A 144,179-nucleotide genomic window follows, 5' to 3' on the forward strand; every position below is an offset into this window, starting at 1 on the left:
CCGGATATGAGTTGCACTGGGGTAACACTGTGCCCTGGCAGGCAGGCACTGAAATGCACACGTGTGAAGGAAACTGACTGCTATTATTTAACACAGTCAAAAAAGTTTTTTTTTTTTTTTTTTTAAATCTACACTACTGTTACACCAGATATGAGTTGCACTGGGGTGACACTGTGCCCTGGCAGGCAGGCCCTGAAACGCACACGTGTGAAGGAAACTGACTGCTATTATTTAACACAGTCCAAAAAGTGTTGTTTTTTTTAAATCTACACTACTGTTACACCAGATATGAGTGGTGGCACTGGGCAAGTGAGCACAGTATATGCTGTGAGCCTGACACACACGCTGGCAGGCAGGCAACTGCAATTAGATTACACAGGGAAAAAAAAAAAAGCAGACTGATGTTCTAGCCCTAAAAAGGGCTTTTTGGGGTGCTGTCCTTACAGCAGAGATCAGATGAGTCCTTCAGGACTGTAGTGGACACTGAATACACTAGCCTAGCTATCAATTTCCTTATTAATCAGCAGCAGCTACACTGTCCCTCTCTCACTAAGAATGCAGCTTCTAAATGAATCTAAAATGGATGCTGTCCAGGAGGTGGGAGGGTCTGGGAAGGAGTGTCTGCCGCTGAGTGGCTCTAATGTGTCTTCTGACTGTGAGGTAAAGGGTCAAAGTTTACTCAATGATGAAGAATAGGGGGCGGATCGAACATTGCATATGTTTGCCCGCCGCGGCGAACGCGAACATGCTATTGCTACTTATAGAAGACCAGAGAGTGTCTGTCAGTCCTTTCTTCTTATAATTATCCTTGCATGCACCCTGGCAGATGATTCAAGAAGGCAAGAGTGCATTTCTACAAATTATTTATATATACACACACACACACACACATATATATATCTATATATAATATACATACATGCAGGGCTTGAAATTTGTGGTCCCGGACAACTTAAAAATTTGACTTTAACATTGAGTGGACTACTAACTTTTCCCTCTGGGCTACTAGCTTTTAACCCCTTACTAGTAAACCATAGTGATATTTTTCCACCTATATATATATTTATTTATATGTGTGTGTGTGTGTGTGTGTATTTATTTAGTTTAGTACTTTGTGAAGAACTGGAAGAACTGCTTAACTTGTAAAATAAAACCTTTATATACATTGGAGACGTTTTTATGCAACATATCCCTTTGAAATGTTTAAATTTTCATGATTCAGGCAAAGCATGCAATTTAAAAACAAAAATCCACTTTACATTTATTATTAAACTGATTTTGTTCTTTTGGTATTGTTTGTTGCAGAGTATAGGTAGGCACCTGAGCGTGCACATGTTGAACATTGTTAAGCACTATATGGTAGTAATGTTTGCAGCAATGTATATTGCAAACACTGCTGTCATATATTATTTAAAGGGACAGGAAACCCAAAATTTTCTTTCATGATTTAGATAGAGCATACAATTTTAAACAACTTTGCAATTTACATTACAACCCCAATTCAAAAAATTTGGTACAGTATAGAAAATGCAAAAAAACAAAAAGAGTCATTTGAAAATTCAATTCACCCTGTACTATATTGAAAACACATTATTTGATGTTTTACTTGGTGAATTGAATGTATTTTTGAAAATATACACTCATTTCAAATCTGATGACTGCGATAGACGGTGTTGATTATCTATTCAGTTGGGCAGAACTATGCTCACCTTAAAAAACTTATCCCAACGGTTTTGAGTGTAATTAGATTAAAAAATAGGTGGCGCAAATTAATGCCGTTCTGACTATTAGTGGTATGAATGTAAATTTAGTCTCCCTGTGGGTCCAATAGTGATCTCACTATACATAAGCTATGTTTAGGTGAAGTTCCTCCAGGACCATAAAATTTTAAACTCAAGTTCAACAATACAAATAAATATTTATTGAAATAAAGATATTTATATATATGAGATCGATATAGCGGTCTATTCACATATAGCGATCTATTCACATGTTAAAACACTGTATATTATACAATTGTAAAACACCGGTGTTGTACCATAAAAAAGTTGTTAAGAACTAAAAATAAAGTAATACAAATGAGCGGGTATAATTGCAAGATAAAACAATATTAAAGATGGAGATTCATATACCTCTAAACATAGGACTGGCAATTAAAAAACATATGTAAATACATAAATAAATACATGCACCATGTGTCTGGTATCCGTTAAATCAGCATATATACTGCACAGGTATTCAAGGGTTAGGCAAGTATTTAACAGTTCCTTATAGGCTCATATTCTGGCAAACAGGGGTTACTATCCTTCCGTCAGAAAATATCGTATATTGAAACAAATGTGACAAATGTAGCCTATGATAGATTGCTGTAATGTTAGTTCTTAAGTTTCAGCATCTCTGTTATTAGACCAGAGGTAAGTTACATACGGTTTCTCGCTGGATGTAGGGATTCCTTCCTTCGAACAGTGCACTGTTGACGTCTTCCTTCTGCTATACAGAAAAAGCCGGTGGAGTGCTAAATCCCTTAGCCTCCGTTTACCAGCGGTGTTAGTAATTATCTTCTCGGATTGCCGCTTTCCCAGTAGCGGGCCTTGGTGGTGATTTCGTGAGCTCCAATCCACAGCTTGCTTCTGTCTTTGTGAGTATTTAACCCAGACTCGGTCTTTGCTTTCACCGGTCTCCTCGCTGTTATCACAGCCGACAAAGTCCTCCTCTGGAGCTAAGTTGTTTGGCTCACTTCTCACTTCAAGTAATAAGGTTTCTACGCGTTTCAGAGTTGTGCCTTTCTCAAGATACCTGATTGAACCACCTGTTGCCTTTTTATCTGAGTCTTCCATTTTATGTTCCTGTTTCTAGTGAATTTGTTTGGAGTTTTTGGTAATTTTAGTTCTTATGCAGTCTGCATAAGAACTAAGATTACCAAAAACTCCAAACAAATTCACTAGAAACAGGAACATAAAGGGTTAAGCTGAAGCGATGAAGCATGGGAGACTCAGATAAAAAGGCAACAGGTGGTTCAATCAGGTATCTTGAGAAAGGCACAATGCCGAAATGCGTAGAAACCTTATTACTTGAAGTGAGAAGTGAGCCAAACAACTTAGCTCCAGAGGAGGACTTTGTCGGCTGTGATAACAGCGAGGAGACCGGTGAAAGCAAAGACCGAGTCTGGGTTAAATACTCACAAAGACAGAAGCAAGCTGTGAATTGGAGCTCACGAAATCACCACCAAGGCCCGCTACTGGGAAAGCGGCAATCCGAGGAGATAATTACTAACACCGCTGGTAAACGGAGGCTAAGGGATTTAGCACTCCACAGGCTTTTTCTGTATAGCAGAAGGAAGACGTCAACAGTGCACTGTTCGAAGGAAGGAATCCCTATACCCAGCGAGAAACCGTATGTAACTTACCTCTGGTCTAATAACAGAGACGCTGAAACCTAAGAACTAACATTACAGCAATCTATCATAGGCTACATTTGTCACATTTGTTTCAATATACGATATTTTCTGACGGAAGGATAGCAACCCCTGTTTGCCAGAATATGAGCCTATAAGGAACTGTTAAATACTTGCCTAACCCTTGAATACCTGTGCAGTATATATGCTGATTTAACGAATACCAGACACATGGTGCATGTATTTATTTATGTATTTACATATGTTTTTTAATTGCCAGTCCTATGTTTAGAGGTATATGAATCTCCATCTTTAATATTGTTTTATCTTGCAATTATACCCGCTCATTTGTATTACTTTATTTTTAGTTTTTAACAACTTTTTTATGGTACAACACCGGTGTTTTACAATTGTATAATATACAGTGTTTTAACATGTGAATAGATCGCTATATGTGAATAGACCGCTATATCGATCTCATATATATAAATATCTTTATTTCAATAAATATTTATTTGTATTGTTGAACTTGAGTTTAAAATTTTATGGTCCTGGAGGAACTTCACCTACTTTTCCACCTAAACATAGCTTATGTATAGTGAGATCACTATTGGACCCACAGGGAGACTAAATTTACATTCATACCACTAATAGTCAGAACTGCATTAATTTGCGCCACCTATTTTTTGATCTAAATCTGATGACTGCAACATGCTCCCAAAAAGTTGGGATTGTTGACTGTTTAACACTGTGTAACATCACCTTTTCTTTTAATAGCACTTATTAAGCGTTTGGGCACTGAACCAGTTGATTAAAGGGACAGTCTAGTCCAAAAAAAACTTTCATGATTCAAATAGGGCATGTAATTTTAAACAATTTTCTAATTTACTTCTATCACAAATTTTGCTTTGTTCTCTTGGTATTCTTAGTTGAAAGTTAAACCTAGGAGGTTCATATGCTAATTTCTAAACCCTTGAAGGCCGCCTCTTATCTCAGGGCATTTTGACATCTTTTCACCACTAGTGGGTGTTAGTTAATGTGTTTTATATAGATAACACTGTGCTCACGCACGTGGAGTTCTTAGGAGCCAGCAAGGATTGGCTAAAATGCAAGTCTGTCAAAAGAACTGAAATAAAGGGGCAGTCTGCATAGGCTTAGATACAAGATAATCACAGAGGTAAAAAGTGTATTAATATAACTGTGTTGGTTATGTAAAACTAGGGAATGAATAATAAAGGTAATATTTATCTTTTAAAACAATAAGTAGTGTAGACTGAGCCTTTAAGTTTAGCAAATAGAATTGTCCCCCATTCATCCTCTATGCATGTCTTCAGCTGCGCAACTGTACAGGGCCTTCATTGCCTTATTTTGCGCTTCATAATGCATCACACATTCTGAATCAGAGACAGGTCAGGACTGCAGGCAGGCCATTCTAGCACTCGCGCTCTCTGCTTACGCAACCATGCACTTGTAATCCGAGCAGAATGTGGTTTTGCGTTTTTCTGATGGAATATCTGGAATAGACGACGTCTGGATGGCAGCATATGTTGCTCCAAAATGTTTACATATCTTTGTATTAATAGAGCCCTCACAGATGTGCAAGTTACCCATGCCATGGACACTGACACCCCCCCCCCCCCCCCAATGCTATGACAGACACTGGCTTTTAGACAAAAACTATTTGAAATGTTGACTCATCAGACCACAAAACACGATTCCACTGTGCTATTGTCCATCTCAGATGAGACCGTGCCCAGAGAAGTCAGTGCCGTTTCTGGACAGTGTTGATGTATGGCTTCTGCTTTGCATAGTAAAGCCTTAACTTGCATCTGTGGATGCAGTGGCGAATTGTGTTGACTGACAAAAGTTTACCAAAGTATTCCCAAGCCCATGCCAGGAAATCCATTACAGACTCATGATGGTTTAGAGAGAGTGACGCCTGAGGGATCGGAGATCACGCGCATTCAGAAGTGGCTTTAAGTCTTGCCCTTTACACACCGAGATTTGACCGGATTCCTTGAATCTTTTAATTATATTGTGCAGTGTAGAAGGTGAAATTACCAAAATCCTACCGATTTGTCTGGGGAATGTTGTTCTCAAAGTGGAGTAACAGGATTGCACTACTGGAAGCTAGCTGAACACATCTAGTTAGCCAATCACAAGAGACAAAAGTATGCAGGCACCAATCAGCAGCTAGCTCCCACTAGTGTAGGATATGTATGTATTTTTTTCAACAAGGGATACAAAGAGATCGAAGCACATTTGAAAATAGAAGATCATGTAAAAGTGTCTTAAAATTGCATGCTCTTTCTGAATCATGCAAGTTTCATTTTGACTTTCCTAACCATTTAATGCAAATACATGCTTCTAAGCCTACCTAGGTACATGTTATAAAAGAAATAAACTGAAAAGATTTCAGAATTGTATGTTCTATATGAATTATGTAAACTTATTTTTTACATTCATGCCCCTTTAATAATTGCTAGCTTTAAATAAGTATTCATAGCCAGGGTTGACCTGCAAATATTATGCAAATGTATATTTTTTAAACAATTAGGGACAGTTTTAAATAAACTATTAAAGTAGATCTTATGTTGTTTAAAGTCCTTTTATAATAAATATATCACATAGTTTTTTTAAAGGGACAGTCTACACCAGAATTTTTATTGTTTTAAAAGATAGATAATTCCTTTATTACCCATTCCCCAGTTTTGCATAACCAACACAGTTATAATAATATACTTTTAACCTCTGTGATTACCTTGTATCTAAGCCTCTGCAAACTGCCCCTTTTTTCAGTTCTTTTGACAGACTTGCAGTCTAACCAATCAGTGCCTGCTCCCAGATTACTTCACGTGCACGAGCACAGTGTTATCTATATGAAATATGTGAACTAACACCCTCTATTGGTGAAAAACTGTTAAAATGCAATCTGAAAGAGGTGGGCTTCAAGGTCTAAGAAATTAGCATATGAACCTCCTAGGTTAAGCTTTCAACTAAGAATACCAAAAGAACAAAGCAAAATTGGTTATAAAAGTAAATTGGAAAATTGTTTAAAATGACATGCTCTATGTGAATCATGAAAGTTTATTTTGGCCTAGACTGTCCCTTTAATGGATTGGAATGTGTTTGATGCCTTCCCTCCATGATACCAAATGTATTGTCACTCTTAATATAGTATTTTTCTATAGCTTTATATTTTACATTAATAAATGGCAATTATATTGCCAAACCTTCACATTCTGCAAATCTCTAACAATATGAAATATTGGGAAGGGTAAATAATATTCCCTGTTTGTAATATTACTTTATTTTGAAATTAGAGGTTGTACATTTTTGAAAGTTCAATTTTTCTTTAAATATGACGATAAAGTAAACCACATCACTAGGTTTTGTGTATTGAGTTATATTAGTGTAACCCCCACATAGTATTGTTCCAGTCTTGTTAAATCATAAACTTTAATACCAAATCTATTTTATATGGTTTAATTTTAAAGGTACATATAATACAAGATCACCCCTATGACATTGTTGGAAAATGTCTACTTTTGAATAGAAAAGGGTTATTATAGGTAATAGTTATAATTATTTCTGAGTGATAATCTGATAGAAAAGACAAAAAAAGCCTATAAAAAATACTTTGAACTTGCAAGTTAAAACTATTTCCATAAGTAGTTGATAAGTAAGATATTTGTCTGTGCATTTGAATGTCTGCCTTGCACATGCATATTTGTTGTCACCAGTGAGCAAAATCTTGATTATTGCTCTATTTCACTCAATACAAAAAGAAAAATTTCACAGACCAGCAATAATATTGCTTACAAGATTCAGTTTCTTTTATGACTCTTATATATATTTTCTCAGCAAAAGAAAAAAAAAAGGGATCAAAAGCCTTCCCAAAATGGGAGAATAATATCTGTCAGCATCTATAGCTATAAACAAAGTATGTTTTAAGGATTCAGGGAGACCAGGAAATAGTTAAATTTCCCTCTGCCTTGAAGGCAAAATCTTTTTGATGTATGTATGTGCTTGGGGTTGGCAGGGGATCAGCGTATGTTGGTTTGTATTTTTCAGCTCTAACTCTTTTGTCTTTAGCAGGAGGTGGAGATTATCCATCCCACCTAGTCAGAGGTCTATGACAGGACAGCTCATTTGAAGCTGTGATCTCAGCCGGAGTGTTTCAGAGGCAGAAGCTTGGGAGGAGAATTTGCCTGAGACAAGTTGCTTCCTTTATAGTCTCATGTCTGGATGGGCTATTAGCTTCGCGTGATCTTGGACTTTACAGACCAATTAAACGTCATTTGACAATACAGGTAATGTCACTGTTTAATGCTATATCCTCCTGTTTGCTCTCTTGTGTTAAGGTATGTTAGAGAATATAGAACTAGTTGATGCTTCATCACACACTATGTTGATTTACTGACAAGGCTGATTAGAAACATTACGTTGTATCTTGTATGCTGTATTCACATGAACATAATATATATATATATAAATTTCTGGGGTGAAAACTACGGAAGTTAACAATTATTAAGAAATTAATCATATTGAATTTCTTGTTAGCTATGACATTTAAGGGAAAACATTATCTCATAATTACTGTAATTAAGGAATCACTGAAAAAATATTCTGGCTGTGGGTTTTGCAGGTTTGAGGAGTGTTTCACAAAAGTGTGCTTTGTTTGAAAGATGTTTAAAAAAAATAATTATTAGTTTTTAATTCAATATATGATTTTAACTAAGACATTTAACTCTGCGTGTGCTAGAAGGGTGTATTACAATTCATGGAGAATTGAATGCAGTTTTGTGGACCATATATTTGAAAAGAATATATTAGTTACAGATAGTAATATAAATATAGACACTTGGAATAGACTAAGGAGAAGACTATAACTATATAAACTATACTATTGCTTCTGTATTGAACCTATAATATTGTTTCCGGTACTGTAGTTTTAAAACCTTTTTACAGAGGGGGATGCATCATAAATATTATCTATGGGAAGCGATGCATAATGTATGTCCTGAAAAGTAGCTGATTTGTATTTATTTATTATTTGTACAACCTCTGGTATCTGAGTACATTACATCCCTTTGTGATGAGTGGGTCAAATCTGCAGGCGAGTTGTAGCCATTCATTGTAGAATAGGTTATTTCAAGAAGGACATAATATAAGGCTGGGCTGTCTGATGGGGTTTGCTATATTGTGAAAAAAAAAGTCATGAAAAATCCTTTAATCCCAGGAAGTCTTTGATTATTAAGAGATTCCCATAAACTTTAATCAGACCCGTCCTTGGAAAACGTTATTAGCCTTGATTGTCAGGCAACCTAGTGGTAAGAACAAGCTAGCTTCATATTGAGCAATAGGATGCAGTCTGTGCTAGGGCAAGATCTAGCTGTGATAAAAGCTGCAAACTGAAGGAAAAAAGTGTATTCAGTCTGTATGAAGTTTTTGTAGGAAAAGGTACTAGTTTGTTTGCTATAGGATATCTTAATTTTTTGGTAGAAATACAGCGAGGATGCATAGTTTTAATTAGACCGAGGGAGATACAATACATTCAACATCAGAAGTTGCAAGTAAAAAAAAAATATATATATATATATATATATATATATATATATATATATATATATATATATATATATATATATATATATATATATATATATATATATATATATATATATATATATATAGTATAAAGTACTGGTCCATTTCTCCAGTATTGGTCATGGAAGGTAATACACTGTCCTGAATTTCATTATAATTTGCAGGTGATTTAATCAAGATAGCTGAGTCTAATGAATTCCCCTCTCAGAAATCCTAAACTGCTGGCCTCTCTGTCTCTACCCCTTTCTGTTATGGAACAGATCTGGATATCCCTGAAGTTGCATGTATTGTATTTCCCTCTGGATATTTTCTCATACTTGCATGTTCTTGCTTAAAAATAGCCATGTGAAGACATTTCAGCTTGAAATGGACGTGATTCCCATAGTCACAATCCAAATATTTAGCTTGTGCAACACAATACAGACTTAAGAGAGGCCAAAGGAGAGAGACGGAGTCCAAGGAAATGTCTTCATCTTTTTATTGCTTTAGTGGGAAAAAAAACAAACAATATATATATCTACTGTATGGGAAGATATTTACATATCATAATAAATAAACAGAAAGATATATGGAAATGTTTATCATTTTAAGTGTGTTTGTTCTGGAAGTCACAGAAACAAAAAAACTTTATTATTGAATCAAGAGAGAATTTTATGGTCATGTTACTATTTGTGCACATGCTATTCCCTTTTTTATGTTTTTTTGGGCAGAGTGTGGTTTTAAGTTTTAAAACTGTTAAAAAAAATTAATAGTAAATCTGATATAAAAAAACCTCTCAGATGTAACTAATTAAAGTGCTGAAAGAGAGTGATTTATTTAATAATGTATTAATGTTAGAAAGAACCATAAATTGTTTAATGTCTTAATTAAGTTTATAAGCTCATAGGGATGGTGTTTAATCATAACTGGGTGTAACAAAGTCCTGCAGATAATGAGCACAAAGTCAAATTATCAAAAATGTACTAAAAGTGCTTATAAAATAATTATACAGGGTTGAGCAGACAAGTGGATGAGGGACTTCAAATATTATTTTGCACATTAAAGGAAGCTGAGTGGGACATTTAATGTAGGAACAGGTACTGTATGGACAAATCAGAAATAGTTTTAAATGGATTGATATGTAGTCCAGTAAAAATATTCTAAATTGTTTATCAGTTATATTAAAGTAAGTTTGTGAAAGGGGGTCTTAGCTTTCTCTATGTGTTAGTTTGAACTGAGATAAAAAGTGTAGAACAGACTGTGTGTAACAGAATAGGGACATCAGAAAATGAGCTAATTCTATTAAATCCAGAGCAGTTCCTAAATAATAATGTAATTTCTGACTATTTAGCTGTAAATGCATCCTACAGTAAACATTTTAATAACTCTATTAGTTCATTTTTATTATTTTTTTGCTGATTTAATACACAGACAGTCAGACTAGAACTTATTGTGGATAAATATGAAAACTATATCCACAAAAAAAACTTTTTGTAACCTTTATATTAAAAATAGAAACATTGGAAAACAAAGTATATGACCAAATAACTTATAGAGCAGCAGTGAGAGGGGCTTAACTTGCATGATCATTACTTTTATGTACTTTGATACCTTGTCTCTATTGTAAGCAAGCATTCTGTTTATAACATTCTAAGATTTAATTTAGGAGAATTTTAACTTCTCAATAATTAAAAGAAATATTGAAAGAATGATTTTGAATATGTGGGCTTTGCAATATGACATTGATTTATAGGAAAATTAGAAACTGTTGGAGAGAAGCTATTAAAATGTTGTGAATTGTTTTAGAGTATACCTTCTTAGATGTCTTTTTCTACAATATGACCTTATTTCTCAATGATGTCTTCATTTTTTTAATTAATGGCTTTCTTAGCTAAGGGACATTAGCCACAAACTGGCCGCAGGAAGTTACACCCTGGAAGTTAGCAGTTCGGATGGTGGCTTTGAACATAAAGCTGTATTAGATCCAAAAAATACCCCAATCCCATTTAACCTAATGTTCTGTTGCATTGGTTTTATGTGGAGTTTCTCACACATGACATTTGACTATTGAAAAGCACTTTTGTTTTTCATTTTTTTTGAAAGCTATTGATTTTGATTTTTAGTGGGAGCTTTATGACTTGTAGAACCCATTTCAAGAAGTTTCCCCTCTAGATTTTTCAGCAGTAAGGTTACAAAAAAAAGTTTGTAATGTTTACATGTATCCACAGTTTTATCTAGTTTGTAATTTCTTGTCTTTTGGACAAGTGTTCCCCACATGTAATCAGAAGAATCCTCTGAGTTGCATGATAAATAAATAAATAAACATGATGGGCAATGAGTAAAAAAGGGACAGTAAATTCATAATGAACACTGTTATATTAATACACTTTTTACCCCTGTGATTACCTTGTATCTAAGCCACTGCAGACTGCCCCCTTATCTCAGTTCTTTTGACAGACTTGCATTTTATCCAGTCAGTTCTGACTCCATAAATAATCCACAGGAGTGAGCACAATGTTATCTGTATGGCACACATGAACTAGCACTGTCTAGCTGTGAAAAACTGTCAAAATATACTGAGATAAGTGGCGGTCTTTAAGGCCTTAGAAATTAGCATATGAGACTATCTAGGTTTAGCTTTCAACAAAGAATACCAAGAGAACAAAGCAAATGTGACAATAAAAGTAAACTGGAAAGTTGTTTCAAATTGCATGCACTATCTCATTGTTTCTCAACCGTCGGCCTCGAGTACCCCCAACACGCCAGGTTTTCATTATAGCTGAACCAGTGCACAGGTGAAATAATCAGCTGATGGGTGAGAGCTGGTTAGCAACCATGGTTATAGATCAGTTGATTATTTTACCTGTGTACTGGTTCAGCGATCATGAAAACCTGGCCTGTTGGGGGTACTTAAGGACCACGGTTCAGAAACACTGCCCTATCTGAATCATGAATGTTAAATTTTGACTAGACTGTCTCTTTAAGTGAATTGGATTCAACACAACATTTTAAACAACTTTACAATTTACTTCTGTTAATAATTTTGTTTAGTTGGATTGGAAACCTTTGTTAAAGAGTAATCCTAAGAGAGTTGAGGAGAGTGCACATGTCCTTAACCATCTGGCAGCAGTGTTTGCCATAGTATGCTAAAGAGTAAAGACACGTGCACGCACCTATCAGCCTAACTATGTTTACTCTTTAACAAAGGATATAAAGAGAACAGAGCAAATAAGATAATAGAAGCAAATTACAAAGTTGTTTAAAATGACATTCTCTATCTGAATGTACTGTCCCTTTTTAATGTTTTTAGAAATGTTTGAAATTGCGATCATTAACCCTGCAAAATAGTTAAACACATAGTTAAAGTCCATACCAAAGAAGCAATACACTTTTGGAGCTAGCTGAACACATTTGATGAACTAATGAAAACAGATATATGCGCAAAGCTGCTAATCACAGCTAGATACTAGTAGTGCATTTTTGCTGCAGAGCCTACCTAAGTATGCTGTACAACAAAGGATGCCAAGAAAATGGAGTAAATTTGATAATAGAAGTTGAATATTCTCTTAAAATCGCATGCTCTGTCTTAAGCATGACAGTTTAACTTTGACTTTAATGTTCCTTTATCATAGACGTCTGTTTTCTTTCTCCTTTGTTTTCTAACTTTGAAAATTAGTTTCTGGGGGAGGGGGTTGTTTATGTTTGTTTTTGCATATATTTCATTTTAGTCACACAGCTGAAATATGTATAGAAGCCAGTTATGCCATGTTTTTATAATAGTCAGGATTAGGATCATTTTGCATAAAAAGTACCCTGCTTCTTGATTTGCTTTTACTTGATGTAAATTAGAACTTACCTACATCTTTATAGCCTGTTGTCTTCTACTTTGAAATAAATATGAATATACAGAAATGCTCATTTATGGGATTTAAAGTCATGTTACAACACCTCACCTAAAAGATTAAGAGATGATAACAGATGACAATATAAAGAGACTGTAAGATTAATGAGGAGCCGGCTAACCATGTTTAGCATCCACTGAAGGGTGTATGTATATACATATATGTAAAATAAACAAACATGTTAGGAGCCAGAAGTTATATTTTGAGATCTGTAAGCCCATAGACTCCTAGGATGTATAAATCTGTCATACGCATCATCGCATGTCTTAGACTATTGTTTTATTCAAAGTCTGTGTTACATAAACAATTATGTACAGTGCAAGTGCATATCACAGAATGTTATTATATGGAGAGGCAGACTTTCACTAAAGGTACCACGTGACACAGTATTAGCATCTCTGATATATGCTTTAGTTGAAGGGATACAACGTTAAAAAAGAAAATGCTCTAATAAGTTAAACACATAATTAAAGTCAGCTTCAGAGCAGCAATGCAATGCTGGGCTAGTTGAACACATTTGATGAGTGAATGACGAGGCATATCATGTGTGTGTATCGACTAATCACCAGATAGTGTAATGTTGATCCTGAGCCTACATTGGTATGCTATTCAACAATTGATACCAAGAGAACAAAGCAAATTTGATGATGAAAAGTCTCTTAAAATCGCATGTTTTATCTGAATCATGAAAGATAAATTTTGGCTTTCATGTAACTTTTAAATTAATCTCGCATTACTGTCTTCCCCATGCTAGAAGAATACCGTACTTATAATTTATAATACATTTGCATTATTTCCCAGCAAGCCACACTCAGGGTTTATTGTGCACTTCCTTGATCATTTGCTAGTTTATACAATGAAAAAGCTGTAGAATAAAAACAATGTTTGTGATACTATTAAATATTCTGAGCCATGGACCAGCAATACAATATTTACATAGTAGACTAAGTAAGAAATTGCTCACACATAATTTGCTTTCTCTTTTCAGGTGGCCAGTTACAAAGTTTCCTGGGATAAGACTGAAATCATCACATTTGCTGGGATTCACAACAAACTTCAGCATGGGAGCTGTCAGTCTGAGATTTACTGTTCTGTTGGTTTTAACTGGAATTGCTATAAGCAGCAGTGTTGAAGAATATTACCATAATCGGACTGATGCCAATGGAGAGATGAGAAATTGGACTTTCTCTAGGAGAAGGCCAAATATAACCTTTGAAATGTGCCCTGAAAGGACCAAAATCAGCCATGTCTTTAAATATATGAACACTATCTTATCTTGTGCTATTTTTATTGTTGGACTGGTTGGAAATGCCACTCTGCTAAGAATAATCTACCAGAACAAGTGTATGAGGAATGGACCAAATGCCTTGATAGCTAGTCTGGCACTAGGAGACCTTATCTACATTGTCATTGATATCCCTATCGTTGTGTTTAAGGTAAGAGCCTGATATGACTTTCTTGCAGATTGCAGTGTTACTGTTTTTATTTTCAATTAGTTCCACTAAAAGGTTGGACAACAAATGAGAAATAAACCTGTAGTGCAACTTGGGAGATGAGTGCTGAGTGTTTAAAATAGCCTTCAAGGATTCCAGCCTCATAAAAATTGCAAGACTATGCATTACTCTCATGTCATAATGACTCTCCGACATGTTCATCATACTCAGCTTTAAAAACAATCACATACAGTGCAAAAAATATATAAATAATATAATGGTTTATTTTTAAATAATTATTTATGTATTAGCATTACAATTATTGTTTATTTGTAAAGTCCCATCTTGTTTGCCAGCCATTTCTTTCTATATGGTTCTATCCACACGTGTTTTGTTTTTTATAAAATGTACTTTTTACAAGAACAGTCTATTTATATATTAATTTACTCATTTGACCATATTACATTTTCCATATGTTCATGGGAATTATTAAAGGGAAACTCAATCAAAATTAAACTTTCAATATTCACATAGAGCTCGCCATTTTAAACAACTTTCCAATTTACTTCCATTAACTAAATGTGCACAGTCTTTTTATATTTAAACTTTTTGAGTCACCAGCTCCTACTGAGCATGTGCAAGAATAAGTGTGTATGCATTTGTGAATGGCTGATGGCTGACACATGGTACGTGTATGCATTTGTGATTGGCTGATGGCTGTCACATGGTACAGGGGGAGTGGAAAAAGACATAACTTTTAAAATTGTTAGAAAAAAAATCTACTACTCATTTGAAGTTCAGACTAAGTGCTATTGCATTGTCTTGTTATCTTGCATTTGTTGATTATAAGTTATAAGTGTGTCATTTTACAATAACTGGTGAATAGAATACAAAACATTGAAGTCATTTACAAGTATAATACAAAATCCTTGCCAGCAGGAGTCTTATCACTAACAATGGATTTTTACCTCTTTATCTTGGAGAGAGGTTATCCGTTATATCTAGCTCCAATTCTTATAATAGCTAAATAAATTGTATGATTGTAGACAATGTCTTGAACGTGATATATGTCACCACAAATTTAACAAAAGTAAAGAGAGGAGAAAAAAGAACTAAGAGAAGGAGAGAAGAGAAAGGAAAAGAGGGGAGGACGTTCTCTCGCCGGATGATCAGGTTATCTCAACAGGAGGTATATGTTTGCCATGGTTATCTCATGGTTATCTTTATGAATAAAAATCTTATGTTGTCTGCTATATTGAAGGTCTCATTAAGGGAGTGGCAAAGTTTCTTTATTTAGGGCTATATAATATTTTATTGTGTCAATTGTTATCATGTAGCATCCAATAAAACTATATCTTTTGAAAGTTGTCTGTGGTGATTTGTAGCCAAGCTACTTGTTCTGACATTTTATAGATGGATGTTAATCTACCCAGTATTTCCTCCCATGTGGGGGCTCTTTCTTTCCAGCATGCATATTCGTGTAGCTGTACAGGTGATTCTTAAGAATTGATTAATATGGGTATTATATTTAGGGATCCTTTCAGTCTGCCTATGAAATTTGACAATCTATTCCAGATCCTGGCTATATCTTGGCATTCCCACCACATGTGGAGATATGTACCTTCTAATTCACAGCCGTGAGTTGTGGGTTTTAGTGTGAGAGGTAATAATTGGTGTATGGTACCATCTGAATGTTGTTTTAATAGTGTTTTCCCTTATGTCAGCGCTGAGTATTCCTCTATGTGATAGAGAAAAAATATTCTTCCATTTTTTGGTGTCATGTTCTATTCTTAAGTCTCTTTCCCATCTGTCTAGCAGGTTTGATTTATCACTATCATTCACAGCTTGAATTGCGATGTATAATTGGGGTATTAGTTTTTTTGGGTCTAGTTTTGGAACTACAAATTTTCTCTAGAGTGTTTGGGGTTCCCCGTTTGGTGTCTGATACATATTCTTTAAAAGCTGAGATTAATTGCAGGTACAAGTACCAATATAAGCCTATTGGGTCTAGTTTATCTCTTAGTTGTACAAAGGTAATTATTTTCCCCTGTTCTATCATATCTGCTACTATGTAAAGCCCTTTGTTTTTCCATTTCCCTGAAAACGGTTTGTTTTAGGGGAAGATTTTGTTTATGGTAAGGAACTAATTTTAAGGTTTTAGTCACTGTGGTCCATTATGTTATTGTCAGATTCATTATGGTGTATTTGAATTTTTGTTGAGGGCTTTTAGCATGGTGAGTCCATAATATATCCCCCTTGTTGGTAAAATCCCCCATGTTAGATTCTAAAGTGGTTCATCTGATCTCCTCCTCAGTTTCATGGATCAGTGCTATTTGTGCAAGTCTTGCTGCCCGGTAATAGTCTATGAGCTTGGGTGCTCCCACCCCTCCCATTTGTCTATGTTTGGTCAATAAGAATCAACAAATATTTAAAGGTACACTAAAGTTAAAATTCAATTTTCAAAATTCAGATTGAGCATGCAATTGTAAACAACTTTCTAATTTACTTCCAATATTAATTTGTGCTCAGTCTTTTTCATGTGTGCAATTTGAGGCAGCAGCTACTACTGAACATGTGCAAGAGTTCAGTGTATACATGCAAGTCAGTAATTGGTGATGGCTAGGGTTGCCAGGTGTCTGGTATTAGACCAGACTGTCCGGTATTTCAGGCTACTGCCCGGTAATTTTATTTTAAAAATAACGGACATAGCCTTAGGTAGTTTGCTTTTGAATTTTTTTGTTTAATTTTTTTGCTTATGAACTTTTTTTAATGTATTTATACTTTTTACTTTTTAAGACTATTAGCCTTAATTTAACCCCTCCTGGCAGTGACAGGCAGCCGCCCACAGCCCGTGTCCACTTGTTGTCTACTGTCTAGGCTCCGGCTCCGCTCAGCTGATCGGAGATCTTGATGTGTGGTGCTCCTGCGCTGTGCGTGCTGCCTGCCGCTGTAGTGACTGTCAGACTGTCGGACGTCACGTGATCACGCACGTGACGTCACAACAGCAAGAAGATCCGCGGGCTGCGCTGAGTGCTGACACTGTCTACAGACTCCAGTCAGTCAGTCTATACTGCAGACAGTGCTGTTGGTGCTATAATTGCCAAGCTTGAAGGGAGACTCAGTCAAAATACAGTCACAATGAGGTATGTGTGTCTCAGTCAGAGGATTCTTAATTGAATACTGTGTGTGTGTGTGTGTGTATGTATGTATGTATATATATATATATATATATATATATATATATATATATATATACACGATGTTTGGTAATTGTAATAATGTTTTATTGGTTAATTGTTTATGTAAATGGTATGGTATAAGGGTATAAGTATTGGAGTGTTTTGTACACATTGTATGTAAGTCTGAAGACGGGGGTGAAACCCCGAAACGTCACTTGTTACACAGTAAAGATTTTTGTGGATGTAAAACGGAGAGTGCCTGCCTATTTTCTGGAATATATATATATATATATATATATATATATATATATCTATCTCAGTTTACGCAGGGGTTGGGTTCCAGAAGGAATGGTTGTAAATCAAAACTATTGTAAATTGAAACCCAGTTTATAATGTAAGTCAATGGGAAGTGAGAGAGTTAGGTTCCAGGCCCCTCTCAAAATTGTCATATGTAACACCTAATACATTATTATTTTTAAAGCTTTGAAATGAAGACTAAATGCTAAACAGCATTATAAACCTGATAAAATAATCACACAACACAGAATATATAATGAAACTAAGTTAAATGAACAAAAACATTTGCTTAACAGCATTAATAAACCTATTAAAATAATCACACAACACAGACTTCACTTGCTTGGCTTTGCTGCAACACAAGCGGACAGCTCCACCTACTGGCTATTTTAATCAATGCACTGCTTCTCAATGCTTTTCAATAGCAGTCACATGACTGGAAAAAAAGGTTGTTATTCTGAAACGGTGCAAATTGAACCGTTGTAAACCGAGGGCCACCTGTGTGTGTATGTATGAATGTGTGTGTGTGTATATATATATATATATATATATATATATATATATTTTACATTATATTATATATATGTGTGTGTGTGTATATATACAGTATATCTCAAATACATGTATGTGTGTGCCCCGTTATCTGCTGGCTGTCCAGTATTTTTTTGAAAGACAGCTGGCAACCCTAGTGATGGCTGTCACATGATAAAGTGTGCAGGCAAATGGAAATAATCAATGAAATTTCTCAGAAAAATAAAACTACTGATAATTTGACATTCAGAGTAAGTGCTATTGCATTGTCTTTTTTTCTCGTGCATTTTGCAATTCTGCACGAAATTCTGCACGAAAACTATATTCAAATGTTAAATATGGAGGTCGATTTATCAAGCTGCGTCTGCCGCAGCTTGCCTCTGGCGGGCTGAATTCCCCTGCCCGCGCACAGCAAATCACATGCGGGCAGGAGCTGTCAATCTCCCTGATTGGACGAGACCGGGCAGATTTAAATTTACCACCTAAGAGGTGGTAAAAGGGTAGGGAAGCAGCGGTCTGATGACTGCTGCTTGTTAAATACGGCGTGCAGGTTCTCTTGTGAGAACCTGTGGTCATAGGCAGGCGAAAGCCTGCCGAAGAGGTTGATAAATCGACCTCTTAATATTCAAATTTCAGAATTCATTCCATAGAAATGTTTAAATGCTAGAATTGATTTAAAGGGGTAAATTTTTTCTGATGTTTGGAATAGAAATTTAGTAAAAATAAAATATAAAAAATTCTGAATTGTGTACACAGTATTACAAACTTAAATTGTGTGCCTCACAGAAGAATTATTTATTCTACAGAATTGAAGCTAGTGCATTGTATAGTCAGATTATTATATTCTTATATTAAGAACACACCTTACCTTGTAGCCATATTCAGCATACTTTTCTCAACGTTTAATACTAGCCTAGCTGCAGTATGACTGTATTCAGATTCTACAGAGTAAATTATTTTGGCCAGAGAAGTATAATTTCACAGTGTATACACCAAAACATCATGTTATAATTGCTGGTCATAAAGGTCACATCTGCATAAGGTTAAAAGTCACCTCCAAACCAGATGGAGAATCTTTTCATGGGGCATCAGCTGTAATGTCAAACATTTGTTCATCACTACTTCCATAGAATGTGTTTTTGATATATTGGAAAAGACCTATTGCACTACAGACGTTTAAAAAAGAGAGAGACAGGGAATGTAGCAGCCACATCACTTTAATAAATGTATAATAAAAACAGATGCAGGAAATCACAATTCATTACAAAAGATCTGCATAAAGAAGGCATGTTTAAAGGGCCAGCAAACACCTTTTAATTAAACAACATTTCAGTTGTGCTGCTGTAGAATAACATATCAGCCAAGTCTAAAGATTTTTTAAACAAATTAACATCCTTTTTTTCTGCAATTATTTATCAATAGCCAAACTCCACCCACTATTTACCTTATTTGGAGGAGACCATCTGGGCTTTAGTCCTCAGACAAGAAGGCTAATCCCAGCTATAATGTTAGTATAAAGTCCATTGTTTTGCAGTTGTTATCAGTTAAAGCCAATTAGGGACAACTATGTAGCAGAGTTAGCCTTGATAAATCAACAGGGTGCAGTTAAAGGTCTGTAAAATAGAAATTGTTCAATTTTCAAAGCTAAATTACATAAAAAAGGGTGGTAGATTGTAAAAGTTGTTTCTTTATACATGATTAAACATTTTATATACAAATCTCAAGGGGTTTCTTGTCCCCTTAACATGGGCATTAATTCACAATTTATAAGATCTTGTAAATTAAGTGCAGTTTAAGGATACATTTCTTGAAAAGCCTGGTGGGATTCATGTTCAGTGTATCATTTGCTGCAGCTAATTATGGATAAATAGGTCTAAGCAATCACTATTTAAATGTTGCATGGTCAGAAAATGTCACTATACTTAAAGGGATATTTAACACTAACTACATTTTAAAAGCATAGCATTAAGGTTATTCCCTTCCTCCCTCTAGTCATGGATACTACCATACTGAAATCCTAGCTTTCACTGCATTCCAGTGCTGAGGTATTTGCACATGTGCAGCAACTCGCCTTCAGATACCTGCAGTGTAACCTAAGTTCCAATATGGTGGCACCCATGATTAGAGGGAGGATGAAATGTGTTTATGGAGGCATTCCAGCCTCTCTGGAGGCTGTGGAACAAGTATACTTTTTTAGAGCTATTTTAAAGTAAACAGGCAAAATAAATAATGCATTTATATTGTGGTTTTCCCTTAACTAGACAATTTATGGGGAATTCACATTTAAGTATAATGCCCTTGAAAAAGCTTCCATGTTATATATAATACATTTTTGTTTTTTGTTTTTTTTCCCATGCATATGTGTACAATCAGGCTGCATCAAGTGATTGCTTGAGTTTTATGCAGAAGGCAGCCTCCTCCTAAATAAAAACAGGAGAAATTAAATTAATCATGTAGTCAAGAAAGTAGGTTGGTTGCGTAGCTTGTGATTGGCTGTCTTGCACCTCACTGAGAGTCACAGGAGGAAGGCTATGGCTGTTCAAAATTGCTTTTTTTAAGGTCTAAATAGCCCTTTCTTTACGTTTTCCTTCAGCATGATTTTAGATTAAAAACAAAAACCTTTCAAATCCTTATATAGTATGGAAGAGTGTTGGTGTTCAGTATAATTTTATTCAGCTTGTCACACTTTTTTTTTTTTTTACATGTATTACTTATTAATTTGCTCCAACTTAGCTCACTATTTAATGTTTTTAGTAACATTTTTGCTGCCTTTTGACCTAATTTAAAAATGCAAATCTCTTTCTTGCATAGGGCAAGTTGATAAGTGGAAAGAAAAAATCTTAGCACTTTTGTGCATTTATACAGGGAGTGCAGAATTATTAGGCAAGTTGTATTTTTGAGGATTAATTTTATTATTGAACAACAACCATGTTCTCAATGAACCCAAAAAACTCATTAATATCAAAGCTGAATATTTTTGGAAGTAGTTTTTAGTTTGTTTTTAGTTTTAGCTATTTTAGGGGGATATCTGTGTGTGCAGGTGACTATTACTGTGCATAATTATTAGGCAACTTAACAAAAAACAAATATATACCCATTTCAATTATTTATTTTTACCAGTGAAACCAATATAACATCTCAACATTCACAAATATACATTTCTGACATTCAAAAACAAAACAAAAACAAATCAGTGACCAATATAGCCACCTTTCTTTGCAAGGACACTCAAAAGCCTGCCATCCATGGATTCTGTCAGTGTTTTGATCTGTTCACCATCAACATTGCGTGCAGCAGCAACCACAGCCTCCCAGACACTGTTCAGAGAGGTGTACTGTTTTCCCTCCTTGTAAATCTCACATTTGATGATGGACCACAGGTTCTCAATGGGGTTCAGATCAGGTGAACAAGGAGGCCATGTCATTAGATTTTCTTCTTTTATACCCTTTCTTGCCAGCCACGCTGTGGAGTACTTGGACGTGTGTGATGAAGCATTGTCCTGCATGAAAATCATGTTTTTCTTGAAGGATGCAGACTTCTTCCTGTACCACTGCTTGAAGAAGGTGTCTTCCAGAAACTGGCAGTAGGACTGGGAGTTGAGCTTGACTCCATCCTCAACCCGAAAAGGCCCCTCAAGCTCATCTTTGATGATACCAGCCCAAACCAGTACTCCGCCTCCACCTTGCTGGCGTCTGAGTCGGACTGGAGCTCTCTGCCCTTTACCAATCCAGCCACGGGCCCATCCATCTGGCCCATCAAGACTCACTCTCATTTCATCAGTCCATAAAACCTTAGAAAAATCAGTCTTGAGATATTTCTTGGCCCAGTCTTGACGTTTCAGCTTGTGTGTCTTGTTCAGTGGTGGTCGTCTTTCAGCCTTTCTTACCTTGGCCATGTCTCTGAGTATTGCACACCTTGTGCTTTTGGGCACTCCAGTGATGTTGCAGCTCTGAAATATGGCCAAACTGGTGGCAAGTGGCATCTTGGCAGCTGCACGCTTGACTTTTCTCAGTTCATGGGCAGTTATTTTGCGCCTTGGTTTTTCCACACGCTTCTTGCGACCCTGTTGACTATTTTGAATGAAACGCTTGATTGTTCGATGATCACGCTTCAGAAGCTTTGCAATTTTAAGAGTGCTGCATCCCTCTGCAAGATATCTCACTATTTTTGACTTTTCTGAGCCTGTCAAGTCCTTCTTTTGACCCATTTTGCCAAAGGAAAGGAAGTTGCTTAATAATTATGCACACCTGATATAGGGTGTTGATGTCATTAGACCACACCCCTTCTCATTACAGAGATGCACATCACCTAATATGCTTAATTGGTAGTAGGCTTTCGAGCCTATACAGCTTGGAGTAAGACAACATGCATAAAGAGGATGATGTGGTCTATAATGATGATGTGGAATAATTCTGCACTCCCTGTATTACTCGAGCGCAATCAATACACTTAAATTTATGTTCTCCTATTACAAGTCCAATGTTATTTTTTATTGCTCAAGTGATGGTATAGTTCAAATGAACACTTCAATTTGGATATTGCGGGTGTATTAAATCCCTCACATAATAGACTTTGATGGGGATGCACAGTAAAATTCATGTTGGATATTGCACTAGTGCTAAGCCAATGGAGCAAAAAAATAAAAATAAACCAGCTCTGGTAGTTATTCATGTAGTTATGTGCTATACCTATAACACTTCACAGATACATACAAATATCCCTTTAATTATGCCCCAAAACTTTTTTTTTTCTTCATTTAAAAAAAACAACAACAAACTTTCTATCATAATAAAGTGTAAATATGACACTGCAATGTCCATTAAAATTATAGGTTGCAGTAAGAAAGTTTTGGTCATGTTAAAGTGCTTTGGTTAAAATATTTAACCCCTTCACAATAGCAATTGTAGAGCTTTCATGAGTGTAGGAGCGCAGGTCTGGTCGACAGCAGCAAAACTGCACTATTTCTGGTTGCCTCATTGCATCCATCCAGTTGTAATATAAGATTGTACACTGTTAATTGTGCTCCACTTGTAATCTAGCACATAATATAGAACACAGCTGAAAAATATTTCAGGTTTAAATTTACAAAATCCATTACTTGTATGACATCTAGAGAATCTTTCTTATATTATGATATCATATTTACCATTTTGAAAGTATTGGTTTGTTGTGGGACAGTTTTGAGGTATCTTTATATAGATGATTTATTTATGTGTGAACCAGTGACGTGCAGTCACAGGAGGCAGGTGAGGCAGTGCCTCCCCTGGCCAATCTATGTAATTACAGCATTTATTTAAAATTAAAAAATAAAAAAATTTTTTTTTTTTTTTTTTTTCATATTTTTTTTTTTTTATAAAATAAGGTGACCCCCCCACCCCTCCACCAAAATCATGATTCTGTTTGTGAACAGTACTGTGTGTATTGTGTAAATTTTATTAAAACCGACTGTACTACTTATTATTACATCAATACATTCATATTGCGCAAGACAAGGACAGCCGGCTGTCCTTGCATTGCGCAATATGAATGCATTGACTACTGTGGAAGTGTATGGGACGCTGAGAGACTGCCACCAGAGGAGAAAAGGTGCTAATGCAGTGCTCTCCAATGCGCCCCATACGCTTCCACAGGAGGCTAGCCTCCGTCCTGGCCGCCTCTCAGTCTCACTGTCTGACTCAGTCTCAGCCAATCAGATTCAGAATACAGAACTCGTCTGAATCTGACTGGGGCTGGCTGTCTCTGAGTGCCGGGCGGGAATGAAATAGATCCTTCCGCGTGCGGTCACGTGTCTCAGAGCAGCTCAACGCAGACCGTCAGACGTGGTACTGAACGACCGTTATTAACAGTCAGAGTCAGCATTGCAACCGGAGTGTAGAAGTCAGACTACTTCAACTTTATCTATATTTGGCGGCGGCGCATCTTTTTAGGTAGGTGTCAGTGGCGGAGTTGACTCACTGTTCAGTGTTCTGTTCGAGTTCGACTGTCTTCGATTTCTATAATAAAGGGACCGTGTGTAGGCAAGTAAACAATTAAAATATGAATTGTCTATTAGTTGTCAAAATGTTATTTAAAATGCTATGCTTATTTCTTCTTTTCTGCATGGTGTAGTGTACTACTGACTGACTAATCTTCCACACACTCAGTACTATAATTAGTGACAAGTTTCTGTGTGTCTCCCTGGCCACAAGTCTTATGTGCTGGTGGTGAATCCAACTCCTACACACATCCCTTTACTTTTCTTTGTGATACCTCATAAGTAAATGAATAGATATTTTATAAGCGTGAATTAAGGGGTTAATTTCAGATAAATTCAACACAGAAACAACGCATCTCATTTGTGACTTGGTTTTTTCCCCATCTGGTCCTCTGCTGCCGCTCATTGACTCAGCACGCTATACAGTTCCACTTCCCATTAGCTATTTTATTAGACATTGTTTTGTAAATAATTATATATATATATATATTATATTGAATAAAAGAAACTATTTTGCTGACCCTGCATGTGAATTACAGAAAAAAAAACGATTTAGAATTTAATTTAATGTTTTGAAAATAAAATATGTCTGTATGATGTGCAATTCTAGGCTACCTGTTTTCTACATTATGTCATATACTGTCCACTTGGTAATAATCGCCCACTTTCGGTTTATTTTTTCCTTGTCTGCTCTCTTGATTCTTTTTATGCCAAAGTGAATAAAGTACAGTTAAAAAATCAACTTTACATAATTTATCAGAAGTAGCAGTTCTCTTGGTATCCTTTTGTTAAAGCATAGCTCTTTTTCTGTCAGCATAATGAAGTAGACTGACCCTCTTAAAACGACATAAACCCCTAAAGGAAGGTAAGCTCAGGAGTGTGCATGTGTCTTCGATGTGATATTGTGATTGATTTAGGTAGGTGTCAGTGGCGGTTGCGGGCCTCAGCCTTTTATAGTGACTGAGCCTGCTGGGGCCCTGGGCCAATCTTTTATTTTAGGCGGCAGTGCTGCACTAAGTTGAAGTTAGTTAGATAACGTGAGTTGAAGTTGAACTTACTTGATATACATTTATTACAACGAACTTGCAGCCTCGCTGCCAAAATAGTCAAGTCACTTCCCTTGACTATAGAGGCAGCGAGGCTGCAAGTTCGTTGTAATAAATGTATATCAAGTTGACAAGTTCAACTCAAGTTATCTAACTTCAACTTAGTGCTGCCTAAAAGAAAAGAAAAGAAAAGATGGCCCAGGGCCCCAGCAGGCTCAGTCACACGACAAGGAAGTTGGTTTCTTATTCAAGCTGTTTCTTATTCGTGAAATTCTGTTTCTTATTCATGGAAGTTGGTTTCTTATTCAATTTTTTTTTAAATAAAAAAATAGGTTTTATTAAAATAATAATATGATTCATATAATGTAGTTACACAGAGGTGGAATCTCTTTATATAACAGATATACAAACTTGAAAAAAGGGCATACTTTGGCACCACTACAAATATTACTATTTTGAATAAATAACATATATTTTCAAAGGGTTAATAACCATTGGGCCACTGATTTCACTATGAATATATACAGGGTAGATCCCCCTCCATGCCATGCAATTGTTTCTAGCCTGGCCCAATGGTGTTTTGGGCACAGAAATTGATGCCAACCCTGGCATAGGTGACATAATTCTCAATTTTTAATAAGTAACAGATATTTTCAAAGGGTTAATAACCATTGGGCCACTGATTTCACTATGAATATCTACAGGGTAGATCCCCCTCCATGCCATGCTATTGTTTTTAGCCTAGCCCAATGTAAAATATCTGTTACTTATTCAAAAATGAGAATTATGTCACCTATGCCAGGGTTGGCATCAATTTCTGTGCCAAAACACCATTGTGCCAGGCTAAAAACAATTGCATGGCATGGAAGAGGATCTGCCCTGTATATATTCAAAGTGAAATCAGTGGCCCAATGGTTATTAACCCTTTGAAAATATCTGTTACTTATTCAAAATTGAGAATTATGTCACCTATGCCAGGGTTGGCATCAATTTCTGTGCCCAAAACACCATTGGGCCAGGCTAAAAACAATTGCATGTCATGGAGGGAGATCTAACCTGTATATATTCATAGTGAAATCAGTGGCCCAATGGTTATTAACCCTTTGAAAATATATGTTACTTATTAAAAAATGAGACTTAGAGCACCTATGCCAGGGTTGGCATCAATTTCTGTGCCAAAAACACCATTGGGCCAGGCTAAAAACAATTGCATGACATGGAGGGGGAATGGGATCTACCCTGTATAAATTCATAGTGAAATCAGTGGCCGAATGGTTATTAACCCTTTGAAAATATATGTTATTTATTTTAAAATAGTAATATTTGTAGTGGCGCCAACGTATGCCCTTTTTTCAAGTTTGTATATCTAATTGTTATATTATAAAGAGATTCCACCTCTGTGTAACTACATTATATGAATCATATTATTATTTTAATAAAACCTATTTTTTTATTTTAAAGTAAATTTAAAGCAGTCTGACAAAAAAATTGAATAAGAAACCAACTTCCATGAATAAGAAACAGAATTTCCCGAATAAGAAACAGCTTGAATAAGAAACCAACTTCCTTGTCGTCTCAGTCACTATAAAAGCTGTAGCCTGTTTTTGGTTATTTACTAGTAATAATTATTATTAAATCAAGTCACCCATTTTATGTAACCTCTCACCTATTGAGTCAGCTCAAGAGGGATCTTGGGGCTGCTAAGAACCCCAATAATTACTGAAATACCCCCAATTATCAATGGTGTCCAACTGTCCATATCCAAAAATTTTCAGGTAAATTTTTTGTTCTACCTAGGGAAGGCAAGATGTAAATGAGGAGAGGTGTATTTAAATAATAGGCAAAGGATCTTTTGATATCCTTTGTTGAAAAGCATATCTAAATATGCTTAGAAGCTATTGAGCATATTTAGATATGAATTTCAACAAAGGATATCTGGTTTTCTTCATTCTTTTGATATCCTTTGTTGAAAAGCATATCTAAGTATGCTCAGTAGCTACTGAGCATATTTAGATATGATTTTCAACAAAGGATATCTGGTTTTCTTCATTCTTTTATATCCTTTGAAAAGCATATCTAAATATGCTCTGTAGCTACTGAGCATATTTAGATATGAATTTCAACAAAGGATATCAAAAGAATGAAGAAAAAAAGATATCCTTTGTTGAAAATCATATCTAAATATGCTCAGTAGCTTCTAAGCATATTTAGATATGCTTTTCAACAAAGGATATCAAAAGAATGAAGAAAAAAGATATCCTTTGTTGAAAATCATATCTAAATATGCTCAGTAGATACTGAATGGTCGCTGCATATAGATATTGGCTCGCCCATGTGCAATTGCTATTTCTTCAACAAAGGATATCTAAAGAATGAAGGCGTATCCGATTCCTAGACACTGCCTCACCAGCCTCTGAAGTCACCGCACATCACTGGTGTGAACATTTTCTAATGTTCTGTGGATCATATTTGCACTATTGTGTTCTTGGAGCACTTAGTAGAGTGTTTCATTAACAGTGACATATTTAAAGTGATAGAAAGATCAAATTTGAAATGTGCATTTGAATATAAAATAGAAGCATTTTTGCAATATACTTCTTTTAGCAAAAATGCTTCCAATAAGACTTATTACTATTTATCTGTGGCATACACAAATATCCTGTGAGGACCATCACAGGATATGTGTGTATGCCACAGAAAAAACATAATAGCTTTTACTAGAAGTATTTTTGCTGATATAAGTATATATGCTTCTATTTCATATTCAAATACATCCATGCACATTTCAATTTTGACCTTCTATCCCTTTAATGTTATATATAAAGAAATGATTGTAGTGAGTAAGTCTAGCTACAATATATGTATATGGCATTGGCATATATAATAGACTGTCTGTGCTTTAAACACAATGATGAGTAATACATCTTTCTCCCAGCTATAACAAAGGGTGGTGTTCTATAGGAGGTTATCAATATAACCTACTCCTACAGTGACTTGTGTTTGATCTTTCAAATAAAGGAAGACGATTGTTTCATACAAAAACCCTGTAAATATGCTTTGTTTCTCTAGTTTTGCTAATTTAAACTATTTCTAGGTTAACCGTAAAAAAAAAAAACACTTCTTAATTCAATAAAATAGTCTTTAAAATAAAAAAAACAATATTTTACGTAACAGCTAAATTAATGTAATATCACCTTTTAAATAAATAAAAATGCATTGACTGGTTAATCTTTAGAGGCCTATTTAACAAAGGTCTGTCGGAGCTGATCCGACAGTGCGGATTAGGTCTGACAGACCTTGCTGAATGCAGAGAGCAATACGCTCTCCGTATTTAGCATTGCACCAGCAGCTCTTGTGAGCTGCTGATGCAACACTGCCCCCTGCAGATTCGCGGCCAATCGTCGGGGGGTGTCAATCAACCCGATTGTACTCGATCGGGTTGAATTGTGGCGATGTCTGTCCGCCTATTCAGAGCAGGCGGACAGGTTATGGAGCTGCTCAATAACTTGTGTTTCTGGTGAGTCTGAAGGCTCGCCAGAAACACAAGGCTTCAAGCTCCATACGGAGCTTGATAGATATGCTCCATATTCTCTTCTACTTGGCAGATACAAGGCCGGCTCAAGACATTGTGCATGTTATGTGTATGTTATGTAGTGTGTGTGTGTGTGTGTATAAGTGTATGCTGTGTAGTGTGTGTGTATCTGTATGTATAAGTGTATGCTATTTAGTGTGTGTGTATCTGCATGTATAAGTGTATGCTATGTAGTGTGTGTGTGTGTATCTGCATGTATAAGTGTATGCTATGTAGTGTGTGTGTGTGTGTATCTGCATGTATAAGTGTATGCTATGTAGTGTGTGTATCTGCATGTATAAGTGTATGCTATGTAGTGTGTGTATCTGCATGTATAAGTGTATGCTATGTAGTGTCTGTGTATCTGCATGTATAAGTGTATGCTATGTAGTGTGTGTGTGTATCTGCATATATAAGTGTATGCTATGTAGTGTGTGTGTGTGTGTGTGTGTATCTGCATGTATAAGTGTATGCTATGTAGTGTGTGTGTGTATCTGCATGTATAAGTGTATGCTATGTAGTGTGTGTGTGTGTGTGTGTATCTGCATGTGTAAGTGTATGCTATGTAGTGTGTGTGTGTGTATCTGCATGTGTAAGTGTTTGCTATAGTGTGTGTTTATGAGTATTTGAGTGTGTGTACATGTATATGTGTATGCTAGCAGCTATGTAGTGTGTGTGTGTGTGTGTATCTGCATGTATAAGTGTATGCTATTTAGTGTGTGTGTGTATCTGCATGTGTAAGTGTTTGCTATAGTGTGTGTTTATGTGTATTTGAGTGTGTGTACATGTATATGTGTAGCTTGTGTTACTGTGCATTTTTGCTGACTTTAAAGTCCAGAATCTAGAATATTAATGGGGAATCCAGAGAGCAGTTTTAAAGAATCTATTATTAAATGTCCAATTAAGATAAAAATATTTAGCACTGTCTCTGCAAAGGCTAATTACATTAAATACAGAGCTCACATAGCTATACCAGTGGTTTGAGCTTGTGTTTGATTTGCTGCCTAAAAGTATTAAAATATATGACTTTATTTAGAATTGTATTTATATTACTTTGGTCGTATGATTTTTATTTTAAGCCCCGTCCCTGCTCCTGCCCACTACATTTCACCTTTTTGCCACGGGGGGACTGGCTGTCCCTCTTTTGAATTTTGAAATGTTGGGAGGTACGGTATTAATTTACAGATGTTAGAGAAAATATAACTGGCTTTGTTTATCTATATGTTGGAAAAACCTGACATAAATACATTCTTATCTATAGAGATAACAGCATGCTTTAATTGTGCCTTCAGTAGACAGCCCAGTCCAATGAGTATAAGACAGCTTTAACATTGTTATAGTGTTGCTATTTTACTTCAAGCTTAAACCTTTCCCACAGGGATTTATTTATCTACATTGGAACTGTAAACAAATAAGTACAATTTTAAATCACCCGATCGTTCATGTGATCGCGGGATTTCAATGATGGGATTGGGTCAGGGGAAAGTGCCTATGATGCTAGGTATGCCCTCCAGCCCACAATCCCATTTAGCTATGGCTTCAGGACAGCCAAATGACTAAGATGTTGCATGCTGTTCTAACGGCTCTAAAGCCTAGCACAGTTAGGACAGCATAAAACGTCCTAATGGCGGGAAAGGGTTAAAGAGACATAAAGGTTCACAAAGAAATTGCTCTAATGTATTAGAACATTTTATTATTGCAGTATTGCTGAACACATCCGGTGAGCCAATGGCAAGAGGGATATGTGCAAAGCCAGCCACAAAACAATATCTAGCACCCAGTAGTGCTCCAAAGACAACATAGGTTTGTTTTGTAACAACTGATACAAAGAGACCAAAGTAAATTTGATAATATAAATACATTTTAAAAATCTACATTAAACCTGGTTATGGTGTGGATCACCTTTAGTTAACTAATAGTTTAGATGGATTTGTATCCAGTTTGACTCTAGAACAAATTGTATTTAGTACTTGTAGCAGCAGTATTGGAAGAAGCCCAAAGGCAGAAGTTTTTTTCACTTTTTGCAATGACATTTTTTAGTCAAAATTTTTCTGCAGGTCATTTTGAAATTAAATACAATATTAAATTAGGCAGCTATACTAAAGCACCAGCTAAATTGCAATATACTGATTAACTGGAGAATAAAGCTAATTAAAGTTTTATATATTATATTGGAGTAGTTAAAAGGAGGCAGCCATCAATCAAAGCGCTGCTCCTTTGCAGTGCTACCGCCGTATTTTACTGTTCTCTTCAAACAGTGCTTCGCTGTGGCTGCACTGTGTTAAGGAAAATGTACACAATGCAGCAAAGTGCTGTTTAAAGAATAGCCTGTTGTGGACCAGTGCTGCAAAACTAATGTGTTAACTATTCCCTCATGTGTCCTGTTCTTTCTGCAGACATGCTGCATTTTCTTCAGTGACATCTCAGATCACAGCATGTTCTGCCTTGGGGGGAAAAGTACATGAAGCATTTGCATATGGTTTTATGAGCAAGTCCCTGACTCACAAATGCTGCTTTTCATCCTGTTTCTTGCATGTTTGAGGATCCTTTATTTTCCCAACAATGCATACATCCTGTGACTGGAGAGGCAATTCTTAAAGGGACACTCAGGTTAAATCAAATTTTCATGATTCAGATACAGCGTGTAATTTTAAACAACTTTCCAATTTACTTCCATTAAAAAAAATGTGCACAGTCAGGAGCAAAACTACAGGGGGTGCAGAGGTCGCAATTGCGACTGGGCCCCCAAGTGTGGGGGCCCAGCTTAAAAACAAAAATATATATATATTTTATTTTTTATTTATTTTTTACAATAAAAAACGTTGACCTGCCACTGCCTGCACTAATATCATGTGAATGTGACACTAGTGTCTCTGACTACAAGGGTTAGTGTTTTTGTTTTTACCCATTGGTGTTTATGTGTGTGTGTATGTGTGTGACTGTGTGTGTATTTATGCATGTATTTGTGTGTGTGTATGTTTGTGGAAACAGCAAATTATAGACCTTGTTACTACAGCATGTGGGTGCAGGGGGTAAACAGTGTCAGTCCATACAGTACCACTATATACAGTATAGGGGGGGGGGGCTGGACCATGTCACAGACTACTGTGGTCACTTTATAAAGTACTGGGGTGGGTAAGGTTAGGCCAGCTATCTCACTGGCAGATTACAGACTGTGTCACTGACTCACTATAGCATACCTCCCAACATTTCAAAATTCAAAAGAGGGACCCCCCCCCCCCCGCAAAAAATTGAAATGTGGTGGGCGGGGCTTAAAAATCATAAGATCAAAGTAATATAAATACAATTCTACACACTACATAGCATACACTTATACATGCAGATACACACACACACACACACACACACACACTACATAGCATACACTTATACATGCAGATACACACACACTACATAGCATAAACTTACACATGCAGATACACACACACTACATAGCATACACTTATACATGCAGATACACACACACTACGTAGCATACACTTACACATGAAGATACACACACTACATAGCATAAACTTACACATGAAGATACACACACACTACATAGCATACACTTATACAGGCAGATATGCTTATTTATGAACCAGTCAACCTGCTTATTCCACGCGAGCCTTCAGTCATAAGACCTCTCCTCCTTAACTCGTCCGCCACCTCTGAGGTGATGCACCCTGCTAGTGGCCGATTGGCCACAGATTTTGCAGGGGGCGGTATTGCACAAGCATTTCACGATAAATGCTTGTGCATTGATAAATGCCGACAGCATATGCTGTTGTCATTTATCGATGTGCGGCGGACATGATCCACTACAGTGGATCATGTCCGCCCACACAATGATAAATTGCCCCATATAGTCAAGTGGGTACAAAAAGTAATTTTAAACAGAATATTATCTATCTATCTATCTATCTATCTATCATATACCTTTATATATATAATATATTCTTGGTAGTAAGCAGTAGTAACGTATAAACATGTATTGATTATATTTATTTTGATAATTGTGATATCACCCTTTTACTCATATTTGCTTAGTATATAATCTTTTTTTTCTCCTATTCAATCTGACATAGATTACTTTTCTGATAGATCATAAGAAAATGTTATAAGTAAAAATCTAAGCCCTAGAATAAATGTTATAAGACTTCCCCCTCACGTTCTGGTTCAGTATTCCTATGTCCACACAACTTCAAACAGGCTGATTTTGACACAGTCCTCATGCCCATCATAGGCTGAAGTGGTCCAGCTATACCATGCTACACCAAACTATGGGGGGGGGGGGGCAGGTTTTGATACCGGTAGTTGACAAGTTTATACCATATTTAGAAGCCAGCAAGAATATTTAGGAGCCAGAAACTAGCCAATGGTGGTTGTATACAGGCAAAATGTAAAATAATAAAAATGCTTGAAACCTGAAGTAAAATTTGTGTTTTTGTGACTTCCGGCTTCTGGGATATGTCTGGTTCTGATTTATGTTTTGCTGTTTGTAATAGGTTTTATAAGAAAACTGAGGTTATCATTATACGCCCATGACTCTGTTACAGCAACGACTAAATTAAACATACTTATTCCAGTGAAAAGTCTTGAACGAGACAATATAAACAGGATCCTCTTGTCATTGTAATGAAGAGAAGACACTTGTTTACAAAATGTCCTTAAATGGCTTTAATGTAAAAAAAAATCATGCTAACAAAAACGTGTGGATGAGAACTCAACAATAATGATTAGGTTCATCAAACAAATAAAACGTAAAAAACAGAAACCGCAGAGCTTCAACATTTGTTCACTTTTTAAGAAATAAATTAGGCATGCAAAGGTGTGCCTAGTATTTAGCAGTTGTGATGCTATCCAGGCAAAAAAATACTTCCTTATGTTCTCCCTGTGCTAATGCTTTGTTATGGGAAACAGTTATTGTGTAGCTTAGTTTTTTGATCACGACTTAGAGATTTCATGGATAAATTAAGAGCAATGCATTAGGATGTATGTTTGTCCTGTTTGCTCTTTAATCTTTTTAGATACTCAGGATATTATGACTGTGATTTTCCTGTCTCTTTAAAGTACCCTTTTTATATTGCATTTCCATAGCAAAAATAATAATGGACTCCAAAACATTATTTTAGATATTAATCACGCACATATGACTTCCAAATACAAAATGAAATTTGAGTAAATCCATTGATCAAAGAATCTTTTGTGTGCATTTAATGCAACATATAGAATGCCCTAAATTCATTATAATCACAGTTTACTGAAATAATCGATCCAAAAATACTTTGTGAAATTTCAGCACCTTGTCTGGTAACAATATATTTCCATTTTTATTGTTTTACACAAGAGAAGTGTTCAACTGGGGATGGAAGGTGCTAAATAACCCACCCTATGGAATGTTACCTACACAAGGTGCAGTGATTGTCAAAGAAGAGAACTTTACTGCATTATATCAGTCTGACCCCATCCATAACAACAGTCCAGCTACTCGGATATGTACAGCTAACCCCAGACATACATTTTGCCCTATATGGGCCTCATCAGTGGAGGTGCAGCTTTATCCCTTTAGGCACAGTGAGCAAGGGGTCCCCAACTATCATGGGACAGTCACGATTTTAGGGGTCTGTCTTGCTGTCCCAGGATGATTGACGTCTGTCCCACATTGCCCTATGCATTTTTAAAAAAAATTCTATTGGGCCCATACATGGTCATCACATGACCACATACTACCAATACACAGTCAGTGGTTTTGGTGCATGTGACTGCATGTGCCGTGTTGGCTCAGGCATGAGAAGGCAGCAACAATGCTGCAGTGTTGTCTCAGGGACTAACTTGGAAGTTCTGACTAGTCACCTCAGGAGCCTCACTGTATCTACTTACTAGTGGAGTGTGGCAGTGTGCTGTGAGTCCCTGAGGACGGCAGTCAGGACTACTCTAGCCATGGGTAAGATCTGAGAGAAGTTCAGACTCAGAGTCGGATCATTAGCATCGCTAGAGATTTATCTCCCCTTTAATCCCAGGCTGTTTATACACAAATTATTGCTTTACAGTTGTACGATGGGTTTTGCCACATACTCCTAGGCCTATCCCTGCAGTGTGTGCAGTGACTGCACCTAGTCTCCATTATTATTTCACATAAAGCAGGCATTGCTTCTAATCCTGCATGTTAAAGAGAGGCAGTCTTACTACCCAGGCAGGATCGTGAGGAGACAAGAGGCAGGCTGATATCAAACCGTTGGTACAACTAAAAGTAGAAAAAGTCAGATCACTGTGTGTAGCGTGGGGGAGGCAGCGGCAAAGAGGGTGGGGTGCGGTTGAGGGAAGGGCGGCGGGGCAATGTGTCAGCTGTCTGCTCAGCTGAATAGTTTATTTTTTTGCAGAGTGATCTGTAGGGATCTCTGAACCATTCGGCAGCACTATTGCTCAGTGGGGGGGGGGGGGGGGGGGTGTCCCTCTTTTGGATTTTGACATTTTGGGAGGTATGAGTAAAAGTGCAGCAGTTAAACATGTTAAAAATATTTTTTGCCTGGAAAAAAAAGTTATGTAAAGGATGTTATCATGTTGTCATGTTCATTAGGCATCAAGATGTGAAGTCCAGATGAGCCTATTCCAGTCAATTGCTACTGCCCTTGTTATTTTGCGCTCAGCTTTACTCAAACAATAGATATTAAAAATTGTTGAAATTCAATTTTTTTAAGTGAAATGTTTAACTGAAGCATTTTAAAGCATCTGATACGTAAATAACGCACCCTATACTTTTCAATGGGAATCAGTAATAACACACACATTTCCCTTATATTACAAGTTGTTGGCCCTCATATGCAATCCACAATTTCACTTTTGCATTTAGTGCTTTGTAAAACCATATATTAATGGTTATCACTTTCTAATGTGCAGTCAAAGACACAGAAGATATAAAGTAAAGACCCTAACCAAATACAGAGCATTATCTGACATTACGTTTAGTACAGACCTTTATAGAAATCTATTTATTTAGTGAAAAAACATGCCTGGGCTCTCTGACATTATTATTGTAGCTTGTGTTATACTACTGCATCCATATATAAAATGGATATGAAACCCAAAACATTTTCTTTTGTGATTTAGACAAAGCATATAATTTAAAAAAAAGTTTCCAATTTACTTCAAATTTGCTTAGCTCCCATGGTTTTCTTTGTCGAAGAGATACCTAGGTAAGTGTTTGTTATTGTTTAATATTGCATGCTCTATCTGAATCAAGAAAAAAGAATTTGAGGTTTCATGTCCCTTTAACCATTGACTTGCAATCAGGGCACATTTTGACACCCCTCCCCCAAATAATTTATATACCCCCCGTTACTGCTTCCTAATAATATGTTCTAGTGATGTGTGACACAGATATAGATAACTTTTTTATCTATAATGTTAGAGATTTATTATCACATTTACTGTTAATCTGATTTATTATAACTATTATAGCAATAATGGTTCATTTCTGCATGACATAACGTGGTGGCTTTGCACAACATAGTAAATCAGTGGTGGCAAAATGAATCAAACAGTGGTGACAATATATAAAGCACATGAGCCTGGAGGCAGGACGACCTCTTTTCTTTTGCACCGTTATACCCAACAGATAATAGCATGTCTAACAGAAAAATGTATCAAGTTGCAGCCAGACAATTTCTGAGAGAACCCTTCCACCTGCAATTGCCACTTGCCAAAATGTAAGACAACAAGAGCTCTGTTGTTTAATCCTGCCCCTGCTCTAGGGCAACCAATTGTGTAAGAGCAGGGCCTGTCAATCACCCTGAACAAGCAAGTTTGAGGTGATTTATGTCTTCCAGCTAGGAAAAGAAGTAGAGACTTTGGGGGGTAGTTATCAAGCCGTCAACCTCAAATACGCTGGAATTCCGCAGCGTATTTGTGGCGAGGCTGATTCACCTTAGTTATCAAAGGCTCGAGACCGGCAAAAGTAGAATTTTGTGACGTAAACTTCGATCCGCCGGACTCAGTCCGACACAGATCGATTCTTACGTCACTCCAGATGTTCCGCACACAAGTGCGGCACAATCTGACTACATTTGCTAGTTATCAAATGACTAGCAGGTACGCTCGGCACTTTTACGGCCCAGCGTACCTGGTTTTCAAACCGCCACCCCTGGAGGCGGCGGATCCCATAGCAATCAATGGGAGTCTGACCATAGCGAAAGTACAAGTTCGCTGCTGACAGACATCCCATTGATTTCTATGGGAAATGTCTACACCTAACACCCTAACATGTACCCCGAGTCTAAACACCACTAATCTGTCCCCCCTACACCGCCGCAACTAAATAAAGTTATTACCCCCTAAACCGCCGCTCCCGGAGCCCACTGCAAGCTACTCTATACATATTAACCCCTAAACCGCTGCTCCCAGAGCCCACCGCAACTATAATAAATGTATTAACCCCTAAACCGCCGCTCCCTGAACCTGCCGCAACCTATATTAAATGTATTAACCCCTATCCTGCCCCCCCCTACACCGTCGCCACCAATAATAAATTTATTAACCCCAAATCTGCCCCCCCTACACCGTCGCCACCAATAATAAATTTATTAACCCCTAATCTGCCCCCCCTACACTGTCGCCACCTATAATAAATTTATTAACCCCTAATCTGCCCCCCCTACACCGTCGCCACCTATAATACATTTATTAACCCCTATCCTGCCCCCCACTACGCCGCCGCCACTGTAATAAAATTATTAACCCCTAAACCTAAGTCTAACACTAACCCTAACGCCCCCCTAACTTAAATATTAATTAAATAAATCTAAATAATATTTTTATTATTAACTAAATTAATCCTATTTAAAACTAAATACTTACCTTTAAAATAAACCCTAATATAGCTGCAATATAAATAATAATTATATTCTAGCTATTTTAGGATTTATTTTTATTTTACAGGCAACTTTCAATTTATTTTAACTAGGTACAATAGCTATTAAATAGTTATTAACTATTTAATAACTACCTAGCTAAAAGAAATACAAAATTACCTGTAAAATAAATCCTAACCTAAGTTACAATTAAACCTAATACTACACTATCATTAAATTAATTAAATAAACTACCTACAAATAACTACAATTAAATACAATTAGATAAACTAAAGTACAAAAAATAAAAAAAAGCTAAGTTACAAAAAATAAAAAAAGTTACAAACATTTTAAAAATATTACAACAATTTTAAGCTACTTACACCTAATCTAAGCCCCCTAATAAAATAACAAACCCCCCCAAAATAAAAAAAAATGTCCTACCCTATTCTAAATTAAATAAAGTTCAAAGCTCTTTTACCTTACCAGCCCTTAAAAGGGCCATTTGTGGGGGCATGCCCCAAAAAGTTCAGCTCTTTTGCCTGAGTCATCTTCACTCAGCCGAGCAGCGATGGAACCGAAGTGGACATCCGGAGCGGAAGAAGTTAATCCTCCAAGCGGCGCTGAAGAAATCTTCCATCCAATGAAGTCATCATCCAGGCGGCACTGAAGAAGTCTTCGATCCGGGCGATGTCATCTTCCAATAGGCGCTGAAGAGGTCTTCTATCCGGGCGATGTCATCTTCCAAGCCGGGTCTTGAATCTTCCTCCCGCCGACGCGGAACCTCCTTCTTCACCGACGGACTACGACGAATGAAGGCTCCTTTAAGGGACGTCATCCAAGATGGCGTCCCCTCAATTCCGATTGGCTGATAGGATTCTATCAGCCAATCGGAATTAAGGTAGGAAAAATCTGATTGGCTGATGGAATTCTATTGGCTGATCGGAAGGAGGAAGATTCAAGACCCGGCTTCTTCCGCTCCGGATGTCCAATTCGGTTCCATCGCTGCTCGGCTGAGTGAAGACGACTCAAGGTAGGATGATCTTCAGGGGATTAGTGTTAGGTTTTTGTAAAGGGGGTTTGGGTTAGATTAGGGGTATGTGGGTGGTGGGTTTTAATGTTGGGGGGGTTGTATTTTTCTTTTACAGGCAAAAGAGCTGAACTTTTTGGGGCATGCCCCCACAAATGGCCCTTTTAAGGGCTGGTAAGGTAAAAGAGCTTTGAACTTTATTTAATTTAGAATAGGGTAGGACATTTTTTTATTTTGGGGGGGTTTGTTATTTTATTAGGGGGCTTAGATTAGGTGTAAGTAGCTTAAAATTGTTGTAATATTTTTAAAATGTTTGTAACTTTTTTTTATTTTTTGTAACTTAGCTTTTTTTATTTTTTGTACTTTAGTTAGTTTATGTAATTTATTTAATTGTAGTTATTTGTAGGTAGTTTATTTAATTAATTTAATGATAGTGTAGTATTAGGTTTAATTGTAACTTAGGTTAGGATTTATTTTACAGGTAATTTTGTATTTCTTTTAGCTAGGTAGTTATTAAATAGTTAATAACTATTTAATAACTATTCTAACTAGCTAAAATAAATACAAAGTTACCTGTAAAATAAATATAAATCCTAAGATTGCTGCAATATAATTATTATTTATATTGTAGCTATATTAGGGTTTATTTTACAGGTAAGTATTTAGTTTTAAATAGGAATAATTTATTAAAGTATAGTGTAGTGTTAGGTGTAATTATAACTTAGGTTAGGATTTATTTTACAGGTAAATTTCAGTTTATTTTAGCTAGGTAAGCTATTAAATAGTTAATAACTATTTAATAGCTATTGTACCTAGTTAAAATAAATTGAAAGTTGCCTGTAAAATAAAAATAAATCCTAAAATAGCTAGAATATAATTATTATTTATATTGTAGCTATATTAGGGTTTATTTTAAAGGTATTTAGTTTTAAATAGGATTAACTTAGTTAATAATAGAAATATTATTTAGATTTATTTAATTAATATTTAAGTTAGGGGGGCGTTAGGATTAGGGTTAGACTTAGGTTTAGGGGTTAATAATTTTATTACAGTGGCGGCGGTGTAGTGGGGGGCAGGATAGGGGTTAATAAATTTATTATAGGTGACGACGGTGTAGGGGGGGCAGGATAGGGGTTAATACATTTAATATAGGTTGCGGCGGGTTCAGGGAGCGGCGGTTTAGGGGTTAAACTATTTATTTAGTTGCGGCGAGGTGCGGGTTCAGCAGGATAGGGGTTAATAATTTTATTATAGAGGGCGACGGTATAGGGGGGCAGGATAGGGGTTACTAGGTATACTGTAGGTGGCAGCGGTGTCCGTGAGCGGCGGTTTAGGGGTTAATACATTTATCAGAGTTGCGGCAGGGTCTAGGAGCGGCGGTTTAGGGGTTAGTAACTTTATTTAGTTGCGGGGGGCTCTGGGGGCGCCGTTATAGGGATAGAACAGTGTAGTTTAGTGTGAGTGCTTAGTGACAGGCTAGCAATAAAGCTGGGAAAAAGCCAAAGAGCAGCGAGATCGGATGAGTGATAACTCTCACAGTCCGCTGCTCATCGCCCCGCGGCTTTTTGACAGCTTTATTTGATAACTTAGGCGTATTTTTTCAGGTCCGCGGCGGCAAAGGTAGGCGAGCTTTGGCGGGCGTATTGGGCCGGCGAAGGCAGAAAAGTAGACGGCTTGATAACTACCCCCCACAGTCTTAAACTTGTGGTTCTAGATTTACTCTTGTAAGTTTGAACTGCAAGTTCTCAGAAGCTGTGAATGCATTTTGATACATTTTCCCAGTATACATTTCCAAGCCCTACAATAAAAAAATAAATATACACATTCATTTTTTTTTTTTGTCATGCATCAAATTTGTGTGCCTCCCCTTCAGGGGCGCCCTTATGAGGTCACCTAATCTGCCTATATTGTATGTAGCACCGGACCCGCTTGCAATTACAGAGCAAAATGAAATCAGTATGGAATGTGCTTCAGCAAGCTTACCACTTCATAACGATAGCATTCTTGTGCTCCTCTTGTAATCTGGACCCAAGTGTCTTGCCTCTTTCTGTCATGAAGCAAATTTGATAATAGAAATAGATTGAAAAAGTTATTAAAACTGTATGCTTTGTCTAACAAACAAAAGAAACAAAAATACTGTCTCCATGTCCGTATTATTATTAGCAATGAGCCAACAGATCTACAATACTTTACAGTGGGTAATAAAGATGAAAGAGAAACAATTACAGGTTCCTGTTCCCTAAGTGGTAGTTGGAAACAAAAGGTGGGAAAGTAGAAACTTAGTTCAGGGAAGTAATAATAGGTTTAAGACAAATCCAGAAAATGTTTTCTTCCATATGATTTTCTTTTTTAGCTACATTTTCTATTAAGAGGGAAAAAAATGTTCGTTCTTGAATTATGTTTTTGTAATACAGTTCTTTTCTCACCAGTATTGCAACATGTTTGAGTTCATCTGGTGTTCATCGCTTGTAATTGTACGTAGGGGAGGTACATTTTTTAGCTATGAACTGTCCCTGCTGGACTATCCAGACCTTTTTTTTTATTATTTTTTTTTACTATATATCATCATTCGTGTCATGAAGGTAATAGTTTTGACTGAAATATTGCACCAATAATAAATACTAAATGCTCCGAGAATATTTTCACATGGGAATCCATCAGAAAATCTGTTCCAAGTTTTACAAGGAATACCAGATACTGATTCTTTATCATATTTGCTCATGGATGTTAGTCACATAATGCGAGCATTCCTATGTGTATAATGTGTGTGTCACTTACCAGAATTCATCTCTAGGTAATTGTGTACTTGACCTTTAGGCCTGGTTAAAAGACTTCTTGTAGATATAATGTATTTAGTTCTGTTTTAGCATTATACATGTAGAGCTGTCAATAACTTTAGCTGACTTGCTTGGAAAAAAATTAGGATTTAGAAAAACAAGTGCAGTCTTTGATTTGGAGTAAAGGTCAAGAATAAACAACAAACTTCTGGTTCAAATACGTAAATAAGATGTGGGAAAGGTACCCACCTCCATAAATGTATAAGGTAATGGTTCGGGCTTACAGAGGAACACAATCAAAACAAAAATATTGGACACTTAAATGTCCAGTATTTTAAAATTTCACTGGCATCTAAATGTAAAGGGCTTTCTATTCATCTATATATTACAAATACGGCTCAAAAAGAAGTAACACCGTGCATTTTCTGTTGTGGGCTAGATTAGAGAGAAGCGCAAAATATTGCTTTTGCAAGTGCAATATTTGCACTCCAATCAGTAATACCAGCGCAAGCAAATGTGTGCTGGTATTACTAGTTAGATTCAATGCGAATGCGACCTCACATTCACATTGTAGGGAAGCATTGCTCTCATGCGAGCGCGCTTCCATAGGCCTAGATTTAGAGTTCGGCGGTAGCCGTCAAAACCAGCGTTAGAGGCTCCTAACGCTGGTTTTGGGCGCCCGCTGGTATTTGGAGTCAGTGATTAAAGGGTCTAACGCTCACTTTTCAGCCGCGACTTTTCCATACCGCAGATCCCCCTACGCCATTTGCGTAGCCTATCTTTTCAATGGGATCTTTCTAACGCTGGTATTTAGAGTCGTTTCTGCAGTGAGCGTTAGAGCTCTAACGACAAGATTCCAGCCGCCTGAAAATAGCAGGAGTTAAGAGCTTTCTGGCTAACGCCGGTTTATAAAGCTCTTAACTACTGTACCCTAAAGTACACTAACACCCATAAACTACCTATGTACCCCTAAACCGAGCTCCCCCCACACCGCCGCCACTCGATTAAAATTTTTAACCCCTAATCTGCCGACCGCCACCTACGTTATACTTATGTACCCCTAATCTGCTGCCCCTAACCCCGCAGACCCCTGTATTACATTTAGTAACCCCTAACCTGCCCCCCACAACGTCGCCGCCAGCTACTTACAATAATTAACCCCTAATCTTCCGACCGCAAATCGCCGCCACCTACGTTATCCCTATGTACCCCTAATCTGCTGCCCCTAACACCGCCGACCCCTATATTATATTTATTAACCCCTAATCTGCCCCCCTCAACGTCGCCGACACCTGCCTACACTTATTAACCCCTAATCTGCCGAGCGGACCTGAGCGCTACTATAATAAAGTTATTAACCCCTAATCCGCCTCACTAACCCTATCATAAATAGTATTAACCCCTAATCTGCCCTCCCTAACATCGCCGACACCTACCTTCAATTATTAACCCCTAATCTTCCGATCGGAGCTCACCGCTATTCTAATAAATGGATTAACCCCTAAAGCTAAGTCTAACCCTAACACTAACACCCCCCTAAGTTAAATATAATTTTTATCTAACGAAATTAATTAACTCTTATTAAATAAATTATTCCTATTTAAAGCTAAATACTTACCTGTAAAATAAATCCTAATATAGCTACAATATAAATTATAATTATATTATAGCTATTTTAGGATTAATATTTATTTTACAGGCAACTTTGTAATTATTTTAACCAGGTACAATAGCTATTAAATAGTTAAGAACTATTTAATAGTTACCTAGTTAAAATAATAACAAATTTACCTGTAAAATAAATCCTAACCTAAGTTATAATTAAACCTAACACTACCCTATCAATAAAATAATTAAATAAACTACCTACAATTACCTACAATTAACCTAACACTACACTATCAATACATTAATTAAACACAATTGCTACAAATAAATACAATTAAATAAACTAGCTAAAGTACAAAAAATAAAAAAGAACTAAGTTACAGAAAATAAAAAAATATTTACAAACATAATAAAAATATTACAACAATTTTAAACTAATTACACCTACTCTAAGCCCCCTAATAAAATAACAAAGCCCCCCAAAATAAAAAATTCCCTACCCTATTCTAAATTAAAAAGGTTACAAGCTCTTTTACCTTACCAGCCCTGAACAGGGCCCTTTGCGGGGCATGCCCCAAGAATTTCAGCTCTTTTGCCTGTAAAAGAATAAATACAATACCCCCCCCCCAACATTACAACCCACCACCCACATACCCCTAATCTAACCCAAACCCCCCTTAAATAAACCTAACACTAAGCCCCTGAAGATCTTCCTACCTTGTCTTCACCATCCAGGTATCACCGATCCGTCCTGGCTCCAAGATCTTCATCCAACCCAAGCGGGGGTTGGCGATCCATAATCCGGCCCAGAAGAGGCTCCAAAGTCTTCCTCCTATCCGGCAAGAAGAGGACATCCGGACCGGCAAACATCTTCTCCAAGCGGCATCTTCGATCTTCTTCCATCCGGTGCGGAGCGGGTCCATCTTGAAGCAGGCGACGCGGATCCATCCTCTTCTTCCGATGTCTCCCGACTAATGACGGTTCCTTTAAGGGACGTCATCCAAGATGGCGTCCCTCGAATTCCGATTGGCTGATAGGATTCTATCAGCCAATCGGAATTAAGGTAGGAATTTTCTGATTGGCTGATGGAATCAGCCAATCAGAATCAAGTTCAATCCGATTGGCTGATCCCATCAGCCAATCAGATTGAGCTCGCATTCTATTGGCTGTTCCGATCAGCCAATAGAATGCGAGCTCAATCTGATTGGCTGATGGGATCGGCCAATCGGATTGAACTTGATTCTGATTGGCTGATTCCATCAGCCAATCAGAAAATTCCTACCTTAATTCCGATTGGCTGATAGAATCCTATCAGCCAATCGGAATTCGAGGGACGCCATCTTGGATGACGTCCCTTAAAGGAACCGTCATTAGTCGGGAGACATCGGAAGAAGAGGATGGATCCGCGTCGCCTGCTTCAAGATGGACCCGCTCCGCACCGGATGGAAGAAGATCGAAGATGCCGCTTGGAGAAGATGTTTGCCGGTCCGGATGTCCTCTTCTTGCCGGATAGGAGGAAGACTTTGGAGCCTCTTCTGGACCGGATTATGGATCGCCAACCCCCGCTTGGGTTGGATGAAGATCTTGGAGCCAGGACGGATCGGTGATACCTGGATGGTGAAGACAAGGTAGGAAGATCTTCAGGGGCTTAGTGTTAGGTTTATTTAAGGGGGGTTTGGGTTAGATTAGGGGTATGTGGGTGGTGGGTTGTAATGTTGGGGGGGGGGTATTGTATTTATTCTTTTACAGGCAAAAGAGCTGAAATTCTTGGGGCATGCCCCGCAAAGGGCCCTGTTCAGGGCTGGTAAGGTAAAAGAGCTTGTAACCTTTTTAATTTAGAATAGGGTAGGGAATTTTTTATTTTGGGGGGCTTTGTTATTTTATTAGGGGGCTTAGAGTAGGTGTAATTAGTTTAAAATTGTTGTAATATTTTTCTTATGTTTGTAAATATTTTTTTATTTTCTGTAACTTAGTTCTTTTTTATTTTTTGTACTTTAGCTAGTTTATTTAATTGTATTTATTTGTAGCAATTGTGTTTAATTTATTTATTGATAGTGTAGTGTTAGGTTAATTGTAGGTAATTGTAGGTAGTTTATTTAATTATTTTATTGATAGGGTAGTGTTAGGTTTAATTATAACTTAGGTTAGGATTTATTTTACAGGTAAATTTGTTATTATTTTAACTAGGTAACTATTAAATAGTTCTTAACTATTTAATAGCTATTGTACCTGGTTAAAATAATTACAAAGTTGCCTGTAAAATAAATATTAATCCTAAAATAGCTATAATATAATTATAATTTATATTGTAGCTATATTAGGATTTATTTTACAGGTAAGTATTTAGCTTTAAATAGGAATAATTTATTTAATAAGAGTTAATTAATTTCGTTAGATGTAAATTATATTTAATTTAGGGGGGTGTTAGTGTTAGGGTTAGACTTAGCTTTAGGGGTTAATACATTTATTAGAATAGCGGTGAGCTCCGATCGGAAGTTTAGGGGTTAATAATTTAAGGTAGGTGTCGGCGATGTTAGGGAGGGCAGATTAGGGGTTAATACTATTTATGATAGGGTTAGTGAGGCGGATTAGGGGTTAATAACTTTATTATAGTAGCGCTCAGGTCCGCTCGGCAGATTAGGGGTTAATAAGTGTAGGTAGGTGTCGGCGACGTTGTGGGGGGCAGATTAGGGGTTAATAAATATAACATAGGGGTCGGCGATGTTAGGGCAGCAGATTAGGGGTACATAGGGATAACGTAGGTGGCGGCGTTTTACGGAGCGGCAGATTAGGGGTTAAAAAAAATATGCAGGGGTCAGCGATAGCGGGGGCGGCAGATTAGGGGTTAATAAGTGTAAGATTAGGGGTGTTTAGACTCGGGGTACATGTTAGGGTGTTAGGTGCAGACGTAGGAAGTGTTTCCCCATAGGAATCAATGGGGCTGCGTTAGGAGCTGAACGCTGCTTTTTTGCAGGTGTTAGGTTTTTTTTCAGCTCAAACAGCCCCATTGTTTCCTATGGGGGAATCGTGCACGAGCACGTTTTTGAGGCCGGCCGCGTCCGTAAGCAACTCTGGTATCGAGAGTTGCTTTTGCGGTAAAAATGCTCTACGCTCCTTTTTTGGAGCCTAACGCAGCATTTGTTTTAACTCTCGATACCAGAGTTAAATTTATGGTGCGGCCAGAAAAAAGCCCGCGGAGCGTTAACAGCCCTTTTACCGCCGAACTCCAAATCTAGGCCCTAGGTTCCAATAGGAGCCTCGTTCTCATACCGTGAGACACGGCTGAGAACCTAGCACAGCGAAGGAAGTAAGTCACACAGCAATCGGCAACAAATGTTAAATATATATATATATATATATTATATATATATATATATATTATCTGTTTCTATGTGTATATAAACATATTAACACATAAACATATATGTATGTAAGCATTAATATACAGTATATTTATAGAGAACACACAGTTCCCCATAGACTGCAATGTAAATACACTTTCCAGTGATGTTTTCTTTCTAACACCCCATATCCCCTAACTTTAACCACTAAAAATTAAAGATGCTACACTTTTTTATTTTAATAAGGACCCTCACACTGTATTTTGGGGGCAATTGGGGGGCATTTGGAAAATTACCAGAGATCTGAATATCTGCATTACTGGCAACCAAAAAGACAAAATTACTGCTAAGTCCTCAAAAATATATGTGGGGGGTTCAAGGGTAGGGCCTAAGGTTGAGCTTTGTGGGGACATTGTTTGATCCCAACTACCACCGAGGTCCAGCATAGTTGCCAACATTTGGAAAAAAAACTCAGGGACACTTTCCAGCTATCAATTACCTGCATGAAAACTTTTACCACACCCCCTGCCCTAAAGATCTGCCCACTTTGCCAAACCCACATAATTAGCATAAGTTAGCCCCGCCCATTTATTATAGTGCAATATATATATATATATATATATATATAAAAATATGAAACTAAAAGGTATAGAACAAATGAGGGAATATGCACTACAGCCAGTAAGAGACCTCCGCCAGGTTTCTATATTTTTAGTGCTACTTAGTAGATCACTATTATAGTTGTTGCTGATCAAAAGATTAAAGGGCCAGTCTACACCAGAATTTTTATTGTTTTAAAAGATAGATAATCTCTTTATTACCCATTCCCCAGTTTTGCATAACCAACACAGTTATATTAATATACTTTTAACCTCTGTGATTATCTTGTATCTAAGCCTCTGCAAACTGCCCCTTTACATCAGTTCTTTTGAAAGACTTGCAGTTTAGCCAATCAGTGCCTGCTCCCAGATAACTTCACGTGCAAGAGCACATTGTTATCTATATGACATACATGAACTAACACCCTCTAGTGGTGAAAAACTGTTAAAATGCATTCTGAAAAGAGGTGGCCTTCAAGGTCTAAGAAATTAGCATATGAACCTCCTAGGTTAAGCTTTTAACTAAGAATGCCAAGAGAACAAAGCAAAATTGGTTATAAAAGTAAATTGGAAAAATTTTAAAATTACATGCTCTATCTGAATCATGAAAGGTTTTTTTGGCCTAGACTCTCCCTTTAACAGAAAGTAGTTTAGATTTTGACCATTATCTTTACACCTGATTTGTTCTTTTACAAAAGGAATTTAGTAATTTAAGTTCTAAGATTTCAATAGATCAGTATATATCTTATTTTACTTTAAAATCCCAACGGTGCCTTGCACAGATAAAAGAAAATATCTACTGTTGCTTATTTAAGCTTAAACATTAACCCATAACAACCTAAAAGTAAAAATACAGTGCAAACTTAGTTTAAACTGGACATGCTTTAAGTAGAGGGTAGACAGCGCTGCAGAAAGATTCACACCATATCACATTTACAGTTGCTCATAAGTTTACATACCCTGGCAGAATTTATGATTTCTTGGCCATTTTTCAGAGAATATGAATGATAACACAAAATCTTTTCTTTCACTCATGGTTAGTGTTTGGCTGAAGCCATTTATTATCAATCAATTGTCTTTACTCTTTTTAAATCATAATGACAACAGAAACGATCCTGATCAAAGGTTAACATACCCCAGTTCTTAATATCGTGTTTTGCCCCCTTTAACATCAATGACAGCTTGAAGTCTTTTGTGGTATTTGTGGATGAGGCTCTTTATCTTCTCAGATGGTAAAGCTGCCCATTCTTCCTGGCAAAAAGCCTCCAGTTCCTGTAAATTCTTGGGCTGTCTAGCATGAACTGCACGTTTGAGATCTCCCCAGACTGGCTCAATGATATTGAGGTCAGGAGACTGAGATGGCCACTCCAGAACCTTCACTTTATTCTGCTGTAGCCAATGATAGGTCGACTTGGCCTTGTGTTTAGGATCATTGTCATGATGTTGGAATGTCCAAGTACGTCCCATGCGCAGCTTCCGGGCTGATGAATGCAAATTTTCCTCAAGTATTTTTTGATAACATACTGCATTCATCTTGCCATCAATTCTGACCACATTTGCGGTGTCTTTGTAGCTCATACATCCCCAAAACATCAGCGATCCACCTCTGTGTTTCACAGTAGGAATGGTGTACCTTTCATCATAGGCATCGTTGACTCCTCTCCAAATGTAGCACTTATGGTTGTGGCCAAAAAGCTCAATTTTGGTCTCATGACTCCAAATGACTTTGTGCCAGAAGGTTTGAGGTTTGTCTCTGTGCTGTTTGGTGCATTGTAAGCGGGATACTTTGTGGCATTTGCGTAGTAATCGCTTTCTTCTGGCGACTCGACCATGCAGCCCATCTTTCTTCAAGTGCCCCCTTTTTGTGCATCTTGAAGCAGCCACACCACATGTTTTCAGAGAGTCCTGTATTTCACCTGAAGTCATTTGTGGGTTTTTCTTTGCATCCCAAACAATTTTCCTGGCAGTTGTGGCTGAAATTTTAGTTGGTCTACCTGGTTTGGTTTCAACAGAACCTCTCATTTTCCACTTCTTGATTAGAGTTTGAACACTGCTGATTGGCATTCTCAATTCCTTGGATATCTTTTTATATCCCTTTCCTGTTTTATACAGTTCAACTACCTTTTCCCGCAGATTCTTTGACAATTATTTTGCTTTCCCCATGACTCAGAATCCAGAAACATCAGTGTAGCACTGGATGAAAGATACAAGGGTCTGTAAAGAGTCGAGAAAGTCCTTGACCTTTTATACACACACACTGATTATAAGCAAACAGATCACAGGTGAGGATGGTTACCTTTAATAGCCATTCAAACCCCTTTGTGTCAACTTATGTGCATATTATCAGGCCAAAATCACCAGGGTATGTAAACTTTTGATCAGGGTCTTTTGGGTAGTTTCTGTTGTCATTATGATTTAAAAACACAGTTGATTGATAATAAATGGCTTCAGCCAAACACTAACCGCGAGTGAAAGAAATTTTTTGTGTGTTATCATTCACATTCTCTGAAAAATGGCCAAGAAATCATAAATTCTGTCAGGGTATGTAAACTTATGAGCACAACTGTATAATGACATTGAAATAAAGGATTTGGCTGATTAAACTGTGAACCTTGTGCAATTTAGATGAATAAAAGGAAACAGGAAGGAAAGATCATGAGACACGAATACAAAACTACTTGACTAACCTAAGCAGATCTGCATTCCCAGAGCTAACTACTGAAATGTCACACAGTTTGCAGCACTCAGCTGTGATCAAACAACAGTGACAAAGGGAGTGGGCAGTACACAATAGTGCAATACTGATAAACCCCCAAAGATCAGATAATCTCACTGTCCTCTAATCTAACTGAGTTCAACCATAACAGTTATTCACTCACCTCACTACAGCTGCTAAATATCTGTACCCTGCACAAACAGATTCTACCAGCAATTTCACATTAGGTTTCCAAGGGGATTGATTCATTCTCTATCAGGCTTACCACTAGGGTGACCACATATCCAAACTGCTATTCAGGGACGCTCCCCCCAAAAAATATGATTTTGATAAAAGATGTGCAGACAATGATGTTGATTGCACTAGACACAGATTCTAACCAGCAAGTACAAAAAACAGTTTGTGCCTTTGTAGATTAATTATGCTAGATATTAAAAAAGCTTTTACATCTAATAAGATTTTCTGAACATTCTAGCTAGTGCCAGTTAAATTCAATAAAATTCTATTAAACAAGCAACTGTAATATATACAATTTATCCCCATTCCCCAAGTGTACATACAGAATGGCTCACTGGAGCTATTTGTGCATATATAATTACTGAACACACATTACTTTTTTATGGACAAGTTACATGTTGTCACCTTTTTTATTGAACCATTAAAACATGGTTAATTTTTTTTTTTCAATTGGCTTCCGGTCACCATAACAATAACCAGACAGAACCGTACCTACACTATCTATCCCCTCTCACTAGCGACCATCTTCCTGCTCCTTTCCCATTGCCCGTCCTTACCTCTCTGCCTATCTGACTGACACACTCTGACTCCTCGTCCTCGGCTCCAGTTCAACTGTCCAGGGCAGGCGCTCCACCACCCACGTACACAATGCAGTACACACACACTAGTACTGTAGACACTAGGCACTCTAGGCAGGCACCAGAGGGGGAGGGGATATACGAAAAATAACATACATATCCCCTTCCCTCACTCATAACTGGCGGCGCCTCTCTGGAATTTGGCCCTGAGCCCGCCCCTGCCCTCTGGGTAGATGTCTTCTAGACTCTGAGTCTCACAATCTGCGCTGCGGGAAGCTGGCAACAAGGTGCTCTAGAGTCCTCAGACTTCAATCCTATTCCCTACTAGTCAATCCGTCTGACATCACTGCTGTCAGTGCTGGCTTTCAGTTTGCTTCATTTCATTCTGGGGCACTGAATGAAGGTACTCGGGACCCGGGGCAGACCTTTAAAATGCAAGACTGTCCCGGGCAATACAGGACACGTGGTCACCCTACTTACCACAAGATCATCTGTGTGATGCCTGTGTTAGAGCTGAATCAGAAGCAGGAAAGTTATCCCCACGGCAAACACCAACAAGCAGGCTGCAGCTACCATTCAGTTCCTGCTATGCTTCTTTACATTATTGACATTGACACTTGCTGGCGAACTCAGAACTATAGCGAAACCGTTTTTAAAAAAAATAACATGAGGAAGAGTGCAGGGACAGTCCGGGACATTTAAATGACAGGGACAGGGTCCCAGATTCCGGGACTGTCCTGGAAAAAACAGGACTGTTGGCAACTATGATGTCCAGTCATTTATAGGTCATCCAGTATTTTTATGGAGCACATCTGGCAATGCTACATAGGGCCCAATGATCAAAATGGAGAGTAATCACACAAAAAAAATTTTTTTTTAATAACTTATATTGTAAAGTAGTCTTCACATACAGAACCAGCCATAGTGAGAAAAACATCTCGCAAGGTAAAATTTAAGTTTCTAAATTTGTTTTGAGGGAACTTACCATGCTGAAAAGACTTCTTAGATCATCTCACCTGAGTGGAGAGCATAGTGTAAGTCAGCACAGACTCACAATTATATGTCACAAGGCTCAGACTTGATGTAGAACTTTTAAGCATCATAGACTCACAGCTGTATTTCATGAGGTTCAGACTAGCTATAGCTGTTTCAAAAGTGCATTTAAGTTTGTACTGTGCACCAGCATTTTAAACACAGTACTTGCTTATAGAGCCTAAAGTGTTTGTACCATCTGGTAATGACTGGTGCTCTGAGCAGCTGCCGTGTTTAAAATGCTTGTGCACTGAGGATATCTAGATATGCTTCACATGCACGTGCATAGAAAAATGCTAGTACTAAAACAGTGATAACTTTTACTAGAAGCATTTTTGCCAATACATGTATATTGCAAATATGTTTCTATTCAAATGTGTAATTTATCTACAGGTATGCTCACTTAAATTTTGACCGGAATGTCCCTTTAAATTTTATTTTGACTTCCATGTCTCTTTAATGACGCCTATTTAGTGAATCCTGCATTTTCCTTGTATAATAAGTAACTGAAGAAATAATGGGCTTGTGGACTGGATAAGAACAAAAGCAGAAAGAAGAAGGATTGCTAAAAGTAATTTTAAACATTATAAAAATGGAATAACTTTATAAACTCAGAAGTTCGTATACTAAATAAAAATTGCTTCTTTCAAAAAAAATTTAAAATGGTCAGTAAACACGTAATTACAAGACACATTATCTTGCTATAGAATAATGTATCAGCCAAGTCTAAACTTTTTTTTAAAAGCAAATTAGCATCTTGTTTTCTGCAGTTGTTTTTCAACAGTCAATAGAGGGCAAAGTAAATATTGAAAGTATAGTGCAAAGTGGAACTATTTGTATTAAAATCACAAATTGGTGACTATCCTTTTAAACAGAAGAGAGGTGTTAAAGTCATGAGCCATATCGGAACTGGGAACAATATTTAACCTTGGTGAGAAATGGATAAAATGACTGGTACATTTTTAGCACATGTAGTTTCAACTGATTTTAAACTTTTAAAATTTTCTAATGCTAAAGAGTCAATATGGGGTCTGTTTATCAAACTGGTAGCATGGTGTTTACCTTGTAATCTAATATGAGCTACCCCAAATTTGCTTCCACATTTATCAAAAAGGCTATTCCATAGAAATGAAATAATTCATGCATTGAGGTTGACTTTTGATGATCATTTGCATCAATTTGATGTTAGAACAGTTTCAAGTAATCCTCAGCTGTTGAGCCAATACATTTGTCTCTGGATTTCTCAATTTTTTTATGGAATCAAAATGATGATCTGAACATCATTTTTTTTTCTGTCCAGCTCTGAGGTTCTGCAGGTTTTAGGAATATACAAGAGACCTGAATCACTTTTAACAAATGGGAGAGAGCAAGGAGGTACACTCATTGCAATTAAATCCTAGCTCCATTGTCTAAGCAGACACCAAACATTATAAAATGATAGAAACAATGATGGATTCAAAGCTAAGATTTGCCTGACAATATAATGCAGTAAACTTACAGCAAAATCCAAAGGCCACTTCTCTATGCTTATCCTCCTTGATCTGTCTGCAGCCTTTGACACTGTTGACCATCCTCTTTTGCTCCAAACCCTCCAATCCTTCAGCATCTGCGACACAGCTCTCTTTTGGTTCTCTTCCTATCTATCTAACCGTACCTTTTAATGTAGTCTTCTCCGGAGCATCCTCTGCCCCGTTACCACTTTCTGTTGGGGTGCCTCAATGCTCTGTCCTCGGTCCCCTTCTGTTTTCAATCTATACGTCATCATTAGGTTCTTTAATAAATTCCCACGGGTTTCAATATCCCAAATCTACCTCTCTGCACCAGACCTACCTTCTTCCTTACTAACCCGTGTCACTAACTGGCTTTCTCATATCTCATCTTGGATATCCTCTCACTACCTTAAGCTAAATCTCTTCAAAACTGAACTCCTTATTTTTCCCCCTTTTTCCAAAATCTCCACCCCCCAATTTTCTATAACTGTTGATAATTCCATCATTACCCCTACCCTGCATGCCCGATGTCTTGGGGTCACACTTGACTCAGACCTTTCCTTCACTCCTCACATTCAGCCCTTGGCTAAAGCCTGCCGCTTCCACCTTAAAAACATCTCTAAAATTAGATATTTCCTTACACAAGACACAACTAAGATTTTAATCCATCCTCTCATCCTTTCCCGTCTCGACTACTGCAACTCTGTCCTCTCTAGTCTACCTAGCTGCCTCCTAGCTCCTTTACAATCCATAATGAATGCCTCTGCCAGGCTCATCTTCTTTACACATTGCTCTTCATCTGCTGCACCTCTCTGCCAATCCCTTCACTGGCTTCCTCTTGCCTACAGGATTAAACACAAAATCCTTACTCTGACATACAAAGCCCTCAACTGTACTGCTCCCCCCTACATTTCAGACCTTGTCCCCAGATACTCTCCCTCCCGTCCCCTTCACTCTGCTCAAAATCTCCTACTCTCCTCTTCTCTTGTTACTTCCTCACATTCCCGTTAACAGGACATCTCCAGACTGGCCCCCATCTTGTGGAACTCCATGCCTCGCTCCACTAGACTCTCCCCTAGTTTTAACAGCTTCAAGCGCTCCCTAAAGACTCTACTATTCAGGGATGCATACAACCAACACTAACTATTCCTAACTCCATTGCTTTCCCCTTAAACACCTTAGAATGTAAGCCTATGAGCCCAGCGGTTTGTAGATCGCCTTCATAAGAGCCGACTAGAACAGTGCAACTCTCGGCAGGGCCCTCTACCCATTTGATTCCTATAAAAGTTATCCTGTATACCAACTATGTTTATAGCACTGTGGAATCTGTTGGCGCTCTACAAATACCTGTTAATAATAATAATAAATAATAATAATAATAATAAGGCAGATTTTTAAAAGTATATTGGTTGTTTAAATATTGAAGAAACAAGCGTAAAGTGTTGTTTTTTTTATTATTATTATTCTTTATTTATAAAGCGCCAACAGATTCTGCAGTGCTGCCCTTGAGTACAAGGATAGAAGTACAACGAAGAAACAATACAATAAAAGACAAAATTTTACAGACAGATACAGGGTCCTATTCCCGTGGGAAAGTACAATCTAGATGGGTAGGAGGGTGGGAAACAGGAGGTGGGGACTGCAAAGGTGGGAATGATATTAGTGGGGAGATGAGGGCAACTGTTGGGTTAGTGAAGTTCATTTGTTAATGAGTCGGGTGATAAGCTTCCCTGAACAAAAAGATAAGAGTGAATTCAGGAGAGGGCAGTGTCACAGAGCCCAAGAGAGCTGTGATGGACCCCTGCCTTAACCCCCAACCTCCCTGATCCCCCCAAACACCTCTCTAACCCTCCCCACCTACCTATTTGCCACCATCTTGGGTACTGGCAGCTGTCTGCTGTCTGTAACTAGCGCTAATTTTGAAAAAAAGTGGTTTGGAAATAGCAAAGTGCTACTTGTACTTATTGCCCTATAACTTGCAAAAAAAGCAAACAACATGTAACCATTGGGTATTTCTAAACTCAGGACAAAATTTAGAAACTATTTAGCATGGGTGTTTTTTGGTGGTTGTAGATGTGTAACAAATTTTGGAGGTCAAAGTTAGAAAAAGTGTGTTTTTTTCCATTTTTTCCTCATATTTTATATATTTTTTATATTAAATTATAAGATATGATGAAAAAAATGGTATCTTTAGAAAGTCCATTTAATGGTGAGAAAAACGGTATATAATATGTGTGGGTACAGTAAATGAGTAAGAGGAAAATTACAGCTAAACACCAACACTGCAGAAATGTAAAAATAGCCATTGTCATTAAGGGTAAGAAAACTGAAAAAATGGTCCGGTCATTAAGGGGTTAATAAATCTTTACTAGAAATGATGGTTCAGGTGACACAAGGTCTGACAAATACATTTTCTTTCTGCAATCAAAGGGCTGTAACTAATGAATACATGGGCTGGACAATCACAGTGCCACAAGCTGGAATTTGTAATCACCCAAAAAACTCTTGTTAACATTCCCAATTTAAATAAATCAATCAGTAAGATCGAATTAGAACTCGATTGTGGATACTTATATATACATAAAGTATTTTAAGAGTCATAGATTTTCAAGTTATAACACTGTGCCTTTAACATGTTGTAAAAACAACACATATTTACTAGAATTCATTTATAAAAGAACAATTTGGATGAAATCACTTGCTTTAATGCTACAGTTCACAATAGGAGTTTGTATTCAAATAACGATTGACACTGAATAAAAACTGACAGATCTTACATTAATGAGACACTTTAATCAGAAATTTGCATCTATATGAATGAGTGTGATTTAAACATGCTGAATTTTTTGCATGAATAAAATGGGAAGTAAAAGTTGTTTGGTTAAATCTTAGATTGAAACTATCTGTTGTGTACACAGAGAACAATGTAAAATCTAAAGCGCCAGTACAGGCAAAAAATACCCAGGAAAAAGAGAGCATACGATTTTGATGTTTATATTAAAAAATAATTTATTCTTCAACAAATGTCACAATGAGAACCTAAAAATAAAAATATATGTAAAACACCACCCCACGGCACCCCACAGCTCAAACCAGATACTCCCATACCACTAAGCCAATCAGCACCCTAACCGGTATAGGCGCGAACTGAGCAAGAGACAGAAGTGTTTGTAGCTGGGGTTCACAGCGCGGCTTCAAGATCAGCTAAAGCAGTTACATTGCTCGTCTTATTCTGGAGGCATTTACTTCTACAAGGTGACATCGGACATAGAAGACAGCTCATTCCACTCTAAGAGCTGAACTTAAAAGGATCACTAAAACAGGTACCTGTAGTTTCGAGTGGATCCATTAGAGCACTAACACCCAAAAACACTGTGCTACACTAAAGGAATCACGGATACCAGTAAAGCATTCATATTCATCTGCACCTTTGTGGACATTTCATTGTCATGCTGACATAGCCATATTTAACGGAAGCTATTTTGGTATATGCACTTAGCGCACATACTCTTAGATTATCAGTAGATATTTTTATGATAGATATTGTGTTACAAATTGCTAGAAATTTTGATACATACAGTTCTAGTTGCTAACATTATTAGCCTACAATATATGTGTGATTTTCCTTGTGTAAATGCTTTTATAGAGTACTCACAGTTTTTAATAGAGATTGGCCAATCACATATTTTACTGTCTGAATTCTTGTATAAGGTGTAATTTTTACCTAGGAGATTATCATTCCATGTTTTACATATATTTTTATTTTTAGGTTCTCATTGTGACATTTGTTGAAGAATAAATTATTTTTTAATATAAACATCAAAATCGTATGCTCTCTTTTTCCTGGGTATTTTTTGCCTGTACTGGCACTTTAGATTTTACATTGTTCTCTGTGTGTCCTTTCCCCTGGGGATTTAGGAGAAATATCCCCTTAAATCCTAAAGCATATATACCCTAACCTTTGCGCAGTCTGTATAACCTTTTGTAGATTTAACTATCTGTTGTGTACCACATACTAATGTTCATTGGCTGATAGGCACATCCTACTAATGTTCGTTGGCTGATATGCACATCCTACTAATGTTCGTTGGCTGATAGGCACATCCTACTAATGTTCGTTGGCTGATAGGCACATCCTACTAATGTTCGTTGGCTGATAGGCACATCCTACTAATGTTCGTTGGCTGATAGGCACATCCTACTAATGTTCGTTGGCTGATAGGCACAGCCTACTAATGTTCGTTGGCTGATAGGCACAGCCTACTAATGTTCGTTGGCTGATAAGCACAGCCTACTAATGTTCGTTGGCTGATAGGCACATCCTACTAATGTTCATTGGCTGATAGGCAGATCCTACTAATGTTCATTGGCTGATTTGTACTTCCAGTTAATTCTGGTTTAGAGGTACTTCCTGTTAGTGTCTGCTAAACATTAATAGGAAGTATTTACAATTACCCTTTATATGAAGTACACAATTGATAGTGGTATATTAGTTTTAATATAAACTGCACTTATTTTTTTACAAAAAATGCTTCTCATTCATATTGATGACAGAAAAAAAACATCCAGAGTTTAGTGTCTTTTTAATGTGATTCTGAGTTATTTTACGATGCATAATTTCAACAACTATTTTTCCCATGCAAAAAAGAAAATCCAGTGGTCAGGTTCTAGTTCATCCATTACTCAATGTTAAATGATTTACTATATGTCTGTAACCAGCCACTCAAGTTTTGTGCAGGGCATTGATTGCATTATTTGCCAATGTTTTGTCAATGCCAACCTCTTACTCATCTTGTCTTAACACATTTCTATTTTTATTCCACAAGGTTGATAGATAAACTGGAGTAATCCATGTGATCTAAATGGAAAAATAAAGCCAAATCTATACGTACACTAGCATGACAAGCATTTATTCAGTCCAATTAATAGCTCCTTTTCCTCCATTTGACAAATCTGCTTGTTTACATATCTCTTTCCATTAACTCTATCATGTGGATGTAGAGGACAAATATGCTCAGCTGATTGTCTGTTGTGATAATTTTACTCCTATATCATTATTTGTTTATGGCAGTGGCACTGTAGAACACTAAGTAGGAGGTACCGACACGCAGGCTTAACATAAACTTTCCTGTTCTCTCAGCTGCCTGTATACTGACTGGTCTTTAAAGCGATATCAAATCCAAAATGTTTCTTTTGTGATTCAGATAGAGTATGTGATTTTTATCAACTTAATATTTTATTTCTATTATCAAGTTTTCTTTGTTCTTTTGGTATCATTTGTTGAAAAGCGGGAACATAAGCTTAGGAGCCCTCCACTTAAAGCTACGTGTTCCTTTTTGATGTTTCTGAACAACATATTGACTAACTGTGGGGTTGATGTGCCTACGAAATATCTAGAAGGATCAATATGTTGTTTGACAGTAAACTCTCAGCAACAAGCCTGTGTAGCCGGGCCTCTTCAGCATGCAGAAGTTCTATAACAGCTAAAGATTTATTTTTGTTCCTTATTGATGGCCTGACACTGTTCTCTAGAATTTATTTACAAAATAATATAATTGTTTCAATTCATGTTATTACATTTTTTTTCCAATAATTTTTTTTAGATACTAAGGGGCCGAATTATCAAGCTCTGAATGGAGCTTGATGCCTGGTGTTTCTGGCCAGCCATCAGACTCGCCAGAAACACAAGGGGGGCGAATTATCAAGCTACGGACGGAGCTTGATGCCCGGTTTTTCTGGCCAGCCTTCAGGCTCGCTAGAAACACAAGGGGGCCGAATTATCAAGCTACGAACGGACCTTGATGCCCGGTGTTTCTGGCCAGCCTTCAGGCTTGCCAGAAACACAAGGGGGCTGAATTATCAAGATACGAACGGACCTTGATGCCCGGTGTTTCTGGCCAGCCTTCAGACTCGCCAGAAACACAAGGGGGGCGAATTATCAAGCTACGGACAGAGCTTGATGCCCGGTTTTTCTGGCCAGCCTTCAGGCTCGCCAGAAACACAAGGGTGCCGAATTATCAAGCTACGAACGGACCTTGATGCCCGGTGTTTCTGGCCAGCCTTCAGACTCGCCAGAAACACAAGGGGGGTGAATTATCAAGCTACGGACGGAGCTTAATGCCCGGTTTTTCTGGCCAGCCTTCAGGCTCGCCAGAAACACAAGGGGGCCGAATTATCAAGCTACGAACGGACCTTGATGCCCAGTGTTTCTGGCCAGCCTTCAGTCTCGCCAGAAACACAAGGGGGCTGAATTATCAAGCTACGAATGGACCTTAATGCCCGGTGTTTCTGGCCAGCCTTCAGGCTCGCCAGAAACACAAGGGTGCCGAATTATCAAGCTACGAACGGACCTTGATGCCCGGTGTTTCCGGCCAGCCTTCAGGCTCGCCAGAAACACAAGGGGGCCGAATTATCAAGCTACGAACGGACCTTGATGCCCAGTGTTTCTGGCCAGCCTTCAGGCTCGTCAGAAACACAAGGGGGCCGAATTATCAAGCTACGAATGGACCTTGATGCCCAGTGTTTCTGGCCAGCCTTCAGGCTCGCCAGAAACACAGGTTATAAAGCAGCAGGCACAAGACCTCTGCTCCCTAACCTGTCCACCTGCTCTGAGCCGTCGGACAGACATCGCCGGAAATGAATACGATCGGGTTGATAGACACCCCCCGCTAGTGGCCGATTGGTCGTGAATCTGCAGGGGGCAGCATTGCACCAGCAGTTCACAAGAACTTCTGGTGCAATGATAAATGGCAACCTCGAATCTACAGGGGCGGTATTGCACCAGCAGTTCACCAAAACTGCTAGTGCAATGATAAATGCCGAGAGAGTATGCTGTCGGCATTTATCGATGTGCAGCGGACATAATCCGCAATATCGGATCATGTCCGCTCACATTATGATAAATAGGCCCCTGAAGGTTGATTTTTATAATTCACCAGCTACTGAGAAAATGATATACAACTTGTACTACCTGATCACAAAAAAACTTGTCAGAAGGTTCAGTAAATAGTATGTGCCTTTTTAAAAGTACTTGAAAACAAAATATGAGGAAATTAAGCCAGTTCAGTTTTCTTTAGTTATTGTTAATGACTTTGTATAGTGATTGTCAGATCATAGTTGTTGAATCCTTTTTGTCTTTTAGGAATCAGATTACTACAAAAAAAAGTACTCACAAATTTACAACTTCACTATAAAGTAAATATACATATTTACATAGTAAACATATATATATGTGTGTGTAAGTAAAGTAAAAAAATAAACTATATATATGTGTGTGTGTATATATATATATATATATATATATATATATATAATGTGTGTGTCATTGCAACTTTTTCTTAGTCACCATATAAGTATTTGCTGAACTATAGCACATGGATCCATTAGTCCTGCAACAGAATATACAAAGTGGTATCTGTGTAAGTAAAGAACTTAGATCTGTTGATAAAGGGAAATGCCTCAGGGGATAGGCGAAGACCTTAAATTGGAAGGTTAAAAGGTTGATGAGAAATATTCTCTCTACAACCTTATGGTCCTAGGCATTGCAATTCTATGTACCAAAGGACACTAAATAGCTTTTTAACATGGAGCCCCTTAGCATGTGTAATAAATTACATTAAGTGTTTGTCTATGGATGTCTAGTAACAAAAACACATAGGAGATCTGCAAGACTTGGAGTTGGTTAGTGTTTACATACTACATTCACCTATTATGAAACCTTTTCCCCAGGATATTATCTTATGTTTACGTGCATTTTAGCTTAAAGTAAACATTCTCGCTTCAAATGTTTACTAAAGAAGAACTTTATATATATATCAGTGATCGTTATTAAATGTCACAGCTAGGAAATTTGTCTTCTCTCATAGTATTTTCTCAATGTTGATAACTTGGACCCTTTCTTATTTATGTTTGGTAAACACATGGTCCAGGATAGAAAACATGAATGTTTTCTTCTTCATAACCGTTTTTTTCTGGGGGAAAAACCCTGCAGAATTATCACTTTATTACCCACCTCTCTGCCTTTTCAATAACACTGAAATAGGTATTCGTATCTAACCTATTATGTCAATATATTACATAAGAACAAAGTGATCACAGGTACCCAACTCTTTATTACAAGAACTTGGTGCATATATTAGGGTTCAGCCGCACAAAATCCTAGGAGACATTGGTTATAATTGTATAGGTGTTCTCTATGCTATACACATATATACTTTTATGTTGCTCCTCAAAAATATTTAGTCCTAAGTAAGTCTCAATGGTTCTTAAAGGGGCATTGTACTCAGACAAGCAGCTGTGACAAATTCATTTTTTTAAAGCTGCTTTCAAATGGGCTAGACCTGAGTCAAGAGCAGACCCATCTATGACCCTGTTTAATGAAATGTGATCTTAGCTAAACCTTAAGCTGGTGAATGCATAGGCTGCCACTAGGATTTCTCATATATTTTCTCTAAGTAAGTCTCTCTCTCTCTCCTCTTAAACTTGCTTTATTGTAAGATTGCAGGGTTTCTACAGCAATAATATTACTACACTGAAAATGGTGAATATGAACAATAAATTGTTAGCAATAAAATGGAAAAACTAATGTTGTTCTTTGTTAAAAGGTTTTGACCTTGTACTGAATAAAGGTGGTGCTTTATTTTTAATCAAAAAAAGGTTTTTTTACACTTGTCCCTTTAATGGTGCATTATTATGAAGCACTGTTCCCCTCTCCACAATTGTGTTAGCTCTAGAAGCATTATGTGAGAATTCAGTAACCTTAATATGTAAGGCTGTGAAACAAAGAGTGATAAATACATTGCATATTTCATCAGGATAATAGTTTAATGTTACATTATTAAAATACAATTGTAAAGTCTTGGATTCCAGCATGCTGACCATCAGCCTTATGGCACCCTCCAAGTCTAGTTTATGACCTGTATTACTATTATCCATATTAATATAATTAATGTTAACAATAGTTAAAGTCAGCTCCTGAGTGGTAATACACATTTGCTCAAGAGCTATGCACATATGCAACTTGTTATTGGTTTACCAACTCGTTTTCAGCTTATGGCCAACAGTACATTGTATAGGTAAGCAGAACATAAAATCCAAGATAATAGGGAGAATTATTACTTTATAAAGACTGCTTTAGCAGTTGCCCATATATTTTATCATAAGTAAAATTGTCTGCCTATTGCTAAACTTATTGGTGAAGAACGGTTTTGCAAATTTGTACCACAGCCTGTGCTTTTGTCTCCTCCTTTCTCTCTCAAACTATTCATGTTTTATTTCCTCTGTAATTTTCTTCACTTTCCCCTTATTGTACATTCCCATCCCTTTTAATTTTAGACTCTTCCCATCTCCCACATCTATCAGTATTTCACATTTCCTCTTTCTAATTTCTTATGCTACACCTGTCTCAAGTTCCCTCTCTATCTTTCTGTCTCCCCTTTGTCTGGCTCTCCGCAGTCTATTTCTCATAAGCGTCACATATAGTCTTCTGGGTCAGTGTTTAACATATCTTTTATTAGACTAGGTAAACTTTGGTTTTGCAGCTTTCTCTGGCCTTATAAATTAATACATTCTGTAACCTTTTTATGTTTAAGAGCCTGATCAAATACAAACCGTCATACTCAGGTCTCAAGTTATTGACATGAAAAACTAAACCCAGACTTTTTGACTCAAAATCACTGCTATTATGGTTAGATTCGTGACCCTGCTCCCATTTCAAACATTTTCTCTGAACGAGGTCTATGAAAAGCAAATACATCTTTAATACTAACCACAATATGTAAGTCATTTCCTAACCACAAATACCAGAGCTGTCTGAGCACATTTACATTTCTGATGCAAGGCACTTACGCTTGTGAATATATGTAAAAATATGTTTGTTTTTAACTTATTCATCATCATAGCAATTCACAGTCAGGGGTGCCCAAACTTTTTTATCTATGGATGGTAATGACAGGATGAGCCAGGGACCAAATTGTGCTATACTCAAATTTACACTAATCATAATTCCTCAAAATAAGACCATTATAATCCCATATTTAGCTGAAAATGACATAGGACATTATTTACTAGCATGTTAAGTAGCTTATATTTGTGTCCTACTCAAATGTATTAAATTTGGCACAAATATGCATTCTTAATCATGTAATTAAACATGTGGAACTGATTTTTTTTTTTAAAAAAAATGATATTTACACCTTTATATTTATACAAATGTTCACAATGTCTTACAGTTTTTGAAGTGATTACCTACAATATAAGATTATATTCTATACATTAAATTGCTTACTAGGTTATATGTTGTATGGACCAAAACATACAGGTTGTTCAGATCTGCAGACGTTATAATGCTGAGGGGGCCACAGTAACTTGCTGACACTGCTCTTAAGAGGAAGAGAAATGTGCATAATAGATAACACAAATTCCTTGACGATGCATTAGAAACATTTTGTGCCATTTGTATCTCCATTACAGAAGTATTATACTTCCTGATGACATTATCTATTATGTCTACCTACTTCAAAGATGTAGAATTATAGCTAGTAGCGTTGCCTATATATGAAAGCAATAATGCCGCTTGCTCTGTGTAAAATATATTCTTACCACATACTCGCTAAATTGGCCAAAAAGCAAAATATGTTAATAAAGTTTTATTTGAAAATGCTGCAAAAATAGCAGGTTTGAGCAATTTGCAGCATTTTGAAGAAAACTTTACACAAATGCGATGGGGTGTTTGGTGTCTTTTTATAAGTGAGCTCAGAAAAATATTTTTTTGTTGTGTACATTATTATTTATTTATAAAATGTTTTACCAGGACAAATACATTGACGTTTCTCTTGTTTTCAAGTATGTCCTGGAAAATGACAGCAATACATTACATATTGTACAAATAGTTACATTTTTTACATAGTTATACACAGACACAAAGTAGGTATTTTATTAATTTACAGTCCTTTTTATTATTATTGTTATTATTATTATTATTATTATTATTATTGTTGTTGTTGTTTTATACTCAGTGCTGCTTTTTAGGCTTCTATAGAATAGGTAGGATAAAGATAATACAGCAATCATGGTATATGTTTATGAAAGCTTAAACATTTATGCGCGAGCGATAAGGGGTTTATTACGGTGGTTTGCACACATTGGGCTTACCGCTCGTATTTATGAGTTGAAAGTAAACGCTATCGATTGGCTTTAACATTGAGATACATACATATATATGTCTAAATATGTATGTATTTATATATATATATATATATATTTGTATATACATATATATTTATGTATATGTATTTACAGACATATTTACACATATAAACACATAAATACATATGTATACACACACACATATACAGTGGATATAAAAAGTCTACACACCCCTGTTAAAATGTAATGTGATGTAAAAAAATGAGACAAAGATAAGTCATTTCTGAACTTTTTCCACCTTTAATGTGACCTATAAACTGTACAACTCAATTGAAAAACAAACTGAAATCTTTTAGGTGGAGGGAAGAAAACAAAAAAAACTAAAATAGGAGATGTAGCTGTGTTCAGAATTAAGCAATCACATTCAAAATCATGTTAAATAGGAGTCAGCATACACCTGACATCATTTAAAGTGCCTCTGATTAACCCCAAATAAAGTTCAACTGCTCTAGTTGGTCTTTCCTGAAATTTTCTTAGTCGCATCCCACAGCAAAAGCCATGGTCCACAGAGAGCTTCCAAAGCATCAGAGGGATCTCATTGTTAAAAGGTATCAGTCAGGAGAAGGGTACAAAAGAATTTCCAAGGCATTAGATATACCATGGAACACAGTGAAGACAGTCATCATCAAGTAAAAAAAATAGGGCACAACAGTGACATTACCAAGAACTGGACGTCCCTCCAAAATTTATGAAAATACAAGAAGAAAACTGGTCTGGGAGGCTACCAAGAGGCCTACAGCAACATTAAAGGAGCTGCAGGAAAATCTGGCAAGTACTGACTGTATGGTACATGTGACAACAATCTCCCGTATTCTTCATATGTCTGGGCTATGGGGTAGAGTGGCAAGATGAAAGCCTTTTCTTTCGAAGAAAAACATCCAAGCCAGGCTACATTTTGCAAAAACACACCTGAAGTCTCCCAAAAGCATGTTGGAAAAGGTGTTATGGTCTGATGAAACCAAGGTTGAACTTTTTGGCCATAATTCCAAAAGATATGTTTGGCGCAAAAACAACACTGCACATCACCAAAAGAACACCATACCCACAGTGAAGCATGGTGGTGGCAGCATCATGCTTTGGGTCTGTTTTTCTTCAGCTGGAACTGGGGCCTTAGTTAATCTAGATGGAATTATGAACAGTTCCAAATACCAGTCAATATTGGCATAAAACCTTCAGGCTTCTGCTAGAAAGCTGAACATGAAGAGGAACTTCATCTTTCAGCATGACAACGACCCAAAGCATACATCCAAATCAACAAAGGAATGGCTTCACCAGAAGAAGATTAAAGTTTTGGAATGGTCCAGCCAGAGCCCAGACCTGAATCCGATTGAAAATCTGTGGGGTGAGCTGAAGAGGGCTGTGCACAGGAGATGCCCACGCAATCTGACAGATTTGGAGTGTTTTTGCAAAGAAGAGTGGGCAAATCTTGCCAAGTCAACATGTGCCATGCTGATAGACTCATACCCAAAAAGTCTGAGTGCTGTAATAAAATCAAAAGGTGCTTCAACAAAGTATTAGTTTAAGGGTGTGCCCACTTATGCAACCATATTATTTTATTTTTATATTTTTTCTTACCTCTACCTAAAATATTTAAGTTTGTTTTTCAATTGAGTTGTACAGTTTATAGGCCACATTAAAGGTGGAAAAAGTTCTGAAATTATTTATCCTTGCCTCATTTTTTTACATCACAGAAACCTGACATTTTAACAGGGGTGTGTAAATATATATATATATATATATATATATATATATATATATATATATATATATATATATATATATATATATATATATATATATATATAGTCTACATATGTATTTATGTATTTACAGACATATTTAAACATATAAATACATATGTATACACACACACATTTATATATATATATATATATATATATATATATATATGTGTGTGTATGTGTGTAGACATATATAGTGTGTGTGTGTGTGTGCGCTTCAGAGCCGTTTCCAGTTAAGTAGAAGAAAACATAAGAAACTTATTCATGCAATATTGATTTTTAATAAAGGTTTTAACTATGTATTTACTGTAAATATTTCACATTCCAATGTTCTGCACATATTCTTGTAATTTTAATCTTGGTTAGCGCACATGAGAATATGTGATTTTTAGCACAATTAACACTCGTGGGGTAACGTTAATTAGTGCTCCACTCGTAATCTGGCCCTATGTGTTTAAACCATTTGCTGGTGTTCAACTCATAGTTTACATACAAGCAATAGGGCACTAATAAAATTCTCAAACACATAAAAGATTTTCATTTTGCACTTTTATTTCTGTTTACTGTTGAACTAGAACTGTTTCTGATGATTCTGTGCTTTATCTCTAGCTTCTAGCCCAGAGATGGCCCTTTGAGCACGCACCTATGGGAGCAGTTCTTTGCAAGCTAGTTCCATTCATACAGAAGGCATCTGTGGGGATAACCGTACTGAATTTGTGTGCCCTGAGCGTGGACAGGTACAGTTCTCAAACTTCCTTCTTTTTTTTCAAGCTAGTTTTATTTAAGAAAGATTAGATCAGCTGATCAGAAGGCTGAGCGTAGCGACGCCTCCAGATACATGAGAGACACTGAGAACTTGTTGACAGAACCTGCTCTTTTCTCAGTTACTGGCTCTTAAGAAAAAATACTACCCCCAGTTCACCTAAAGCTATTTAAAGGGACAGTCTATCTGAAATGTTTTATTGCTTAAAAAGATAAATGATAACTTTATTACCCATTCACCAGTTTTGCATAACCAACAGTTATATTAATATACTTTTAACCTCTGTGATAACCTTGTATTTAAGCCTCTGCAGACTACCCCCTTATTTCAGTTATTTTGACAGACTTGCATTTTAGCCAATCAGTGCTGACTCATAAATAACTCCACAGAAGTGGCCACAATGTTATCTTTATGGCACACATGCCCTACACTGTCTAGATGTGAAAAACTGTCAAAATACACTGAGATAAGAGGCAGCCTTTAACGGTTGAAAGCTTAAAGGGACACTAAACCCAAAATGTTTCTTTCATGATTCAGGTAGAGCATACAATTTTAAACAACATTCCAATTTACTTCTATTATCTAATTTGCTTCATTCTTTAGATATCCTTTGCTGAAGAAATAGCAATGCACATGGGTGAGCCAATAACATGAGGCATCTATGTGCAGTCACCAATCAGCAACTACTAAGCCTATCTAGATATGCTTTTCAGCAAAGGATATCAAGAGAATGGGGCAAAATTGATCATGGAAGTAAATTAGAAAGTTTAAAATTGCATGCAATTTCTAAATCATGAAAGAAAAAAATTGGGTTTCATGTCCCTTTAATTTTAACTTGACTTTCCCTTTAAATACTGTATCATACTGATACCAGAGTATTTCAAAGCTGCAATTGTTTTAAATCAAACATTCTCCCATTGATTACTTTTGCAGTCATTATGAACATTCCCTTGCTACTAAGGGGTAGATTTATCAAAGGCTAGGCGAACTCTGTATGTGCTTCGCCTGTAATTGCACCCCAGCTCGCCTCCGGAGAAGCGCACATGTGCGCCTGAATTTATAAAAAAATAGATATAATTTAGCATGTTTAGTAAAAGGCGAGCTGGGGCGTAATAACGATAAATTTCGCCTGTCGTAAAAAGCTTTTACCCCCTATTTATCAAAGTACATCTCTATAAATATTTATGCCGCCATGTCTTGATTATTAAAAAACATTTTTTTAGGTATCTATTTTGCGCATATTTATATTATAGAATTTCCATGCTGTTTTTGCCATCTGTTGGTAATTTAAGATAGCAAAAATCAATATATTGATATATGTATATATTTATTAAACTCTTGGTACCCGTATGCGCCTGGGGAAGCGCAAATTTCTGGCAATAACAGTCTCTTCTTGGTGCTGAGCCTTTCAAACATGAGGTAAAAGAAGAAAGTACTGCATCACAAGTTGTAAAAGCATGTATGATAATGGTGTTCGCCTCAGTCTGTATGGCGAAATATAGAACACACAATTTAAAGAGAAGTTTCCCTATCGGAGCAAAGCAATGATAAATAAGAAACTGGGCGTATTTGTAAGTCTGGCTGTGAAATTACGCCTATTACTAATGTATATTGGTGCACTTGGGAGCGCGCCCGTTCGTCTAGGCGTATGCAAGCAGAGTGCAAAGAAGTTTCTTTCAGATTTGCGCAATTATAGGCGCAGATTGCTTTTCTAAATATGGCGATTGGTGCGTATTATTATTATTTTGCCCACAATTACAGGCAAATTGCTTTGATAAATCTACCCCATAATGTTACCATATATGAATATCTGATTAATTGCCCTTAAATTCATGTCTCCTGTCTATTTACTATAAAAGCAATTAAAAGCATCAGGGTAACAGCATGCTGTGCTAAGAAAAAAAAATGTGTTTCCCTTTTAGTACTTCTTCCAAAACGGTTTCATAATGACTTAGACAGCGTCACAGGAGAAACAAGTTCTAACCAGAACACATCCGAACATCTGTTAACACTTTGACAACAACTTCCAACATGAATTTCAAGAGCAGATAAACACAAGAAGCGATGATCTGCCAATAAGCCGTGTAACACATACAGAGTGCTGCATAGAATTAGCTGGTGCCATGTTACTTTTTAATGACATTTTTATTTTCTTATATTGGCTCTGCAGTTACTGTTGGAATAAGATATTGTTGAACAACTCACATTTTCATTTACAATAACGTATGGATAGACTTTCTATGAATTTTACACTGGAATTCGTCATTTAAAGGTTTTGAAGACGTTCAACCCATAGTTAACAATATAATTATGTCGTTTTTAGAGCATTTATTATTACATTAAAATGCTCCTTTAAAGGGCCATTATCGTCGAAAAACGACAAGCTCTAACCCGGCTCCCGAGCGGCAGTTCTACTGTGTGTTTAACCTCTTTGCAAGGGTTAAACATGCAGTACTGCAGGTTCGATAGTTTTAAATTTGCATGCTTTAACAGGTTAAAGCTTGCCAGTTTTCAACTATAATGGCCTTTTAAAGGAACCTTTTAATGTAATAATTAATGCTCTGAAACTGACATAATTGTATTGTTAAACAAATGCTTTTGGAAACTATGTCCCTTTAACTTCTTTTAAAGAGCTATACACTCAATTAAACGGCTGCATCTGGAGCATCAGCCCTGAGCAGAGCCCAGCCTGTAATTGTTGGCTATGTGTATATGCAGCTTCTGATTGACTCTCCAGCCACATCCTGCTGAGACGCAGCAATGAACTGTGGGTTCTGAGAGCAGGTTTAACTTTGTTTATCCTGAACCAATTATAGCTTTTTATTATTCCATTAAAATGTTCCTTACATTTCCCTAGATTTTGAAGGAAGTTCATACAACTACATGGTTCAAACTTTTGTTTGTGTTTTATGTTTGAAAGAGCAGTAATGAGCAAGATACAAAAATAAACCTTCATTTCAGTTCCTGGAATATTCTTTCAGCACTGGGTTATGTGGAGTAAGAGGCCCAAACAGATGTTTTACATAGTCTATCTAGCTCCTCCATTTAAGGTCACATAAAAACAAAAATATCTTTACCACAACTTTTCCATTTTTGGATTTTTTTTTTCAGGTTTCTAAAATCTAGGGTTAGTTTGTTAGATTTTCCTACTTTTACTTCTATGGACAAAGATGCCATAATTATGGTAATATGCAAGTAAAACAATTTCAATTATTACTTTTTTTTTTTTTTTTTTACTGTTCTTGAGAATTTAAAGGGACAGTCTACCCTAGGAATTTCTCCCCTTTTATTTGTTTCTCAATGATCCATTTTACCTGCTGGGTTCTATTAATTATTTTATAAATAGCCCCTTAATCTTTATATCAGCATTTAGAATATGTTCACACATTGAACATTTCTATACTTAAAGGGACAGTCAATTCAAAATCAAACTTTCATGATTTATATAGGGCATGCAATTTTAAACATTGTAATTTACTTTTATCATCAAATTTACTTTGTTTTCAAGGTATTTTTTTGTTGAAAGCTATACCAAGGTAGGCTCATATGTTAATTTCTAAGCCCTTGAAGGCCGCCTCTTATCTCACAGTTTTTCACAGTTAGACACTTCTAGTTCATGGGTTTCATATAGATAACATTGTGCTCATTCTCGTGGAGCTATTTACAAGTCAGGACTGATTGGCTAAAATGCAAGTCTGTCAAAAGAACTGTTGGTTATGCAAATCTGGGGAATAGGTAATAAAGAGATTATCTATATTATTAAACAATAAAAAATGTCATGTAGACTGATCCTTTAAGTATAGGCTATAAAAATTCTGTAAAAAGTTGGTGAGATGGTAGGGCAGATAAGTAATAAAATGTTAATTTCCAATTGTTCTCCAAAGTATTGGGATTTAGTATACAGTGATAAACCTGTATGTATAGAGAAAGTGATAACATATGGAGATTTGCAAGCTTAACCCATTTTGATGGGTTGTAGTATCAAAAACCACCCCCAGCTATTTCATATACAAAATCAAACCTAAAGAAAAAAATCTTATATGTTTTATACTCTACCACTGGTATAACAAGTCATTGGAAACATATTAAGGGAAAATCAATTTTACAGTATACTACCCCTTAAAAGAGATAGACGGGTCAAAATGAAATGTGCATTGAATTTTTGTAATATATTTCCATTAGCAAAAATGCTTCTAGTAAAAGTTATTACTGATTTTCTGCGGCATAAGCACATATCCTGTGCAGGTCTGTGCACCAGTTTTTAAGCTCAGGGAGCTGAAGATGGTGTGTATTGCTTCTGTGAAGACGTAATTGCGTCATACAAGCCACTACTGATATGTGCGTATGCCACAGAAAAACAGTAATAACTTTTACTAGAAGCATTTTTCTTCTGGAAGTATATTGCAAAAATGCTTCAATCTCATATTGAAATACACCCACACACATTTCAATTTTGACCTTCCTATTTCTTTAAAGTAACATTTTAAAAATTATTTATGAGACATTTGTATCAGATATAGAAACAAAAATAAAAGCTATTGTACTATAAATGTCTAATGTATATGAAAGATCAGAAAAATGTTAAGTAGTGATTATTAAAATCTAAAGTGAAACTTACAAGAAGTGATCCATTGATATGTATTCCCTTAGTGATAGACACAATTACCATAGAAAAAAAAAATAGTTCTGCACAGGGGAAAACCAAACCATTGTAATATACAGTGAAATCTCTTTTGGGGGAATAAAGGTATTTTTTTTTTAGAACAATGCCCCTTTAAATCAGAGGCAAAAATAGAGCTCACAATGCTTTTAGGCTAAATGTAAATCATTATGCCTTTCTCACCCTTGCATATGTATACATACAAGTTAATTTGCATCTAAATACAAATTGATATTTAAAGGCAACAGTGACCCTTTAAAGGGACATTGTACTGTGAAATGTTCTTCATTTTAACAGCTGGAGTGCATTAAATTGTATACAAATAGCTCATTTTATATTGTATATTGAAATAGTTGCCTTTGTCTGTTAAAACTGCCAACTACACAGAACGTTCTATAGAAATGTTATGCAAACAAGAGGCAACAGAAATCAACCTCACAGTTGGGGTGAGAGAGAAGGGAGGAAGAGCTCAGCACCTTTGAAGGGATGTTTTTGCAGATGCTTGTCAAAATATATATTTAATATGCATAATTGTCTCTTTTTTATATGCATAACAAATAAATGCACAATGTCCCTTTTACATCTGTGGGCCCAGTGGTAACCAAACCATCTACAATGTGAGTGCTTTTGCCAATATATTAAATAGCAGATCTTGACGTTTCTGAAATGTAATTAAATGGATGTGTTTCATTTTAATGAGTTGAAAAACACAAATCGGATAGGCCAAGCAAAAACAAACCCAAATACGAAAGCATCCAACAATTCTTCTGTGATCTTTGTCTGCTTAATTTCATGTGTTCAAACATCTGGTTAAAAAATGTGGTGTTTTTTCCCTTTAAAATTCAGAGCCCAGATGTAAGCAAACAGGAAAATAAAAAATATGTTTACGCTTATAATTAGTGATCTAAATGCTCAGAAAAATTAACCCACAGAACTTAAATTGGGATTAAATACAAACGTGTTTATTGTATACCCCAGTGGTAAATTAATGCCACTAAATAAAGTACTATTTAACTTAGAAAACAAACTTCTCCATTTAAAGGTACAGTCTAGTTCAGAATTTTTATTGTTTTAAAAAAAATAGATAATCCCCTTTATTATCCATTCCCTAGTTTTGCTAAACAAACATTGTTATATTAATACACTTTTTACCTCTTTGATTACCTTGTATCTAAGCCTCTGCAGACTGCCCCCTCATTTCAGTTCTGTTGACAGACTTGCATTTTAGCCAATCAGTGCTGACTCCTAGGTAACTCCACGGGAGTGAGCAAAATGTTTTGTATATGGTACACATGAACTAGCGCTGTTTAGCTGTGAAAACTGTCCAAAAACACTTAGATTAGAGGCACCCTTCAATGTCTTAGAAATTAGCATATGGATCTACCTAGGTTTAGCTTTCCACAAAGAATACTAAGAGAAAAAAGCTAATTTTTAAAAGTAGATTGGAAAGTTGTTAAAAATTGCATGCGCTATCAGAATCATGAAAGTTTAATTTTGACTAGACTGTTCCTTCAAATTATTTTCTGCAAACAATGTGCATAATTTAAAATATTATTAGAACCCACTCACCATTGCAGACACAACTGCTATATACATTAGAAGCTTACAGTTCAGAACAGTGAGTGTGGTGCCCACTGTCCAGATCTGTCATAAAGCAATGTCTGTAACTAGAGGCTACTACTCTCACGATGGTGCCTTACTTGCTGGTAAAATGATAAAACTTTGCAATCCAAGTCCTCCCAACAGCCCCTATTTTAGAGGGAATGTCCCATATTCTGAGCTCTGTCCTGCTGTCTTTCTGAGTCAGCAATATGTCCCTGCTTGCAGAATTTCCCTTAGTCCCACCCATAGACCACCCAGACATGCCTACTGATGCCCCATAATCTTGTCCACTATCCACCCATAACCCCACTCCTTCTCGCACAAAATGGCAATGGCCCCCCTCAACCTGCCAAGTCACTTGCTGAGTCAGTAAGCAAAACAGTATCATTCTGCTAATCAGAACAAAATAAATACTTTGATAACAGCAATGATGAAACGATAATTCTTAAAGGAATAGTCTAGTCAAAATTAAACTTTCATGATTGAGATATAGCTTGCAATTTTAAGCAACTTTCTAATTTACTCCTATTTTTCTTTTTTGTCTTGTTATCTTTATTTGAACTTAAGCATAGGAACCGGCCCATTTTTGTTTCAGCACCTAGGTAGTGCTTGCTGATTGATGGCTAAATGTAGACACCAATCAGAAAGTTCTACCCAGGTGCTGAACCAAAAATGGGCCGGCTCATATGCTTATATTCTTGCTTTTTCAAGAGAATGAAGAAAATTGATAATAGGAGTAAATTAGAAAGTTGCTTAAAATTGCATGTTCTATCTGAATCATAAAAGTTTAATTTTGACTAGACTATCCCTTTAAGCCTACGTGCACACACATACATAGAAGGCTATACACTGGACCCATACAAAAGTCAGACAGAGGAGTTCAGAAAAAGATGTGTTGTATTATGAGAGAAGAAGGAATGGAGGGATGCTGAGGGACCTGCAAAAGCAGTGCAGGGGGCATCTGGGTTTTAGAATGGACAATTTTGTAGTCACTTTCCTAAAACAATGTTTCCAGAATAGCAGAAGGGAGAACATATGATGACTGGTAATATTAAAAGTCAATGAGTCTAATTAAACTGTGCTTAAAGGGCACCATCAGTGTACATCTAGTCCTGCACACTGCCTTTATCTCATAGGCTGCTATGTAAGCTAAAATATGCAAGATTCATGGCAAGGGGCATTCATCTTGTCAGGTAAGGCAGGATGTTCATTATTGTGGAGCTGGCTTGGGAGCGTGCTGTCTTTCCTTCTGACAGTCCCTCTTCTCCATATTGGGTTGAAGTTGGCAAGCTCCATTCTATTTCCAGTAAGATTTGGCTGCAACCCAGACTTAGTAAAAAAAAAAAAACTTGTACTGCATTTGGTTTAGAGCGAGGCCAGAGATCACAGTAAAACTGTACACAGCTAATGAAATGTTTATAAGCTAATAGATAACTTCATTAGTTGGGTTCTGTATGCCACTGGGATTTAGAGGACACATGTAACACAGTACAAAAAGGATGGTGTTTAGTTTAAACATTTAGATTTACACCTGTTTCTTTCTAAATTTCACTGAGGGGTATTGAGTATCTGTTGTATTGGGGCTTTACACGTCCTAGATAATGTGTCATTGAGGACAATGTTGCAGCAGGAATGCTTATACTGTGGTTCATTTTGGAATATTAATAGTAATGATTTTAGTGTCTGAGAAGTATGATCAGGCCTTATTTCCTTTGGGATATCCCTCTTTCCCAGTAGCCTGGATCTGGACTCAGCTCTAGGTTTCCTTTGGCAAGTCTGCAGACTCTCTCCAAAATAGGGTTTCAAGAGGACAAATACTTAAATGGATAGCAAACCTATAAAAAACTATTTCCAATATACTTACAGCTATTCCACAAATGTGCTCTTATTCCTCCTTACAAAAAACTGTGTCTTGCCTATTTGCCGAGGCCACTCTAAAGACACATTACCAGCAATGCTGCTCACCTTATTTTTTGCAGCTTTTTTAGAAGACTTCAGATGAATGACAGCCAATCAGGTGCTGTATCATTTGCTCCTTAGACACACAGCAGCACACACTTTCTGACTTGCGGATTCTAGACTGCATCTTAGAGCAGCAAGAACCCACTCTTTTTTTGTGTCTAGAGACAGAATTTGATTGGTTGTGCAGCCTGTTTGTTTGTTTTTTAATTACATTTTTTAAGATACTATAGTTGTGCATCTTTGGAGTAACAAGCAACACATGTTTCAATGCTACAAGTTCTTTTTTTTTATAGGTTTACTATCCCTTTTAACATGGGGTTCAAAAGTTTTATGTCTTTTATATTATGTCTGCCTTTTCCACTGAAAATATTGAAAGCATGGATTACAAAGAGAGGAATATAGTAAGGGTTTTGTAGGGAGAGAGAATTAGACAGTTGGATGCCATCATAACTGTATTGATTGTTGCCATTGACATTTCCTGATTAATGCTGTCTCTCAAAACAATATTTTATACCACGGACCACCTGCATGAAGGTCATAAATGCATTAACCATCACATCAAAACATTTGACTTCACCAACCCCCTAGAGGGAGCTTCATAAGTATGACCCTGTTTCCCAAAATATACATAACACTTTTTGTCTGTATAGCACATAATGATAAATCTCTACACAGCTTCATCTTGATATAATTTGCTTGAACTCAGCCTTTATGACTAAAAAACACTCAGAAATTGCGCTGGAAACAAAATCTGAGTGTTAAATAAGAACAGCTTGCTTTTCATTAGAGTTACATGTCACTTATAAGGGGCCTATTTATGAAAGGCCTGTCGGACATGATCCGACATTGCGGATCATGTCCAACAGACCTCGCTGAATGGGGAGAGCAATACGCTCTCCGCATTCAGCATTGCACTAGCAGCTCTTGTGAACTGCTGGTGCAACGCCGCCCCCTGCAGATTTGCGGCCCAATCGGCCACTAGCAGGGGGGTGCCAATCAACCTGATCGTATATGATTGGGTTGAATTGCAGCGATGTCTGTCCGCCTCCTAGACCGTTGCTTCATAACTGGTGTTTCTGGTGAGTCTAAAGGCTTGCCGGAAACACGGGCCCTCAAGCTCCATACGGAGATTGATAAATGGGCCCCATAGGCCCCATAGTGTTCACCATACCTTTATGTAAAGAGTTAAAAAACACTTTAATATATTCAATTCACCTCTATTTACACAACTTACCCATAGGGGCCGATTTACTAAAGTGCAGACCGACATGATACGATGTAGCGTATCATGTCCGCCGCACATCAAAAAATGCAGACAGCATACACTGTCAGCATTTATCATTGCACAAGCAGTTCTGGTGAACTGCTTGTGCAATGTTGCCCCCTGCAGATTCGCGGCCAATCGGCCGCTAGCAGGGGTGTCAATTAGTCAGATCGTATAGGATCGGGTGGTTTGAAGACCGCAGCCTCAGAGGCAGCAGACAAGTTATGGAGCTGCTTCATAACTACTGTTCCCGACGAGCCTGAAGGCTCATGCAGAAACAGAAGCATTAAGCTCAATTCGGAGCTTGATAATTCGGCCCCATAGTGTAGAGGCAGTTTAAGCATAACTACATAAATTGACTCTGAAGAGGGGAGTGTGTTTTAGCTGACCAATCATGGAGCTCCCTGTAATGCATTGCAGACAGCCAGGAGCAGCAGTGCACTACTGGGAACTAGCTGGTGATTGGTGACTGCACATATGACTCTTATCATTGGCTCACCCGATGTGTTCAGCTAGCTCCCAAGAGAATGAAGCATATTTATTAATCAAAGTAAACTGGAAAGTTGTTTAAATTTTAACCTCTATTTGAATCATGAAAACAATTGGTTTCACATCCCTTTAATGATTTGGATAGAAAATGCAGTTTTAAAAAACCCCAATGTACTTATATATTTAAATTTAACTATTTCTCTTGGTATCCTTTGTTGAAACATAGCTCCTTACCACAAAAGCATACTGAGATGGGCACAGGACTGTACATGTCACTACATATATAACATTGCTACAAACATTGTTGTAAACACCACTGCCATATAGTGCTCAAGACATGGCATGCGTGCTCCTCAGCCTGGAACTTTTGTTTATTTTACACACTATCTAAATTGTGAAATTTTCACTTTGACTTCTGTATCCCCTCAAAAACATATGGATTACAAATTTGTCTAGATACATAGCCATTGATATAATGATAGATACACTCATGGTGTAGCCAGAGTAAAATGAAACATGCATATTTCTGAAACATGGTGGCACGCATGACTAGAGTTAGGAAACATGGTGGCACGCATGACTAGAGTTAGGAAACATGGTGGCACGCATGACTAGAGTTAGGGAACATGGTGGCATGCATGACTAGAGTTAGGAAACATGGTGGCACGCATGACTAGAGTTAGGAAACATGGTGGCACGCATGACTAGAGTTAGGAAACATGGTGGCACACAGGACTAGAGTTAGGAAACATGGTGGCATGCATGACTAGAGTTAGGAAACATGGTGGCACGCATGACTAGAGTTAGGGAACATGGTGGCATGCACGACTAGAGTTAGGAAACATGGTGGCACGCATGACTAGAGTTAGGAAACATGGTGGCACGCATGACTAGAGTTAGGAAACATGGTGGCACGCATGATTAGAGTTAGGAAACATGGTGGCACGCATGACTAGAGTTAGGAAACATGGTGGCACACAGGACTAGAGTTAGGAAACATGGTGGCATGCATGACTAGAGTTAGGGAACATGGTGGCATGCATGACTAGAGTTAGGAAACATGGTGGCATGCATGACTAGAGTTAGGGAACATGGTGGCATGCATGACTAGAGTTAGGAAACATGGTGGCACACAGGACTAGAGTTAGGAAACATGGTGGCACGCATGACTAGAGTTAGGAAACATGGTGGAACGCATGATTAGAGTTAGGAAACATGGTGGCACGCATGACTAGAGTTAGGAAACATGGTGGCACACAGGACTAGAGTTAGGAAACATGGTGGCATGCATGACTAGAGTTAGGGAACATGGTGGCATGCATGACTAGAGTTAGGAAACATGGTGGCATGCATGACTAGAGTTAGGGAACATGGTGGCATGCATGACTAGAGTTAGGAAACATGGTGGCACACAGGACTAGAGTTAGGAAACATGGTGGCACACAGGACTAGAGTTAGGGAACATGGTGGCATGCATGACTAGAGTTAGGAAACATGGTGGCATGCATGACTAGAGTTAGGGAACATGGTGGCACGCATGACTAGAGTTAGGAAACATGGTGGCACACAGGACTAGAGTTAGGGAACATGGTGGCATGCATGACTAGAGTTAGGAAACATGGTGGCACACAGGACTAGAGTTAGGAAACATGGTGGCATGCATGACTAGAGTTAGGGAACATGGTGGCATGCATGACTAGAGTTAGGAAACATGGTGGCACACAGGACTAGAGTTAGGAAACATGGTGGCACGCATAACTAGAGTTCGGAAACATGGTGGCACGCATGACTAGAGTTAGGGAACATGGTGGCATGCATGACTAGAGTTAGGAAACATGGTGGCACGCATGACTAGAGTTAGGAAACATGGTGGCACGCATAACTAGAGTTAGGAAACATGGTGGCACACAGGACTAGAGTTAGGAAACATGGTGGCACGCATGACTAGAGTTAGGAAACATGGTGGCACGCATAACTAGAGTTAGGAAACATGGTGGCACGCATGACTAGAGTTAGGAAACATGGTGGCATGCATGACTAGAGTTAGGAAACATGGTGGCACGCATAACTAGAGTTAGGAAACATGGTGGCACGCATGACTAGAGTTAGGAAACATGGTGGCATGCATGACTAGAGTTAGGAAACATGGTGGCACGCATAACTAGAGTTAGGAAACATGGTGGCACGCATGACTGGAGTTAGGAAACATGGTGGCACGCATGACTAGAGTTAGGAAACATGGTGGCACGCATAACTAGAGTTAGGAAACATGGTGGCACGCATGACTAGAGTTAGGAAACATGGTGGCACGCATGACTAGAGTTAGGAAACATGGTGGCACGCATGACTAGAGTTAGGAAACATGGTGGCATGCATGACTAGAGTTAGGAAACATGGTGGCACACAGGACTAGAGTTAGGAAACATGGTGGCACACAGGACTAGAGTTAGGGAACATGGTGGCACGCATAACTAGAGTTAGGAAACATGGTGGCACGCATGATTAGAGTTAGGAAACATGGTGGCACGCATGACTAGAGTTAGGAAACATGGTGGCACGCATGACTAGAGTTAGGAAACATGGTGGCACGCATGACTAGAGTTAGGAAACATGGTGGCATGCATGACTAGAGTTAGGAAACATGGTGGCACGCATGACTAGAGTTAGGAAACATGGTGGCACGCATGATTAGAGTTAGGAAACATGGTGGCACGCATGATTAGAGTTAGGAAACATGGTGGCACGCATGACTAGAGTTAGGAAACATGGTGGCACGCATGACTAGAGTTAGGAAACATGGTGGCACGCATGACTAGAGTTAGGAAACATGGTGGCACGCATGATTAGAGTTAGGAAACATGGTGGCATGCATGACTAGAGTTAGGAAACATGGTGGCATGCATGACTAGAGTTAGGAAACATGGTGGCACACAGGACTAGAGTTAGGAAACATGGTGGCATGCATGACTAGAGTTAGGAAACATGGTGGCACGCATGACTAGAGTTAGGAAACATGGTGGCATGCATGACTAGAGTTAGGAAACATGGTGGCACGCATGACTAGAGTTAGGAAACATGGTGGCACGCATGACTAGAGTTAGTGGTGGAATAACCTTTTAAACATTAGTAGAAACAAACGATCGTTCAATATGCGTATCAGAAAAGTCCCGTCAGTATACAGAAGACATGACTTATTAGATTTTGCTGCAGTTTATGTACTGTACATACAGCTATTCAAAGTAAAGGGATAATTGAGGATTACAGCACTTACTGTACATCAAAAGCAAGACTATAGGAAAAAATGCTATTTATCTTACCAGTACGTAAGCAGACAAAATGCCAGCCAATTTCTGAGATGTTCATTTTATATATTACGATGAATTGTAATGCATATGTAACATGCTTTTGTGTTAAATTGAAAGAAATGGAAATATGCGCATGTATAGTTATTGGAAGTGTTGCTAATACACTGTTCCTTTGCTGTCATAACAAAAGACTTATGTATTTGCCCTTGAAAGAGCTCAAAACACGTCTATTTAAGATGACATACTGCAGTGCTCCAGATTTTAGAAATGTCTGGAAACTGAGGCTTTTAGACTTCACTGAGCTTGTAAACAGAGATAACTGGAATACAGGCATGAATCATAGGGACTGGAAGTAGCAATCATTTCATACACATTGCTAATGTCTTGTGCAAGCTTTGGACTGCTTGAAACAGACAGAATCAAAATACAACAAAATTAATTTCACAATTTAATCTACATATTTTGACTTAAAGCCTTAAAAAAACACATTTACTTGCATTCTATAGTTTACCCTTAATATTTGTATTTTGTGTAATTGATTCAGGCTTTTATAACTATGACATACAAGGTGTGTGCTTGATAGCTGTAATTACATATGAAGGGTGTATTTAAATATGACGTTTTGGTCTTATTGCTCATGATTAGTTTTTAGCTTTTTGTTTTCTGTACTCATGTAAGGCAATGGCATAAGATAAACCGTTTTACCAGTGGGTGGTAGTGATTTAAACTGTGCTAGTTTATTGCAACGTTTCTATGGAAGGTGCTATAAAGTGTCTTTAAAAGTCTGCTTGTGTCTGCCTGTTGACCCCACAAATGACTTAAAGAATAAGGTCTAAAGGCTGCAGCCACATTTCATAAATCCTTTATACAAACACAATAACTTAAAATATATAGTTCATGAAACTATAAAAACCCCAAAGGTGCTTGACCCCCAGAATTGTACCTTCCACTGGCTGTGTCACCAGGCACATTTCAAAATCTTCCCGTCCTTTAGGGAGGCACCAAAAACAGCATCAATTTAAAATTCACATGCCTAGCACCTACCACCTAAAGCTGCGACACCAAAGCCGAGGGAAGGAGGGAGCTTCTGGTTGCAGCTGTAGAATAGAAAGAGGAAGCAGCGTCTGCTACAAACCCCTCTGTAACATCTTCTACAAACCATCCCATGACCTACAGGTAACCCCAATCCATAGCCTAGGTGGGGTCAAAAAAACCCTACTTCAATTTGTTCATCTGGGGTTGCCTCTTTCTGTCTGTCTCAGGAGTTAATATCATTTTAAACATAGGAGCTTGACAGAAAAATAATAAATATAGCCATATTTTGATGCCTTCTTAAAGGGACACAAAACTTATTTTTTCCTTTCATGATTTAGATAGAACATACAATTTTAAACACCTTTCTAATTTACTTCTATAATATGATTTGCTTCTTTTGGTATCCTTTGTTGATTATATATAGGTAGACTCAGGAGCAGCAATGCATCACTGGGAGCTAGCTGAATACACCAACTTTTTTTAAGCAGTAGAGTCCCAGGACTAAGTTGTACACAGTCATTTAAATTTAAACAGCTTTTACTTTTTTCATTCAGAATATATTTTAAGATGTTTAACTGCTGCTGTTTCATATACATTATTTTGAATACCATATCCCTTTAAGGAACCTGTTGTAAGCATATGAATTAGGACACTTCAGAATAAGAATAAATACTACTGACAGAATAAATAGGTACATATTCAAGAGGGGGCGATATTGCAAAAATATTGTACTGTATGCTGTACCTGCACTGTCCTTTTCTGCTTACCAGAACTATGAACCAACAGCAAGTAGAAATGCTGAAATGTGTCTTTTGTATAAACTAACACGAAAAATATATAGAGTGAACAATTTTAAACAACGTTCCAATTTACTTGTATCATCAAATTTGCTTCATTCTCTTGGTATTCTTTATTAAAGGAGCAGCAATACACTACTGGGAGCTAGCTGAGCACATTGGGTAAGCCAATGACAAGAGGCATATATGTGCAGTCACCAATCGGCAGCTGTCGCCCAATAGTGTACAGGTAGCCCTCAGTTTACGCCGGGGTTAGGTTCCAGAAGGAATGGTTGTAAATTGAAACCGTTGTAAATTGAAACCCAGTTTATAATGTAAGTCAATGGGAATTGAGGGAGATAGGTTCCAGGCCCCTCTCAAAATTGTCATAAGTAAAACCTAATACATTATTTTTAAAGCTTTCAAATTAAGACTTTAAATGCTAAACAGTATTATAAACCTAATAAAATAATCACACAACACAGAATATATAATTAAACTAAGTTAAATGAACAAAAACATTTGCTAAACAGCGTTATAAACCTAATAAAATAATCACACAACAGACTTCACTTGCATTTTTCTGCAAACAGTTCTTTCTATGCATTCCAATCTGGACTGATATATAGACAGGAAGATCTTGTTCCTTTGAAATCTGCTCGATAGCTCAGGTCTGGTTAAACTGATTAATTTCAGCTTGCTTGGCTTTGCTGCAACACAAGAGGACAGCTCCACCTACTGGCTATTTTAATAAATACACTGCTTCTTAATGCTTTTCAATAGCAGTCACATGACTGGAAAAAAAGGTTGCTATTCTGAAACGGTGTAAATTGAACCGTTGTAAAACGAGGGCCACCTGTACTGCTCCTTTTTTTTTTTAAACAAAGGATACCAAGAGAACAAAGCAAATTTGATAACTGAAGTAATTAAGAAAGTTGTTTAAAACTGGTTAAATAATGACTATTTCAAAATCAAAATGTATGAATACAGCTAAAAACGTTCCTTTGTTAGTTGTTATACAAACAAAATCTATATTACATCAGTAACAGTAGCAAGGGATCATATATGAAAAACAATGCTTGCACTTCAAAGCAGAAACACTGATAAACTTCTCCTGTTCTGTGTAAACAATCTGGACAGACAACAGCTACGCGTTTTGAGGATATGCCCCTTCATCAGGTGTATAAACACTAATAGTTTCTTTTCTTTTTTTTTACAGGTACAGAGCGGTAGCATCCTGGAGCCGTGTCCAAGGAAATGGAATCCCCTTAATTACAGCAATTGAGATAATCTCCATTTGGGTTCTCTCTTTCTTCTTGGCAATTCCAGAGGCATTAGGTTTTACCATGGTAAAGTTTGATTACCGAGGTGAATCCCATGCGACTTGCATGTTCAATGCTACAACATCATTTCTGATGGTATGTATGAAATGCCTATCTTAGTAAATATACTGGTTATTTTGTGTTTTTATACATTTATTTATATGCTTGTTAGGAGGAATTATATCTGCATTTAACCTTATAATGTCTCATTTACATTGAGATGTAATTTACCAAACATTGCTAAATATTGCTTACCCTATATGGTTTACAAGGGACATTGTTAAGAAGTATCCTGTTCTCCATATACAAGAGCAATATTTTTTATCTGAACAAATATTAAGTAAACGTTAAATTTAAACTAAATACCAGTATCAATTATGTACTTCCTGTTAATACCCACTGACTTATAGATATTTCCTATTCCTGGTCAGTGAGCATTACCATTACTGATACAGTTGTATTAGTTTAAATTTGAATTAAATTGAAAAAATTGTTAAAGTGACACTAAAGTCAAAATGAGAATTTCCTGATTCAGACAGAGAATTGCATTGTAAAAAATATTCTAATTTACTTTAATTAGCACACTTCCTCAGGCATCAGCTCCTATAGAGCACGTGTAAGAGTTTACAGTATAAACATATGAGTCTGTGATTGGCTGATAGCTGTCACATGATACAGGGAGATGGAAAATTTAAGGAAATTTGGAAATTTTTATCAGAAAAAAAAATCTGCTGCTCTTTTAAATTTTTGTTTAAAGAATACTCAAGTCACAATTAAACTTTCATGATTCAGATAGGGCTTACAGTTTTAAACAACTTTCCAATTTACTTTTATCACCAAACTAGCTTTGTTCTTTTGGTATTCTTTGTTGAAAGCTAAACCTAGATAAACTGATTTCTAAGCTCTTGAATGCTGCTTCTTAGCTCAGTGCATTTTGACAAATTTTCAAAGCTAGACACTGCTAGTTCATGTGTGCCATATAGATAAGATTGTGCTCACTCCCATGGAGTTATTTGAGTCAGCACTGATTGGCTAAAATGCAAGTCTGTCAAAAGAACTGAAATAACGGTGCAGTTTGCAGAGTCTTAGATACAGGGTAATCACAGAGGTAAAAAGTATTTTAATATAACTGTAGTTGGTTGTGCAAAACTCAAGAATGGGTAAAAGGAATTATCTATCTTTTTAAACAATAAAAATTCTGGAGTAGACTGTCACTTTACCTTTAGATTCTTCTCTTTCATATGGATGGCAGAAGATTATTGTGTCCCTTTAAGTTGTTTTGCTTTTTCATTTCCACTCCTCAAAATGAGCACTGATGCCAGACACAAGAAATGGTTTCAAAATGTGTGTCCCTAACACAGGGCTGTGACTCAAGAACTGAAATAAAACATTTGCTAGAGAAAATAAATCCACCGTTTTGATCCCACCAATGTTAATTTAAAAAAATAAAAAATAAACATCAGAACAAGACTCCTTGGTTTGCAGCATTATTCTGAGGCATGATGGTTTTAATTATTTTATCCTTTAATACACCTATGCTTAACCTTAAGCTGGTCAAAGAGTAAGGGAATTAGATTTTACTTTCATGTGCAGTTTATTGCTTAAAAAAAAATCTAACTTAGAACAAAAGGAGCTTAAAAAGTTCAAGTTCAAAGCCAGGTTTTACACTTTGGTGATATTCTGAATCAGTTATAAGGAGATGAAAAAAAGGATTTATCTTAATTTTTGATGAAGAGCTTAGTGTAAGGGCAGTTTAAAGCTCAGATCGGGAACTCAAGAAAAATAGTATTTGATGTTGTATTATAAATGTCATTCTTTACCAAACATCAAACTGTAACTTTCACTTGAAACAGACTGGGCTTCCGAATCGTACGCTGTAATTGTTTTTTTTTCCATTCTTTGTAAAGATACAGTTTTGTGCAGTCCTGTTCACAGACTTGCATGTTATTCATTTTGCTGAATATTTTTTAAATAAATGCACTTAATATTTATTTATTGCAAGGTTCACCGTTCATTGACACTAGCTTCTCAATCTATATCTTCTGATAGTGTTTTTTATTGCTTTAAAAGGAACATGGAAGTCAAAATTGAAATTAAATTATTTATTAAAAATGAATTTAAAAAACGGAATACATTGCTTTTATTATATATATATGAGAGACTTCAGGACTCAAATAACACTTAGGGGTCGATTTATCAAAGGCTTTCGCCAGCCTTTGAGCCCATATGGCTGCAGGTTCTCACAAGAGAACCTGCTTGCCGTTTTTTAACAAGAAGCGGTCCTTAGACTGCTACTTTCCTAACCTTTCGCCACCTCTAAGGTGGCGAAATTCAATCTTCGCGGTCCAGTCCGACCGGATGGATTGAAAGCTCCTGCCCATGCGTGATTGGCTGTGCGCGGGCAGGGGGCGGGATTGCAAAATAGCGCTCGTGTGCAGTGGTAAATTCCTTCGGGGAAATTCGCCCCGCCAGAGGCGAGCTGCGGAGGACAGGGGCACGTATATGTGCCCCTGTTTGCCTCGGCTTGATAAATCTAGCCCTTAATATTCTAGCACAGTTTTGGCTTGCTCTATAGTGCAGCCTATAAATTTCAACTTGTAATATGAGCGCAAGTTAGCGTGTTTGTGATTTTAATTGAAAGTATAGGTTCTGCTAGAGTGACGTCAGCAGCGCTAACCCATCTCTAATAAATGTGATTTATCATAAACTTGTAATATCCAGTGATATTGCATATCGTGACCCGTCCTATCATTAGCGCGCCACTTGTAATCAGGCCCTTATTGGTTGTAGTGTCAGAAAGTTTGGTTCGAAAACAAAATTGTGGCAGGCCAACCTGAGAGTTGGGGGTATACAAATCAAGTTAGACTGTCAATTATTATTTTTTTAAGGTGTATATTTAAAAAACAAACAAAAAAAACAACAATTCTGTACAGCCCCATATCCGAGAAGGTTTCACTCTCCTAGTTAAAATAACAAACTCAATCCTTCAACATTGATTAGAAGTAAAACTATATTCTGCAGCTTTAGAATTCATAGTGTAACCTGAATGTTTTCATATGAGTGGAGCCTAAACATGAACTGCAGTCAAAATGCTACTTAATCAATCTCTGAAATCTCAGGGCCGGGCTGAGCATACTAAAGAGTATCGTGGTGTGCAAGGAAACTTGTTTAAAACTTACTCTTCCTGTTGAAAACTGTTTCCATCTGGACTGGTAGAGAAAACAAAAGCTTTACTATTTCTCTCAGTCAAGCCTTGATGCAAGATGAGAGGAACACATTGTTTATTCCTCATATTTAATCAATTGCAGACCTTCAACATATGTGGTTCATTTTTATGTGTGAGTCAGAAAATACGTAAGCTCTCACTTGTATTTTGTATGTGTTTATGCACACACACAAATGCACACAGACACGCAAACACACATGCGTGTGTACACACAAAGTCTACTGTATGCGTAAGGCTGACAACCATTCATTGCAAGGACTATAACACGGTTTTATTGCTTAAAGGCATTTCTCTTAACGGTTTTCATGTAGGACATGTTGACCCCTTCTCTTGCAGTCTACTTTAAGTAACCATGCATTTCTGGGGACATTTTTCTTATCACGGACAGTAAACACCTTGAGATCTTTATACATAATGCTTAGTTATGTGTAATGAAACAACTTTCAGTATATTTTCATTATTTATTTATTTTGTCCCCTTTCATGTAATTTATCTGTGAAAACTGAGCAATTTCTGATTCTCAGAACTTGAAATGCAATCTGTTGTCTTCTGAAGGCTATCTCTGGTATATATTTGTCCTTAATTGGCTTTATCAGTTAAGAACTGCAAACCAATGCATTCTATACTAACTTTATGACGGTGCCCTTGTATGCAGACATAGGGGTAAATTTATCAAGAGGTGAGCATACGCTGTCTGCATTTAACATTGCACAAGCATTTCTAGGGAAATGCTTGTGCAGTGCTACTCCCCTGCTCACTCGCGACCAATACGATCCGATCGGGATGATTTCAGTCCACCACCTATAAGGTGACGGAGAAGTTAAGAAACAGCGGTCTTATGACCGCTGCTTCTTAACTTCTGTTTCTGGCGGACTGCTCAGATTGGTTCATATAAATAAGGCAAATGGTGGGTGGAGTTTGGCTATTGAAAAATAATTGCAGCAAAAAGGATGTTAATTTGTTTTAACCCCTTCACTACCGGGACTTTCAGAGAAAAACTTATCCAAAATACTGGAGAATTTTAAGCACTTTTGCTATCACTCCATTTAAACAGAAATACATATAGGTTTATTATTTACCTGTCAAAACTATATATATATATATATATATATATATATATATATATATATATATATATATATATATATATATATATATATATATAGACAACCCAAGGTAATAGGTAATGATCTAGGCCCATTTTGGTATATTTCATGCTACCATTTCACCGTCAAATACAATCAAATAAAAAAAATGTAAAATTTTTCACAAACTTTGGGTTTCTCACTGAAATTATTTACATACTGCTTTTGCAATCATGGCACAAATGGTTGTAAAAGCTTACCTGGGATCCCCTTTCTTAAAAAATAGCAGACATATATGACTTTGCCATTGCTTTTCGGTAATTAGAAGGCCACTAATTGCAGCTGCGCAACACACTTCTATTGTTACCGGCAGTGAAGGGGTTAATTAAGAAGCCTGTAAGGTTAATTTTAGCTTTAGTGTAGAGATTACCCTCCCACTGGACACTTCCCACCCCCTGATCCCTCTCAAACAGCTCTCCTCCCCCCCACCCCACCCCCAACTGGTCACCCCCATCTTAAGTACTGGCAAACAGTCTGCCAATAAAAAAATAAAAAAAGATTTTTTTTTAATAATTATTTTTTATGCAGTGTAGGATCGCCCTAACCCTCCAACCTTCCTTATCCCCCCTCAAACAGCTCTCTAAACCTCCCCTGCGCTAACTAATGCCGCCATCTTAGGTACTGGCAGCTGTCTGCCAGTATCTATAAAATCCTTTATTTTTTTTTATTTTTTTTTGTAGTGTTGTGATATCAAACACTTTATAGCAGCAATTTCTACCAGAGAGATCCAGATCATCAAATATCCCCCTAAGTATCTACATTTGTTTCCATGAAATAGGAGGAACATCTACATTTTTAGGCTATCAGATGTGGACTTTTAAAGGACATGAAACCCAAAATTTGTTTGTCATAATTCAGATAGAGGAAGTAATTTTAAAAAGCTTTCCAATGTACTTATACTATCTAATGTGCTTTGTTTTTGTATCCTTTGTTGAAGAGCATTTCTAGGTAGGCTTAGGAGCAAGAATGCACTACTAGGAGCTAGCTGCTTATTGGTGACTATGCAAATATGCTTCTTGTTGTTGGCTCACCCAGTGTATTCAGCTAGCTCCCGATAGAGCATTACTGCTCTTTCAACACAAGATACCAAAAGTATAAAGCACATTTGATAATAGAAGTAAATTAGAAAGTGTTTTCAAATTATATGCTCTATCTGAATCAGGAAAGAAACATTTTGGGTTTCATGTCTCTAAGATCCAGTATTTTCAAATGATCTGTTCTCTCATTAATTGAAAACATTTTATTTCTTTTAAGTACTCATTTTGCATATAAAACACATACAACTTTGTACATACTATAATAAATTCAATTTAGTTGCCTATATTAGAGGAGTCAGGGTTTTTATCTTAGTTGTAATTAGTCTGGATAAGCATCTTTTATATACACCCATGTGTTATGCAATCTATATGTGTATAGGGATGCAGAATCACTCATATTTATCTCAATAGCTCCTAAGCAGGTACTGACATAAATATCTGTAACATTATGCTTTGTTCCAACAGACTAAAACGTTGGTACCCTATAATGATATAAATGTAATGAAATACAACACACCATTTTTCATTGATGACTTTCCCTGGAAGTTTTAAGAGTTTAGCATTCTTGTATTCCCTGGAGACATAAATAGGAATCGGTTGGGGGGCGGGGGGTTGTAGGGGGCTCATAAAGGATCTTTGACTAATTGAAACATGCAGTAATCTTTCACCTCTGTCACTTAAGAGCCACTTGTAACTCAAGTAAAAAGTCCCAATCCAGTAGGGCCCAGCAACACAAAACCTGATTGTGCTTTCTGAAATCACCACCAAGAAGCTTTGGGAATTTAAAGGCGGAACTCAAGCAGCTCCACATGTTTTTTATATTGACGAATAAAAACATAAAGCTAAAAAAAACAAGCAAGGTTCAGAAACTTACAATAGGTCAGCAGCAATGGAACCCTTTGGATTGTTTGACTTTTGCATTGCATTTAATATGTTATGAAGTTATTTATATTATAATGGCTTTAACATTACATTTTTTTTATACAGTTTTACAAAAATGTGAAGGACTGGTGGCTGTTTGGTTTTTATTTCTGTGTGCCCCTGGCGTGTACGGGAGTGTTTTATACTCTAATGACCTGTGAAATGTTGCACCAAAGGAAAGGAAGTCTGAGGATCGCACTCAGCGAACATCTGAAACAGGTAACTATTGATATAAATGTAGTCACATAATGTACATCAACAGTTAAGATCTGCGTTACAAAATATCTCTATAAAAATACATGTTTTATACGAATTTAACATGCATCTTGCATATATTTATCTTATTTCTTCTACTTTCTATGGATAGTTAAAATTAGGTCCTCCACTGACTTGTAGTATTCAGACTAACTGAAACATTCTGAGTCATGTAAAATGTATACATTCTAGTCTGTCTAGGCGAGAAGAAAATGCCCGATATTCACAAATGAAGTACAGCAAAAACAGAAAAAAAAATGAATTGCATATTATAATTTTTATAGGGATTTGAATTTAATATGTCCTTAGTTTAATTCTTCTTTCTTACCATTTCAGTTTGTTTTCCCCTTTTCCTGCGTGCGCACAAAAACATATATAAGTATGCAAATACGCAAACTAAACATATATAACGATGCACATATAGCACAAACACAGTATACAGATACCTACATACATCCAATAAACATGTATGTATGTATTGGTACTTGTAAAGCGCGGCTAATCACCCATAAGGGTCTCAAGGCGCTGCTCATTTTATCGACCTTGGAAGGATGAAAGGCTGAGTGGACCTCGCCGGGGATCGAACCTGCAACCCTTGGGATGCTACAGAGCTCAGCCACAGTGCCTTAGCATGCTGAGCTATCTGTCCGGAAACATATTTCACACCCAGCCTATACATATATGTGCGCACAAAGATGGTATTATGTATATATGCTGATTTGTGTAGATGCATTAGTCCAGTGACTCAGATGCAAATATAACAATTAGGCCACTCTAGCAATTCTCTTATTTTAGCGTAAATATGTATGTAGTTACAGATGCAGTACATCTATTTTTCATAATTTTAGAACTTTTTGTTCAAACAGGATTCTTTCTTTTTAAATATATAATGCATTGAGTAGTACTGCTGTCATGTTGTTTAAACGGGGAAAGCACAGAGTCTTAAAATGATTTCTGTAAAAACCCCAGTATAATAAGATGGCTGTAACAGCAACAGATACTTTTGCTCACAGTCTCCTCATTTCTGTATTGATATCATGCTGGGTAATTACTTCTAAAACATGGGCTTGACCAAAAGCCTGTTGAGAGGCTTAAGAACCACTGAGACTTCATAAAATAATATGATTAATGTGTACAAGTCTGAGGTGGTGTATGCTTCTCTTGCCAACACACTGAATAAAAACAAATTACATTTTTAATGTGCCCCATTAAAATTCTTGATAAATAATCCTTGTATTTTAGTGCTCTGATCTTACATAAATAAGCTATAAATAAAATATGAGTATTGTTGGTGAACAGATAGTCAGTTTAATGTGGCTGTTACTTATTAAAATTATCAAGAGCATCAAGAAATCTGATTAAAAAGGCCCAACCCTTTACAACACCAGTCCACACTACAACCACTTGTTCACTTTATCATTCAAACTTGTAATAATCACCCTGCATTTTAAGGGTTTGGCACTAGATTAACATCTGTTTCTTTTTAAAAGAAATGTTAAATGATACCATGGGACCATACTGTATATTCCAGACATTGTTTGATCTGTCTACCAAATAATATATATACAGTATGTCCATATTGTCCTCAGCAGAAAAGATACAATAAAAGGGTTTTAAGAAAGAACCAAGGTTTCTGCTTGGCGAATAAAGCTTTACACTTATTTCTTCAATAAACAACTAATATAATTTTAAAATGCAAATTATTCACAGGCCAATCTTTGCTTTGAATGAATCATTATTTTTAGTAGACTTGTGCAACCAAGAAAACTTCATACTGAATATTCGGGGAAATTAGTCTCCCCAAATATTCTTTGGCTGCACTATTTAGTACTGAATATTAGTTAAACTTACATTCATTTCCGTTAAAACCAATGTAAATGTTCAAAGCTTCAGGTAAAACAATTCACCTGTAGCTAGAATACTTACCTTAAAGGGACAGTATATACTCATTTTCATATAACTGCATGTAATAGACACTACTATAAAGAATAAAATGCACAGATACTGATATAAAAATCCAGTATAAAACTGTTTTAAAACTTACTTAGAAGTTCTAAGTTTAGCTCTCTTGAAAAGGCAGTTGGAAAGCCCACTGCAAGAGGGAAATAAGACACTCCCCCCTCCCCCTTCTTTTGCATATGAAAAGACCCTTTACACAAACAGGAGCAAGTTGGAGAAGGTAGCTGACGGTATTCACATAAAACTTTGGGGCTTGGTTAGGAGTCTGAAAATCAGAGCAATGTTATTTAAAAATAAGCAAAACTATACATTTTTAAAAAAAGAAAACTTTATGGGCTTTATAAATAGATCATCTACAAAACATTTATGCAAAGAAAAAATGAGTGTACAGGGAGTGCAGAATTATTAGGCAAATGAGTATTTTGACCACATCATCCTCTTTATGCATGTTGTCTTACTCCAAGCTGTATAGGCTCGAGAGCCTACTACCAATTAAGCATATTAGGTGATGTGCATCTCTGTAATGAGAAGGGGTGTGGTCTAATGACATCAACACCCTATATCAGGTGTGCATAATTATTAGGCAACTTCCTTTCCTTTGGCAAAATGGGTCAAAAGAAGGACTTGACAGGCTCAGAAAAGTAAAAAATAGTGAGATATCTTGCAGAGGGATGCAGCACTCTTAAAATTGCAAAGCTTCTGAAGCGTGATCATCGAACAATCAAGCGTTTCATTCAAAATAGTCAACAGGGTCGCAAGAAGCGTGTGGAAAAACCAAGGCGCAAAATATCTGCCCATGAACTGAGAAAAGTCAAGCGTGCAGCTGCCAAGATGCCACTTGCCACCAGTTTGGCCATATTTCAGAGCTGCAACATCACTGGAGTGCCCAAAAGCACAAGGTGTACAATACTCAGAGACATGGCCAAGGTAAGAAAGGCTGAAAGACGACCACCACTGAACAAGACACACAAGCTGAAACGTCAAGACTGGGCCAAGAAATATCTCAAGACTGATTTTTCTAAGGTTTTATGGACTGATGAAATGAGAGTGAGTCTTGATGGGCCAGATGGATGGGCCCGTGGCTGGATTGGTAAAGGGCAGAGAGCTCCAGTCCGACTCAGACGCCAGCAAGGTGGAGGTGGAGTACTGGTTTGGGCTGGTATCATCAAAGATGAGCTTGTGGGGCCTTTTCGGGTTGAGGATGGAGTCAAGCTCAATTCCCAGTCCTACTGCCAGTTTCTGGAAGACACCTTCTTCAAGCAGTGGTACAGGAAGAAGTCTGCATCCTTCAAGAAAAACATGATTTTCATGCAGGACAATGCACCATCACACGCGTCCAAGTACTCCACAGCGTGGCTGGCAAGAAAGGGTATAAAAGAAGAAAATCTAATGACATGGCCTCCTTGTTCACCTGATCTGAACCCCATTGAGAACCTGAGGTCCATCATCAAATGTGAGATTTACAAGGAGGGAAAACAGTACACCTCTCTGAACAGTGTCTGGGAGGCTGTGGTTGCTGCTGCACGCAATGTTCATGGTGAACAGATCAAAACACTGACAGAATCCATGGATGGCAGGCTTTTGAGTGTCCTTGCAAAGAAAGGTGGCTATATTGGTCACTGATTTGTTTTTGTTTTGTTTTTGAATGTCAGAAATGTATATTTGTGAATGTTGAGATGTTATATTGGTTTCACTGGTAAAAATAAATAATTGAAATGGGTATATATTTGTTTTTTGTTAAGTTGCCTAATAATTATGCACAGTAATAGTCACCTGCACACACAGATATCCCCCTAAAATAGCTATAACTAAAAACAAACTAAAAACTACTTCCAAAACTATTCAGCTTTGATATTAATGAGTTTTTTGGGTTCATTGAGAACATGGTTGTTGTTCAATAATAAAATTAATCCTCAAAAATACAACTTGCCTAATAATTCTGCACTCCCTGTATAATGTACCTTTAAAGGGACAGTATACTTGATTTTTTTTTTTATTATTTAAAAAGATAGGTAATGCCTTTACTACCCATTCCCCTGCTTTGTACAACCAACACTGTGATATTAATGTACTTTATAACCTCTACATCTATACCTGTTTCACGTTACGGTAAGTATTAACCCCTTCAAAAAAATAAAAGAAACAAATTAATGTTGACTATTTTCGTCAGTATTTTTTCGTTTTCTTTCATTTTATTTGGTGAATTCATTCAGATATTTGTTTCATTAAAACGAAAACGAATATAAGATTTTCGTCATCGATGTGCATTTGTGACAAAACAAATGCACATCTCTAATGTTAAGCATTTTTTTGTGATTAGTGTAGGTTTAAGAACAAAGATTCTGTTGCATTAAATACATAATTTTTTTCATGTTTTTTACGGAGTCAGTAGAATTGTAAATGTCACACTTGCCCCCTAAATAAAATGGATAACATTGAGCAGGCGACCATTTATTTATGTAAAATGGGAACAAGATTTACTTAGCTAAATCCAATAAGCTCTACATTATTGTAAGTTAAGAGAACTGTACGATGATACATGGTCAGAGTTAAAGCGAATTACCAGAGAAGGCAGTGAATATGCTGTAATCATAGGTAGCCTCCAGCTTAAAATACAATATTTATTCCACACATTTTATGTTTAGACATGAACATTTTTTATATATATATTTTGTTCACATTTTTCTTTTTAAAGAGAATATCATTCTGTCAAACATATATTCCTGTAAACGAAAACAATATTAATCACTGGTTATTGTCTCACACAGCGTCGAGAAGTTGCAAAGACTGTCTTCTGTCTGGTAGTTATATTCGCACTTTGCTGGTTTCCTCTGCATCTTAGTCGCATAATTAAGAAAACCGTGTACAACGAGAGGGATGTAGGCCGTTGTGAACTGCTAAGGTAATCCATTTATATACATAGTTGCTTTCAGAGGCTTAAAGAAAACTGAAAATAATCATTTTGCTTGTGTTTTTTAACTTGAGATCAGGTATGTGACAGAGCAAACATGTTTGCACTGGGGAACAAGATTAAATATATACTTTATAACTCTTAGAAAATTTGATAAAGGATTAGCAATCTTTATATAAAATGCCAGATTTGGGTATACCAGAAACCTAAATGATAATAGCAAATAAATCAGTAACTTCCTGGATGTCTATTATGTTATAAAGACTTCTATTCTCTTAAATTGGAAACCCGCTGTGTTTTATTAATGTATCTATACAGTCACCCTCATATAATTTAATAGAGACTAAGTAGGATCTCATCCTTTACAGCTTACTATTTACTGTATTAAAACCTATAATACCTATACCTAGGCTGACCATATTGCTGCTTTAAAAAGGGACACATATGAAAAATACATATGTCAGGGTTCTTATAACAGAACATTTTTCAAAGCATTTCTTTAAACAGCCCTGACATATGTATTTTTCATGTTTCCCTTTTTAAAGCAGCAATATGGTCAGCCGACCTATACCTCTATAGTTCATTATCATTGTAAAGTGATGTGATGGATAAGTGATTAGAATAAGAGAGCACTGGGCAAGCAGAATTCAAGAAAATGTAGATTAGTGATCTTGTAGAGCTTGTGCCCCCAGTAACTGCAAGGTTCAAAACAGGAAAGAGATTGAACCAGAGTGACAATGAGCTGTAAGCAAAATGCCATAGAAACCAATGGATCCTACAACCATTACAGACTGATCTCAGTAGTTCGTGAGCTCCACCTGGCACAACTTTATAGTATTATTTTTAAATTGCCTTCGTAAAAAAAAACTAAAAAAAAGAAACATTTCCTATAATTTATTAAGAGATGGTTTTGTCAGTAAAATCCTTTTAGATATTGACTTACATCATCCTTAACCAGCTTTTTACTTGCAAGTCTGAAACAATTTTTTTCTTCTTGGGTTAGAACAAGAAAGCTTTCCTTGCCTTCCCTTCACACTAGTGGTGTTTCTATAGAGATGCTGGAGAGTTCTGTGTACCTTATTATTATTGTAGCACTGCCATACACTTCAGTCTACATAAATTTGCATTTTAGACCCTTTTTAAAGAGACATGAAACCCAACATTTTTATTTCATGATTCAGAAAGAGCATGCTATTTTAAACAACTTTCCAATTTACTTCTATTATTTAATTTGCTTCCTTCTCTTGTTATCATTTGTTGAAAGGTTTATCTAGGAATGCTCAGGAGCAGCAAAGAACCTAGATTCTTGCTGCTGATTGGTGGCTGCATATATATCCCGATTGTCATTGGCTCACCCATGTATTCAGTTAGAAAACAGTAGTGCATTGCTGGTCCTTCAACAAACGATACCAAGAGAATGACGCAAATTTGATAATAGCAGTAAATTGGAAAGTTGTTTAAAATTGTATCATGAAAGAATTGTACTAAAAACATTTTCTGTCATCCCAATGAAAGATCTGATTATGTATTAGTTAGTTAATTAGTCCTGAACAATTGTGAAGTACAAGCTGTTTAATTTAAACTTAAACTAAATAGTGGTATCTGTTGTGCACTTCCTGCTACAGCTGAATTGTTGATAGCTACTTACTGTTAACAGTCATTGGCTTATAGGTACATCCTGTACAAAATATGCAGTTTAAAGAAAATAAAATGGCTTTTCATTGCTTATTATATTGCACACAATTTGCCTATCCTTCCTCGAGAGACATGCAGTGAAGGCCACTTATTGAACTACATGGCTTTCAGTGTAAAATGTCCCTTTTTGTGAGACTAATTTAATTATTATTAGGCATTGGCAGCATTTGGGCATTCAGCATGCTTTTGCTAAATAAATGTCAAATTTGGCCGCAGGCAGCAGCATTCATTTTGTTTCGGCAACACACAAAGATCTGGTGTTTCACAGATCTCTGTGTGTTGCTCACTGATTTATCCGGTGTCTTAACAAAATGGATGCCGCTGCCTGCAAACGAATGCTGAATCCCGACATTTTGCCCATTTTCCTGGGACCTTCTGGCCCTCACTAGAAAGACAGTTCCCATCACCTATTTTAATCTGTGCCAAAAAGTTCAGTTATATCAGAGAAATAAACTACATGTTGTATTAATCTGTCGATTTCTCTTCTAATTTCAAGTTTTCTTTTGGTGATGGATTTCGTCAGTATCAATCTAGCGGCACTAAATTCCTGCATAAACCCAATAGCTCTCTACTTTGTGAGCAAGAAGTTTAAAAACTGTTTCCAGGTAAGATTATTTTCTTCAGTATGATTACAAAGTGATGAAAACTTCAAACGTGACATACATTTTGCTGCATTGCCTTCAGTCTTTTTAAAAAATGATTTGTTTACAGAAAATAAAAATATAAATTATGCATTGCATAGCAAAAAGACAAAAATGTATAATACACATTTAAAATTGTCACTTGAAATATGTTGCAGTTTCAGGACAGTCCAGGGACATAACTCTTGACAAGACTTTTGTGTAATTAGATACAATTATAAATAAACTCCTGCGCTGATTAACCAATTTCTGCATACAATGCAGCAGATGCAAGGTTCTACCATATTCCGGCATCTCTGTGGGCAGTGGAACAGCTTTTCAGTGTGAAATTAAAGGCAAAGCAAGCAAAATAACAATGGAAGCAAACAGAATAATTTTGTTAATATTAGTAATATTTTTTTATGTCATATTTAATTTAGATTTTTACAATTTAATACATTTTAAGTAGTCCAGTTTACACTATGAGGAAAAGCATAAAACCAATATATATGTTTTCCTACTGCAGAAAACTCATCCACATAGCAATGTTAGAGTCATAGGGCCCCCAAAAAATGCTCTTAAATGTAATGCATTTTATTATTGCACTACTGCAAGCATATAATTATTTGTTTAACCCCTTCAAAAAAGATTAAACACATAGTTAATGTCCTATACAGAGCAGAAATGCACTACTGGGATCTAGCGAAAAACATAAAGGACAACATTTTAGGAAAATAGTAAAGGTACAATATGCTTAACCAGAAAGAGACAACTGTGGGTGGGAATGCAGAAGTTACAATCACAGTAACTAGTTAAAGGAACCTATTTCAAAACAAAATAGTTCAATTACAATTACAGTCCTTGTGCTATATTTGCATTTGCTACTCGCTTCTAGACCAATAGCTACCGATATGGCTGTAGGCTGCACACTTGAGCTTTTACCGCATGCATATCCTTCAATTTCCTTTTTATAAACACACGCAAGTATTACAAATGCACTAAGTACAACCTCTATGCCCTTTAAAGGGGCGTGTTACTACAAATGATCTTTATTCCATCTAAAAGAGAAATTTCCAGTGCGTTTTGTTTTTTGAAACATGAATATTCCAATGTTGAACAAACCAATGTTTTTTTTGTATTGTTTTTCTGTGGACTTTCTGTTAGTGTTTAGTTCAATTTAAATGACTATGAAACCCAAAACTTTCCTTTGTGATTCAGGCAGAACTTACCATTTTTGAAAAGTTACTTCTATTATCAAATTTGCTTATTCCCATGATATTCTTAGTTGAAGAGGCACCTAGATAGGCATCTAGAGCACTACATGGTAGGACATAGTGCTGCTATTTAGTGCTCTTGCAAATGGATAACATTCTTGCAAAACTGCTGCCATATATTGCTTCAGTAATGGGCCGGCTCCTAAGCATACGTCCTTGCTCTTCAACAAAAGATACAAGAAAACAATTGATAATAGAAGTAAATTAGAAAGTTGTTTCTTTAAATGAAAGTGCACTGACTTTTAGGACAACCTAGTGAATATGTATAGTATACCGTAATGCAACGTTTAAAGACTAAAACCCTGTTTCCTTTCTGTTTAATTCAGTCTTGCCTTTGTTGTTGCTGCCAATCCAAGCCCAGCAATAACTCCGCTCCGATGAATGTAACCAGCATCCAGTGGAAAAACCATGATCAGAATTACTATGTTGCTGACAGGAGCATCCTCAAGGACAGCCTTAACTAACTACACTTTTGAACATTAAAAAGACAATTAGTCACATCAATAGTGGCTACCCCTACAGGAAATCCATTGAGTGTCTCACAGAACAAGATAAACACAACAAGCAGATTTCTTTTGTTGTCTGATTCATTTACGAGGCTATTTGACTGGATTCTCTGCAAATGTGAGCTCCACAAAACCTGTAATATTTTGACTGTAATACAGTCTTTCAGTTTAAAACACAGCACTGTGCATAACTGAACTATTGCTCTACGGACTTTCCAGGCATTAATGAGATGTTGAAACCTCTGGCATGCAATCACCATTTTCACTGTAAATCATTTTGAAATATTGAAGTCCCCACATGACGGAACTTACAGAACTGTTAACTCCCTGTACTCAAGTCAAATGAAGCATCAAATGTCATTGGATTTTTTGAAAAAGGAGGTTTTAGGGTACAAGGAAAACCTGTACTGCTATTTAATGGAAAAAAATATATATATAAATTTATAATACAGTTGTATAAAAACATATTTACATCCAACGTGATGGTTTCCCTTACATATGTTTGATTATGAGAGTATAAGTATGAGATATTATATTGTAGCATGTGCAGTACTAACTTTTTTCTAATGCTATAAAGTTTCAGGCATATGTGTTTTATAGCACTTCCCTTCACTCTATGTGAAAAAGCAGAATTATAACAATGCATGCAGTTGGCAATGTAAAAAAAAAAAGCTGTTTGTAAAAATTTGTAATGCACCATTCCAGAAATAAGAACAAAAACAAGTATTTTTTTATTATTATTTTAAAAGGATGCACAAGTAATATGAATGACTTCAGTGTACAAGACTGAAACAGTATGTTTTGCATGAAATCTGGTTTGTATTTTCATCCATACAAACCCTTTGTTCTATATCTTCTGCGTATGGATAGAATTATGCAGCAGTCTAATCAGAGCTAAGTAATATAGTTTTCAGCAAAACCGTCTTCAATGTAAAAATTCTCGTTCCAGTTCAATAATTAGATAATGACTAAGAATCAGCATTAAAACTGTCCCATAATACTAGTACAGAAATACTGTACTCTCTATCAGTATTGAATTATGCATTTATGAGGCAGTCTGTATTCTTTTTATTTCTAGGGAATTTGATTGGTTCCATACTTACCCACATTAAAAAATCCAGAAGCTTAATTAATAGGATATCGTATTCCTTTGAATTTTTTTTGTTCTCCCTCGTAAATAAAGAACATTCTTTCCATCTATTTAACATAAACCATAAACTGCACAGCTACTTGAGACAATGGGACTTAAAGGGACATGAAAACCAATTTTTCTTTTATGATTCAGTTAGATTGTCCAATATTCTTCTATTACCAAATTTACTTATTTCTCCTGGTACTCTAAATTGAAAAACTGGTAGGTGATGTCAGGAGCGTGCACATGTCTTGGGCACTATTTGGCATTAGTTATGCAAGAAATGCTTTTAACAATGTAATACATTGTGAAAACACTGCTGCTATCTAGTGCTCAAAATAATTATTGCATAACTGCTGCTTTATAGTTCTCCAGACACGTGCACATTGCCTACTTAGGTATTCTCTTTAACAAAGAATACAACCACAAAGAAAATGAAGTAAACTTGATAATAAAAGTTAACTGGAAACATATTTTTAAACAAATGTATACCCTATCGGAATAATGAAAGTAATATTTGGTGTTTCGCATATCTTTTAACACTATGGTATTAACTGTATTGCAACCAGTTAAGTTCTATGCATTAAGCATATAAAGATACTTGTATAAAAATATATAATTTTGTAATTTACGCTCACTATTTTATGTAATTATGTGTATATACCCGTTTTCTTTGTGTTAATATTTAACATAGTTATATAATCTTTAGACAGTGCTCTATAATAGTATTCAGGGGCACTTGTATGTAGGAGCCCAACTGATCTATTTATTAGAGTATTTCTGAGCCATTTCCTACAGTTATTATATATACATGACTAAGGTCCTTGTGTTGATGTTGCTTAAATGTGTTATTGAAAAAGAATTTATAAACAATATTTTACTTGTGTTATACATATATATAGGTATATACAGTAGATATATATTATCATCAACATATGAATAACACAAAATTGCTACGTTAAAGGTTAAAAAATTGCATTCTAAAATCAACACCAGTATTTTCATTGTGGATTGGGAAGGGATCCAACCCATAGTTATGTAAACTGTTAGATATTCTCTCGAAAACAATAGATTTGTTCTGTTCCAGTGGTTTAGTCAAAACGTTGTTAAACCCTGTGACACTAACTCAAATACAGTGTAGATTTTCTACATTTCCAGTTTGATAAACAGTTGTGTATTTTTCCACAAACATGTGGTAAATAAGAGCATATTTTGCTCCAATAAAAAAAAAACAAGTCTATGGCCTATGGTTTTTTGTTTTTAGCTCAATATGTTTTATATGTTTTAGAATAATGTGCTTGTTTTTCATGCAGGGTCTGTTTTGTATGAAGTAATCATGTTTGATTGGTTAAACAGTGCATGGGTATGCCATTCCCTTAGGGCTAGCAAAGGTTTACTTTAAGTTCAACTGCTCATTTACACAAATCAATATAACATATCTACAACAAAAATGATGACATGTGTGAAATAAAACCCAATTATTTTACATATTTTGCTGAGGGAGTCACTCAATTTATAATGTGGCAGGAACATTACTTTATTTCTGAGAAATGTTCTTTATTAAATTATGCATAACGTGCAGCTCCAGTATTTGTCTAGGATATTGAAAACGTATAGCAGGGGATCCAGCTTTTTCAAATAGATGGCCATATCGGATTTTTTTCACATACTTGAACACATTTTTTTAGAAATTATTTAAATAAAAAAATTGCTTCTATATAAATAAACTTTAAATGAGAAATGTTTAGTAACATATAATGTACTAATTATTATTGCACATACTTATAGAGGACTGATTACCAAAGACTTGCTGTCATGGAGAGAAATCACGCAATTTCTTTTTTTTTGTCATTAGATTGTAACATCCAGAACCAGTGGGTGCTCATGATGTTTTAAGTTGGGGGGGGGGGGTTAGAATATTTTGCCATTTCTGTAACCTTAATAAGTAGTTGTTTTTCATTGTTTTAATACAAAGAACAAGGCATTCATTTAGTAATTTATGTCCATTCAAAATTATTCATAAATTAAATATATTCTTTGTGATGATGCTGAATTTTGAAAGTATTTCTCAAGGTGTGTTCAGTAAGACTGTGGTGTTCCAAATTGTGTGATTGGTGGTGCTACATTATAAAAAAAAAAGTTTGGAAAATAATTCACAGTTAAAGTAAAGTCTGAAAAATGTTAGGTTGTTCTTACTGTGAAGGGTAATGAAGGGTTTATAGGTTCAGAGCTGTTTTGAGGTTTCTAGGGTTATGGGTACTGGGAATAGTTGATCCTCAGAATATTCTTGGGTTAAAAACTACATTCTCTGGGTATATTTTATTGAAGAGCATATCTAGATATGCTCAGGCACACGTATATTGAGTACTATATGACAGCAATTATAAAAAAAAAATGCGTGCTTTATCTGAATCATGAAAGTTTAATATTGATTATCATTTCCATTTAATGTTCCGTTCCAAGCCAATAGTGTCAGATGAAATATAGCAAAATAATCTATTTCCCTATTATTTAGACTAAACAAAGGAAGGAAATTAAAGTGTTTAAGAGAGTCTTATCTAAATAAGAAAAAAAGTGCTCAATGCCAGAAATCATGCTCAGAAAGGTAAGTTCCCTATAAAATCATGCTCACGAAGGAGCATTCCCTAAAAAATCATGCTCAAGAAGGCACGTTCCCAGTAAAATAGTGCTCATGAAGGTGCTTTTCCTATAAAATTATGCTCACTAAGGTGCTTTACCTATAAAATCATGCTCATGAAGGAGCGTTCCCTATAAAATTATTGTTATGAAGACGCGTTTCCTATAAAATCATGCTCATGAAGAAGCGTTCCCTATTAAATTATTGTTATGAAGATGCGTTTCCTATAAAATCATGTTCACAAAGGCGCGTTCCCTATAAAATTATGCTTATGAAGGTGCATTCCTTATAAAATTATGCTTATGAAGGCACATTCCCTAAAAATTTTGCTTACGAAGGTGCATTCCCTATAAAATCATGCTCACGAATGCACTTTCCCTATAAAATCATGCTCATGAAGGCACGTTCCCTATACAATTATGCTTATGAATGCTCATTCCCTATAAAATCATGCTCACAAATGCACGTTCCCTATACAATCATGCTCATTAAGGCATGTTCCCTATACAATCATGCTCATGAAGGCATGTTCCCTATACAATCATGCTCATGAAGGCGCGTGCCCTATACAATCATGCTCATGAAGGCGCGTGCCCTATACAATCATGCTCATTAAGGCTCATACCCTATACAATCATGCTCATAAAGGCACGTTCCCTATACATTCATGCTCAGAAAAGGTACGTTCAAGGTGCAATCTCATTTGCAGATATGATATGGCAATGGAGTGGTTTTACGCTTTACAGCTTCAGTACTGTTTAAATCCAGTATAAGAAGACATACAGTATATCACAAAAGTGAGTACACCCCTCACATTTTTGTAAATATTTTATATCTTTTCATGTGACAACACGGAAGAAATTACACTTTGCTACAATGCAAAGTAGTAAGTGTACAACCTGTATAACAGTGTAAGTTTGCTGTCCCCTCAAAATAACTCCACACACATCCATTAATGTCTAAACCGTTGGCAACAAAAGTGAGTACACCCCTAAGTGGAAATGTCCAAATTGGGCCCAATTAGCCATTTTCCCTCCCCAGTGTCATGTGACTTGTTAGTGTTACAAGGTCTCAGGTGTGAAATCGGAGCAGATGTGTTATATTTGGTGTTATCACTCTCACACTCTCTCATACTGGGCACTGGAAGTTCAACATGGCACCTCATGGCAAATAACTCTCTAAGGATCTGAAAAAAAGAATTGTTGCTCTACATAAAGATGGTCTAGGCTATAAGAAGATTGCCAAGACCCTGAAACTGAGCTGCAGCGCGGTTTCACAGGACAGGTTCTGCTCAGAATAGGCCTTGCCATGTTCGACCAAAGAAGTTGAGTGCACATGCTCAGCATCATATCCAGAGGTTGTCTTTGGGAAATAGATGTATGAGTGCTGCCAGCATTGCTGCAGTGGTTGAAGGGTGGGATGTTAGCCTGTCAGTGCTCAGACCATACGCCGCACACTGCATCAAATTGGTCTGCATGGCTTTCATCCCAGAAGGAAACCTCTTCTAAAGATGATGCACAAGAAAGCCCTCAAACAATTTGCTGAAGACAAGCAGACTAAGGACATGGATTACTAGAACCATGTCCTTTGGTCTGATGAGACCAAGATAAACTTATTTGGTTCAGATGGTGTCAAGCATGTGTGGCAGCAACCAGGTGAGGAGTACAAAGACAAGTGTTTCTTGCCTACAGTCAAGCATGGTGATGGGAGTGTCATGGTCTGGGCCTGCATGAGTGCTGCCTGCACTGGGGAGCTACAGTTCATTGAGGGAACCATGAATGCCAACATGTACTGTGACATACTGAAGCAGAGCATGATACCCTCCCTTCGGAGACTGTGCCGCAGGGCAGTATTCCAACATGATAACAATCCCAAACACACCTCCAAGACAACCACTGCCTTGCTAAAAAAGCAGAGGGTAAATGTGATGGACTGGCCAAGCATGCCTCCACACCTAAACCCTATTGAGCATCTGTGGGGCATTACCAACCGGAAAGTGGAGGAGTCCAAGGTCTCTAACATCCACTAGCTCTGTGATGTCATCATGGAGGAGAGGAAGAGGACTCCAGTGGCAAACTGTGAAGCTCTGGTGAACTCCATGCCCAAGAGGGTTAAGGCAGCGCTGGAAAATAATGGTGGCCACATAAAATATTGACACTTTGGGCCCAATTTGGACATTTTCACTTAGGGGTGTACTCACTTTTGTTGTCAACGGTTTAGACATTAATGGCTGCGTGTTGAGTTATTTTGAGGGGACAACAAATTTACACTGTTATACAGGTTGTCCACTCACTACTTTGCATTAGCAAAGTGTCATTTCTTCAGTGTTGTCACATGAAAAGATATGATAAAATACTTACAAAAATGTGAGGGGTGTACACACTTTTGTGAGATACTGTAAGTCCTTCTAATAGAAGCCTGTAGTCTTGGTCTTGTTTTCAGATGTAGATGATACCAAACAAGAAAATGGTACTTTCAAATCAAATGTAAATATTGTACAAAAACAATATGTTTAAAAGATTCAAAGTGACAATAAAGTGATTGAGCAAACATGCGTACTATTCCCATGACTACATGGAAATGGAATTCAGATGGTTTAGCAGTGGTGAGGATGGATTCGGATTGCAATAGGTTAATCTCACACATGTAAAAGAGCATTTCCCCTACCCACTGAACAAAGGTGTTAATTCAAAAGAACTTTACTGTAACCTATAAGGGACATTTCTGTTTTGTTGCTATAGCATAACATCAAATTTACTAATCATGTAATTATTTTTCAATAGCCAAACTCCACCAACCATTTGCCTTATTTGGAGAGCCAATTTTTTCTTTAGTCTGCAGACAAAAAAGCTAGGTACTGCCATAAAGTTAGTATTAAGTGAATTGTTTTGCTGTTATCAGTTAAAGTCAATTAGGGACATATATGTAGCAGAGTTGGCCTTCATAAGTCAGCAATGTATATTTAAGTTATGAGAATTAGAAGAAACCTCAATTTTCAGAGCTAAATTATATAAACATGGGGGGAAATAAGTAATGAAACTATACTGCAAAGTTGTTTCATTTTGTATAATTAAACAGGGTATATAACAATCTCAAGGTGTTTGCTGTCCCTTTAAATGCCTTTTCCAGAACTTTTCTGTTTAAAATACATTCTCGGCTACAGGATTTTAATGCACAGATCCATTTTGCATAGTGATCACGTCAAAAACATTCAGACCAATTCGCCTGGAAACCAAAAAGCCATTTCAGTAGTAAATCGCTGATAGATTGGGATCAACCCCTATATTTGACAACCCCACTTTACTTCTATTTGAGGATCCTACTTATTAAACTACTTCAAGAGCATTGTAGTCTTTATAGCGGAGGTTTTCCGCTTGGTCTTATAATCATCAAAAATGACAGATTTGCAGAACCCCAGAGAACATTCCAATCTTTTGCACGGGACAATCAATAGACCCTTCACAGTTATGCAAAAGGTAAGAGCTAATGGCACTTAAAAGATTTATAAAGATTCCCTCATTTATAACTTTTGTATTATAAATCTGTGATAGGGGTTATGTGCTTGTACTTTGTAAATATTTGCGTCTAACATAAGCTATTAGAATTGAAAGGAAAGAAACAGAGACACCACTGACGCGTTTCACTGTGGTGGCTTTTTCAAAGGGCAATCTGCCTGTCCTCTTGCAAGGTTTATATACGCCGTGATCAATATGGCTGCCATTTGCAATTCGGGTTAGAAGATTAGTTAAGGTCGATGTAAATCAGGAGATACCCATTTTTGATTGGACAAAGATTGTTCTTGTTATATAATTCGATAATCCAAGTTTTCTAAGTAGTTTCCTACTCGTTTCTGCTGCTCTGATATTACATTAAACCTGGTGTTCACATTATGTTAATTTTGTTGCTTGTGCGGTGTTTATATTTTCTATCCGCATTTGCATCGATTTGATTTGCCGGCACAAGATGTCCCTCAGGATTATCTGCATCTGATTGGTTGATAAATGGACAATATTGGATACTCTTGAAATGTTTTATAGATCATCATATGGTCTCTTGTATATATGTTATAGTGATATTATGTACATTATATTCTGTGACTTCCATTACATGTGTGAATGTGTATTTACTATGAAAACTTTATGTTTTTCAAGTTCTCATTTGTACTCTTTTGTTCAATCTCTTCTGAATTTATGCATCCCCTCCACAGTTACAACAGATATTATGGATACTAAGCCATCTTCTCCTTCAGTTACCATGATCTCTAAATAACAATGGACTGTATAACTTCATTATTAACTTGTATAGTTTTTTCATATTAAGGCTGGGAATATGTTTGAGTTCTAGACTGAAAAATACAATTATAAAGGGACAATTCTAATACTTCTGGACTTTCTTCATATGCATCACTTGGAGTTGGCACATTTCTTATTAAATTAATACTAGGGCATACTTTGTTTACTGGCCCCTCTAGTTCTATTACATATAATATTGGCTACTGCCTGCTATATATCGGGTCAATTTTAGATTTTCTTTCATCTTCTGATATATGTATATTAACTTATAAATTGTTATTGTGCATTGTTGTTTGATTGATTTGTTTGTTTTTCTTTTTATGAGTCTCCTTATTACAATTTTTCTAAGGCACTATGGACTAGATTATGAGTGGAGCGCAAATTTGTGCACCTGCGAGTGCTTTATCTGAGCTCAACAATTTTTTACCATTGCACACCTAGCTGTGCACATATTACAGGTCACAAGTAAAAAAATCTCATGGTTGCTTGTTTACGCAGAAGAAAAAGACTTTGCAAAGCTGCGATCTCAGGATTATGTTCCCCCATAGGGGCCAACTTAACATGGGCCGAATGGCACTGAATGTAACTGTTTCCACGTGAGCCTTCAGGCCAGAAACAGGAGTTAAGAAGCCGACCACTGCTCCTTAACTCGTCCTCCGCCTCTGAGGCAATGCACAGCAATCCGCCCGATCGCATACGATCGGGTTGATTGACACCCCTGCTAGCGGCTGATTGGCTGCGAATCTGCAGGGAGTGGCATTGCATAAGCAGTTCACCAGAACTGCTTGTGCAATGATAAATGCTGACAGTGAAAGCACATGTACAGGCCCGTCTGAAGTATGCCAATGAACATTTTTGATTCAGAGGAGAACTGGGTGAAAGTGTTGTGGTCAGATGAGACCAAAATCGAGTTCTTTGGCATCGACTCAACTTACTGTGTTTGGAGGAGGATAAATGCTGCCTATGACCCCAAGAACACCATCCCCACCGTCAAACATGGAGGTGGAAACATTATGCTTTAGGGGTGTTTTTATGCCAAGAGGACAGGACAACTTCACTGCATTAAAGGGAGAATGGAAGGGGCAATGTACCATTATATCTTGGGTGAGAACCTCCTTCCCTCAGCCAGGGCATTGAAAATGGGTTGTGGATTGGTATTCCAGCATGACAATGACCCAAAACACACGGCCAACGCAACAAAGGAGTGGCTCAAGAAGAAACACATTAAGGTCCTGGAGTGGCCTAGCCAGTCTCCAGACCTTAATCCCATAGAAAATCTGTGGAGGTAGCTGAGGGTTCGAGTTGCCAAACATCAGCCTCAAAACCTTAAAGACTTGGAGAGGATCTGCAAAGAGGAGTGGAACAAAATCCCTCCTGAGATGCATGCAAACCTGGTGACCAACTACAAGAAACGTCTGACCTCTGTGATTGCCAACAAGGGTTTTGCCAGAAAGTACTAAGTCATGTCAAGGGGTCAAATACTTGTTTCACTCATTAAAATGCAAATCAATTTATAACTTTTTTAAAATGCGTTTTTCTGGATTTTTTTTGTTGATATTCTGTCTCTCACTGTTCAAATAAACCTACCATTAAAATTATAGACTGATCATTTCTTTGTCAGTGGGCAAATGTACAAAATCAGCAGGAGATCAAATATCTTTCCCCCTCACTGTATGTATATAAATACATACATATATTTGTACATGTGTTCCTATAGATCCCTATGTGATACAAGTAAAAGAAAAAACTTTAACCCTATAGGAGCTATTGTTTTAACTGGTTTCACAGCCAGAATATAGTAGACAGAAAAAGGGAGGAAAAACAAAGCGCTAAAGAGCATAGGGTTAATACCTTGGAGAAGTCTTTATTACTTAGTGCATCAAACAACATGATTGAATAAAAACTTTAACATAAATATATGATATCACTATTGGTTTATTAAAATATATCCAAAACAAATTGAGGACATCTCTTCTTATAAAATCCAACAACATATGTTGTCAATATCCAGTCTCTTGGAAAATACTTCGACAGAGAATATACCACCTTAATGGGAAAGTTAGATTTGCAAGATCTTCTTTAGTTGCGATATCCTTCGATACAATGTATCAGTTGTGTACAGAGTAATAAAGTTACCTTGATATGCCCATGATATATTACCAGTCCCTTTTACCGTTGGCAATTATCAGCTTTGGAAAACCTGAACCTCCTCAATCATCCAGTTACTGTAGCCTATGATTACGTGTCAAACTTAAAATACGTGCTGCGTCATGTAGTGGATCTCTTTCCTCCACTTATCCGGTATGTCTGGAGTGTTTTCTGGGTCTCCCACATTAGTTTCCATGTGACTGTACTTTGGCCAATCACATGTGTTCGGAAATAAGATAGGGCTACCGGCTTCTTAGCAAACCTTTTGCAGATACTTCCTTATAACAGTTATTTTATAGTACTCTGTGCACAGTAAAATGTGCTGGTCTATTATGTACTGACTCCCTAAAAACAATCAATGCATTTCGCCAGTTAATAGGCTGGTTAATAAATTAATAGGCTTTTTCACGTCTAGGAGGGTATATCAAGATCTTTACAACAAAATACATAAAAATATGTTATTTAAACAGTTTACAGATATGTGCAGCAAAGTAAAAGTACATTTTAAAGAGTTATCTTTGCAGTGTTGAAAAATACCAAAAACGCAGCTGCCTTACAATTATATATATATATATATGTATTCATATAGTTAATTCAGAATAATTTAAGAAAAGAATATAACACAGTAGAGCTAGATGAGATACTGTGAAAAGTGGGGGATTGCAGCACTCTTTAAAGAAATTCCCTGCAAATCTAAGATGTAGATGTCCAACTCCACTTTATTGCTTTAGAAAAGTGTCAGTCAATGTGCGTTTTGCCCCACAATGCTGAGCGAAAGCAGGGGCCTTGCCAGTCTTGAGTTGGAAGTCTGGAGTACAGAGGCGAATACACTCAATTTATCCCAGTGGATCTCCCTACGAGCAAGGAGACGCAACTTATGTGGAGGAGTAAATAAGAGTTCTGGATGTCGGAGGGTGCTATCCCGGTCCAACAGTTTGCCTTGAAAAGGGAAAACCTGGACTTCACAACACTAACCGCGGACAACTATAAGGCTGTATATGCCATTTGGGTTGCAACTACTAAACCTGTCCAATTGGCTGCCACTGCTATCTTTCAATATATAGAGGTTACTATGCTGGTCTTAGAAGATGTTCTTACCTCGGTTTACTGGCTGTTTACACCTGATGAAAAAACCTCCTGAAAGTTTGATTGAGCTCACTGCCTTTGCTGTTTTCAAGCTTGTAAACATTGGAGGACATCTTTTTCCTCATGTTCCAGTTTGATTCGATCAGGATAATGAGCTTCTAATGGCTACTATCGCCAAACTACCTTTCAGGGAGGACTGTTGCACTTATGAAGTTCAGGTTGTATATGAAATGTAACTTGTCAATTGAGCTTTGAAACAGTGTATGCCACACATAATGTTACTCCCACTTTTATATGGGAATTTCCTTACTGCCATTGCTACTTTTGTACTGTTTATATTTAAGCAAGTATAAATGCCTAGTATTTGTTAGTTATCACCCACTGCAGTGCTTTAACATTATTTTCACTGTTTTTGACATGTATTGGATGCCTTTAGACCTTGCTGCTTTATATTTGTAATAAACCCATTTGCGTTCACTTGAGTCCATGTGTACATGTTTTTTGGTCTAACAAAATCCTCCAGCCTTATATCTGCATCTTAGATTTGCAGGGAAATTCTTTAAAGAGTGCTGCAATCCTCCACTTTTCACAGTATCTCATCTAGCTCTACTGTGTTATATTCTTTTCTTAAATTATTCTTAATTGATTATCAATCATGGAGGTCTGCACCTTGGTCTAATCCGGTAAAATTCAATTTAGATTTAGTCTAGTAATCCAGGTAATAAACTCCTTTCCTTTGACTAAAGAGGGTCCTGGCAATCCTCTCCCAGCCGTTTATGTATTTTATTTATTCATATAGATTTATATTTTTAAGAATAATCATACAGTATATATAGAAATATATATTTAAAAAGAAAAAGAAAATTTTCTTCTGCGTGAATAACATAGGAATTTGAGAATTCCTAATGTACCTTTAGCGCAGTTAATTTACTACAGTGTTGGGTTAAGCGTGCAAGCGATAACAATAGGTTGTTTTTGTAGTTAGTGTGGTTGTAATATCCAAACTCCTGAAGTTGAGTCTCTCTTTTTTACTTTCAACTTGTTATATGTATGCAATTTCAGCTGCACTAATTTACTTTGAGTGCAGTTAGCGCGTGAGTAAAAAATAAATAGCTTGCCACTTTTAATCTGGCCCATAATGCATAATATCTCAGAAATCAGAATGACACAAACAATCATTTTGTAGCACAAATCGGCACAAATGCAACACAGACAAATGTAATATTTTATTTTTTATTTAATTACAAAGTGGGCGGAGTTTGAGGTCACATGAAATATAATGCATAATATCTCAGAAACCAAACCAGCACAATCATTAGTTTTTGCAAAAATGCAGCACAATAAATTGTATATTCACAATTACATTTTAATTATATGGGGTTCAAAGGAGCGGAAATTTAGGTCACATGAGCTAAAATATAATGTGTAATACCTTAGAAACCCAACCAGCACAAATGTTTGTTTTTGCTGCACAAATCAGCACAAATAGTTTATATAAGAAAGTAGAGGATGAGGTAGAATGAAAAATAATGTGCAATATTTTGCAAACCAAACCTACCAAAGAGTTCCTTTTTGCGGCACAAATCAGCACAGACACAGGAAAAGCTAATGGTATATTTGTATTCATGATTTAATTATATGGAGTGCAAAGTGGACAGAGATTGAGTTCAAATTTTATAAAATATAATTTGTAATATCTTAGAAACCAAACTGGCACGAATATTTATTTTTGTAGCACGAAACAGCACAAACTAATGGAATATTTATATTTACAATTTAATTATATGGGATGCAAAGTAGCAGAGATTGAGGTTACAAAGCCTAAAATATAATGTGTGATATCTCCAAAACCAAACCGGCATACATGAGCACAAACAGATTTTATATTCATAATCAGGATTTATTTACATGGAGTGCCCAATTTACACAGCTAAAAAAGTTGCTATTGCCAAGCAATCTTTGGACGTGCATTGTCTACTCTGTGGATTGCTGAATTTAAGTTTATAGTGTGTTTTTCTTACTTATAAAAACAGTCAAAGATTGATTGTTGGGAGCTACATTGTGAATGTTCCTCTTCCTGATGTCTGATTGGATAACTTGGCAAAGATTCAAATTATTATATTTTTTTCCTCCTAAGTGCAGCTGGTTGGATGATTTCCAGGGCTCATGGCTAAATCAGAGTGTAGTAAACTGATTGGGTTTTTTTCACAAAGGGAAATGAAAGTGGCTGTAGGCCTCTGATTGTCTTGGTGTTTGTAATTAGAGGAAAACAAGAGGTTAATTTGTATTTTGGCCTCACTTTTGGAATATGATGTCAAATCATTGCATGTGGCTAGAACCCATTTAAATGCTTTGGAATAACATTTGTGTTTGTTTTTACTCAGCATACTGTAAATGCAGCTCAAAAGAATGATATTTTTTTTATTTATTTACATGGGGAGCAAAGTGAGCAGAGATTGAGGTCATATGGCCTAAAATATAATGTGCAATTTCTCCAAAACTTAGCTGGCACAAATCAACACAAATTTTTGATATATTTGTATTTAACATGGAATGCCAACTTCACACAGTGTTTGCACCAGGGAAAGCGCCAAAAGAGAGGACACGGGAATTGTGTGAAATAAGATCACTTTTATTGACAACTTATGGTAAATAAAGCAATTGTTCTATATATTAAGCAATACTTAGCTTTGATAGCTAGTTAAGGCTAAAGATGGCCTGCATTGGCAGGGCAGAAGATCAGTCATCATACACAGGAGAAACTCCATCTCACCAGGAGACAAAAACTTTGTAGACAGGGTTGCTAGCTGTTCTCCGCACTATACCATCACATATTTTTCTTATCGGATAATATTATTAAAAAACACAAGGGGATATCAATACCCAAATCTTCTCTGTCTCCATTATTAAATAATGCAGAATTATTTGTGGGCTCAATTCCATTGCAAGATCCCATATTCCCACTAAAGTTGGGTTTTTGATGAGTATTATAAATTTAAACTTAAACCTCAACTAGATATCCAAAATGTAGCAGGTGGATTTTTTACCTCTTAGTTAAAATACACACAACTCCACCATCTTTTACAAACATCTTCTCACAAACTAGATTTTACGAAAGATCTGACACCTTTTGAGCGCCTGTGTTGGCAGGATGCCATCCCCAGGTGAACACTAGCAATGTCCAGGCAGATGTTAGACTGTTATCTATATAAATCATTACCTACTTAAACCCATATCATCTCAAAAATGGTTGAAATAATTTTATAATCTTTGAAAATCCTCTTGTTCACCGCAAGTATTAAAAACAAACTATAAAGTATTATCACGTTGGTATTTAACACCCATCTGTCTTAAACATGTTTCCCTAGATCTTCACCTAAATGCTGGAGGGACTGTGGAGAAATATGTACAATGACTCACATATGGTGGTCATGTTTACTCTTGCGTAGCTTCTGGGACTCTATGCAATTAGTTTTTAAAAACCTATTGGGAGAATCATTCTTGCTTACAACCTAAATTGTATTATTACATGGCAAGCCTAAACATACCTGTAAAATCAGATTATCTCTTCTCCAAATTGACTTGAACAGTGTACACTCATTGATTGCAAGACACTGGAAGTCCACCTCTGTCCCTAGTCTCATTGAATGGAAGGAGAGAACCCAAGAATTGATGGTCCTCAAAGAGTACTCATACCTGAGAAAAAATAAACAAGGATTTTACATTTTATTGGGAAACCTTACAAACACAAATAGTAACGTAGGACACCTAGGCCCTCAAGATACTTAGTTATCCTCTCTTGCTCCTTCCCCTTTTGACTTTTATTCCTCTCTGGGTCAGGTCCCCCCTTCTTTTTCTGATTCTTCCTTCCATTGTTTTTATTTTATTTCCAACCAGATGGTTCTTGTATGTTTTATTCATACCACTTAGTGAACAATAATATACTATTTCAGTATTACATTGTATGGACTGAACACAATCCACTTATACCATTAAATCTTTATCCTCCTAGATTAACATATCTTATATGTTATAATTAGGCTGTAACCTTCTCACTGTCCAATTACAAATACTGGACAATATATATTTTTCACAACTAAGCTGTCATTTTACCCCTTGGCAGCCAGTAATTAAAATCAATAATATTACCTCTTTTGCTGTTAATAACACACGTAAACAGAATTGATTTAATCCTTTTGACTGCCCTCACTTCTTTCAGCTTAATTAGGCCTCTTATATTTAGCTAACACTCATGGACTCATTAAAGTGTCCCATATTTTTGTGAATATTGTACTGGACAGTCTGTTAAAATACAGGACTGTCCTGTTGAATACTGATCACCTGGCAACCTAATTAGTAGAGGATGTTCAGCCAAGTCTCAGCTCAACAGGAACAGTCATTGTTAATCTGTGGTGTTAATAAGAAGCAACTCTGCTAACCAAACAACAACCAAATCTCAGCATTAGTTTTGTTTTAAAAGAATGTGAACAGTATATTATTATTATTATTATTATTTTTATTATTATTATACTATATATATATATATATATATATATATATATATATATATATATATATATATATATTATGAAGCGCTAGCATATTCCAAAGCGCTGTCCATGGGTACAATTCAGTTAAATATAACAATAATATAACAGGACAAAATTTGACAAACGCATACAGGAGGAATTGAGGGCCATATTCCCGTGGGATTTTACAATCAAGAAGAGATGGAGGTTGAGAAACAGTAAATGAGGACTGCAAGAGTAAGAAAGATGTTAATACAGAGTTAGATGAGGGAAATATTAGGTATGTGAAATTAATTTATTACTGAGTTGGGTGGTAGGCTTCTCTGAACAAAAAAAGCCTTCAAGAGCATTTAAAAGAAGAAAGATTAGGGGAAAGCCTGACAGCACGAGGGAGACTGTTCCAGAGGGTAGGTGCCGCTTGACAGAAGTCCTGCAAACTAGCATGGGAAGAGGTGATAGTTGAAGATGCAAGGAGCAGGTCATTGTTGGATCTTAGTGGGCGGGTTGGAGTATACTTGTTGATTAGAAAGGATAGGAAGTGGGGAGTGGCATTGGTGAGAATTTTGAATTTAATTCTGCTGTGAATGGGGAGCCAAAGAAGGGACTCTCAGAGAGCTACAGCAGATACAGAGCGACAGTAAAGGTGGATTAGCCTGGCAGAGGCATTTAGGATGGATGGATGGGGGGGAAGTGGGAAAGAGAAAGGCCAGTAAGTAGGTTATTGCAGTACTCAAGTTGGGAAATTACAAGGGAGTGGATTATTTGCTTTGTGGTGTTATTGCTCAGAAAAGGGCGAATCTTGGAAATATTGCATAGGTTGTTGAGGCAGGATGAAGAAAGTGATTAAATGTGGGGGATGAAGGATAGATTTGAGTCAAGTGTAACTTCGAGGCAACGGACTTGGGGAGATGATGATGACGTTGACAGGGATAGAAAGGTCAGAAGTCGACGTAGAGCTAGAGGGGGAATTAGAAGGAGGCCAGTCTTGGACATGTTAATATTTAGAGGATTCAGTGGCTGACATGAGAAAGGACAGAGGGAGAGAGAGCAGGGGTGGAGAGGTAGATTTGTGTGTCCTCAGCATAGAGGTGATATTTGAAGCCATAACTGTTGATAAGTTTACCCAGTGAAGAAATATAAATGCAGAAGAGTAGAGGACCCAGAACAGATCCCTGAGGAGGAGTTACCAGCAAATTACACAGAAAAAGACCTGTGAATCCAAAAAAGAGTGTGTTACAAAGTCCAAGAGAGCTATGGGTCTGTAGGAGGATGGGTGGTCAACTGTTTTAAAGGCAGTTGAGAGATCAAGTAAGATAAGGATAGAGTAGTGGCCATTATTTTTTAACAGAAAGAAGATTGTTAGTAACCTTGGTAAGGGCAGTCTCAGTTGAGTGTTTGGGGCGAAATGCAGATTGCAGGGGGTCAAGCAAGGAGTTGGAGGACAGGAAGTGGGTTATGCTGTTTTAAACTAGTTTTTACAGGAGTTTTGATGCTAGTGAAAGCAGTGATATGGGGCGGTAGATTTCAGGAGAATTAGGGCCAAGGGAGGTTTTTTTGAGTATGGGAGTGACCTTTGCATGTTTGAAAGAAGATGGGAATGAACCGGTAGAGAGAGATAGGTTGACGATGTGAGTAAGAGCAGGAGTGAGGGTGGAAGACAGGGAGGGTATTAGATGGGAATGGAAAGGGTCAAGTGGGCAGGTAGTGAGGCGTGAGGAAGATAGTAAAGAAAAAAACTTAATTCTCAGTGGCTGGATGGAAGATGCAGAGGGTGGCAGACGAAATAACTGTGCCTTGAGTTGGAAGATTGCAGGTTGGTGTTGGGATGTTGTTTCGGATAGTACGTGTTTTGTTTAAAAAGTAGTCTGTCAGGTCTTGAGCACTAAAGACAGACGGAGGTGTGGAGCTGGTGGGTAGAAGAGAGAGTTAAGGGGTTTGAGGAAAGAGTAGATATGAGAGAAGAGAAGTAGGTTTGCTTGGCTAAATGAAGGCAGATGTTTATGAATGAAGAATAAACTTATAGTGGATGAAATCAGGTTCAGAGTGAGTTTTCCTCCAAACACAAATATTGTGTTTGCTGAGAGTGCAGGGCTGCAACTGACGGCATGAGGTTTTGCGCAGTTGGGAAGGAGCAAGTGTGTCTAGTGCAGAGGAGAGAGTTTTTTTATAGTGTAACTAGATCAGGGAAGGTTATAGTGGAGGTGTGAGGGAGGAGATCTTGAATGATTTTTGAAAATTGGAGCAGATCCACAGTGTGTATATTTCTCCCGTTGTGGGATGGAGAAGTGGGTTTAACTGTTGCATTAATATTATAGGTGACCAGGTGATGGTCTGAAATGGTAAAAGTGCGACAGGTGAGGTCAGATATAGAGCAGAGGTAGGAAAATATCAGGTCAATGGAGTGTCCATCAAAGTGAGTAGGGAATAGGGTGGATTGTGAGATAGGATGTGAGTGAAAGAAGTTTAGAGGCAGTAGGGGCAGATGGGTTGTTAATGGGAATATTGAAGTCCCTAAGAATTAACATTGGTATATTTGTAGAAAGAAAGTGAGGAAGCCAGGCGGAAAAGTTGTCAAGAAACTGGAAGGTTGGTCCAGGAGGGCGATAGATGCACCTCTGGGGGAGAGGATGGGCGAGAAAGGGTGAATACAGTGGACTTCAAAGGAAGAGAAGGAGACAGATAGGCCTGGCGGTAGGTACTGATAAGTGCAGGAGGGGGATAGCAGGATCCCAACACCACGGCCATATTTCTCACCTGGCCTCGGGGGGTAGCTAAAGTGGAGACCACCATGTGTGAGAGCAGCAATGGAAACGGTGTCAGAAAAAGATAGCCATGTTTCGATAATTGCTAAAATGGTGAGAGCATTTGAAATAAACAGGTCATGAATGGTTGTAAGTTTGTTGCAGACAGAACGAGAGTTCCATAGTGCACAAGTGAAAGGAGTGTGTGCGTATGGGATGCATGGTATAGATATGAGGTTATGTGTGTTGCTTTTGTTAAAGTTTCTATAAAGAGTGCATGATTGGGTAACGGTTGGAATGAGGGTAGGCCCAGGATTTGGAGAGATGTTCCCTGATGCTAATAGCAGCAAGATGGAAAGTAAGAGTAGGTGACAAGTATATTAAGCAACCAATAGCCATTCTCCTTGTACAGTGTTATGATAAACATAATTTAATTAGTCATAATACAAGTTAGTTTTCTAGAATGCTAATGAATAGTGTGAATCTATATTTAATATATCTATATTTAAAGGGATAGTATAGTCATAATTAAACTTTCATGATTTAGATAGAGCATGTAATTTTAAGCAACTTTCTAATTTACTCCTATTATCAATTTTTCTTCGTTCTCTCAGTATCTTTATTTTAAAAACTTAAAGGGACAGTCTAGTCTAAAATAAACTTTCATGATTCATGTTGTAGAGAATGTAATTTTAAACAATTTTCCAATTTACTTTTATCACTGATTTTGCTTTGTACTCTTGGTATTCTTAGTTGAAAGCTAATGGATTATGCAATTCTTAATGGTGCGCAAATTGCCCCTTGCACTATTACCTATCTGCTCCCAAAGACAGATATATAATGGAAATATACAATAAATATATAAATTGGTGAGAGTGCGCTAGCAGCAGCAGGGGATGTGTCACTGGTATAGGCAAATATATAAAATCAATAAAGCAAATAAGTGATAAAATACAAACACATTTATATCAATAAACACATAGGTAAAATCCTGAATTGGTTCTATTGTGCTAAACAGCAGCAGGGAATGTGTCACTGATATAGGCAAATGTTGTTTGAATATATTATGAAATCAATAAAGCAAATTTGTTATAAAATACAAACACATTTATTTCAATAAATAAACACATAGGTAAAATCCTGAATTGGTTCGATTGTGCTAAACAGCAGCAGGGAATGTGTCACTGATATAGGCAAATGTTGTTTGAATATATTATGAAATCAATAAAGCAAATTTGTTATAAAATACAAACAGATTTATTTCAATAAGCACATAGGTAAAATCCTAATTTTATGACCGGTCTTAAATATTTAAGAACTTAAAGAGTAAAGGCAAGTATTTCAATAATTTAAAAATGCTATTGCATAGAGTTAAAAGAAAATTGGGGATTTACATATACAACTTGTTTGCAAGTTTAGAAATATAGTGGTGCACCACTCTTTATGTTGCGGTAGTAGCTGAATAGCTGATATATCACCAATCCACCTTATTATTTTTGTACAAAAGGTTTGACTGTTTGCACACAAAACAAAGTAAAGTCACACTTTGAGAAGAAAAGTAAAAAATATGTGTATATATATGAATCGTTTCAATAAACGACTAGCCCCAATTGTATTTTCCTTTAAATATACGTTCCTTGTGCCTGTATAATTTCTTAGTTCTGTAGTTTATAAAGTGCCCAGTTTCATTTTGATGTAATAGTTCGTAGTTGGATCGTGTGTATAATTGGCAATATCGGCTACTTTACCTCTGCATGCCTTTTCGGTCTCTTCGTGGGTATGTCTCCTCCACTCACCTTCTGGCATAGGTAACGCTACAGCCTCGCTGATAGTCGTTGACGTCACACGCCGGATCTACTTTCAGGAGAAAAAATTGGCGTGTGTTTGTGTTTGTATTTTATAACAAATTTGCTTTATTGATTTCATAATATATTCAAACAACATTTGCCTATATCAGTGACACATTCCCTGCTGCTGTTTAGCACAATCGAACCAATTCAGGATTTTACCTATGTGTTTATTGATATAAATGTGTTTGTATTTTATCACTTATTTGCTTTATTGATTTTATATATTTGCCTATACCAGTGACACATCTCCTGCTGCTGCTAGCGCACTCTCACCAATTTATATATTAGTTGAAAGCTAAACTTAGGAGGTTCATATGCTAATTTCTAAGCCCTTGATGGTCGCCTCTTCTCTCAGGGCATTTTGACAGTTTTTCACCACTAGAGGGTGTTAGTTCACGTGGAGTTCCAGTGAGCCAGCTCTGATAGGCTAAAATGGATGTCTATCAAAAATATTAAAAAAAATGAAATAAGGGGGCAGTTTGCAGAGGCTTAGATACAAGGTAATCACAGAGGTAAAAAGTGTATTTATATAACTGTGTTGGTTATGCAAAACTAGGGAATGGGTAATAAAGGGATTATCTATCTTTTTAAACAATAAAAATTCTGGTGTAGATTGTCCCTTTAAATGTAAACTTAGAAGCCAGACCATTTTTGTTTCAGCACCTAGGTAGTGCTTGCTGATTTGTGTCTAAATGTAGCCTTCCAATCAGCAAGCGCTACCCAAGTGCTGACCCATAAATGGCCCGGCTCGTAAGCTTACTTTCCAGATTTTTAAAATAAAGATACCAAGAAAAGGAAGAAAATGTTATAATAGGAGTGAATTACGAAGTTGCTTAAAATTGTATGCTCTATCTAAATCATGAAATATTATTTTTGACTATACTGTCCCTTTAAAATTAAAACAAGCTTTATTTTTTTGCCAAGTATCCAAGGCCTTATCTAGCCTACAATATTCATTTAAAGGGACACTGAACTCACATTTTTTTTCTTTCCTGATTCAGACAGAGCATGCAATTTTAAGCAATTTTCTAATTTAGTCCTATTATCCATTTTTCTTCGTTCTCTTGCTATCTTTATTTGAAATAGAAGGCATCTAAGCTTTTTTTTTTATTCAGACTCTGGACAGCACTTTTTTTATTGGTGGATGAATTTATCCACCAATCAGCAAGGACAACCTAGGTTGTTCACCAAAAATGGGCCTACATCAAAACTTACATCCTTGCATTTCAAATAAAGATACCAAGAGAATGAAGAAAATTTGATAAAAGGAGTAAATTAGAAAGTTGCTTAAAATGTCATGCTCTATCTAAATCACAAAAGAAAAAGTTTGGGTTCAGTGTCCCTTTAATCTCTAAAAGAAAAGTTTTACAGGGACATGAAACCCACATTTTTTCTTTCATGATTCAGACAGAGGATACGATTTTAAAACAAGTCTCCTATTTACGTCTATTAAATTTGCTTAATTCTCATGTTATTATTTGTTGAAGAGATATCTAGATAGGTAGCATGCACATGTTTGGAGCAAGCATTACATGACAGGAAATAATGCTGCTATCTAGAGCTCTTGCTAATGTATAACATTCTTGCAAAACTGCTGTCATATAGAGCTGCAGTGCAGACACGTGCACACTCCTGAACTTACCTTCTTGCGTTTCAACAAAGGATATCAAGAAAATGAGAAAATATGGGTTTTACAATCCCTTTAATATGAACTGCCAATGCATTAAAGAACCACTAAATGCAGTAGAATTGCATAATTAACAAGTGCATAATAAAAAGACAATGCAAAAACACCTATTCTGAATTTCAAATAAGCAGTAGATTTTTTTTTCTTGCAAATTTATTTTTTCTCGCATTTTACGGCCCCCTTTATCATGGGACAGACATCAGCCAATCTCATACTAGTATATGTATACCCTGTGAGCCTGTGTACGTGCTCAGTAGGAGCTTGTTCCCCAGAATTTGTGCATATAAAAAGAAAAAATGTATGAAAGTAAATTGGAAAGTGTCTTAAATCTGTATGATCTATCGGAATCATAAAAGTTTATTTTGACTTGAGTGTCCCTTTAAAGGAGCAGTAAATACAGTAGATTTGCATAATCAACAAATGCATGATAACAAGACAATGCAATAGCACTTAGTCTGAACTTCAAATGAGTAGAATATTTTTTACTGAGAAATTTCAAAATGATGTCTATTTCTACTCCCCTTGTACCATGTGACCACCACCAGCCAATCAAAAATGCATGCTCTATCTGAATCATAAAAGTTTAATTTTGATTTGACTTGAGTGTCCCTTTAACTGTTTGATTGCTTATTTGTACATGAAATCAGGAAAAAATCCAATCCCTCACATGCAGCTAACATGTTTTTCTTTATAAACCATATCTAGAGCAGCCATTGTAAAGCTATATTACATGTAGTAAGCACAAGCCAAATATATTTTATAAATAGCACAATAAATTGATAATAGTGCTCCTTCTTTTAATGGATAATTAATTTGCAGAGGGTAGGTTTTATACTTTATGAACTGAATGTAATTGAAATTATAGTGCCATGCATTCATTAAAAAGGGTATTATTCAACACATATATGTGCTACCATAGTTTAAGAGAAAAATAATAAGTTGAGCGGAGCACCAGCTAGGTAAAAAATGTAAATACTTTATTCCAAATTAAGTTAAAAACATTCCAGAAGGAAACACACACAAAGTGGAGCGTGTAAAAGGGAGTCAGCTAGTCCATCTGACGCGTTTCGGCATTACGCCGTTGTCAAAGCTGTTGGAGTTAGAAGGGAAACTCCCGCCTCTTAAAATGGTTAATTGACTCCCATTGGTTAACACGGCAATGTATAACATACAATTTAACTCTTTCTTGGCCTATACATAATACCAAGTATTTGATCAGCAACCGTTTTTAACTATCAGTTATTTCTAAATATTACCTATCTACAGCTAATTAGATAAACCTAAACATAGAAAGGGAATTGAAAATAGAAATAACAATAAAAGAAATAAGAAAATTTAGAAAAGAAAAAAGAAGGGGAATGAACAATTCAAAACCGAAGAAAAATGTAAAATCAGTCTTGTCTTAAAGGGGCAAGGTAAATTCTAAACAAAAGCTTTTCACAATTAGTATATTAACTCTTAATCATATTCATTTAAAGCAATAGGGTAACATAGGTTACCACAGATGCTAGCTAAATGCTAGCCATAGGCTACTAACATTATACATTTAGCCACTTAAAGGGGCGAGACAAATGTGTATATCTGTGTAAACCAATAGGACTAGAATACCTCAAATGCTAAATAAATGAGCCCCGATGAGTCTATCATGATGTTAGTGAGCCCATAAAAAAGATCTGATATGTAGTACAAAGTAGTGCAACATATATGATCTATAGACTGATTGTAGTATTTTTAACACCATCTAAAGAGGGATAAAAATAAGACATGTTCAATAAATGGAGATTTCTATTTGTGTTATGTTGTTCTATAGTCTAACAAGATGGGCAGAGTACCATCTAGCCAATTTAAATCTTGAATCTTAAGTCCAAGTGCCCTCAGTGCATACAATTAATAAGACAAAAGTGAGAGTAGAACCAGGAACTGGGGGCAGGGAAAGACCACTACCAGAATTTTATTAAATCATAGGATGAACTTAGCCATGATCCTGATGCTAGAGAGATGTTCCCTGATCCTAGATCTAGCCTCATGAGTGGTAAGGCCAACATACTGTTTATTGCACTCCATGCAAGTGATAAGGTAAATAACATATGTGGATGTACAATTAAGACACATGTTCTTTGTGTAAGTCTGGCCTGTAACAGAAAACCTAATCATTTCACCCAATTCAACCTTCTCACAAGCCACACAGTCTCGTTTGTGGCATTTAAACATCTCTCTATGTGTCAACCAAGAAGATTCTTGAGTTTTTTTTAGATGGAAGTTTAGTAGGGACCACAATGTTTCCTATGGTTCTACTGCGTTGGTAAGCAAACTTACAGAACCCTCCCTTGAGATTTGCTAGCCCTTCATCTGCCCTAAGCATAGAAAGATGCTTTCTGACAATGCCACAAACCTGGTTGTATTGCTCTGAATGGTCTGTAATAAAAAGAAGACCATCTTTGGTATTTTCCTTTTTGGTACATGTAGGTTTCAGGCATATCAGATCCTTCCGATCCATACCCCTGACTGTATCTACTGCTTTGTCAATAGAATCCTTTGAATAGCCTCTTGTCAAAAGTCTACTTGCAAAATTCTGAGATTCAAATTCAAATTGGACAGGATCTGAACAGTTTTGTTTCAAACAAATGAACTGTCTCTTAATTATTCCCTTGAACACATTTCTAGGATGACAACTCTTTGCATGAAGGAGTGTGTTCCCAGAGATCGGCTTTCTATAGACAGTCATGTGTATTTTTTCACCACACTTACCAGAAAGCGTTACATCCAAATAATTTATGTTGTGGAGGTTGGATTCAGATGTAAAATTGATACCTAAATTGTTGTTATTTAAATAATTGACAAAATGGGATAAATTCTTTAGAAATAAACAAAATGTCATAAATGAACCTGTTATACACAACTATCTCAGAGTCGAAGGGGTTCCCACCTCCATAGATGTGGTCCTGCCCCCACCACCCCATAAAGAGGTTGGCGTAGAAGGGGGCAAATTTTGCCCCCATAGCAGTGCCACATATCTGGAGGCAGAACACCCCCTCGAACTTGAAATAGTTGTGCTTAAGGAGGAATTCTGCAACTCTGATTACATACTCACAGTACTCTGGGGTATCACCATGGTATTTTTCCAAAAAATGGGTAAGGGCTAATAAGCCCTTGTCATGAGGAATAGACAAGTAGAGGGCCCTTACATCTACTGTCAACCAAGTATACCCCTCTCTCCATTCCACACTCTCCATGAGACTGAGGACATGTTTAGTGTCTTTCACATAACTCCATAATTCCAATACCATGGGTTGCAAGATTTGATCAAGCTACTCCGATGCGTGCTCCAATAGTGATCCAATGCCGCTGACAATGGGTCTACCCACCACATTCTCAAGGGATTTATGTACCTTTGGTAGGTGATTAAATACTGGGACCGTGGTGTGTGAGACAAGTAAGTAGTCACTCGTTTCTTTGTCAATGAAGCCCCAATTCTACACCATCATCGATAAGATCCTCTAATTTTTTACTGAATATTCTTGTAGGATCCGAGTTTAATATTCAATAATCGTGGGCATTAAGAAGTTGTCTGAGGGCCTCATTGACAAAATCATCCTTGTTCATCCCAACCATGGATCCTCCTTTGTCAACGGCATGGACCACCAAAAAAGGTTGGAACCAAGTGCTTTCAAAGCGTCCCTCTCTCTCTCTTTGTCAAATTATGATTTCTTTTTCTTTCTTGATAGTACAGCCTGGTCAGATCAGTTTCTATTCTACTCTGAATCTCAATAATAGTATCCCTACTTTGTATGGGATAAAAATTTGAGGGACGTTTCAACTTAGGGGTCCTCTGAGTGCCCAAACTAGGTACATCTTCTTGTTCAGCATTCAGGGCCTCAAGATGTCTAAGTGGGTATTGTTTAAAGGGACCCCATCGTGGTCAGTGGAGGACCTTCAGGGCTGGAAGCACTGGTAGCCAATGTAAATGTTTTTTTAGGGTAAGCTTGGGTACAAACCTGTTCACATCCAACAGAGTGTTAAAGAGGTTGAAAGAGTTTGTAGGAACAAGGCCTAATCCTAAACTCAAAACCTTCTGTTCTATAGCACTTAGTGGATAAGTGGACAAGTTTATAACACCACTCACTGATATCTGGTTTGCCTCTGATTCCTTTGGAGTGTATAACCTCCTTTGTAGGCCCCTCTTGTACCTTGCCCCCCCTGTCTCCTTGCGGAGGGGGGGGGGTGGAGGGAAAAAACCTGATTCTGTTCTAAGCTTTCTGTTCTATTAGGGGTCTCTAGAGGTTGTGCTGTATCTGTGGTTTGTGTAGTGTATCTAGAGGTAACAGGAGTATTCTTAAGGATAGATGTTGGGAAGGTACTATTTTCTTTAGGTCTAACTACGTGGTGTGTGTGCTGTATGTTTGTAGTTTCACTCTAAGGCTTTGGTTGTTGAGTTATAGGCTCATCCTCCCCTGTTGCTGAGCTGTCACCAAATGATTCAGCCTCACTTTCTGAGAATTGAATTCTCCTTGTTGTCTACCTCTACATCTACCCCAATGCCCTCTACCTCTGCTCTCAGAGCCGTAGCCCTTATTGTACTCCCTATGTTTTTGGTGTGTAGCACGGCTCATAGGGGTATATACACGTCAATTTCCCTAAGCCCAGTGGCGGGCCTGACTGCTATATTGTTGTCCAATACGGATCGAGGAAGTGACCAACACACCCCATTTTGTAACGTCTGAGGAGGGAGCTGATTGGATCATCAGGGTTTACCAGATGTTTCCACAGACAGTGAGGAAAAGCGCCCACCAGAGTTGCGGTCACAGAAGGACAGAGCGACCGGAATCTTCCATCTCCCTAGTACCGGACTGTTCATGATATAGGGGGTAAGAAATCTTGTCAATATACGATATGATGACATTTATTTTGGTTTGATGAGTCGCATAGTGACCTTCATATTGATAAGTTCACTTACCTTGACTTGGGACTTGCTGTAGTATTTGTCGTAGCAGTGTTTCGGCACAATCTTATAGGGGAGTAAATCCTTTCTTTAATGCCATAGTTTAAGAGACATAACACCCTAATTTAACCCCCATAAAGGGCCAGATTACAAGTAAAGCACTATTAAACGCTCCCGCTCAAGTGTTAACTGCGCTAGAAGTAAGGTAATTTGCAGGCATCGGATTGTGCTTGTATTACAAGTTGAAAGTAAAAAGTTATTGCTTGTGCACTAACCTGACAAGCGTAAAAAGTGAAACTTAGAATATCCCTTGTGTGATAACCTATTCCCCCATAGAAGTCAATGGAGCAAAAAAAGCTGAAAAAAACTAAGACCCTTCTTGCACACAAACCTGACTCTCAAATGCGCTAACCCCCGTCATGAAAATATGAATATTTCACATTCAATGTTCTTAACATAGAAGAATATGTTCTATTTATTCATAAATGTACATTTCTTCATATATCTGATTGTTTTTTGGTACAATTTATAATACCTATATACAGTATATATACAGTATATATATATATATATATATATATATATATATATTTATTTATTTATTTATGATTATATATAAGTATAGATATATACAGATATATATATAGGAATATATATTTATGAATACATAGAACAAATTCTGCTATGTGCAGAACATTGGAATGTGAATATGATTTTACATGTTTGTATTTACTTAAAGGGACACTGAACCCAAATTTTCTTTTGTGATTCAGATAGAGCATGCCATTTTAAGCAACTTCCTAATGTAATCCTTTTATCAAATCTTCTTCATTCTCTTGGTATGTTTATTTGAAAAGCAAGAATGTAAGTTTAGATGCCGGCCCAATTATGGTGAACAACCTGGGTTGTCCTTGCTGATTGGACAGCACCAATAAAAAAGTGCTATCCATGGTTCTGAACCAAAAATTGCTGGCTCCTTAGCTTAGATGCCTTTTTTTTGTCAAGTAAAGATAGCAAGAGAACGAAGAAAATTTGAGAATAGGAGTAAATTAGAAAGTTGCTTAAAATTACATGCTCTGGGGCATATGTATCAAGCTCCGAACAGCAGTTATGAAGCAGCGGTCACAAAGACTGCTGCTCCATAACCTGTCCGCCTGCTCTGAGCAGGCGGACAGACATCGCCGGAAATCAACCCGATCGAGTACGATCGGGTTGATTGACACCCCCCCTCTTGTAAACTGCTGGTGCAATGCTGAATACGGCGAGTGTATTGCTCGCCGTATTAAGCGAGGTCTGTCGGACCTGATCCACACTGTCGGATCAGGTCCGACAGACCTTGATAACTTTGGGCCTCTATCTGAATCATGAAAGAAAAAAATTGGGTTCAGTGTCCCTTTAACTGCAAAGGGTTCAAATGCAACTTTTTTGTGCAATATTTTTTTTTAAATATTTTTTATTAGATGGTGTTATTAAGAGTGTAAGTGTAATTTGAAATGTATTTTTGGTGTGTTTTGTGAGACTTTTTTGTTTCGCAAAACAGTTAACCAGAGCGCTAAGGATGTGCTAACCCATCCGACATTAGCTTTAATTGCACTCAAGTGATCGCGTTTACTTTGAACTTGTAATATGAGCAAAAAATAGACTCATGCAAACAACCGTGATAAACCCCTTTTCGTTCACGTGTAACTTTTAGCGCTCCACTCATAATCTGGACCAAAATGTTTAATCATAAAACATTGCAATTTCATATCATTTACTATGCTCACTTTCTCTGTAAATAGATAAACTTAAAGGGACTCAAAACCCAATTTTTTTCTTTAATGATTCAGAGCATGCAATTTTAAGCAACTTTCTAATTTACTCCTATTATCAACTTTTTGTCATTCTCTTGCTATCTTTATTTAAAAAGCAGGAATCTAAGCTTAGGAGCCGGCCCATTTTTGGTTCAGCACCTGTGTAATGCTTGTTGCTGATTGGTGGCTAAATGTAGCCACCAATCAGCAAGCGCTACCTTGTATCTAAACCTCTGCAGATTGCCCCCTTATTTTAGTTCTTTTGAAAGACATGCATTTTAGCCAAACAGTGCTAACTCCAAGGTAACTCCATGTACATTGTTATCTATATGGCACACATGAGCTAACACCCTCTAGCTGTGAAAAACGGACAAATTGAACCTGAGATAAGGAGCGGCCGTCAAGGGCTTAGAAATTAGCCTATGAGCCTACCTAGGTTTAGCTTTCAACAAAGAATACCAAGAGAACAAAGAAAATGTGATGATAAAAGTAAATTGGAAAGTTGTTTAAAATTGCATGCCCTATCTGAATCATGAAGTTTAGTTTTGACTAGACTGTCCTTTTAAGTAAAATAAATAAATGTAATAATCGTGTTTTAGATTTGGATTATTTCATTTCATAACTACAATGCCCCTTTAAACAGCACATAAAAGCTTGCTAAATGATTATGCTATATTGCATTTCAGAATATATGGGCTTACTGTAAGTAAAAATTAGAGAATACAATAAGAAATGTAGACAAGCTTTTTATATAGGGGGTGTGCTCATACATTGGGGAATAAAGGGTCACAATTATGGATAAACACAATCATGATTTAATTGTTGGCATTCATTTGGTCATTTTAAAATATAATAAACCAACAAACAAATATAATCAAACAAATATTTTTAATTAATCTTCAATTGCATGGTTGACATTCATTATGATATGAAATATGGTACCATCAATTTTATAATTTTTCAAATTTCATCATCAGAGAAGCCATCAAGAGCCAATACTGGGCTAAAGGCATACAAAGCAAGCAGTGAACAAACAACATTACAAAAGATCAGCATATATCAATAACACTGCCCTATACCACATTCTTTTGGGACACTGTGTCATGTTACCCAATACTGTTATTTCGTTAAAAGGTTTGGATTTATTTAATGCTGAAGTTGAAAACCTATTTAGGCTTGTTGTGAGCAGAATATCGGGCTGTTCTTATTGTTTTGATTATGGACAGTGCTTATTTAAAGGGGTATGTTAAACCAAAGTAAAGATATCAAGAAACAGATTGTGTTAAAAAAAAAAACAGCAAACAACCTACTTATTTTCTTGCAAAATTAGCACTTTTGCTTTTTGTCACTGTAGCCACTGCTATCAGGGAAAAGAGAGAGCTGACATGTTATTATTATTATTATTTATTATTATCAGGTATTTGTAGAGCGCAAACAGATTCCGTAGCGCTGTAAACATAGTCGTGTACAGGATAGCTTTTGTAGGGATCAAGTGGGTAGAGGGCCCTGCCGAGAGTTTCACTGTTGTAGTCGGCTCTTATGAAGCGATCTGTAAACAGCTGGGCCCATAGGCTTACAATCTAAGGGGTTCAAGGGGAAAGCAATGGTGTTAGGAAAGGTTAGTGTTGGTTGTAAGCATCCCTGAATAGTAGAGTTTTTAGGGAGTGCTTAAAGCTGTTAAAACTAGAGGAGAGTCTTATGGAGCGAGGCAGGGAATTCCACAAGATGGGGGCCAGTCTGGAGAAGTCCTGTAAACGGGAATGTGAGGAAGTAAGAAGAGAGGAGGAGAGTAGGAGATCCTGAGCTGATCGAAGGGGACGGGAGGGAGAGTATCTAGAGACAAGTTCTGAGATGTAGGGGGGAGCAGTGCAGTTGAGAGCTTTATATGTCAGGGTGAGGATTTTATGTTTAATCCTAGCGGCAAGAGGAAGCCAGTGAAGGGATTGGCAGAGAGGTGCAGCAGATGAAGAGCGACGAGTAAGGAAGATGAGCCTGGCAGAGGCATTCATAATGGATTGTAAAGGAGCTATGCGGCAGCTAGGTAGACCAGAGAGGACGGGAATTGCAGTAGTCGAGGTGGGAAAGGATGAGAGAGTGGATTAAAATCTTGGTTGTATCTTGTGTAAGGAAATGTCTAATTTTAGCAATGTTTTTAAGGTGGAAGCGGCAGGCTTTAGCCAAGGACTGAATGTGAGGAGTGAAGGAAAGATCTGAGTCAAGTGTGACCCCAAGACATTGGGCGTGCGGGGGTAGGGGTAATGATGGAATTATAAACAGTTATAGAAATTTTGGGGGTGGAGACATTGGAAGAAGGGGGAAAAATAAGGAGTTTAGTTTTGGAGAGATTTAGCTTAAGGTAGTGAGAGGACATCTAAGATGAGATTTGAGAAAGACAGTTAGTGACACGGGTTAGTAAGGAAGGAGGTAGGTCTGGTGCAGAGAGGTAGATTTGGGTGTCATCGGCATACAAATGGTATTGAAACCCATGGGGACTTTATTAAGGAACCTAGTGACGACATGTAGATTGAAAAGAGAAGGGGACCAAGGACAGAGCCTTGAGGTACCCCAACAGAAAGTGGTAACGGGGCAGAGGATGTTCCGGAGAAGGCTACACTAAATGTACGGTTAGTCAGATAGGAACAGAACCACGAGAGAGTTGTGTCACAGATGCAGAAGGATTGGAGGGTTTGGAGCAGAAGAGGGTGGTCAACAGTGTCAGAGGCTGCAGACAGGTCAAGGAGGATAAGCAGAGAGAAGTGGCCTTTGGATTTTGCTCTAAGTAGGTCATTGGTAACCTTGATAATTGCTGTCTCTGTAGAGTGATGGGAACGAAATCCAGATTGCAGTGGGTCAAGAAGAGAATTTAGTGTAAGGAAATGGGATAGAAGTGCGTAAACTAGCTTTTTGAGGAGCTTTGAGGCAAGAGGGAGTAGGGAAATAGGGCGGTAATTGGAAGGGGAGGTTGGATCAAGGGAAGGTTTTTTGAGGATAGGTGTGACCCGTGCATCTTTTAAAGATGAGGTAAATATACCAGTGCTGAGGGAGAGGTTGAAAATGTGTGTGAGTATGGGGGTTGAGGGTAGAAGAGAGGGAGGGGAGTAGCTGTGAGGGGATGGGGGTCGAGGGTACAGGTAGTGAGGTGGGAGGACAGTATAAGGGCAGAAACTTCATCCTCATTAACAGGGGCAAAAGAGCTGCATTTTTGGATATTTGGGTTTTGGGTGATCGTGAGCTTTTGAGGGGGGGTGGGAGATTGGAAGTATGTTGGAGAGCTGATTTCACTTCTGATGGAGTCAATTTTGTTTTTGAAGTGGCTTGCAAAATCTTGAGCTGAGAGAGAGGTTGTGTTAGAAGGTGGGGGTGGGCGGAGAAGAGTGTTAAACGTGGAGAGCAGACGTTTAGGGTTAGAGGAAAGAGTAGAGATGAGATTAGAAAAATATTGTTGCTTATAAAGATTAAGGGCAGAATAGTAGGAGTTCAGGATGAACTTGTAGTGAAGAAAGTCAGCTGAACTTTGAGATTTCCTCCAATGTCGCTCAGCAGTACGGGAGCATCTGCGTAGGTATCGTGTCAGAGGAGTATGCCAGGGCTGAGGATGAGAGTGTGGTTTCTGAGCTAAGGTTGGAGGGGCCAGAGTGTCAATGACCGATGTAAGGGTGGAATTATACTGGCAGACAGATTGGTCAGGGCAGGAAAAGGAGGTGATGGATGAGAGGAGAGGTTTGAGAGAGCTAGCGAGCTGATGCAGATCTAGTGACTTAGTGCTTCTGTGAAGTTTGGTGTGAGGGGTAGAGGGAGGGGGACTTGTAGGTAGGGAAGTGATGTTGCAAGTTAGGAGATGATGGTCAGAGAGAGGAAAAGGGGAGTTTGTTAAATTTGAAAGAGTGCATCGATAGGTGAAAATCAGATCAAGGGAATGACCGTCTTGTGAGTGGGAGAGTCAGTTCATTGTGACAGGCTGAAAGAGGAAGTCAGTTGAAGAAGTTGTATTGCAGAGGAGGCATTGGAATTGTCAAGAGGGATGTTAAAGTCGCCAAAAATGAGGGCAGGGGTGTCTGAGGAAAGAAATAAGTAAGCCAGGCAGCAAAGTGATCTAAAAATTGAGTTGGGGAGCCAGGGGGGCGGTATATGACTGCAACACTTATAGAGAGGGGAGAAAATAACCGAATCATGTGTGCTTCAAATGAAGAAAATGTGAGTGAAGAGAAGGGCTGTATTTGTTGGAAGGTGCAACGAGAGGAAAGTAAAATACTGACACCACCTCCTTGTCTATTGCCAGACCTAGGAGTGTGGCTGAAATGGAGACCCCATGTGACAGTGCAACAGTGGATGCTGTGTCTGAAGCAGAGAGCCAGGTTTCTGTAAGAGCCAGAAGTTTAAGAGAGTGGGAGATAAAGAGATCATGGATAGAAGTGAGCTTGTTGCAAACAGAGCGAGAGTTCCAGAGTGCACAAGTGAAGGGGAGGGGTTTTTAGATGTAAGAGGAATGTGATTAAGGTTACCAGAGTTTAGTTTATGAAGTCTATTGAAAGGCACACAAGGATGTGAAAGGCTAGGAGGTTGTGAGGGACCAGGATTAGGGGAGATGTCGCCAGCAGCTAGTATGAGCAAGAGGGAGAGTGCAATGAGATGAGAAGCAGATTTGCAGTAATGAGACTGTTGTTTGGCTGAAGTGCAGGGGGGAGAGAGAGTGTTTAGGAATAGGTAAAGTTCATGAGTACAAAAGTAAGGTGAGTATAAGAGAGATGGGCTAATGAACAGTGCAGGTGGAGAGGGAGAAGGAGTAAGTGAATAATGGAGTTTGTTATAGAGACAAGAGGTAGCAAAAAGGAATATGAAGATATTGAGCATTATTTTGAAAGTGGGAACCAAGTAAACACATAAGACACAGTGTTACAGCAGCACTTGCATAGGGATACAATGAGATACATAAACATAGTATTACAAGAGTACTTGCCTTGTGTCTTGCCCCTTGCCCAATCCTTGTTGAATTCTTGTATAATTCTTAAAAATTAGTGCCTCACTTATAAAATGTTCACTTGGAAAATGCAAACATTTGCTATTGTTAAAAAGTACACAGCCCTGTATGCAGTGCACATCCCCAAACTAGTCTGAAATATATACAGGTAGGGCAGTCAGCTGAGTCCACTAAATTTAGTTAATTGCTAATCAAAGACAGTTGGTAAGGCCAATTGGAATGTTAGAATCTGGTTAGGGTGAGATGAGTTAAGTAAACAGACAATAAAATTTGGAGGGGGTTAAAACTGTGACATAAGAAAACTATAAAATTTAGAGCTATAGCAAGTATTGATAAGGATTGAGCATCACATGGCAATTAACTAGACATTAGAATTGAGACATTGGGAAAAATCATTACAAAAAATGCAGGACTTAATTTTAACAGCCTAAATTCATGTGCTCAATATATATATATATATACACAGAGAGACTTGGTGGTGTAAAATGACAGAAAAGCAGGATTTCAATGCAGGGCCTTAATTCACGTACCAAAAAGAGAGACAAAAAGAGAGACTTGGTGTAAAATGACAAAAAAGCAGGATTTCAATGCAGGGTCTTAATTCACGTACCTGAAAGCAGAAGAGACAATAGGTTAACTCAGCATTCCTTAGCAGAAGTCAGTAGGCAGTTTGTTAGTTAGTAACCAGCAGTGTGGAGAGTATTGAGTGTAATTCTTGTATAATTCTTAAAATTAGTGCCTCACTTATAAAATGTTCACTTTTAAAATGTGAACATTTGCTATTGTTAAAAAGTACACAGCCCTGTAAGCAGTGTACCCCTGTACAGTGCACATCCACAAAATAGTCTCTATGTTAAACTAGTTCTATGTTAAGAACTTAAGTTACATTCTGCCTCTTCTAAGCATGGGCAAAGCTGACTTCCTGTCTATGTTTCAGCCTTTTAAAAAATATAGTTTGCTTATGGACAGCGCTTATTTAAAAGGATATTAAATAGTGCTCTTTTAGTTAAACAAAATATGTTAAATCAAAGTAAAAGTAAGAAACAGATTGTGAACCCCCCCTTATTTTCTTGTAAAAATAAGCACCTAGAAATTGTCACTGTAGCCACTGCTGACAGGGAGATGAGAGAGCTGACATGTTGAGATTTTAAGTTGCATTCTGCCTCTTCTGAGCAAGGGCAAAACTGAGTAAATTCAAGTTACTCTAAAGTTTTATGACATAAAGCCTTGTGGGGCTGTGACAGGGAGTAATGGACACTGCCCAGATGAATTGAAAATAAGAAATAAAAGTTAAAATCCTTTTAAAATGATGAATAATACATATTGAGGCCTACTTATCAAGCGGTCAACTTACTTGCATTTGACGGCACTAATACGCTCGCCTGACATTGCCTAACATCACGGCCGCGGACCTGAATACGCTTTCCATATTTAACAAAAAAGCTGTCAAAAAGCTGCACACCAAATACGGGGCGATGAGCAGCGGACTGTTGTTAACTAACAGTCATCAATCTCGCTGCTATTCGGCTTTTTCACAGCTTTATTTGTATACTGTCACTAAGCACTGCCACTATACTAAACTGTTTAACCCCTATCCCGCCGCTCCCTGACCCTGCCGCAACTAAATAAAGTTATTAACCCCTATCCCGCCGCTCCCGGACCCCGCTGCAACTCTAATAAACTTATTAACCCCTATCCCACCGCTCCCGACCCTGCCGCCACCTACATAATGTTATTAACCCTATCCCATCGCTCCTGGAACCCACCGCAACTAATAAAGTTATTAACCTCTAAACCGCCAGCCCCCCCACATCGCCATAAACTAAATTAAACTATTAACCCCTAAACCTAACAACCCGCTAACTTTATATTAAATATTAACTCATCCCTATCTTATAATAAATTTAAACTTACCTTTAAAATTAAATTAAACTACTGTATATTAAACTAATAATTAACCTACCCTAACTATTATACTAAAATTACATTAAACTATATTAAACTATTCATTAATCTACCCTAACTATTATACTAAAATAAAATTAAACAATATTAAACTATTCATTAATCTACCCTAACTGTTATACTAAAATTACATTAAACTATATTAAACTAATAATTAATCTACCCTAACTGGTATACTAAAATTACATTAAACTACAAATTAAATTAACTATAGTATATATTTTAGCACCTACTCAAATAATTTAAATCTACACTAAAAAATTACTAAGTTACAAAATACTAACAACTAAGTTACAAAAAAATAAACACTAAGTTACACAAAATAAAAAATAAATTATCAAAGATTTAAACTAATTACACCTAATCTAAGAGCCCTATGAAAATAAAAAAAGCCCCCCCAAAATAACAAAACCCTTAGCCTACAATAAACTACCAAAGGCCCTTAAAAGGGCCTTTTGCGGGGCATTGCCCCAAAGAAATCAGCTCTTTTACCTGTAAATAAAAAATACAAATACTCGCCCAAAAAAGTAAAACCCACCACCCACACAACCAACCCCCCAAATAAAAACCTAACTAAAAAAACCTAAGCTCCACATTGCCCTGAAAAGGTCATTTGGATGGGCATTGCCCTTAAAAGGGCATTTAGCTTTATTGCAGCCCAAACTGCTAATCTAAAAATAAAACCCACCCAATAAACCCTTAAAAAATACTAACACTAACCCCTGAAGATCCACTTACAGTTTTGAAGATCCGACATCCATCCTCCAAGAAGCCGGCAGAAGTCTTCATCCAAGCGTCCGAAGTTTTCATCCAAGCACGCAGAAGTCTTCAGCCAGACAGCATCTTCTATCTTCATCCATCCGACGTGGAGCGGCTCCATCTTCAAAACATCCGACGCGGAGCATCCTCTTCATTCAACGTCTTCTTCTACAATGAAGGTTCCTTTAAATGACATCATCCAAGATGGTGTCCCTTAGATTGGAATAGCCAATAGAATGCGAGCTCAATCCTATTGGCTGATTGGATCAGCCAATAGGATGAAAGCTCAATCCTATTGGCTGATTGCAGCAGCCAATAGGATTTTTTCAACCTAAATTACGATTGGCTGATAGAATTCTATCAGCCAATCGGAATCTAATGGACGCCATCTTGGATGACGTCATTTAAAGGAACATTCATTCGGGAAGAAGACGTCATAAGAAAAGGATGCTCCGCGTCGGATGTCTTGAAGATGGAGCCGCTCCGCGCCGGATGAATGAAGATAGAAGATGCCGTCTGGGTGAAGACTTCTGCTGGCTTGGATGAAGACTTCGGCCGCTTGGATGAAGACTTCTGCCGGCTTTTTGGAGGATGGATGTTGGATCTTCAAAACTATAAGTGGATCTTCAGGTCTTAGTGTTAGGGTTTTTAAGGGTTTACTGGGTGGGTTTTATTTTTAGATTAGGGGTTTGGGCTGCAATAGAGCTAAATGCCCTTTTAAGGGCAATGCCCATCCAAATGCCCTTTTAAGGACAATGGGGAGCTTAGGTTTTTTAGATTAGGTTTTTATTTGGGGGGTTGGTTTTGTGGGGTGGTGGGTTTTACTGTTGGGGGTATTTGCATTTTTTATTTACAGGTAAAAGAGGCTGATTTATTTGGGGCAATGCCCCGCAAAAGGCCCTTTTAAGGGCTATTTGTATTTTATTGTAGGCTAGGGTTTTTTTATTTTGGGGGGCTTTTTTCTTTTCATAGGGCTCTTAGATTAGGTGTAATTAGTTTAAATCTTTGATAATTTATTTTTTATTTTGTGTAACTTAGTGTCTATTTTTTTTTGTAACAGTAAATTTTTAGTGTAGATTTAAATTATTTGAGTAGGGTTAGGTGTTTAAATATATAATATAGTTAATTTAATTTGTAGTTTAATGTAATTTAGTCTAACAGTCAGGGTAGATTAATTAATAGTTTAATATAGTTTAATGTAATTTTAGTATAACAGTTAGGGTATATTAATTAATAGTTTAATATAGTTTAATGTAATTTTAGTATAACAGTTAGGGTATATTAATTAATAGTTTAATATAGTTTAATGTAATTTTAGTATAACAGTAAGGGTAGATTAATTATAGTTTAATATAGTTTAATTTAAATCTAAAGGTAAGTTTCAATTTATTATAAGATAGGGATGAGTTAATATTTAATATAAAGTTAAGGGGTTGTTAGGTTTAGGGGTTAATAGTTTAATTAAGTTTATGGTGATGTGGGGAGCTGGCGGTTTAGGGGTTAATAGGTTTAGTTGTGCTAGTTATGTGGGAGGCCAGGGGTTTAGGGGTTAATAAATTTATTTAGTTGCGGTGGGCTCCGGGGAGCGGCGGGATAGGGGTTAATAACTTTATGTAGGTGGGCGGGCGGTGTCGGAGCGGCAGATTAGGGGTTAATAACTTTTCTTTAGGTGGCGGCGGTGTCGGGACGGCAGAATAGGGATTAATAAGTATAATGTAGGTGGCGGCGGTGGCAGGCCGGAAGAATAGGGGTTAATAGGTATAATGTAGGTGGCGGCAGTGTAGGGGGCGGCAGATTAGGGGTGTTTAGACTCGGGGTACATGTTAGGGTGTTAGGTGTAAACGTAACTTTTATTCTCCCATAGGAATCAATGGGATATCGGGCAGCAGCCAACATAAGCTTTCGTGGCTTTCAGACTCCCATTGATTCCTATGGCATCCGCCACCTCCAGGGCAGCGGATTGAAAACCAGGTATGCTGGGCCGGAATAGTGGCGAGCGTACCTGCTCGATATTTGTTAACTAGCAAAAGTTGTCAGATAGTGCCGAATTTGCCATTCGGAACATCCTGTAATGACGTAAGCATCTATCTGTGTCGGACTGAGACCGGCAGATCGTATGTTACGTCCACAAATTTCTACTCTTGCCGGTCTGTAGGCTTTGATAACTAAGGGGAATCAGGCTCTCCACAATTACGCTGCGGAAATTCCAGCGTATTTGCGGTTGACGGCTTGATAAATAGACCTCATTGCAGTGATTTTTTTTTTAAATTGAGTATAACCTGCTGTGTAGTGCTTTTTTATTGCAAAAATCAAACAGATTTTTTTATATCCTTTAAGTAAATACAATTCTGCCTTATATATATATATATATATATATATATATATATATATATATATATTTCTGTTATCCCCATAGAATGCACTTCATATAACGATAGCAACTGCCAGGGTGCTAATTAAAATCCAATATCATCCAACAGAAAAGCACCCTCTGTACTAATTCACGTAAAACTTTTTAATGTGTATAAGAGTAAAAGCACAGGAATCCATAGTATCCAATCCAGACATTTCGGTTTCCATACTGACACCTTTCTCAATGGTTATCGACAGAATCAGGAACAGCGGTGTAAATAGTACAACACACTCTGAACTTTTATACACATCCGAATATAACAACACCCCCCTCAAATTGGGGCCGCCAAAGTCACAACGCTGACTTGTGTCAAATCTACAACACTGCATGGCTAATTTACATATCTATTAGGACCGTTCCATCTAATAGTGACGTAAGCATCACATGGGATAAACAAAGCAAGTGTGTGAGGTTGTAGTACGTTCATGAGTATAATATGGGAAGATGTTAAAATATTAATTTGTGCAGATGATCCAAGACAAGTATATCCTTAAAAACACTTTGCAAAATTGATAATATTATGCAATCACAGAACAGAGAAAAAATAAAAGATAAAAAGGGAATAAACCTTAAATATATTAACCATCCAAGACACCAACTTAGCATAAAAGTATGTTTTCTAACCGTGCTTCACACATATAGTATGGTAGCAATGCCAAATGCGGAGGGATACAGCTATAAGTTCTTCAAAAATTTTGGTAGAGACAGTGGTCAAAACCACACAATATTTATTTTGTTAATATCAGAGCCACCCTAATTGGAACAAGTGAGTACCAAGATTGACCATATACAGTATAAAAATATGTATCTAGAATTCTTCATGTCAGGATTCAAGGATTCCTATAGGTAATATTTACTTGATTCCTCCACTCTCCTGGGTACATTAAGAGACATTGCATGGTTGGAGGATAGCTGGAGGAGGATGATATTTTGGTGACCATGGATGTTGACAGTCTGTATACTGTGATCCCCCATGTGGAGGAGGTGCAGGTTGTCAGATCTATGTTTAATCCATGGTTAATCTGTCTTTTACATAAGTGGGACCTCCCATTGAATTCCTGCTAGAAATTGTATCATTTTTTTATAGAGAAGAAATATTTTAAATTTGCAAATTATTATTATTTGCAGCTGGCGGGAACTGCAATGAGATCCAATATGGCTGCCATGTATGCAGATCTATATATGCTCTGGTATGAGATTAATATCATATTACCTCATACACATTCAAACGTGAAATTCTATATGAGATATATCTATGATGTCTTGTTGGTATGGTGAAGAACTGAGAATACCTTAAAGTCATGTATAAATATGTTGAATGATCTTAGGTCTCCTATTAGATTTAAATTTGAATACAGTAGTGAATTAATTCACTTTTTGGACTTGAATATATTTATGGTAAAAAATGATAACGGTAATTATTTTGGTACCTTGCTATATCCTGAATCTACTTATATTATTTCACTGCTACTTGCAAATAGTTACCATCCTAGGCATCAGAAAAGGGGAGTAATAACATCATAGCTCACGATGGTGGTGCGTAACAATACATTAGAAAACACTGCAGTTACTCAAGAAGATGCTATAAAGAAGAAATTGGTTGAATGAGGATATAGGAAAGTGGACATTAAAAATACAAATATGAAAATACGTGATAAAGACCAAGGCACCGTGTTGGGTGAAGTTTCCAAGAGATCTAAAAAAGTGGAGACTGAAGTTATGAACTATGTGACTAAATTCACCCCTATGCATAGAATGCTGGAGAAATCCATTAGATCACACTGGGACATTATGCGCTCAGATAAAACTTTATCTTTCACTCATATAAAAGCACCACAAATGGTGTACAGGAGAGCATCTAATTTACGTGATATTCCAGTACAAAACAAACCCATACGACGTTACCAACAGGAAACATGGCTAAAAGACAAGAGAAAAGTGGGATGTTATAAATGTGGAGATTGTACTACATGGAATACCATAATTACTGGTCCAATGTTTCACCACCCTCATGATGGAAAGAAGCTATCATGTGATATGTATACTATAATGTCTGTGTTCGTTGGTTTATGTGCGTAAAACTACCACAACCTTAAGGGAAAGGATGGCAAATCATATATGTGTGATCAGAGAGGTCATTAAAAATGGGTCCTCGGATCAGCCGGTTGCACTATGCTCATCGACTATGTGCCTCCTATGAGGAGGGGTGGTGATAGACACAAGAAGTTATTGCAGATGGAAACAAAATGGATATATCGTCTGGACACGCTAGCTCCCAAGGGATTTAACACTATGTTGGATTATAGTGTGTGTGTTTGATCCTTAGGCATCTATTTATCAAAGCGTCGACTTTTTTGCATTCAACGGCACCAATACGCTCGCCTAAGATCACCTAACATCGCTGCTGCGGACCTGAATACGTTCTCCAAAGTTACCAAAAAAGCTGTCAAAAAACTGTGCACCAAGTACGGTGCGATGAGCAGCGGACTGTTGTTAACTAACAGTCATCAATCTCGCTGCTCTTCAGCTTTTTACAGCATTATTGGTACTCTGTCACTACACTATATACTATACTATTTACCCCCTATACCGCCGCTCCCAGACCCCGCCGCAACTAAAGAAAGTGTTTAACCCCTAAACCGCTGCTCCTGACCCTGCCACAACTAAATACAATTATTAACCCCTAAACCGCCACTCCCGGAGCCCACCGCCACCTAAATTATACTTATTAACCCCTAATCTGTCACCCCCTACACCGCTGCCACCTACATTATATTTATTAACCCCTAATCTGTCCCCCCTACACCGCCGCCAACTACCTACATTTATTAACCCCTAATCTGCCGCCCCCAACGTCGCCGCCACTATATTAAATGTATTAACTGCTAAACCTAAGTCTAACCCTAACCTTAACACCCCCTTACTTAAATATAATTAAAATAAATCTAAATAAATATTACTATCATTAACTAAATAATTCCTATTTAAAACTAAATATTTTCCCATAAAATAAACTATAAGATAGCTACAATATAACTAATAGTTACATTGTAGATAGCTTAGGCTTTATATTTATTTTACAGGCAAGTTTGTATTTATTTTAACTAGGTACACTAGTTATTAAATAGTTATTAACTATTTAATAACTTGCTAGTTAAAATAAAGACAAACGTATCTGTAAAATAAAACCTAACCTAAGTTACAATTACACCTAACACTACACTATAATTAAATAAATTAACTAAACTAAATACAATTAAATACAATTAAAAAAATTTATCTAAAGTACAAAAAAAACAACACTAAATTACAGAAAATAATAAAATAATTACAAGATTTTTAAACTAATTACACCTAATCTAATCCCCCTAACAAAATAAAAAGCCCCTCCAAATTAAAAAAAGCCCTACCCTACACTAAATTACAAATAGCCCTTAAAAGGGCCTTTTGCGGGGCATTGCCCCAAAGTAATCAGCTCTTTTACCTGTAAAAAAAAAATTACAACCCCCCCAACATTAAAACACACCACCCACACAACCAACCCTACTCTAAAACCCACCCAATCCCCCCTTAAAAAAACCTAACACTAACCCCTTGAAGATCACCTTACCTTGAGAAGTCTTTACCCAACCAGGCCGAAGTCCTCCACGAAGCTGGCAGAAGTGGTCCTCCAGACGGGCAGAAGTGGTCCTCCAGACGGGCAGAAGTGGTCCTCCAGACGGGCAGAAGAGGTCCTCCAGACGGGCAGAAGTCTTCATCCAGGCGGCATCTTCTATCTTCATCCATCCGGCGCGGAGCGGCTCCATCTTCAAGACATCCGACGCGGAGCATCCTCTTCTTTCGACATCTTCTTGATGAATGAATGTTCCTTTAAATGACGTCATCCAAGATGGCGTCCCTTGAATTCCGATTGGCTGATAGAATTCTATCAGCCAATCGGAATTAAGGTAGGAAAAATCCTATTGGCTGATGCAATCAGCGAATAGGATTGAGCTTGCATTCTATTGGCTATTCCAATCAGCCAGTAGAATGTGAGCTCAATCCTATTGGCTGATTGGATCAGTCAATAGGATTGAACTTCAATCCTATTGGCTGATTGCATCAGCCAATAGAATTTTTCCTACCTTAATTCCGATTGGCTGATAGAATTTTATCAGCCAATCAGAATTCAAGGGACGCCATCTTGGATGATGTCATTTAAAGGAACATTCATTTATCAAGAAGACGTCGAAAGAAAAGGATGCTCCGCGTTGGATGTCTTGAAGATGGAGCCACTCCGCGCTGGATGGATGAAGATAGAAGGTGCCGCCTGGATGAAGACTTCTGCCCATCTGGAGGACCTCTTCTGCCCGGCTTGGATGAAGACTTCTGCCCGTCTGGAGGACCACTTCTGCCGGCTTCGTGGAGGACTTCGGCCCGGTTGGGTGAAGACTTCTCAAGGTAGGGGCATCTTCAAGGGGTTAGTGTTAGGTTTTTTTAAGGGGGGATTGGGTGAGTTTTAGAGTAGGGTTGGTTGTGTGGGTGGTGGGTTTTAATGTTGGGGGGTTGTAATTTTTTTTTTACTGGTAAAAGAGCTGATTACTTTGGGGCACTGCCCCGCAAAAGGCCCTTTTAAGGGCTATTTGTAATTTAGTGTAGGGTATGGCTTTTTTTTTTATTTGGGGGGGCTTTTTTATTTTGTTAGGGGGATTAGATTAGGTGTAATTAGTTTAAAAATCTTGCAATTATTTTATTATTTTCTGTAATTTAGTGTTTGTTTGTTTTTGTACTTTAGATATTTTTTTTAATTGTATTTAGTTTAGTTAATTTAATTATAGTGTAGTGTTAGGTGTAATTGTAACTTAGTTTAGGTTTTATTTTACAGGTATATTTGTCTTTATTTTAACTAGGAAGTTATTAAATAGTTAATAACTATTTAATAACTATTGTACCTAGTTAAAATAAATACAAAGTTGCCTGTAAAATAAATATAAACCCTAAGCTAGCTACAATGTAACTATTAGTTATATTGTAGCTATCTTGTGTTTTTTTTTAATCGGTAAGTATTTAGTTTTAAATAGGAATAATTTAGTTAATGATATTAATATTTATTTAGATTTATTTTAATTATATTTAAGTTAGGGGGTGTTAGGGTTAGGGTTAGACTTAGATTTAGGGGTTAATAAATTTAATATAGTGGCGGCGGTGTAGGGGGGCAGATTAGGGGTTAATAAGTATAATGTAGGTGGTGGTGGGCTCCGGGAGTGGCGGTTTAGGGGTTAATAAGTTTATTTAGTTGCTGCGGGGTCCGGGAGTGGCGGGATAGGGGTTAATTTTTATTTAGGTGGCGGCGGTATCGGGGCGGCAGTTTAGGGGTTAATAAGTATAATGTAGGTGGCGGCGGTGTAGGGGGGCAGATTAGGGGTGTTTAGACTTGGGGTACATGTTAGGGTGTTAGATGTACACGTTCCCATAGGAATCAATGGGATATCGGGCAGCAGCGAACATGAGCTCTCGCTGCTTTCCGACTCCCATTGATTCCTATGGCATCCGCAGCCTCCAGGGCGTCGGATTGAAAACCAGGTACGCTCGGCCAGAATAGTGCCGAGTGTACCTGGTAGTTATTTGATAACTTCCAAAAGTAGTCAGATTGTGCCGAAATTGCGTTCGGAACATCTGTAGTGACGTAAGCATCGATCTGTGTCGGACTGAGACCGGCGGATCGTATGTTACATCCCCAAATTCTACTTTTGACAGTCTGTAGGGTTTGATAACTAAGGCGAATTGGGCTCGACACAAATACGCTGCGGAATTCCAGCGTATTTGCGTTTGACGGCTTGATAAATACATGCCTTAGTCTCCAATGGGATTACCTATAGTAATCCTTGAATCCTGAATTTTACATGAAGAATTCTGAATACATATTTTTATACATGGTCAATCTTGGTACTGACTTTAACAAAATAAATATTGTGTGGTTTGACCACTGTCTCTACCAACATTTTTAAATAATTTATAGTTGTATCCCTCCACATTTTGGTGTTTTCTGTGTCTTGAATGGTTAATATGTTTAATGTTGATTCCCCTTTTTTCATTTTTATTTTTTCTTTGTTCTGTGATAGTATAATATTATTAATTTTGCACTGTGTTTTAATGATACACTTATCTTGGATCATCTGCATATATTAATATTTTAACATCTTCCCATATTATACTAATTAACATACTGCAACCTCATACACTGGTTTTATAGTCATGCGGTTTTGGAGATTTGACACGTCAGCGTTGTGATGTCTGTGGCCGCTATGTGAGTGGGGTATGGTCATATTCAGATGTGTATAAAAGTTCAGAGCGAGCTGTACAATTTACACTACTGTTCCTGATTTTGTCCATAGCCATT

At 37.1% G+C, this 144,179-nt stretch overlaps 1 protein-coding gene across 1 annotated transcript; it reads left to right on the plus strand.

Moving 5' to 3' along the window:
- The first annotated feature begins 7,550 nt into the window (after positions 1–7,550).
- Positions 7,551–101,222, plus strand: EDNRA (endothelin receptor type A). The gene is made up of 8 exons (XM_053703718.1): positions 7,551–7,707; positions 13,874–14,321; positions 66,733–66,860; positions 83,199–83,397; positions 89,697–89,849; positions 94,613–94,746; positions 96,947–97,055; positions 98,671–101,222. Exons 2-8 carry the CDS (start codon positions 13,947–13,949, stop codon positions 98,806–98,808), a joined length of 1,236 nt encoding a protein of 411 aa, XP_053559693.1. The 5' UTR covers positions 7,551–7,707; positions 13,874–13,946; the 3' UTR covers positions 98,809–101,222.
- Positions 101,223–144,179: the final 42,957 nt, after the last annotated feature.

This window comes from Bombina bombina, chromosome 2, assembly GCF_027579735.1.
Source record: "Bombina bombina isolate aBomBom1 chromosome 2, aBomBom1.pri, whole genome shotgun sequence".
Lineage (NCBI taxonomy): Eukaryota > Metazoa > Chordata > Amphibia > Anura > Bombinatoridae > Bombina > Bombina bombina.

Coding starts and splice junctions, on each gene's coding strand:
- EDNRA (XM_053703718.1), top strand. CDS start 13,947: ATGGGAGCTGTCAGTCTGAGATTTACTGTTCTGTTGGTTTTAACTGGA. Junction 66,861..83,198: donor TGTGCCCTGAGCGTGGACAG/GTACAGTTCTCA, acceptor TTTTTTTTACAG/GTACAGAGCGGTAGCATCCT. Junction 83,398..89,696: donor CTACAACATCATTTCTGATG/GTATGTATGAAA, acceptor TTTTTTATACAG/TTTTACAAAAATGTGAAGGA.